The sequence below is a fragment of the Oreochromis aureus genome, linkage group 5 (genome assembly GCF_013358895.1).
Source record: "Oreochromis aureus strain Israel breed Guangdong linkage group 5, ZZ_aureus, whole genome shotgun sequence".
NCBI lineage: Eukaryota > Metazoa > Chordata > Actinopteri > Cichliformes > Cichlidae > Oreochromis > Oreochromis aureus.
Genome location: NC_052946.1, coordinates 18,424,902 through 18,561,002, shown reverse-complemented (window position 1 = coordinate 18,561,002; position 136,101 = coordinate 18,424,902). Strand labels below are relative to the sequence as shown.

Sequence of the window (136,101 nt, the reverse complement as noted above, 5' to 3'; positions counted from 1 at the left end):
AATAAAAAACCCCACTGTCTGACCTGGACATGCAGCATGTCATGGTGTAACGAACCCACCCACTGACCTCTTTGACGCACTCCGTCTTTACAAGCCGGCATTTGCAGTAACATGCAATGGTACAGTTTCAGTGTGCTTGAGTTACCCCTCTAGCCTTTGTTGTCATGAAGCAGCACTTTCTAATAAACAGGTTACTTTACTTGGCAGCGGAGATTAGTGCTGTTGACAGAAATGGAGCTGCCTGAGCCATATGTTCCCATAGTTACTTAACCAGTTGCATCTGCTCATTCGATAACACTCTTACGAAATACAGTCTTGACAGTCTGTTACTAATACAGCAGTGATGTAAGACGTATACAAATTACATATTTTTCAAATAATTGTTTTTTTAATCAAAAATGTTCATCTTTTAAAGCAGTTACTGGGTTTTAGTTTCACACAGAAATTATAGAAACCAATCCAAATAACCTGAGATCTGCTTTAGATGACTAAGCCACAAATACAGCTTAAATAATTACATAATTGAGTCACAATTTAGATGCACAAGGAGCTTAGAATCACTTCATATTTTGGTGATATTTCACAGGGCTGTCCTCTGTTTTGTTTCACTGTGAACAGAAGTACTGCTTTACAGTTAAAGAAACACTTTATTGTGTGTTTGTGCAGCCACATGAGCTAACCTGAAACCTTAACACCCAACAGTAACTGCAGTGTTTGCTATCTAGAGCTGATTTTAATTTCTGAAGGACAAAACAAGGATAAAATGCACGCGTTTTTAAAAAAGTATGTAATTAGTGTGAAAACAATCAGTAAGAATGTAAACAAGCATAAACATACTCCGTGTCGGAATGTCTCAGTCTCTAATCTCTGATGCATATCAGAGTTATGAAGCGTCTGTGAGTGCAAGAGTTCCTAAGAAAACTGAAGGGTGTCCTCGCCTGAGGCAGCGAGCCCAGAGACGTACAGCTACGGGTCAACCTAAGTGCAGCCTACGGCCTCATCTCAAGACTTTCACGACCTCTCACCTTGGAAGCACTTTCTCTGTTATTCTTCCAAGGCCTCCCACAGACTTGTTCACAGACCCTTTTAAAAGGCCACGTCCTCCCCAAAAATATGACAAAGCGAAAACATGAGACTTTTGCTAAAAATAGGAGATAAAAAGCAGCCAAGTAATGAGAGTCATTTTGCAGAGTTGAACCTCTCTGGGGACCTCAGCAGAGCAAAGGTTTTAGGACTGGGTGGGCATCCTAAATCTCCTCACAAGTGAGATTTATAACTCCCACCTGTATTGCAACAACTCCATTTGTTTTTCTACTAAATTCAATTACTAGAATCAAAAACAAGGACAGAAGTGACTTCAGAGGAGTCTTAACAGGCCGATGCGATAAAGGAGATGAAAGGTAAAAGGACCGGTGTTTAACCCAATGCAGAAAACTAATAATGATGAAGGGAGGGGGTGTCAGTGAGCAGTGGAAGAAAACAACTCACCCAGATTAGGTCTGGATCCTTAAGTGCTGAATTATGGTTGTGTTTATTGAGGAGCAGCTGCTGAATTGAAAGCCAGCAAGCAGTGAGAATATGATTACACGCAAATTAAGAAATTATATTTTAAAGGTTTTCTTGGATTTTCGGGATAGTCTCAGCTTTAGAAAGTTGATTATATTGTAAGTAAGTATGCAACATTTATTTATATAGCACTTTTTACAGATAAAATCACAGAGTACTTTATAATGAAACCAGAAATAAAAAAAAATAAAAAAAAATAAAATATTGCTGAGATTCCTTTCATGGCTTTTAAATCAAAGCAGACTTTTTGAAGGATTATGTGTCTTTAATTCTGTAGCCCAAGTTTTATTTTACTCCAAAACTTATGCATATTGGCATCCAGAAAGTATGTTAGTAATATAATATAGTCACACAGAAGAAACCCCTGAAACAAATGAGTCAATAACTTATTCTCCCAACCAAAAACTAAATAAATCGCTGGGATGGCCATATGGGATGCCACTGTGTCAGTGTGACTTCAACTCAACATGTACTGCCGAAATAGCTCAGTTGGGAGAGCGTTAGACTGAAGATCTAAAGGTCCCTGGTTCAATCCCGGGTTTCGGCAGTAAGGTAGATGATTTTTGGGGCAGGGATATCTCAGTAGGTGAAGTGGTGGCCCCATGATCAGAAGGTCAGGGGTACAAATCCCCTGAACAGCTACCCTGAGGTACCCGTGATCAAGCTACCATTCCTACACACTGCTCCCCGTGCGCTAGAATGGTGGCTGCCTGCTTCACTGAGTGAATGGGTTAAATGAGATGAGATCAATGAAGTATGTGTTACTTTTTAAAACAAAAGTCCTGGTTGGAGACTACAGACGATTCACATTCACACCACCTCACAAAGTTTCTGTATTTGTTTTGCTGATAAAGAGAGAGAAAGACGTAAAGAAGTATGCCGATCACAGAGGATAAATTTGATATTTTACTAAGCAATGCATTGGCAAGCTTGAAAGTGCACAACAGGAACATGTTAGGGATCACGTGTAATGGATAAAAAGAAAGAAATATGTTGACTGTGCACATATATGAATACATTTTGTAGGAAGTTCCTGACCATAATGGAGCCAGAACATTCAGATCACCTGCTCAGTTCATCATATGCACGAAGCCCTACATGTCCTCACAACATAGACAACATAAACACAGTTATTGTGTTTGCTTCACTCTGTAATTGTGGTATAAGATTATATGCATCCAACTGTCAATAAAATCCACATCACTCCACTGCTGGGATTAAAAACCGGTGTGCAGTTTTCACGTCTGCAGTTTTAACGCGAGCTGAAACGAGCCTCAGTGAGGGTGGTTGCTGCTAGGTTATCTTAAATCGGTCATGGGCCTTCTTCTTGACTCCAGAAGGTTAACAATAACAATCTATTTTGGACAAAAACAAACAGCAAATCAAATTGTAGCACTGTAGGATTTCTGTTGTGACAAACGGAGATAAATTACTTATTTACAACTCTTGAAAAATTTGGATTTACTGTGTGCAGATGATCCGATTACGGAGCTGATGGCAAATTTGTAGATATGAGAACATTCACTTGGCACTGAGTGCTGGCATGGTGCTTGGTGAAGTCTGGGATACTATTGCAACTGTTTAAAGGGCTAAAGATATGCAGCACCTTAGAGTCATTGTGCCACTTAAAAGAAACTGGAAACTAAAAATTTAAACTGAAATTAGCTTTACAGTTTCCTCAGAATCTTACTCAAATTATTAATTTCATTTTGGAAAAATGCTGCCAGTGGTCCAACAGCTGCGTTGCACATGGTTCAAGAAACATTACGCGACTGAAAAGACTCAGTGACCCTGACAGATTACACTGGTTCCACGTTTTTCTACTGAGTAACCAAGAAAGAAATGTCAGGAGATTCAATGAGATTTACTTCCAAAGCACAAACATTTTGTCTCTGCAGGGATCTCAAGATATACACAAAGACAAAGTTAGAGGGAAGTGAAAGAGGGGATCAGCACTGTCAAACTGATAAACTGATGTGGAAAAATCACCATAATGCAGATTTTTTGATTTAGAGGTGAAGTCCAGTCTCAAGACTGTCTATGCTGTGCATGAGTGTTCAAGTGGCCCAGGAGGCAATTCATAAAGTATTATTATTAGTAGTAGTAGTAATTTTCTGTAATAAAATAAATGAAAAGAATCTGTCATAGAGGTCCTAGGTCCAGGTCATCATCACAGATTGTTAAGCAAGTAAAAACATGCAAAATATTGCACTTTTCAAAAGAAATTGAAAATTATATGTATTTTTTGCTGACTTAAAAGGCAAACCAGCATGCCTAGTTTGCAAATATGTGTCAGAAGTGTGTTAGAAGTGATAGAAGAGCCAATCTTGAGTGTCATTACAGCTTAAAACACACTAAGCAGTGTATGTTAAATGAACACTCTTTCGTGTAGTTTTAGTCCTTAATAGGTCCCATCCTGACAGGTACCTAGGCAAGTTGGTGCCTAGGTACCAACCTAGGTGAGCTAATGGCCAAAAAGTGTCTTCTTTTCTATTACAGCTATAGTGGAGACAAGGGTTCAGTTTTGCATAAGAAAGGGGCAAAATACGGAAAATACATATATAGGGTATCCAGTTTGGTTTGTTAATGGATGCATGAAACACTTTATTAAAGGCGTTACTGTGAAATGTCTTTTCTTTAAAAAAAAGCGGAGGTGTGTGATTAAAATATCAGGCTTCTTGCTGGTTAATGACACAGAAACACAATCGACCAATAATGCAAAGGTTTAAAACTGCATTAGCATGACACCTGTTAGCATGTCACATTTTACAGAGAGAAAATGAGCTGAGATTTCAATAGTTAACTTTATTTAAAATAAAGTTAACGTAAAACTTCAGTATTCTTTCTGTTTTAGTTATCTGCTTTATTTCACCTGGTGTCAAAGAGTGGACAGGAATGACTGAAAAAGGGAAACCGTTATCAGCAAAATCCTCCATAGCACCAAAACTCCTGACAAATGGCATCAACTTCCAATTCCCAAATAACTCCTCAGCTTAAAGACTTTAAATTTCAAATCATTTAAAGCAAAAACTAAAGATGCAATAATTGCAATTGGAAAAGGATTACACTCAGTGTAGAAAGGGCATGAAAGGAATGGAAGAGAACATATTTACTGTGTTGCTTAATAGGAAAGCCTGAAGCACAAAAATTAAGCTCTAAAGCACAGGTAAAGGTAGGCACATGCACTGACCACAGCTCAGTGCTGACTCAGCAAAAAAATAGAAGACCAGCTTTAAATACGACCATCATCGCTATCATCTGTCTGCAGACCGCAAATAAAAGCAGTTCCAGCCATTACATCGCATTAGAGAGGTCCCTGTGTTATGTGTGATGATTCTTGATGACCCTTGAAACAACACAAACCTTTCCACATTTTGTAAAAAAAAAAAAAACTCTACAATGACACAACTTTCTCTAGAGTGTAACAAACAGAAAATGAATGACTTAATCCCAGCAAGAGGTTCAAGTATCTGTTTTACAAACACATGCAGGCCGGTCCCCATCTAACCATACTGGAACAAAAATGTAAAAGAGACACACACACTGATGTACTCACTCCACATAACGTGACACAAGCATTCACATACACACTACAGACACACACTGTGACTGTAGACTGGGCTCGGGAGGAAAGGTAGAACATGCTGACACACGGTGCATTCTCTCTGAAAAGTGGGACACCCTCCAACCACCCGATCCACAACCACTGACAAGTCCCTTTCAAACTGCTTTTCTTCTCCTGTCTGAGGCAGACAAATTCATCCCTCTTGTCCCCAAACAATCACCTCTTTTCTTCTGCCTGTTAGGCCAATGAAAGGAAGAAGGAGGGTCCAGGACAGAGGGAGGGAGAAATACATCTGCCTGACAGTACTACACTGTAGGCACTTGGCTAATGCGCTGTGTTAGGGCTCCTGGGACTGGGCGTCTGGGCCCCACTATCTTATAACAAAATTGACAGAAAGCCCAGGGCTCAGCCCTCAGGAAATCTGAGAGGCAGGGTATCTAGGCCGAAAGGGCAAGAAAGCGGGAAGGAGGGACAAAACATCTCAGGTACATCTTACCTATGCTGGCCTATATACGCTAAAAGTTGGGGTTTGCTTGAAGTGCACACGCTTATGCAACATTGAGCAAATATATTTACACACTTCCTAATGGATACACTCCAAGTTACCCACTACATTTAGCACAAATGATAAAAAAAACAGTCGCTTTTCCACGATAACTGTCCAAGCATTATGAATTAGCCTTTGAGATGATCCCTTCAGGTGCCACTGAAAAAGAACAGAACTCACCAAGGTGCCATCATTGAAAGGACATCAGGGGGGAGGGAGATGGGGTGATGTTGGAGGCTATCCCATTAGATGCAGAGCTAGAGGTGGGGTCCATTCTGCACAGGATGCCTGTCAATCACAGCAGTAACACACAGAGCCACCAAAGAGACTCTGGTGGCAAGAATAAAAAGAACGATGATGATGATATTCTTTTGATAAATCCCCTCATTTAAGACTTTCAATTCAGGATCTCAGTTATTATTTTCTACTCTTATTTAAGACTTGAGAGGATGATGCCATTTAGCTTTTTTGGCCACAAACCATTAGGTGTCTCGTCTTTACATAAAGAATAAATTGAGTAAAGTTAGAGAAGAAGTCATAGTGGAAATTTTAGGTCATGATTAATCCTTCCAAACAAGTCATAATTTGTGGTGGTGTAGGATGGCGGCGCACGCAGTTGCAGCAGCTCAGTGTCTTACGGATCGGTACTACATATGGATGATTTTATACATTTTATGTTTTGCTTTGAGTAGTCGAGCAAACGGTATTAGTTAATTCATATGCATCTCCATTGGTTTTGCTTTGATCTATATATTAGTTTTTTCACCGGGCCAAGTATAAAGTGATTTTTGCAATGCTGTAAGGGTGAAAGTGGGATTTGACAGGTGGGGGCTCCATTCATATGGCATAAACACAAGATCAGGTATAGCAGTGTAGTGTGGGGAAAATAATTAATTAGATATAAGTCACATAAAATCATTAGTCACATAAAACGTGAATCTAATCAGCATCATAATTTAAATATATATTGACATGTGTTACTCTTGATGTAACCTAGCAACAGTACAACAGATGTAAGGAGTCACCAACTTCAAATCCCTCTAAATGTTATCATAATATAGCAAACTAACAAGCTTAGGGGGCACTAAGCTGCCTGGCATTTTCATAAATCCTTTGGAGAGCACAGAAGTGGTGTACTTCAATTTGTTTTGCAAAACTTTTTCACAAAAACATAATTCAGTAATGCATTATGTATAGCTCCAACATCTGGTTTGAAAACTCTAGTAAATTAGGGCAACACATGTGAAAATTAAACTTCTGGTCTATAATGTCTCAATTGCTGAGGAGTGCTTACCTGTGTCCTCTCTTTCTTACATATTTCTCCATCTATCGTGTGTTGCACAGCTGAATCTTTAGCTCACAGAGACACTGTGTGAAGATCTTTGCAGAAACACTTTGTGTGTCTGCTGATATTTGTTAATCTGTTCGAAAAGTTGCATTTGAAATTACCTGCCACTTTAAAATAAAACAATGATATTCCCCTTATACTTGCGCCTCTTCTGTAGCTAGCTAAATGCTAAATTACAACTGGGAAGTTTACATTTGCACCATGAACGCATCACGGGAATGAGAAGGAAAAAGGATGTGTTGAAGATGTTAGTGGGCAATGTGACGTCATTATTTTCTTATTACTGAGCAGGTATCTCCATGCCACCACTGGAAGCAATGCCTGTTCTGCAGCACATAAAAAAATTAACTCATTCAACAATATTATGAATTATCCTGCTAATCAGATTTAATTACTCATTTTTTAAAAAAGCTTTTTTTTTTTTAAAATATAATATCCATATTTATATTGGTAAATAGGCTGTGATGAACAGGATTTATACACTGGTATATATTGTCTAGCTCAAAATTATTATTTAGGATTCCTGAAAAATATGATAGAGATATGTTCGACAGACTTGAACAAGTGAAAGAGGACGGATGGATATTTACTTTTGTCACTCTGTTGTCTGAAACCCTTTCACTTTATTCACCATTTACCCACTGTTACCTTTCACTTCCTCTCCAGTGTTACATAAAGTGCCACGTCTGCAGCGGACACATTCTTCTTTGGCGTGCACACCAAGTTCACTCCAACAAATAACTATGCCCTGTGATGGCCATGAGTGAGGATGCTGTGAGTGGAGAGGAGATAATTACTTTTCTGAGTTTATCCTGGAGGCCAAATGTTTCTGCTGTTAATGTTACCTCTCACCTGACCTTCAAGTGACCTGCAAAGTATACAACAGCTCAAAGCAGAGGCCTGGTTGGCTGGGAACCAATAACTGGAGAAAAGCAAATGCAGAATGAAGAACAAGATGAGAAACATGCGATACCAAGAAAGTTGTTAACGGAGCAAAAGCAAAAGCAAAACAGATAGAAAACAGAAGAGAAAGAGATTAATAGGTTTGAAAACAGGATGAGTGTAGAGTGTTTGAAAACATGTATATCTGACATGTTGCACCTCCAGCAATGTTTACAACACTCATCTCCTTTAGGCAGATCACAGCAATGATATCTCACATGGAGCAACAGAAGTGACTACGATCAGACCTGATAATGAGCTAATCAAAATCAAAAATCATATATGCAAGCAGCTGCACACATGCAGACACACACACACACACACACACACACACACACACACACACACACACACACACACACACACACACACACACACACACGTGAACCTCGGATTCTTTCAGCTTTGATTGCCAACATGTCCTGATGTGACACATCACATCTCTGTTTCTTCTCAATTCTCTTTCTCGCTTTTAAAAATTTGAGTTGATTGCCTTTCTGACGAGTGCGCCCCTTATCGTCCTCCACCATCCAACGCCTTTTCATTTCCTCTGCTTTTTATTGCTTTTGTTCTTCTTTCACAATTTGTGCAGTTTATCTTTTTAACTCTTCAGCCACCAAGCTCAGCATCAACTGATTCCTCATAAAAATCTTACAATTCATTACGATAATTTCACTTTTGTCAAAAGCCCCCCCCACAAGTGATTGCTTTACAAAAAACACCAAGACTGTCTAAGAAGAGGAGATACACTCTCAAACACTTTCACACACTTAGGTGGGGCGACGGATGGAAATCGGGCCGAGAGAAACTGGAGATGTGGATATGAGCGCCGAGAGAAAAAGAGGCAGTGAAAAAGAAAAGACATGGATCCGCCTCACCTGTAGCACCTTTAGCTTCAGTGCAGTATATAGCCCAGCAGACCCAGCCCCTACAACCCTTTATAGCCATTTGTACACTTCCTCCACCCGCTCCTTCACATCTTTAATTTCACAGTATTGTTGAGGTGGCTATAGCACCCTGTTGTATTGTCTTTTAAACAGCCCCAGTATAATGAGGCTGTTTTGTCACCTGCAAAGGAGCCATTTTATCTGGACAGAAAGCACTGAAGGCATTTTCAGCTGCTACAACTCAATGAGCCAGAAGACAATGTGTGTTTCACACAGTCATGCACTCATATGCACTGCTGAGGCACTTACTTTTGAACTGTAATAGGCTGCAAGAAGATTTATTACACTGATATAATGTGATAACATATGTAAGTATTTAAAAGATCATAACAGTAATATAACTTAAAAACAAATGTTAGCAATATTTAATATTCTTCTAAGTTTTTTAAACTGGAAAATATAATAGAACAGTCTTCTAAAGGCATTTTAACTTCTCATACAGTATTCCTGGAGGCCTTTTGTAACTTTGGAAGGAAAATATTGTCTAATCATTGAAATAATTGAAAATGATTCTTGTTGGTGGCAGACACAGCAGATTCATGCTTCTTCATGCAGTGTTCATTGCTGATTAATTGATTGGCAGATGGTATCATTATGATCCTGGGACTTTGACCCACTATTCTGAGTTGTGGTTAGAAGGTATAAGATAATTTATGTTATAGTTCCTGAATATGTTATTTTCTAATGCCTCTGAGTTTGTCATTTACATAGTGATTGATTTCTCGTTTGTTTATGTTTGTCCCCCTTTCAGTGTCCTGTCATCATTGTCCACGTGTTTGTTTACCTCCTTTATCCCCAGTCATGTCTGTCTGGTGTCTCTGTGTTTAGTCTCCATGAATACATTTGTAGTCCCATTTGTAGTCCTGTCCCTGTGTTTTCTCCCTTCCTGGTCCCATGTTCATCTCTCTGTGTTTCTTTGTCTCCTCAGTCTGTCATGTCTAGATGTCTGTTTAGAGCCAGTCTCCGTGTCAAGTTCACATGTCCTAGTCTGAGTTTCACTGTGTTTTACTTCCTGTTTTATTTTGAAAGTCTCCTGTCTCTTGTATGTCTGATGTTCAGTTTTGATTCCCCTGTCTTGTTACTTATGATTCAGTTCAGCAGTGTTCCCATGTGTCTCCACTTCCCCTTTCTACCATGCCTACTCAATGATTGCTATTGTTTTCTCTGCAGTTTTCAGTAGTGTAAATACGTAATGCTGAGATTTTGAGCTAAATTCTATCTGATTAGTCCTGCAACCGGGTCCACTCTGTTCACCACACGCCTGCTTACATGGCAGACAGTGCCCACCTTTTGATGCAGTCAATAGCTTTAATGTAAATGATAGATAGAGGTAGCTTTTAGTTTTGAAAAGTGGGGCAGGGGTGGGGGTGGGATCTAATATTTGAAAAAGAGTTACAGTTTTACTGATATCTATCATTTGATAAAAGTTTGATTACTTACTATCCATCCATCCATTTGCTTCCACTTATCCTTTTCAGGGTCGCGGGGGGCGCTGGAGCCTATCCCAGCTGTCATAGGGCGAGAGGCAGGGTACACCCTGGACAGGTCGCCAGTCTGTCGCAGGGCTAACACACAGAGACAGAGAACCTTTCGCACTCACATTCACACCTATGGGCAATTTAGATTGATCAATTAACCTATCCCCACAAACTGCGGGTCTTTGGACGGTGGGAGGAAGCCGGAGTACCCGGAGGGAACCCCTGCAAACAATTGACTTGAACTCAGGACCTTCTTGCTGTGCAGCAACACTGCTAACCACTGTGCCACCATGCTGCTCCTGATTACTTACTAAATAAGATAAGATAAGATAAGATGGCCTTTATTAGTCCCACAGGTGGGAAATTTGTTTTGTTACAGCAAAAGTGCAAAGTTATGTAGCAGAAATTAGAAAACACTGGAATGCAGTAAAATACAATAAAATAAAATAAAATACTATATACAATAGAATAAAATAGAATAGAATAATATATACAATAGAATAAAATAGAAATACAAATACTATATACAACTGAGTAGGAAAATACAAAAACACAACTTCGTCAGAAGAAGAATTGCACATATAGCAGTCTTATTGCACATGTGTGGGTTTGTGTGTTTGATCAGCTGGAAAAGTCTTTATTGTAGAGTCTGACAGCAGTGGGGAGGAAAGACCTGCGAAATCTCTCCGTCCCACACCGTGGGTGCCGCAGTCTCCCACTGAAGGAGCTGCTCAGTGCCTTCACAGTCTCATGCATGGGGTGGGAGATGTTGTCCATCAGGGATGACAGCTTAGCCACCATTCTCCTGTCACTCACCACCTCCACTGGGTCCAGAGGGCATCCTAGAACAGAGCTGGCCCTTCGGATCAGCCTGTTCAGTCTCTTCCTGTCCCCAGCAGAGATGCTGCCTCCCCAGCAGACCACACCATAAAAGATGGCTGAGGCCACCACAGAGTCATAGAAGGTCTTCAGGAGAGGGCCCTCCACTCCAAACGACCTGAGTCTCTGCAGCAGGTACAGCCTGCTCTGCCCTTTCCTGTAGAGGGCATCTGAGTTATGAGTCCAGTCCAGTTTGTTGTTCAGATGAACACCAAGGTACCTGTAGCTGTCCACAGCCTCGATGTCCATACCTTGGATGTTCAGTGGTTGCAGTGGAGGATGTTTGTGCCTGCGGAAGTCTACCACCAGCTCCTTGGTTTTACTGGCATTGATCTGGAGGTAGTTCAGCTGGCACCAGTCCACAAAGTCTTGAGTCAGTCCTCTGTACTCCTTGTCGTCCCCATCAGTGATGAGGCCGACTATTGCAGAGTCATCAGAGAACTTCTGCAGGAAGCACTGGGTGGAGTTGTGGGAGAAGTCTGCAGTGTAGATGGTGAAGAGGAACGGAGCCAGAACCGTTCCTGTGTGGCCCCTGTGCTGCAGGCGACCCTGTCCGACACACAGCCCTGAGTCCTCACATACTGTGGTCGGTCGGTGAGGTAGTCCAAAATCCAGGTAGTGAGGTGATGGTCCACCCAGAGTTCTCCAGCTTGTCCTTCAGAACCGAGGGAAGAATAGTGTTGAAGGCACTGGAGAAATCAAAGAACGTGATTCTCACAGTGCTCCCAGCGGTTTCCAGGTGAGCGAGGGAACGATGTAGGAGGTGAATGACAGCATCATCCGCACCAATGCCAGGCTGGTAGGCAAACTGAAGTGGGTCCAGTGATGAGCTCACAAGGCGCCGAAGCTGAGCCAGGACCAGCCGCTCCAGGGTCTTCATCAGGTGGGATGTCAGAGCCACCGGCCTGTAGCTGTTGAGGTCCTTGGGCGTGAAGTCTTTGGCACTGGAACAACACAGGAAGTTTTCCAGAGCTGTGGGACTCTTCCCAGCCTCAGGCTCAGGTTGAAGAGGTGCTCCATCACACCACACAGTTGGTCCGCGCAGGACCTGACGACCCTTGAGCTGATGCCATCTGGACCCGCTACCTTCTTGGCTTTAATCCTCCTCAGTTCCCTCCGAACCTGGGTGGTTGAGAGAGACAGGCTGGAGCCTTGTGTTGAGTGTGTATTGGATGCTGTTGTTGGGGGTGGGAGGGGTGAGCAGGGTGAATAGAGGAGGTGTGAAGTGTCTGAGGTGTCAGAGGTGGAACAGCAGCAGTGGGGGTGGGTGAGTCTGCAGCCGATGTTGGAGACTGCCTCATGGCTGAATCAAATCTGTTGAAGAAATGATTCAGTTCATTTGCCCACCTCACATCCCTCCCAGGCAGAGAGTTCTGATGTTTGTGGCCTGAGATGGTTCTGAGGCCTCTCCAGACTTCACCAACATTGTTTTGCTGAAGCTGGTTCTCCATCTTCTGCCTGTAGCTGTCCTTCCCATTCCTTATCAGTCCCCTAAGCTCTCTCTGCACCCTTTTCAACTCCTCTTTGTCTCTGGATTTGAAGGCCCTCCTCTCTTCTGCTTGATGACAGCTTTAATTTCTGAAGTAATCCAGGGTTTGTTGTTGGAGAAACACCGTACAGTCCTGGTAGGTGCGGTGTTATCCACACAGAAATTAATATAGTCAGTAATGCATGTAGTAAGGCTGTCGATGTCCTCTCCGTGGTCGTCACAGATCACCTCCCACACAGTCGACTCAAAACAATCCTTAAGAGCCTCCTCGCCTCCTCCGACCATCTCTGCACTGTGCGGGTGGCTGGTGGCTCCCTGCGCACTAAGGGCTCATACACAGGGACAAGGTGCACCAGGTTGTGATCAGATCTGCCCAGGGGAGGGAGAGGTGATGAACTGTATGCCTCTTCAGCATTGGCATACAGTAAGTCCAGTGTTTTATTGTCTCTGGTTGGGCAGGTCACATACTGGGCGAAGGTGGGCAGTGTGGAGTCCAGTGAGGCATGATTGAAGTCCCCTGATATTATGAGGAGGGCTCTCGGAGATTGTGTTTGCAGTCTGCTGACCACAGAGTGGAGAGAGTCACAGGCTGCATCTGCGTTGGCCGAGGGGGGGACATACGCTGTTATCGCGATAACATGCGAGAATTCCCGGGGCAGGTAGTATGGACGCATGCTAACGGCTAACAGCTCAATGTCTCTGCTGCAGAGTTGTTCTTTTACAGATTATAGTAATTTTCAGAGTTAGCCAATGCCCTGGATAATCATCCCTCTATCACAGGGGTGGGCAACTCCAGGCCTCGAGGGCCGGTGTCCTGCAGGTTTTAGATGTGTCCTTGATCCAACACAGCTGATTCAAATGGCTAAATGAGCTCCTCAACATGTCTTGAAGTTCTCCAGAGGCCTGGTAATGAACTAATCATTTGATTCAGCTGTGCTGACCCAGGGTGAGATCTAAAACTTGCAGGACACCGGCCCTCGAGGCCTGGAGTTGCCCACCCTTGCCCTATCAGCTACTGTCCAGATCTACTCTTCACTCATCAAAACAACAAGATAGTAGCTGCTTACTTGAGGCTTTATGGGACTTCACAAACCAATAGGCAATCTCTACAGTAGCTCATCCATCTTTTATACCATCTATGGACATGCCTGACTGCATTGTCCAAAAAAACAGTCAAAGTAGCTCTTCCTGCATAGTGAAAAGGCTGCAAAGCAACAGAATCAATGCAGTACTCTACATATGAGGGGTTTTTTATACAGTCGTGTGACAAAAAAACCCTTTAACTTCCTATTTATTCCTTTAACAGGAATAAATAGGAAGTAATCATTTTCTGCATTACTTCATCAGACGCTTATGTTGTTGTGGAGAAATTCTGATCAAAAATTTTTCAGAAACTTGCTTTGCTTCAGTGACTTTCATTTATGTCATGACCTCTTAAGGTTTTGCCACAGCATTTCAATCAGATTGATGTTTAGCCTTTGGACTGGACCACTGCAACACCTTCACTCTTCATTGTGTGTTCATTTTGCTGTTACATCACACACTTAATTTCACTTAAGGAAGACAACAAAGTTGCAGTGAGTTGCAAATACCATGAGCAGGGTAGATCCTGAGAAAAGACTAACTGAAAAAACACTTCAGGATGTTACAATAGAACTCTGTGTTGACAGTCTGACCCTGGGGGATGCATTCACAAATCACAAACCTGTGAACATCCCATGACCTGATGCACACCTACTTGCTTGGACACCTTGGATGCTTGCACTAAGAAACTCCTGTTTGGTGTCATCAAAGCCAGTAATCTAAGACACATAAATTGATGTTTAAGCTCTCCACAAACTTTGGGTCCATGATTAAATCAGACAGCAGCAGGGCCTTGGTTTTGCTCACAGGTTGAGAAGGTGATCATAAGCCACGTGGTTAAAGGCAGCAGTCTGGGCTCAACTCAGCAATGTTAATGTGTCTCACCTCTGCTTTCCTGTCTTCCATTCACTGCACTATTTAATAAAGCAAAAAGCTCTCAATATTAGCAGCAGCAATATGAGGAGGGCAAAAAAAGATGCTCGTCACATTTAAATTAGGCAGGGCTTTCAGCTGAAAAATTGCTCTCAAATGCATTCATGCATTTGGAGTGTGAATGGTATATAAAAAACACAGGTTTAGGAAGAAAAGTATGAATCGAGGGGAATGATGCTTGGTGTATGAATTGCTCTGATTGCACAAGCAGAGTAAAAAAGTGCTGTGTAACAACCAGTCCATCCTTTACAATGAAAAAAGTGAGAATGAAAGTTTATAGTCAGCACAGCAGGGAAGGAGAAAGGCAACGTGTAAGAGAGTAGAAAATGTTGTGCAGGGTGGAAAAGTATTAGCTGCCAAAAGTGGACAGACTGCAAAAAGCAGCCTTTCAAAGGAAATGAATGTAGGTTTATTTGCAGTCACTTGGCAGAGACTGAATTTATCTCAAAAACTTTTAGTGAAATAGATAATTTTATTTGCAAAATTCTGGTAAATATGTGTGCAAAATAAGTAAGAAATTTCCCATTTCTTTCTCAGTCAGTAAAGCTCTCATTGAACTAGACTTTCCCATTTGTCTCCATTCAACTCCTTCTAAGGTCTCGTTCTCCTGATCTGCTGATGAGTGAGTCAGATAGCCTCCATCCGTGCTGTGTCACCACACCACTAGCAGAGAGGGTGCGGGGGTTTAGGCAGCTGGTTTTAGCACAATGTGTTTTCTGTGCCACTGTGAGGGTCCTGGAGTCAATGTAGGCCCAAGCCCAGCCACTTACGTCAGTCTAGAGGTCGGAGACATTGACCTTTACAAAAACAAAACAAAAATAAAAAACAGACAAAATTCAAAGTCAAACACTAATAAGATGATGTGTGAAGCAGAAATCTTTCCGCTGCTTTGTATGGGCCAAGTCTCATCTCAAGAACAGAGACTTGTGTGAGTTACAAAAACAAATATATCATGTGAGCACATATTCAGTCAGAGATTTTCACACACTTCAGCCTCCCCATACTCAAGTGCACAGAGTGTAAGGAAATCCATGTGTCTCTCCTAAACTGAATCCTTTGTGATCTACACATGATCAAACCGCTTGCTTACACCCTCTTATTGTGCTTTTTATTGTCATTTAAGAAAATACTTCCTTCATGAACCACTTCTCTGGGCCACATATGGGAACAATGCTGCTCAGATTGCTCCAACAACGCAGCCAAGGAGCTCCGGCACAATCGCCATGGATTGAGTGACGCCGTGAGGTTATTAGTCCATGTTCTGAAACTTCACCCTACTCATCTTCTCCACCTATAAATTACACCTTGTACCGAGCTGTACTCCTGTTACACCTGCATGTGTATGAGTACCCCAGTTACCCTGTAAACCACGGTTACTGTAACTTTGTATGCATGCGTGTACTGCTTTTCATTAAAAAGTATGACTAAAACTCGCTGTTCTAAAGAGAAATTAAGCTTTTTCATCAATTATGTTTTTATGTGTGTGTCAGGATATCTTGGAGAACCTAAAGCACCTTGAGTGGGTTTATTGTGACAGTTTTCTTACAGTGGCCTATATTGCATGAGCGAGCAGCATATACTATATCACACACACACACGTACGCACTCAGTCTTACCACCTATGGCTGCAGGCTGCTGAGGGTGTGTGTGTGTAGGGAACATGGTTCCGCAATTTTCTATGACAGGAAGCCAGGCTAGAGTCAGCCCACACACCAAGGATGCCGGGACACTGGAGGCCCTGCGCCCCAACCGTGGGAGAGACGGGAAAGGTAAGAGGAAGTCAACTTCGGCAAGCAAAGTAACAGTATATTAACTGATATCGACCGGTCGGAGACATAACGATTAAAAAACTAAAAATCTGCACAGAGCTTTGAATCCGCTTGGGCAAAAGCAGGTGAAATGATTGACAGGAGGCACACGTCCTCTATTTACACTAAACCCAGCGCCACCTGAGACCACCTCATCCGTCTCTCACCCCTCTAATCCCTTAATGACGAACCACAGAGAGGGAGAGAGTGAGCAGACAGAAGGAGAGATACCCGAGCAGTGCTGTGAGGCCCGTGAATGGAGACTTTGAGAAAACTTTTCAGCCATCGGGCCACAGATGAGACTGTGCAGGGAGCATTAAAAAAAGAAGACAAACAAACATGAACATAGAAAACTGTATTTAAGATAGTGACTGTTGTGCTGTTCTGCACATGGAGAGAAAGACAGCATTAATATATATGTGTGAGTTTTATTTTGCACAAGGTGTGCGTGGCTGCTTTTGAGCTGTGTGTATGTGTGTGTTGGTCAGATTAATACTCTATTGTGAATGGAGAGGGAGGGCAGCAGAGGATCATGTGACAAGAGTCAGACTGAACCCGGCGCCTACACGCTTCTCAGGGGTCACACAGGGGTCGTCATGTGGCTACTGTGCCCACCGCCACATATACAAACACACACACACACAGACGCATACACATGAGGCATAAGTCTAACAAACACACATGGACAGGAATATGCAAACCACGACATGTGCAAGTTTCAACATTTTTTTTTGTTCTGCTAATTTTTAATTTAAGAAATTGCTTTAATTTTCCACGTATACTAAAAGACACAGCATCGGTATACACATCTTCTCCCATGTTAATTCGTTCTTCTGTGGCCAGCATATCATGCTTCCTTCTCGGGAAAGGAAGAAAACTCTGCTTCCTCCTCTCCTCTTTTTCCCAGGTCATGTAACCCGAGCTTCCCATGTCCTGTCCTTTCTGCATGTTATACCAAGCCATTAGTGACATAAACACAGTTCAGACGCAAAGGGAAAAGAGATCGGGGGAAGGAGACTTTGGGGAAATGACAGAGAACAAACGAGACAGAAGGAAAATATTTTGTATAGGGTGAAGAGCCACATTATTAAGTTGGAAAAGAGAGAGCCTTAGAGTGGAGGTATATCAGGTTTCACCGTGTTTTCATGTTCTATCTCCATTACAGTAATGTGTTGGGACCACTTAACTAATGCATTAAAGCATGGTGATACCCGCAATAAACAGCATTACACAATGAATTAGAGTATGAGAGCCAGAGAGAGGCACTAAAAAATGTAGAGTGTGCATACTTAACCCCTCCGCCCACTCCTCTTCCTCTCTCCAAACACACACAGTAAAATGACTAACTTCATTACCCTCCCCATTCCTCTTAGTGAGCACAGCGAATTGAAACCTAATTACCACACCAGAGCCAAATTAAAAGCTTTTCCTCTCAATGGCTGCAATCCATCTCCTGACAAATGAACAGCGCCACTTCCACAGTGTTAATGCTCGCTTTCTCCCTCTCCGCATTCAAGCATCTTCATTCATGCCAGCACGCTTCCTTTCAAATAACACTGAGGCAATGGCTTTGCTACAAGCGGCACATTATCTCACTCACACTAATATCAATCACATTTCTAAGATATAATATTAGGAATAAATAAAAACAAATCTGGCAGATCATGTTTGCTGTTAAATAGACTTGAGTGTAATCGTTTAAGCAAAGCTTTATTCCAACACCTCAGCGAGAGATTTGTCATCCATTAAGTCAGCTGGGATGCTCATTGCGGCTTCTCTTCCTCATTTTATCTCGATCAATCAGTCTTTTTGTTTTCTTCCCATTTTCAGCCCTCAGTGTGGCCCTCAGTATTTTATATAGACTGAAGACCACAGTCTAAACACTAATGAGTATAGTGTGTGTAAAACATATTATGTATAGGATGCTCATACAGTGATGTGAAAAAGTGTTGCCCCCTTCCTGATTTCCTGTTTTTGTGTGTTTGTCACACTTAAAAGTTTCAGATCATAAAGCAAATTTAAAAATTAGACAAAGATAATAGATGTAAAAACACAAAATGTAGCTTCTAAATTAAGGTGTTTATGATTAAGGGGGGGAAATTATATATAAATTATGACATAAAGTCACTGTGGTGTATCACATTTTTAGAAAGTTGAGTTCAGTTTCTCTAGCCACACCCAGGCCTGATTACTGCCACACCTGTTTTAAATCAAGAAATCACTTACATAGGACCTGCATGACAAAGCGGAGTACACCAAAAGATGCTCACAACCCAGACACCATGCTGCAATACAAGGAAATCCAGGAACAAATGAGAAACAAAGTAACTGGGATCTCTCAGTCTGGAAAAAGGTTTAAAGCCATTTCTTAAGCTGCACAATGAGCGCTGTTATCCACCAATGGCAAAAACACAGAACAGCGGTGAACCTTCTCAGGACTGGCCGGCGACCCAAAATTACCCCAAGATCGAAGTGACGACTCATCCAAGAGGTCACAAAAGACCCAAGAACAGCATCCAAAGAACTGCAGGCCTCACTTGCCTCAGTTAAAGTCAGAGTTCATGACTCCATCATAAATAGGAGAGTGGGCAAAAAAGGCCTGCATGGTAGAGTTTGAAGACGAAAACCACTACTGAGCAAAAGGAACATAAAGGCTCGTGGAGCCTTGGAGTGGCCTTGTCAAAGTCCTGACCTGAATCTGATTGAGATGCTGTGGTATGACTTTAAAAAGGCGGTTCATCCTCAAAAACCCTTTAACTTCTTCACACAGGGCCATGTAGGTTTGGATTCTTTCCCCCCTTAATAATAAATACCTTCATTTAGAAACTGCATTTTGTGTTTATTTGTGTTATCTTTGCCTAATATTTTAATTTGCTTGATGACAAACATACAAAAAAAAAAAACAGGAAATAGTACTGGGATCCTCGTTGTTGGTCATGACAGATAAAAATTGTGGGGTGCAGGAGCTGACATGATTTTTAGCTCCTCTTATTTTTATTTTGCCTTCAAGATATAAATGACAGGGTTAGTCCTCAACAAATGGCAACATGTGCATCTGAAAAATGAAGCAGAAAATTGCAGTTTCTCAACCTGCTATTTGAGGCTGGCTTCAAAAAGTTTGTCGGTCCCACAGACTGTATTTTTGTTTTTATCTCTATAGCAAATAAATACTAAAATTAGTGCAAGGTTTGATCCTGGTTGATATCAAACTCTTTGAATTTGAGCGTTGCCAAGACATTGTTGGAAAAGCTTTCCATGTTCTGGTTGACTTCACAGATAACGCTCAATTAAATAAGAACTGAGAAAATAAATTCACCTATAGCGCCAGTAGGTTTACAATAAATAACTGGCACAGACATCCGGACGGAGCTGTGTTAAAACACACGCAGCTCGCTGCCATTTGAAAAAGAATCCTTTGAAAAGCATCACGGTGGTGGTGCGTGGTGGGGGTGGCGGTAAAGGAATAAAGGAGGTTACTGTAAGACTTTCAGGATGTCCTGCCCACAGTGTACTCACTAATTTACCAGCTGTCCATCTGTAATTTCACTTAGTAATTAATAATGCCATGTATCAGTTAGAGATCAGATGTTTTGGTTTGTAGGAGGGTATGCTTAATCCAATGAAGTCTTCCCTTAACAGATAGCGCAGGCTGCCAGACAGCAAGGTTATCAGACTGGCTCTCTGCTCACTGCCACTTAATGGAGATCGTAGCAGATTGTGGCTCACAAATTCGCTATTACCGTTACATTCTGCTGTCTTTTCTTGTTTGTGGTATTTCTACTTTTTACAGGGAGATTTCTGGCTGACTTATAGGAAACGGCTACAGCCACTGATTATTCTGGGAACAAAGATACGAAGCCCACTGCTGGCTTGTGCATTCCAGACAGTCAAGTCTCTCCTCATCAGGCTGCTCGTAACATAGATGGTCAATGAGAAGCTGGTTTACAATGAGATTCCATCTGATTGATTCACAAAAATCAAACCTTTAAAAAACAACCAATGCTAATACATGTAATGTTTACTCTGCTAGTAAACGCACCATCCCAAAATGTATGGTTATCACACAGAGGGCAAAGTGCTCTTCACTTAAAAGTCTTTATCACTAGTCAATCGTGGTCGAACGAGTTTGGATTGATGGCGGATCACTAGTGCTCAGTCTGCAGGTACTAATGGCATTATTTTTCTTTCCGCTCGTTCCATCTTTATCTGTCCATCCTAATCCAGTTAGAGACAATGAAACAGACCCAGAGGGGTGCAGCAGAGGACACCACCCCAAACACGTTACGCCCTTAGCGACCAGAGCCTTTCAGCTTCTTCACGTGTATGTGCAGGCATTGTAACATCCAAAAGGGGACCTGATTGTGCCAGAGCAGCTCGAGGTTGATTCGCACCAAAATCATATCTGTCAGTTACCTTGTGCATCTTGGGACTCTTTCTCCTTGCTGAATCCTGGACTTTTATCTGTTCACCGCCCGGGAGCTGCTTGTAATGGCACTTTGCAGCATCTGTCACAGAGTGAATGAATGATGGAGGCTGCATTTAAATTACTCAGAGACCTAAAATGCTCAACAGGAAACTGTTTTTTATTGTAGTTGTTCTTGGTAGTGTTTTGGGGGGGTTTTTTGTCAACTTAATACAACTAACAATTTATACATTTGATTCATGACAAATAGTAAATTACAAATGAAAAGGAAAAACACATCCATACAAAACAGTGCCAAGCATATTCACATGTATGAGTCTTCTATGTAACCTGCAACAGCTGTCCAAAGTTTGTGAGAATGCAACACCAAGAAAAAGATGATTTCCAGCCCACTATGTGAAGGAAGAAACGATACTGGTGCAGATGATGCGCAGGGAGACTGAATTTATACCTACTCGCAATGACATTCAAGAGAAACACAGGATGCCGGAACCATGACAAAACAGAGTGAGCAGACTATCACATGACCGATCTTTCTGTTTACATTTAGGGATGTGGTTATTTTATGCAGCACCATGGTTTGTCACTGAGTGCATGCACTGTCTTTGTTGTGCCAACAAAGCTGCTTAGATCTAGTTGGTAATCTTAGACCAGACTGCTTACGAGGCCGTGTACAGGTGGGGAGAAATGGGGAACAGGTGTATTAAACGATAACCTATAATCATATATCTTTGTACTGTAATCATTTTATTTAATTTGTATTCAAATATTTAAAGCTTTACCATATACCATTAATACAAGAATGACAGTGATAATGCAGGACAAGTTATGGTTAATCAGAAGTCATAAACTGCACAATAAACAGTGTAAATTCTGGTCATTTTACTGCCATATTAAAGCTACCCTGTTTATAGATGTACAGTACTGGTTAATTCAAAACAACATCCTGTGTACATGCAGGGCAATACTAAAAGCAAAACAGAAAGTTATTTTTTTAATTGTTTCTTTTACATGTTAGTGTTTCCTGTTGTGAGATATAAACATCAGAGAAAAGTCACAGTCCTTTTGTGCCTCATTAATGTCTGCACTAGCAGAGATTAATACCTAACAAACCAGACATAACAGATCCTGGATTTAGGGCTCTCATTTCTAATAGCATCCTGTGTTGGAGCACTAGAGAGAACAGGAGAAGTGATGGGCGAAGTTAAGCGTTACATAGAGCCATACTCATCATCTCTGCTATGCTGTCCTACCATCTCAAAAATTTAAACTACTCTCCTTCCCAACTTCTCTCTCCTCTGTCTCTGCAGCCGTTCTTCTTGTTGAAATAAGCACTGCGAATAATCTCCTGCTTTCTTTCTTCTATTGCATCTTCTCATTTAAGCTTTCCATTTCCTCTTTTATCTCACTTATTCTTTAACTCTGTGTGTCCTGTTCCTGCACACCATCAGCTCCAACACCTTTTAACCCTCCAGCTTTTTCTGACCTTTGCCTTGCCACTGGGTGCAGACAAGCAAACTCGAAAGACTGAAAGAGAGGAAGGAGTGTAAGAAGGGTGTGTAAACCAGGTCTTTGTCCGGGCTATAGACAGAGGTGTAAAAAGAGGAGGGAACATAATTTTGTCCTGGCAATATGATACATCCAGAGCTGAAAGATGAAGGCTTCACTTCAGATATTGATATTGTCTAGCATAAACGAGCTGAGGATTTCATAACAGAAGTCATTACAGTTAGAGCTATTTGAAACTATCACTCATTGATTTGGGAATGTTTATGTGGCAGTCGAAACACAATACAAAGAGCACCTTAAGTCTAATTTCTCAGATAGAGGTCTGAGGTTCTGCTGAAAACCTTACTGACCAAAAACTGTTATGAACATTAATGTTTTGTTTTTTTAATTGCTTGGAATTTAAAAGTTGGTTTAAACAACACATGCATCTCGTTCGGTGGTAAAATTATGACATTACAACTAGTGTTACGTTAAGGTGATCAAACCACCCTTCATTGCTGTGAAGGGTGGTTTGATTTAGAGTAAATCTGGCAGTAGAGGGTTGAGAAAAGCAGAAGGTAGACGTGTTCCAGTCGAATACAAGCCCTTGGCTCTGCTTATGACAGTCACTGTCCTACCGTACAGAGCGAGGTTAAATATATGCATTAAATTGATTCAGACAGGCAGCTCATATTTGAAATAACTGATTTATTACAGCAGCAAAATACAGTTAGAGTTTGGCATCTTGTCTCCAAGATCATCACTCCTCACAAATATTGAATAGAACTGAATAGGTTTATTGTCATGATGAAATTAAGTGCAATCCTTAACAGAACAATGAATCATGTTTGTTGTTTGTTTGTTTGTTCTTGTTGCAAGTGTTGTGTCCTGTCTGTCAAACAGTGAATGACCAAGGTGAGGTGGGCTCATTATGATATTATTGGCCTTTTTGAGGCATCATCATCACCTTCTTTTTTTCTTCTTCTTCATCTCTGTCTCACCCTCTTACCTTAGCATCCCTGTCTGTCACATTAATCCTCTGCATGTCCTCCTCCACTGCATCCATGAATTTTATCTGTGGTCTTCTTCTTTTCCTCCTCCCTGGTAGCACCATATTCAACATGCCCAATGAATCCACTATTTCTCCCCTGTACAAGTCAAACTTTTGTCTTGATTTTAATGCCCTCTACCATCACCCTACTCAATTAGCAAATTACTTTGTGAATATAATAATTCACCAGGACCTTGATCACTCAGAATGATTGCCCAGGCGATGTGACAAGACTTAACTATAAAGACTTAGGAAACCTGTTAAGATAAACAAATTCATGAAATATGAATTCTGAAATATCAGACAGAAGTAGACAGGAAGGAGCTACAGTTATGTGAAAGAGAAAGATTTTGCAGAACTCTATGCTGTCCTGGGAAAAACTAAAGAATCTCAAACTAAACTACTGCCTCCATAAGAATTGAGGGTATTTAACAGTCAGTTACAGAAAATCTTATGCACCATATTAACTGATCATCAGTACCTGTATAAAAGCTGATGCTGGTTGGTTTGGAGCGTTCAGGTGCATTTTAATACAATGCCATAATCTTTCCAGGACTGACAATCCCAACAAATTCACCCCCAGGGTCAAACTGTGCAACACTCAGAGTGCAGAAAGCCAAAGAGCTCACACTCCACAGGCGTCAGCTAGCAGGATAGATATTAAAGTTCACCACGACACAATTAGAAAAAGACTGAATAAGTCTGGTTTGTTTGGAAGGGTTGCCTTGAGAATGCTTGACATCATGGTTTATCTTGACCAAGGTGCATCTCAACAAACCACAGGACAGCTGAAACTATTTTTCAGACAGACAAGACCAAAGTTGAGATGAATGCCCATGATGCATTGTGTTTTTTGGCAAAAAAAAAACAAACAAAGCATATCAGCAAAAACACCTCATGCCAACTGTTAGCTACGATGGTGGAAGGGTGATGTTTTGGCTTTGTTTTGCAGCCATGGGGCTCGGCACCATGACTGTGAGGACTTTAAAGAACATCATGAGTTGACCATGAACTTCACGAGTCAGATGTGAGGCCACGTGTCTGACAGATAAAGCATGGCAAAAATCGGGTCATACAACAGGACAATGAGCAGAGCAGCAAATCAACTGCAAAGTGACTTCAAAGACCCAGTCAAAGTCCAGACCCCAGCCCAGCTGAAATGCTGTGGCAGGACTTCAAGAGAGCTGTACTTAAACTCGATGAACTTAAGCAACGGTGCTAAAAAGAGCGGGCAAAAATTCCTTCACAACAATATGAAAAACAGATAAAGTCATGCAGAAAATGAAAACTTCAAGTTATTGCTGCTAAAGATGGTTCTACAAGCTACTGAATGATGGGATGTACTTATTTTTAACAGGACTGCTTCACATGATTTTAGCTCCTTTCTGTCTATTTCTGATATTTAGAATCCAATTTTTTTTTATCTTAACAGTTTATTTTATTCTTTACAGTCTGACATCTCTGGGCAATTATTTAGAGTGATCAAGTTCCTAATGAACTGGACCACCATAATCACCAGCCAAATCTCATAAAATGTGCTTAAAACATTGCTCTTTGCCTAAATAATGTTTAAAAAGCTTCTATGGCTTTACTGTCCATGTGCAAAGATTCAGGACAAGCACTTTTTTAAATAGACTCCAAAAAGGATTTATTTCTACTTGTAGTTCATTTTATTTAATTTATACTTGTAGAAATTACACCATCTAAGCGCAAACATTCAAACATCCATCCATCCATCCATCCATCCATCCATCCATCCTCATCCGCTTTATCCGAAGTCGGGTCGCGGGGGCAGCAGCCTAAGCAGAGAAGCCCAGACTCCCTCTCCCAGCCACCTCCTCCAGCTCATCCGGGGAACACCAAGGCGTTCCCAGGCCAGCCGAGAGATATAATCTCTCCAGCGCGTCCTGGGTCTGCCCCGGGGCCTCCTCCCGGAGGGACATGCCCGGAACACCTCACCCAGGAGGCGCCCAGGGGGCATCCTTGTCAGATGCCCGAACCACCTCAACTGGCTCCTTTCGATGTGGAGGAGCAGCGGCTCTACTCTGAGCCCCTCCCGGATGGCCGAACTTCTCACCCTATCTCTAAGGGAGAGGCCAGCCACCCTTCGGAGGAAGCTCATTTCTGCCGCTTGTATCCGCGATCTCGTTCTTTCGGGTCACTACCCACAGCTCGTGGCCATAGGTGAGGGTCGGGACGTAGATCGACCGGTAAATTGAGAGCTTCGCTTACACTCAGCTCCCTCTTCACCACGACGGACCGGGCGCAGCGTCCGCATCACTGCAGCCGCAGCACCAATCCGTCTGTCGATCTCCGGCTCCTTCTCCCATCACTCGCGAACAAGACCCCGAGATACTTGAACTCCTCCACTTGGGGCAGGAACTCATCCCGACCCGGAGTGGGCACTCCACCCTTTTCCGGCTGAGAACCATGGCCTCAGATTTGGAGGTGCTGATCCTCATTCCTGCTGCTTCACACTCGGCTGCGAACTGTTCCAGTGCGAGCTGGAGGCCCCCACCCGATGAAGCCATCAGAACCACATCATCCGCAAAAAAGCAGAGATGAGATTCTGAGGCCACCAAGTGGAAGCCCTCCGCCACTTGGCTGCGCCTAGAAATCCTGTCCATAAAAATTATGAACAGAATCGGTGATAAAGGGCAGCCCTGGCGGAGCCCATCACCCACCGGAAACAAGTCCGACTTATTGCCGGCAATGCGAACCAAACTCTTACAACGGTTGTATAGGGATCGAATGGCCCGTAGCAGTGGGCCAGACACCCCATACTCCCGCAACACCTCCCACAGGACACCCCGAGGGACACGGTCGAATGCCTTCTCCAAGTCCACAAAACACATGTAGACTGGTTGGGCAAACTCCCATGCACCCTCAAGTATCCTCGAGAGGATAAAGAGCTGGTCCAGTGTTCCGCGACCAGGACAAAAACCGCATTGTTCCTCCTGTATCCGAGGTTCGACTAACGGACGAACTCTCCTTTCCAGCACCCTGGCATAGACTTTCCCAGGGAGGCTGAGGAGTGTGATCCCCTGTAGTTGGAACACACCTCCGGTCTCCCCTCTTAAAGATGGGGACCACCACCCCGGTCTGCCAGTCCAGGGTACTGCCCCTGATCTCCACGCAACATTGTAGAGGCGTGTCAACCAGGACAGCCCTACAACGTCCAGAGCCTTCAGGAACTCGGGCGGACCTCATCAACACCAGGGGCTCTGCCACCGAGGAGTTGTTTAACTGCCTCAGTGACCTCGACCCCAGAAACTGGCGGGTCATTCCCTCATCCCCAGACTCTGCTTCCTCCTCGGGAAGACGTGTCAGTGGGATTAAGGAGGTCCTCAGTATTCCTTCCACCGCCTGACAATTTTCTCAGTCGACGTCAGCAGCGCACCGCCAGCACTATACACAGTGCAGGTAGAGCACCGCTTTCCCCTCCTGAGACGCCTGACGGTTTGCCAGAATCTCTTCGAGGCAGTCCGAAAGTCTTTTTCCATGGCCTCTCGAACTCCTCCCACACCGAAGTTTTTGCTTCAGCCACTGCCCGAGCCGCATTCCGCTTGGCCTGTCGATACCTGTCAGCTGCCTCTGGAGTCCCACAGGCTAACCAAGCCCGATGGGACTCCTTCTTCAGCCTGGTGGCTCCCTTCACCTCTGGTGTCCACCATTTGGTTCGGGGATTACCACCACGGCAGGCACCAACCACCTTGCGCGGCCGCAGCTCAATGCAGCAGCCGGCAATGGAGACGCTGAACATGGTCCATTCGGACTCAATGTCCCCGTCTCCCTCGGAATGTTGTTGAAGCTCTGCCGGAGGTGTGCGTTGAAGATCTCGCGGACTGGGGCCTCTGCTAGACGTTCCCAGCACACCCTCACTACGCGTTTAGGTGCACCGGGTCTGTCCAGCGTCCTCCCCCGCCACCTGATCCAACTCACCACCAGGTGGTGATCAGTTGACAGCTCAGCCCCTCTCTTTACCCGAGTGTCCAGAACATATGGTCGCAAGTCTGGTGATACGATTACAAAATCGATCATCGACCTGCGGCCTAGAGCATCCTGGTGCCACGTGCACTTATGGACACTCTTATGTTCGAACAAGGTGTTCGTTATGGCCAAACTGTGATTTGCACAGAAGTCCAATAACAAAACACCACTCGGGTTCAGATCAGGGAGGCCGTTCCTCCCAATCACGCCCCTCCAGGTCTCGCTGTCGTTACCCACGTGAGCATTGAAGTCTCCCAGTAGGACAACAGAGTCTCCAGGTGGGGCACCTTCCAGCACCCCCCCCAGGGACTCTAAGAAGGCTGGGTACTCTGAACTGCTACTCGGCGCATAAGCGCAGATGACAGTCAGGACCCGTTCCCCGACCCTGAGGCGCAGGGAACAAACCCTCTCATCCACTGGGAAAAACCCCATTCAACATTCAAACACTCTTTGCTAAATTTATATTTATTACGCTTGATCTGGATTGTTTGTGCTTTCAGGTTCAGCTCATTTTCAATAGTGCACTTCACCTCGTCTCGGTTAACCACACACGATCTGGAACAAATCCTCACCACACACACACACACAACACTTAACACTTGACCTCTAACTCAGCGAGCAGTACCACACACTACGAGTCGCAGGCTGTTAGAGTGGGATATAAATAGTGGGAGGCAAGAAAAAGACACAGAGAAGAAAAAATGAAGGCGCGAGAGTAGAGTGCATTTCTCCACTTTATGCCTTTAACATTCAGTCAGAGCTCTCTTTATTATCATGCACTATCATAATTGTGACAGTGATTATCTGTCAAGGATTGTGCCTTCCTTTGTGTGTTCTCCATTCACATCTCCGAACTATGAGCACTTTAACTCTTACAGAAGCTCTGAATCAGATCAGAAGTTGACATTAGAGTATTGGAAGGAGAGATGATAGCGTCTTTCGTTTCCTTGCACCCTCATTCGTGCTCTGTCTTTGTCACTCGTCCTTCCGACTCTATTCACCAAGCTGCGACCTTTGTGCTCTTTGCTGTGTGACACAGGAGTAACAAGTTGTCAATACAAATGAACTGAGATGAGGAGGCGGGGGGGGGCGAGAAAAGCAATTACAATCTCCCTTAATCCCCAGCAGTTCCAAAAGTCAAAGATTTAGCCTGTCTTTGCTCACCTCGCCTCTTCGATGTGAGCGTGTGTGCTGGTCCTAATCAGGATATAGTGAACAGGGATCAAGTCTCTCTTTCACTGATCAGGATAACTTGTCTAATTAATCCAATCTCTCGCTCTTGAATCTCCATTCAACCTGAAGGTGTGAGAGATGAATCTGTGAAAAACCCCAGTTCTTTTAAAAAGGGGACAAAACACGTACAGAGTGATTCGACTGATGAGAGACAGCGGCTGTGAGCAGATGTGGGGAGTGACAGGATGGGAGAGGAGAGGCGGTGGGAGGCAGGTCTAGATTAGTTTCTTACCTATTCGCCACCTTCAGCTAGAGGAATTAGACAGGGGGGGACGGGGAAGAGGGCTGATAGTTTTAACAGTGTGAAAGGAGCCCTGATAAGGAGCAGAGAGAGAGGCCGGGCATGGAGAGGATCGAGATGGGAGGGAGAAGTTAATTACCTGAGCAGAGGGCATGGAGGGAGAGGTGATTGGAATAAGGGAGGAGAGATATCTCACATGGTTACCCTCCAAACTCCTCGATGCATACTGAAACAGATTTAAGGGGGAGGAGTGGGAAGACAGGGTTGTTTAAGTGGTCTCGTGGTCCCTTCAAGTCCACAGACAACACTGGAATATTAAATGGGGAATCAAACGGAGGCAGTCGTCTTTAGGCTCCCACAGAGCCACAGGCCTGCAGCAGTAAAACCCACGAGGGTATGTTCAAAATAAAGGTTGCTAAAGTTTACTAAGAGGCCAAATAGATGCACTTCATGCCCTTGCAAATATAAAGAATATTAGTGGCAAATGTTGTTGTGGGCATATTAACTTTAATATAAATAGTGTGATCTCTTAAAGAGCACGCCTGGAAGAACAAAAGAGTTTCACAAGACTCAGAGAGGAATGCAGGGATGGGGAGAATTAAAGGATATGAGAGGAAAAAGGAAAAGCAAAGTCCCATTAATAGAGCCAACTTCAGAGCCAAATTACAGAGGCGCCGCAGAGATAGTGATCAGAGCCCAACCGTGCACCCTGGGTCTTTTAACGCAGCACTCAGTGCATTTACATCACGATCATTACCGCCCTTATCATCACCATCATTCAAAGCTACACATGAAGGCATATAAAAGCTGTAATGGACTGCATTAGTTCACATTGTGAGAGGTAAGCTCCTGGTCGGGTCTAAAGTCGCACCGCAAAATGGGGAATACAAAAAAAAAAGAGAGTCAACATTTTGGAACCACCATTCCTTTCAAAGGAGGAAGTGCTACAGTCGAGGCCCTTTTGTGATTGGTCCCCGCAGACCAGCCCTGCGGCTCATTCGCTGGCTGGACGGTAATTTTGTTAAGGGCACGGGTTGCTTCCTGTGCTGGCTAAACATATCTGTGTAAATGAGGTTTGGGATGCCTAAGGGGAGCAGGGCCGGGTAGGGAACGAAGGGGGGTCCGAGTAATGGAGACAGTTGAACAGAACACCATGGGGAGACAGCGGGGGGAGGTGGGGGAGGGAGGTAAGGAGGGACAGGGACGTGGAATGAGGAAATGATGCCGAGGTAATGGAGGTTAAATGAAGTGGAGATAGAGGGAGAAATACAGCTGCATCAAACTTGCATTAGCTTAGATTAACGGCCCTGGTTTGAGTCACTGCTCTAATATTTCCAGACGTCAAACAAAGTTGACCCGGCGAGCTGAGAGCTGTGTTCTTGCTGACCTCCTGGGTCACCACCAGCCTAATGTCTCACCCAGCAGAAGAAAAACAAACATGCTGCGGTCCTCAACAGCTAAAACTGCTCAGATTTAAAGGTTTTGGAGGGTTTTTTGTTACCTTAACCTTAAAAGTGCTCTTAAAAATTGTTTAATTATCTTCAGCATTTTGGTTTGAAGAATCATTTTCTGCCTCCTAAATTGCAATCTTTCACACAGTGCAGCTCAGGGAAATCTAAATTGTCCTCACAGGTTAAAATGAGACTAAAGAAAGCTTATTTTATGACACACTGGGAATAAGAGACACTAAGCTGTTTTATGTTAGCTAATAAAGACTGATAAGATAACATAGCCTGCTTAAGTATGGATGTCAGGGGCAACTCTACCCTGTGTTCCACTCCAAATCTAATTACAGCCAAACAGTGACAGTCAGCAGCCTAGAAGCCAGGTACCCTCCACTCCCCTGTCCCCTGAGGCTGGCACACCCCTCTCTCCATCCCATCCGTTCCTCCCTGGCTCCACTCGGCCCTCTCAGGCCCATAATTGGATTGGTCAACAGTTAACTACATTATGGCCAAGCAGTTAGGTACTTGATATTTCTAAGTTGTTGGCAGTAATTTGCTCCTATTAGCAGCTTTTACTGTGAATAAGAGTCACTGCGCAAACAATCAACTAAGTAGGGTTTCAGTATCCAGTGTGTTTGTGTGCATGTTCATGCACATAAAGGGGTGTTTGTTTCCGAGGAAGATTCAATTTGAGGAGTCAAATCTAATCAGAGGACACAGAAGTCTTGCAGGACAGCCTGTGCTGAAGATGGTGTCAAAGGTGGCCTGAATGGCTCTGGTTCCCCCCCCTGAAGTGATCCAGTAATAGAGACCAAGAGGTTGTCAGATGCCGCACTGTACTAAAGGAAGAGCGAGGAAGGAGACAAGGCTGCAGATATGTTATATTTGAATACACTGTGTACTATATGTATCTCTACATGTAGGAAAATGAAAATCAAATCATAATGCAAATGTACTCCAAGGATGCTTCAATGCAAAATTACAGTATGTTGACTGTCTGACAGAGACTGACTGTCTTTGTCACTGCAGTTCATAGTTAGAGGAGCTGCTTCAGATGCTGCAGGTTCTTGAGGTAAACTTCATCCCATAGACCGTTGAGACACATCACACTGACAAAATTAAAAACAAAGAAAAGCTAAAAAAAACAACAACCCCAAAACAACTTGAATGGTATGATTTTTACATTAACTGTATTTTTCATTTCATTTCATTTTTTATTCAAGCTTCTCTTCTACTCTTATCACTTTTATTTTTCATCTTTGTTTCATAGCCACTTATCCAGTTCAGGATTGCCGGGGGCCGGAACAGAAGCCCACACCAGCTGTGATAGGGTGAGAGATGAGGTGCACCCAGGACAGGTCACCAGACCAGCACAGAGACACTCACACTCACACCTGTGGCTAATTTAGAGTCACCAGTCAGCCTGACATGCATGTCAGTGGACAGTGAAAGTTGTCGGTGAAAGTGTATTAAATAACTCTCTGGTGTTTCATTTGAAAAGTTTCCATGGAAAAAGACAAGGCAGACAATTTCCATCCTAAAAAAATGTCTGTTTCCATGGAAACAGACAAGGCAGACAAATTCCATCCTAAAAAAAATGTCAAAAGCTTGACACAACAGGCGGTTTAGTGAAAAGTTATAAATGAAAAATAGCTGCTTATTCTATAATTTTTTGTCTGTATTTAGTTATTTGCAGTGACTGTAAACATGTAAAATAAAAAAGAAATCTTCAATTTTTCTCATTGTTTTGATATTATAAAAAAAGACAAAGTGACTTTTTCACATTAATTAAAAGGAAAATAAGATTTGTGTTAAAATAAAACAAAAAATTGGCTAATTTAGAGTCACCGGTCAGCCTGACATGCATGTCAGTGGACAGTAAAAGTGTATTAAATAACTCTGTGGTGTTTCACTTGAAAAGTGAAATGTACAACTGCATAAATATAAAATTCGTCCACCATGAAAATGGCTAAAACACAGACAAGGCAGACAAATTCCATCCTAAAAAAAATGTCAAAAGCTTCACACATAAATAATTTGCTCTTACTTTGTATTTGGAATTATGAGGAGCCCAAGGGAGCCCCAGGTTTCTACAGGAAGCAATAATCTAACTGGTGATAACAAGCTGAATGAAGGAAAGAGGGTGGTGGGATGGTGGAGGGGGGGGGGCTGACAGCAAAGGGTTTTCTCAGTTTTATCCAGCTCTACTTGAGACAGGTTATTTCTCCAGTTTGTATCTGTCTAGCTCCATGCTGGGGTAGATTAGATGAACCAGAGCTTTGAACGAGGGGTCTGGTTTTACCTGAAACATCCTGGCAGTCCTTCTGCGGGAGAACGGGAACGTCTGCCTGTATGTGGTGACAGTGGAGTCCAAACAAAAATCAGATCTGATGGTAGAAGAAAATCACCAAGAGAAGAAAACATAAAAGGAGATGCCCAGACTCCCGTTCTTATTACATTTTTGTGTCTAACTGTGCAGGCAGAAAACAGGAGAGCAGTTTGCTGACATTTATTTTTCAGATGCAGACTGAGGGGAGAGGTGTAGCGGAGAAGGACGAACTAGCAGAGGGAGAAAAAGTAAGGAAACGGTTGGTGGGTGGGTGGGGGGTGCAGTTGTGTCTGAGTGTGTCTGTTTGTGAGGTGGACCTCGCCACCTGTCGGAGCCCACATTCCTGTGCATTCCTGGGATCCCACAGACAAAGCGTGGTGAGAGGGCCAGGAACTGACCTTGGCTCTGCCTGTCAACAGCAGATCTCTCTGATAGAGATTTCAAGGACCCATGCGCATATATGCCAGATCCAAGAGGACACAAGAAAAACACTTTTATGACCAGGTGCATGTATGTGCACACAACACAAGACACGTGAAGAAATGGCAGCTTAGTTCACAGTGTATTTATTTGTTTATTTACTGATATAATCACAAATATTACAGGAAAAGTTCAACATTTTACTCTTTTTAAGAAAGTGGGATGAAACCATTGAACCCACTCTGATGCATGTATGACATGTCGCAGCAGTGAGTTAGCTTATTTTACGCTACAGTCATCCTAGGGGAAATAATGGTGCAACCAAAATTATTATTTTGCAACCCCATGCAATGAATTTGCGATCTTGTTACCTTTGAAATCGCTGCTCGCTGTCAGTTGTCATCTTCAGAGTGACTTTGGTGCATCGAGATAGAAATAAAATGGCAATAAGACAGAGTCAGTCTGGTATCAGTTTGTGACTGAATTGAGTCAATTTGGCAATTACATACAATCTGGTTGTGGTAGTATGGTTGTTAACTGTGATAAATCAGCAAAAATTGTAAATCTGTTGCCATCTGTTGCAAATCTGCTGCTGTTTGCATACACAAAAAGGAAATCCAGCCAGAACCTTGTAGGTTTGAAACAGAAATTCAGAAATTCTTCCACTAATAGTGATATAGCTGCTGCATGACTGCGATCTAACTACAGAATGACAAAGGTGGTCAATGACCTTGATTGTTATATCACCAGAATACAACCAGTTGGTAATCACTTGAGTCCAGTGTCCCACTGCAAAGTGACATGTCAGAGACGGGTTATTGGTGCAGACTGACTCAGACGGATCGCAGGATATATAAGAGCACACTGAGTGCATAACACCCCCTCAAGGGAAGAACTTTCATGTTTTATGATCCAGTGGGAACAAAAGCTTCTCCTTAAGTCATGTGATCCTGACCTTTTACCTATGACTTTGAAGCATTAAATACTAAAGTGGTGTATTGTTGATATCTTTACCAACATTATTAGAGCAGAACTGGCTGAAATATTTGTCTTCTAAAAGCTGCAAAAACTTGAAATTTGAAGATATATTCATAAAGTGTGTGATTTTGCAAAACTTTATGGCATCATTGTGACGTTGTAGGAAAAAATTAAGTTGTTGTACAGCTCTCTCCATGCCCTTTCATATGATATATTACTTGATATGGTTTTTTGATTTTTTTTCCAAGTTCAACTTTGGGCACGAATAATCAAGGTCAAGGTCAACTGCTCAGCCAAGTACTCGTGTCCCCCAAGGGCTATTATACTGTTATATACTGTGGGGTAATATACTTATCATAATATATGTTTCTACTGATCTTCACATTTGGTGTGACCTTGACCCGATTTTATCCTAAATTAAATGAGCTGAAGTTGTAATTGGTATCTACCATCACACAAAATTTCCAAATGATATCTTGAAAACTGTGGATGCTGGGCTGCTAACAAACAGACAGACAGACAAACAAACAACAGGAACAGGAATTACATGCTCCCTCCCTTCAGGGGAAGAAGGCAATTATTTGCAGACCTTCAACAGCCTCTCTGAGAATAATTGCAGGGAGTCCAAGTCAGATCGTGACTGCTTCAAGACAGGCTGCCTCCCATCAGGCAGTGACAAGTTGGTCACTGCAACTACCAGCAACTAGTCCCCAACAGCAAAATAAATAAATAATACATTGCAATCACAGGTGAACCACAAACTTTTCCAAGTTGCAAGGAGATGGAAACCTTACTAAAGGTACACAGTGTGGAAAGAACTTGGATAAATATACTTGTTTTCCCCTGTTTCCATTCTCTGTGCTAAACTATTATATATATATATATTTAAATATATATATTTAACCTGCTGTAAAAACATGAAAGTGGTGTTGATCGTTTAAGTCTTACAAGAAAAAAAGTATGTATGCGTCCTATTATTTATAAATTAAAGCTGTTAGTTTTTAACTTTTCAGAATAAAAAAATATGAATTACGTATGCATTATCAATACAATGTATTAGTTAACATCTTTCAAATTTGACTTTTTTTTTAAATAAATGAAAATTATCTTAATACTGAACTCATATTTTAGATAATTCTTTAAGCATTATATGTTCATTCTCCTAAATATCTAAATATCTTTGTGTTGTAAGAAACTATGATGCTTGTCCCAACTTTGAAAAATGAAATAAACGAGAAGTTTCTCCTAATGGGAAAATAAAAATGCTGTAAACCAATAACCCGCTAAAGTTAACTGCTACTATCAGTGCAGACTATTTAAGATTATAATAAGCGAGTGAATCAATAACAAAAAGGTCTGGTATGTTTGCCAAGGGATATATAATACTGTGAGATGACCAATTCATAAATCCACTGGTGAATGTCAAAGGTAACTGTGGTCAGAGATGATCGTATTTTTAGATTCAGCACAGTATATTCAAATCAGAGAACCAGGAAATAAAGCCACAACAGGCTGCAGCTCATCATAGATGGAGAATATCCTGAGGCTATCTATCATATTGCTGTGTGTCCACCTCAGCTTCATACCAGCATGAGCTCTGAGCAGTGTAGCATTTCACCTGTTAACAGAGCAGAGGGATGGCAGCGAGTGGTGGGGCCGGACGGCTGCAGCAGCTTATGAATGGAGCTCATTCTCCCAGAGAGGACTTCAAACAGGCCCACATCAATCAGCCAAGTGAAGCACCGGTGGCTGAGCAATGCCCGCCGGCCGTCAGCCCAGAGGTTTCAGATGCACCGAGCACGCCCTCTCACACGACAGACTGACTGACACACTGACCAGGAGTGGGCCAAGTGAACTACAGTCACACATAAATGCAGAGGAGACTCCAGCACACACACAACTCTATCCAAAGCTCCTCTGGGATCAGTTCAAAAACACTAAAGATGGCTCCTGCAGATACACCCTTTGCAGGATTTTTTTTTTTTTTTTCAAAAATCATTCAGACACTAATGCTTATATTAGATAATTATGCAAAGCCCCAAAACAAAAACATCATTTGTGCGGGCCATGAGACACAACCCATATGGAAAAGATATATATAAATCTTATAAAGTTTGTATCTGTCTTGTGTGAAACTTGTATGAAAGGCATACAAGAGTGAAAACAGATATAAGATCCCTTGAAAAATTATATAAATGAAACTTGTATGTTTTGGATACTTACTAAAACAATATATGAAAGTAATGAGAAAGTGGCCACTTTCAAGAGTAAATCATATAAGCCTTATATGATTCACTATATGAAGTAAGCCAAATCTTATGCAAGTCTTTTATAAGTTTTTTCTATTTCTTTTCCATATGGGAAACCTCTGGCTCCTGTACATAACTCCAATGGGCTACACACACCTTCATTCCCTTGTTTTTTACCTTGTTAATAAAGGGCACACTAAGTATGCACTTACTTACCCAGTAATGCATCTGGGCTGTACAGTAACACTAAGTGTATGTTCTGAGGTGCAGAATCATTCAGTATGAACATAAATTGCAGCATAATCACAAGATTTTTGTCCATAATTTTAAAATTGCCATCATTCAATCCTTCAGTGTTGTAAATATTATAGTTTCCTTCTTTAACACATTCATGATATAAAGGACTTACATGTATATGTATACAAAATAAGGTTTTTTAAAAATTTTAATTTGTTTTACCAACAGCCTCCTCCCTCCTCCATCCTTTCAGAAGTGGTTACAGTGGGCCTGAGATACACTGCAGGAAAACAACAACAAACAGAACAACTGCAGTAATTATTTATTCATTTATGAATAATTGCACCAGCAATCTCTTAGGCTGCAGTGTATTTGACCTTTTAGGGCCACCATAAGTATTTCTGAAAGGATGGAGCTGCTGGAAAAACAAATAAAAAAAATAAAAAAAAACCTTATTGTGTATACACATACATGTAAATACACTATATTGCCAAAAGTAACATATTGCTTCTTACATATCTGTTACAGGGAGAGACAAACTTACACAGGATGAACTATGGGTCCTGCTGTGCTATTTTAAAGTGTAAGAAATAAAATCTTCTTCCAACATGTTAAATGGTATATAACCAAATAACCATATATAACCATGGGTCATGTCCTGCTAAAGATTTAGTTGGTTTTTTTGTTGTTGTTGCTTTTTAAATGCTTTATGAGTAAATTAAAATTCTTAAAGCATTTAACACTTGCATGATTTTTTTAAGTTTAAAGACAGAGTCATTTAACAGTTTTTTAACAGTTTTTAAATCGGTTTTTCATCACTTGCTGGTTATGTAACAAATTTTATGACATGGAGGCTGAAAGCAATATAAGATCTGCTAACAGTAAAAACAAATTAATTCCTGAGCTCTCCTGACACATTCATCCCTTTCTTCTCTCTATCTGCCTTTATGTTTATTTGTCTGTCTATCGTGCAACAAGCCAAAGGTAACAATGCCTCCTTGTCTGTTCTATGGAAAACAATGCAACAAGTTCCTTAGCCTCCGGGTCGCAACCAGTCAGCAACAGATATAGTCACATGAAAGAGCAGACAGACGCTGTACTGTACACGGAGAGCTCAGGAAGTGCATCCTGCTCACCAGCAGTCTGCCCATCTCAGGCTGGCATCTTCTTTGAGGCTGAGTTGGCACAAGAGCAGGGCTTCTCCTTGGGCTCGTCTTTGTGTTTGCGCTACAATTACATGCTCTCTCTCATCCACCCTGCCTGCCCTTTGACCTCTGAGTGAGGGTCAATATGTAAGATGCCCCTTCCAGGATACACAATGGGCCTCCATTCACAAGCCGGCGGTGGACAAAGAGAAGGAGAAGAAGAAGAAAAGGAGCGTTCTCTCAGTCTCAGATCCCACTATCTCTCCATCATTTCCCCTTATGTGTTGAAGCAGAGCTGGCTGCACAGACTCTGCCCACATCCTCCTACAGCTCCTAGACCCCCTGTCTGCCGCCCTTCTCTAAAACAAACCCTCTCAGCCCACATCCTTGCTCCACAAGACTCGGTTGACCACTGTGAGCTGACGAATGCCTGAGAATGCTGGGAACAACCTGCACCTTTGAACACTCAGACAAACTACATCACCGATCTCGCAAAACAGAAAAACACAGACTCCATGTTTTCTTCCATACCAGCTGATTCAAAAGCATCCGTGTGTCACCTGCTGTTCTGTGTAAATTCAGTCTAATGCTACTATCACAGTCAGAATGGGGGCTGATGGAGGGGTTGGGGAGTAGACTGTGGACCCTAAAGGCTGAGGAGGGGTGGAGGGGCGTCTGAGAAGAGGGTAGTGGAGGATGGCAGTAGAAGGTGGTGGTGGGTGCGCAGGGCTGGTGTTGATGGGTGGGCAGGGAGGCAGTGAGGATTTAAATGGAGATTGACGCCCCAGGGGTAACCTGGCAACAGGCAGGAGCTGCTGTCAGATTAGGATCTGAAAGAGAGAGATAACCACTTTACTGCCCCCTGGACTGAGGAGAGCTGGAGGGCTGCAGTGTGTGTGTGTTTAACCCATAGTGTTAAACACACAGACACACACATACACACACACACACACACACACACACACACACACACACACACAAGCAGCTGCAGAGCTGTCTCTCTGGTTAAAATGCCACACAGCAAAGGAAATCCATCCATAATTGACTGCTTCACTTCAATCCCCAAGATATAATGCAAGGAGAGGACAATACAGACTTGCACAGAAATATCAGCAAGAAAACACAAACAATATCTTTGTTTTCGGATGTATGCTGACTGTGTTTCTGGTTCTGAGTTTGAAAATAAGAACAATAAAATAAAGCCTGTCAAGAATTTTAATTTGGTACACGACAGACCACCAGCAGCTTGTATTTACATGACAATAGTCTGTCAGCATTATTTCTAACATCCTAACAGCAGCAAAGACAAACATCAACCTCTTTACAAGACGTGACAAGGGAAAGGTTAGGTGTAAGTGACCTGGTGGAAACAAAACAGCTTCTGGATAGCCTCAAAGTGATATTCACGTGTACAATTGATTTAAAGAATTGTTGTACGCTTCAAATTTCTTGTTTTTGGACAGTCTGAAGGTGACACACAGATTCATGGTGTCAAGTGGATAAATCTTTATGACTTTGGGGATCCCTGACCTATCCACTGATGCTACCAATAAGATGACCTGGACTTTTAATGGAGTGCCACAATGGTGTTTCAAGGTGTCTGTTGCCTTTATAGCCAAATACCAAAAAATGCATAAAAAGTAATAATCCAATCACTATCAGCTATACATAGTACTGAGTGCTAAAAAGCACTTAAAATGCTTACTTAGAACCAGCTAGTCTCACATACAATGCAGCCTAAATTACAGCCTCATGGAGTCACTAGCATGGTTGTCTTTAACAATAAACACTTCTAAGTAGGCAGCGATCTTTGGGGGAAACTTTCTGCCTAAGAAAGAAAAGATAAGATGGATTTATAGGAAGACTGGTTCACCAAAAAGACAGATACATTAATGTGAGGTGACAAACTGATCACACAGAGGATTGATGAATGCAACACGCTGGCTCAAAACAAACTTGTATTGATGTCCAATACACTGATGAGCTCTTCAAGTCAATCAAGCCGGTGTATGTCACTGTTTTTCTTTTTTAAAACCAATAATCGATGAACTCTCTTCCAGATCCGTGGAACAAACAGCAACAATATAATTGTAAATAATCACTGGAGAATCAATGAGGCGAAGATGAGCACGCAGGGAGCAGGACGCACCCGCACAAACACAGTCCATAAAACACACAGATGCACACACTCCAGAACTAAGGACAGTTTCAAAGATGCAAACAAGCCCACTCGGGGCCTTCTGGCTGAGGGATTGAGAGGGATTTGTTGGACGGCACGCGACTCTGTCATAGCAGCGCCTCCACCTCCTGTCAGCTGTGTTTGTGCAGGGACAGGGTGGAGGGAGGGAAGAGGAGGGGAGGAGGAGTAGGAGTAGGATCTGTACAGGGGGACAGTCTCTACATAAAAGGCCAAGGGGGGAAAAAAAGAGCATGTAAATCTTCTAGACAAGGAAGAGGGCTTTGGTGGTGGTGGGGCGGGGTGAAAGTTGAAACAATCACTTTTTCTTTTGGGCAGGTGTTTTTGTGCGTGCATGCTTGTAAAAGAGAGAGAAGGGGGGGACATGCTATGTGCAGGGTGAATGACACAGGCAGACTTAATAGCATTAACCAAATAAGCTGAGTTCAGATGTGCTTTCTCCTTTGGTTTAACTTTTGGGTGATTTGCATTTAGCCTCCAGCAACTGCAAACTTTGAATGTGTGCGTGGAATAACGAAAAAGAAACCCTTCTCTTTATTTGGGCTTCGTTTAGTTCGGAGAAGTGTTCTTCGGCAGTTTATGACTTTTGTGATGTTTTGTTTGAAAAAACGGGACTGCATGTTCCATGTTTTGTCCTGCGGCGTCTTTACTTAGATAAGGCTGTAATAAATGCCATTTAAAACAGAGAGCTTTATTACGAGCAAAAACCAAATCAAGTCAGCAGAGGATGATCAGCAGAGAGAGTGTTTTATTGGACAGCTATAAAAGCTAACTTATGTTTCAACTATAAAGCTAATCCAACATCAGAACCATGAGTGTGGTCTGAGGATCTTCAAAGCGCTGACAGTTTCATTTAAATGTGCCTATGCGTGCTGTTGTTATCAAGCACTAACCCATATATTTAGAGATTAGATATGTATGTGTCGAAACCTGCTTTACACAACAACTCCACCAAAAAAAAAAAAAAACTTCAAGTGCCATTAAAGACTGATTTAATTAGATAAAAATTATGATTTGTAGTTTATTGCTAGGTGTGAGTGCATTGATTAGAGTAATACAAAAACCCTCAGTCATGTGTGGATTGTATCTGTAAATAATTAACGCTTCTGTGGTGTTATTACACCCACAGATTTAAGTGTTAATTAATGAAAATATCTAATCAGCCAGTCATACTCAGTGCACTGAAACATGTAGTTTTCAAGACCATTTGTTGAAGGTGAAATCAAGCATCAGAATGGGGAAGAAAGGCAATTTAAGTGAGTTTGAATGTGGCATGGTTGTTGGTGCCAGACGGGGTGGTCTCACACCCACAACCAATACTCCAGGTCTGGAGTATTTCAGAAACCATCTCTAGGGTTTACAGAAAATGGTCAAAAGAGAGAAAATATCCAGTGAGCGGCAGTTCTCTGCAAAACATTTCTTGTTAATACCAGAGGTCGAGGAAAAATAGCAAGATTGCTTTGAGCTGATAGGAGGGCAACAGTAACTCAAATAACTACCTGTTACAATCAAGGTATGCAGAACATCTCTGAATGTGCAACATTTCAGATCTTGAAGCAGATGGTCTACAGCCTGTGGGAATTCTAGCGTGAACAGGAAACTGGCTATAGTTCATACAAGCTCAGCAAAATTGGATAACAGAAGATTGGAAAAACATTGTCTTGTCTCAATAACTGCTACATTTGGATGGTAGGGTCACAATTTGGTCTAAACAACATGAAAGCATGATTCCATCAGGCCTTGTATGAACACTTCAGGCTGGTGTTGGAACAATAGCATGATGAATATTTTTGGGCCCCTTAGTGCCAAAAGTTGTTGATCATGTCCATTCTTTTATGACGATGGATGGCTACTTCCAGCAGGATAATATACCATGTAACAAAGCTCAAACAATCTCAGACTGGCTTCTTAAACATGTCACTGCATTCAAATGACCGTCACAGTCTCCAGATCTCAATCCAATAGAGAACCTTTGGGATGTGGTGGAACAGGAGATTCACATCATGGGTGCCAAGCCAACAAATCTGCAGAAAATGTGTGATGCTATAATGTCAATGTGGACCAGAATATCTGAAGAATGTTTCCAGCTCAAGTGTTGAAAAGGTATTATGAAGAATTAAAGCAGGTTTGAAGGCAAAAAGGGGAGTCCAACCCTGTATTAGCAAGATGTACTTAATGAAGTATCTAATGAGTCTATATGATCAAATATACTGTAAGATTATTGCAAAGACAACATTTGTGCACAGACGACTGATAATAATTTTTATATGTTTAGTTAAAATGATCAGATATGAATTAATACATTGCCTGTAAATAACTCTTCTATACAACTAGCCATTTGAATGTGAGTGATAGTGGAAAAAAAATCACAGTAAAAAAACCACAACTTGAAGAGAAAAATCCTTCAGTTTGACTGAAGAAGCCATCAAGAAGCTGTTTTCTTTGTTCCGTAAAAGTTAAGAGTAAACAAAAGTCCATTGCTATATGAAGTGAATGCTTTTTAAAATATTTAGACTGATAAATAACATAAATAAATAAAAAAACAGCTGCAAAAAAAGAATGAAGGAAGGTAACAGGTAGCAATCAATAGTCAACAAAGTGGCCATGGAGGGAGAGAGCAGTAAAGATGAGTGGATAAAAGGAAAAGAGAGCCATCTCTGGTTCTCATTTCCAGTCTGTGGACATTACTGCTTCATTAGCAGGCAGCATGTGCTAAATATTATTCTGACTCTGATGGCTATCACACTCCTATGTAATGAGATACAGGCCCTCTGAACACTCATATCTTAGACATTTCTCTTCCTCTCCAACACCTCCTGACCCTCTTTTTACCTCTGAGCAAGTGTGCATGTTAATAAGTGTGTGAGAGTGCATGCATAAACATGTGTGTATGTAAGGGCTTTACTGCAAACAGCAGAGATGCAGAAGTGGAGGAAGAAGGAAATCGGGAGAGAATGATCACTCTAATCCATATCATAGTCTACTATGTCACCCACCCTCCCTGTGATACTCAGATCTCATTTCAGTTTCAGGAGTTTAGGACCTCACTCTTCACTCTCATATCTCCCTCTGGCCGATTTAGAGAATTATTCAAATGAAGGAGAAACTTTGTCCGATAAAGACCCTCAGATGTTCTTTTAAGGACCTTTGAAGGTTGCAGATGGAAAGGGGATTCCTCTAGAGTCGTTCCCTCATTAAGAATGATAATTGAGATTTGGATGTGTTTGATATACTGTAGACCATTAAACTAAAGGCCTGAGCTGGTTGTTGAGGGAGAGAATGGGCGAGTTCGGGGCAAAGGAAATTTTTTCCACTGTGGAAAACCTTGTTTGTATTAGAAGATTTAAAGGATTTCAGTGCAGTTCAGTATAGCTCAGTGTTTCTGGCCATAATGCGCAGGAAGATGATAGGTTTGCAGCAGCCAGCTCTGTTGTCATGGTAGACAAAGTGGTTATTATTCAATTAAGAGGACCTATGGCATAAAACATAAACAAGGGGAAAATACCGAACTGAATAAAAGCTACTCCCAGCTTTTACTCTCACAACAGGTTAATTTATTGTAACTACTATCATATTATCATTATGCTCCTGCAAGTGTTACTGTTATTAAAAGATCATTATCAATTTATTAACATGCAAAAAAAAAAAAGAACACTGTAGTTGGTATAGTGAGGGCTAACGTTTGTTAGGGTGGCTTAATCTGTGCATCATACTTTGTAAATCATATTTTCTAAATCTGTTGCACTATAAAGTTTTGCTTGAGTAAATGCTCTTTCTACCATTAGGAAAGACAAAAAAATTCCTTCCTTTGCTTTTTTATGCGTTTTAGCACAACTGAATAAACAAAATGTGTTGTCAGTTCAAACAAGAATTGTGTAGAGACCATTTCTGAAAAAAAGAAATAAATGTATTCTCCAAAAAATTACAGAAAGGAAGATTTTCCCTTGTGAACTTTTGTTCTCTTTAGCTATTAAATAAAACTAATTTTAAAGATCTTGCAGTGTTAAATTGTATTTTTTATCTTTTTACTTATTATGATTCACAGGATCAGAATATAGTTTTATTAGAGGACACAAATCCAGTGACTGATTTGGGGGGTGGGGGGGATTTCTAAATGTAACAGATGTAACAGTATTATGATAACAGAACAAAAAAGCAAAACACTGCTCTTTATAATATAATTTTTGTTAGCATATCATAAAATTCAGTGGTTCTGCTAATGTAGGTAGCAGCTGGGGACGAGCTGAGGTTCAGTATATAATGTTAAGTATTATTCGTGTGTTAGTGCTGAACTCTGGCATCAGTGTGTTATCAGGCTATTTATGCTCCATTGCAGTAAAGCATCATGACCTCAGATTCTGAGCTGGGCGGAGAGATAAAGGCCAATCAGAGAGGAAAAAGGTGATAAGAAAGCGAAGTTGGCCCTGCAGGTGACGAGTTCGAGCCTCAGAGCCACACAAAAAACACACACACACACAATAAAAGCACTAAGCATAAGCATGCATAAGAATACTGGCTCGGTGTGTGTGTTGATGTTAATGTTTCTTAATTTATTTTAGTCACTGGATCTCTCTTTTGTTGTTTTTTACATATATCTACAAAGTTATGCATGTTGGCCTAATGAAAATTGATCTTATAAAGTAAAATATTCCAAAAAGATTCACATGTCAAACTAATAGGGTGCTCAAGGACTCCAAGGGTTTTAGAGAACATGTACAGTACTCTCTGAAAAAAATACTTTGCTATTTTTATTACTTTCTATCAGTCTTTTCTTATCTTCTTTTAATAAATACAGTGACTAATTTTTTCAGAAGTGTTGCTGTTCTCTTTCTTTGCCTAAAAGACAAAAATATGAATTGTCTGAGTCACCACTGTTAACTTGGAAGGGACACCAAGCCCTAGTAGTTTTACTGTTATTCTAGTCTTTTTATTCTATGGTGGTTGGTATCTTATCTGTGTCTTGAACATGAAACACAAACCTCACCTTGTTAAAAGTGTAATCCCAGATTTATCAAAACATATTTTCATCTTGCATTCCCATTAACGATCATACAAGTTTAACTTGTGAATTTTATCTTTAATACTGATGACCACGACCATTTTTATTACTTAGGTCCTTACATTTTTGTAAAGCTTGTGTCATCCATGTCCACCTGATGACTAAAGCTCCAGGGACAAGGAGCTAAGGACCAGTCAGTGGCACCTTGAGTGGTTGCTAGAGGTTACTGGCTGTTGCTAGGTGAAGTCATTCAAAAGAAGGTGCTGCAACAAAAACCTCCCTGTGATTGCTTTGGTTGCTCACAGATTACTGGGTTTTCCCCTGTAGTTTGCATGGATGATGCCGACTTGTCCATATGGAAAAACTGAAAAAGAGACCGTTCACCTTCAAAGTTAAAGTTGCCCCTAAGGTGAAACCAACGTGTTTCAAAATGTGCAGCTTTTACTTTTAAGGTGAAAGTCTTTGCCTCCAGCTCGAATTGTACTCTTCACAATTTTAGTACCAGTTAGCCAGTAATTAGCAAGAGTTTGCAGACAAGTTGGTGTCTTTCATGTAAACTATGTGGCAACTGTGTCAATTTTCCAGTGGTTGCCAGGAGATCACTAAGTAGTTCTAGGTTAGTGATCAGAGATTACTGGGTTTTTAGGGTTGCGCAACTGGAGCCTGAGCTAGTCCTAGCCCCCCCCTTCCCGTCCAGTCAGCTGCATTAAAACTTCAGTGCATCTGACAGAACAAAGAAATGTCAAGCACAATTAAAGAAACCTGTTGCTATTTGGTTGGTCACTTATTTTGTGTGATGTTTACAATAAATTACACATGTAGCTCAAAGAGACGTGACAAAGTTCAGTGAAGGCTTTTTTTTTTTCAACAAAGATTTTCTTTTCAAGTGTCTGAAGTGAACGGGTGGAAGGTTGACAAACGGGGAGGAGGAGAGCATTTGCTAGACCTTCAAAAATCTCCTCTGAGGAAAATTAAAGCTGGGCCAGAAAGAGATCACAGGCTGCAATTACAACAGCGTGCTGCAGTGATGGAGGTGATAACGTGCACTCTGATGCAAACAGAAAGCTGGCAATTTGAACCTCAGCTCACCCCCGTCTCCCTTCACCTGGAGCCCAGAGCAGCTGAGCAGAAGAAGACTTATTCAAAGGGAGTCTCCCCGAGGTCAGGCAAAGGTCATGTACAGGAAGGAGTTGGGAAGTGCACAGTGCAATCAGAACTTTTCATCTAAGACTAAGCCTGCTTCATTTTTTTTGTCCTTTCCATTTGTGTTGATTTTTCTGTATTTTTTGTGGCTGAGACTTCTTGGCAGAGGACTTTGGTGTAGTCGTGACCTGCACAGTAAGCCGACCCTGTTAAAAGAAAACTTTGCTGTATGAGGGCTACATCTGGGTGGCTTTACAACAAAATCAAAGAAGGCGGATTTAAACAATTTGAAAACACTTCTCTGGAAAATATAGACTTATTACTGGAGCCCCAAATCTGTGTGTAGAAAGATAAACAAAATTCAAAACTAATGAAACCTGAAGAGGGGAGGCAGACAGTCTGCTCTGCCGTCATGCTAACATTGCCTAGGGTTCATTTGCTCTCTGTGCTGCAAAACGTGCAACACTAAATGTAGATTCAAAGTCTGATAAACATGTCATTTTTTAAAATGATTGCTATATATTTCAAATATATAACAATCATTTTAACATTTAAACATTTTTGATATCCTTCTTTTTATGTATCATGTTTTTTTTTTTGTATTCTTTGTGTAGTTATTGGATATTATGTCTCCTTCTTTACTGCTGTTTTTTGCACATTTGCTCATTTACTCCACACCTTACAAATACCAGTATCATTGATCAGAATAAAGTGAAACTGCCAACATTAAAGTGTGCCACATACACATCTGTGATGAAAAGTACCCAGAAATCCACAAAGCATTGCTCCATAAATGGTCAAAAACACCACAGCCGTGTATAAATGCTATATACTATACCATTCATCAAAACACAATGCAAATGCAGCATGCATCCGTGTGCACATGGATGTGTGTTTGCATGTATGTGCACACGGTCACAATTTCACCTCCCTCTCACCCCTCTTCCCTGGGTGGGAGTCCATTTCCGTTTCTTGATACATAAATAAATAAAGGCGTGTATAGTGCCCCGGGACTGGAATGGAAAAGACAGTGTTAAAGCAAAAGAGCGAATGAAAAGAATAGCGGCAGACAGACAGTGGAGAAATTAGGAGGAGGGTGCGGAGGTATGGGGAAAGTTGTAATTGTTTCCCAGCTTAGGGAAGTTCAGTCCCGATGTGACTAGGCCAGACCAGGTCTCTCCCCACGGACCCCACCTCGCTTTTCTCCCAGACAGGAGAGGGAGGCCTCAATCAAACACATGAGCCACGGAACATGACCTGGCAAGTTCAGCAGGAAAAGAGGGGAGGAGGAGAGAGCTGGTGTGAATTGATTGAATTACACTTGGCCAAAAACACCATGTGCGGGGCTGAAAGTGGAGAGACTGACAGGCTGTGCTTAATAACAAGGGTATACACTGATGAAGAGTGCTGGTACGAATGCACCATTATGCACAAGTATCAGAGCCGTTCTGCATATCTGTATGAATCCTGTGTACTAGCTGGAGTGTCTTAGAGAATTAAAGGGCACAAATGAGGTTAATTGAGTTTGTTTTGTTTGGTGCCAATCTCATGTAGAGTGAGAGAAATAAAGTTATGCCTAAAGGCAACAGAATGAGAGGGACAGAAGGAAGTGAGCGAGATCTGCATTTTGTTTTGTAGGGATCACATATTCCTTCCCTTTGTCCCATCTCATCCCTCACTTTCCCATAGAGAAGAATAATAGCTCAGAGCAGCAAAAATAATTAAGCTCACAAATTTATTCATCTAATTTAAAATGGCCGTCTGCACTGAAGTAGGACGGGGTTTTCCTGCGCTAATTCTAGCTGTAAGTGTTTACTGTCATATCTCTCGCAGTCGTATCAGTGCAGGCAACAGAAACAAACTCCACCTGCCAATCATAAACAACCCGTGAGCTACAATAATTACACACTGAGCACCAGGAAAAAATGGTGTCCGTGTCACACAAAAAGACGGCACCACCAGCAGATCTAACACTAAAATTTAGGTTTGCCAAAAACATCAAAATTGCATTTAAATGTTTTGTTTTGAATTGTGGACACAAAAGAAAAAATTTAAAGTATTTTTCCACACTGTCAGTCCTGATCCACTTTACCAGATCTGGTATTTGTTGATACCAAATGATAGTGCTGTTGCCAAGATTTGATTGGTGCGGTATCTGTGTGAGTGGGAGCTAAAAATAGTTCCAGCAGATAAAAATTAAAGGAGGAACTTCTAGTCCCAGAACTTCCTGTGTCATAGGGTGTGACTGCAAAATAGCCCAGAATACAAAGGGCCCTGTGCTGTAGCCCCAAACTGTCATGCTTACAGATTTCCATTTTAGGGCCCAAGCCAATAGAAATAGTTCAGTTTTTAGATTTCATTTTGATTTCACACATCAGTGTCACCTTCCCTGTGAGAAAAACCAAAACAACAATATATGTTCCTCAGTTCTGAAATATGATCAATGCTACATTTGCAAAAACTAAAATTAAAATAGCACTTTTTGTCTTGAAGTGCATGCAAATAATGATTTTAAAAATGTTGTTTGATTCCGTTTCATTGAGGAATTTTCAGGCAACAGCAATATTTTAAAAATACAAATGCAATCACGCAGCTCCAGAGCCACATGTGACTCTTTTTTAAATCTCCAGTGGCTTCAAAAAGAAAACTAGAATAATAGTTCTGAATAATAAAATGAAAATTGAATTTTTTCTTGCTTTTTTTATGCATGAATTTTTATTGATCATTGCTTTAAGTGATTCTTAGCATTTTCCAGCTGTAAAAATGTGCAGACAGTAATCTGAAATATTAAAAAAACTGTTTTAATATAATAGCCTGGCACCTTATCCTCTCCATTTAAGTAAACCTATGCAGCATACTAGCATTTAGCATGGATGTATACACATAAATTGGTACACTGAGAATTTATCAGTGCCTGGACAGATTTACTGTCACCACCAATCCTGCTGGTTTACTGATACTCTCCATCTGGGCTGAACACTGACCCTCATTTTCACAACTTTTAAATCTGTTATGGTGCTTTATGTTTTATTTATTATCAAATTTGGCTAAATTAAATAAAGAAGTATATAATTTAATTGTATCACTTCATAAAGACAACAAATAAAATGGTATTTGTTTTATAAAAATGCTAAATTAAAGCATCAACTAATCATAAATAGCCAAAGGAGAAGTTTGCACATTAATGAATAAAAGCTAATACTTAATAGGCTGTGTCACTTTCCCAGATAAGTTTTGTTGCTCCAAACAGACTTTTTTTTCTTTGGATATTAAAGATTGCCAACCCTAGATTATGATGTTTGCAAATGTAATTGTCACTACCATCTAATATTAATATCACTGTTTGCACTTTTCTTTATATAGCTGCTTTGTTTCAGATTGTGTTTCCATGTGATTTGTGGAGTCAGGCTATTTTCACTTTCATATTTTTGCATTTCTGGATTTTCCAGCGTGCTTTCTTTTTCCTTCTGCCCTGTTTGCAGTCTTTATCATGTGCGCTTTGTCGTTAGGAATGACCGTATGAAATGTTATCTCACATTTTTATGGTTGACAAGAGTATGCCGGTCAAGCTGCAAGTCCACCCGTCAGACCTGTTTCTACAGACAAGAGCCAACAGATAACATACTGACTTTTACACGTGGTGCATTTGATTATATTTGCATGGGACCTGTTTTCATACTGGAACATCCAGACCACATGAAGCCTCCATTGTTTGCAACTAATGCGTAAAACACCTTAACATATTTTGTTGCAAAAGAGAAAGTCTACTCTATAGAGTTTTCCACTAGATAAGATCGCAGTGTAATAAGTTGCAAGTAAAATCCAAGATCCTCTAGGTTGACTGACCACTGAAAGAAATATCTTGGCCTCAGAGTTTGTAATCAAGTGTGCAGAGAAACATTAAGAGACGGAGCGCACCAGCCTCATCTAAAACTGGGCCATTCAAGTATTTTTTGTCCTGTAATATTCTAGAAAATCCATTGAAGCAGTCATCTACAAAATCTCCAGCATCAGTGGGATATTGGGGTTTGAATGTAATTACTCTATGGCCACTTAGTTCAGGCTGTCACTGCTAAGGTCACATGAATAAGCCTCCATATTTGTCTCTAATCGAGCCACTAATCTGAAAGATCTAAGAGCCTGAATCAATCCTCCATTCTGCCTCTATTGATCTCATCTCCTCCGTCTACCAGTTTCACTCCAGCTTTTTCGTCTCCGTCTCCTTCCTCACTATGCTCTTTGCAGTAATGGATACTGAAAATGTCAGGCAGATTTAACATTTATTGCTTATTCAAAACGGCCTCTAACCCACACACAATACCCTCCACCACATTTCTGCAAACATGCCAAGAGGAAAAAAAAGGGGGGAACTGTGCATCTCAGTGGGTGTAGTCATCGTTCAGGGGCTGTCACTCTTGCTGTTGCAGTAGCCATGAAATGATCTAGCTTAGCTAATGGCCGCCTTATCTGTCCAGCAGGCTTAATAATGGCTGTTCAAAGTCTGCTTCTCCAGGTGGGAGTTATGTCATTAATCCTTGATATTAGACATTAGACTAACCACAATAACCATATGGTCCGAACTAAGAGCAAGATACTGAAAGGTTTTCAAAGCCTTGAGGCCTGGGCCAATGGATCAAAGTAGCAGAAAACCTGATTGTAAATGTCTGCATGTGTCCGTCTTTCCTGTGTTAGCAATTACGTGCATGCCGATTTATGTGTGTACAGTCAGTTACTCTCATGTCCCTTCATACCTTGCCTGCAGTGTTTACACAGGCATCACAACTGAATAAAATTACCTGAGTGAAATGTTTCCATGTTATGACTAATGAAATTGTGTTTCTTCATTCATATTCATACAAATGAATCAGAAAGGGTTTTTTCCCCTAAGGGGGAAACACATCCATGGTACTCAGCAACATAAGGCAGCAGACAGACACTGAACTGAGTAAGTGGAAACCAATTGCTGTAGTTTTGAGAAAGCTAATGTTTTCCCTTTTATACTGAGGGAGCGGTTCACAGACTCCTTTGTGAAAGCTTAGATCAGGTCGGTTTAGCCCCATTAAGCACCTTTACGTCTCTTGTAATACATTCAGAATGTAGTTTGGCACCTCATTGCTGAAATAAGCAGGCTCTTTCCAAATTTAAATAACAAAACCAAAAACACATCATCTAATCACAAAAATTACAGTTTATGTTTCATTGTGTTTATATATTATTAAGCATTAAATTTTAATCTTCATGGATGCAAGTTACTCATGCCATGTGCACTAACCCACCCCCATTAATAAATGTTATAACCTGCTTGTTACAACTGCGTGTGGCTAACAAGCCAGAGCCCATCCACTGATTTCCTCTGCAGAATCCTGTCATCCTTTAAAGCAGTACCTGTGGCTCGCAGTCATTCAATATTCATTTTCACCTTTGTCCTTCACATACAGTTTTCTCTGGATTCTCTGAACTTTCCCCAAATTATATGTGATTTTACATTAAAAACTTTTCTTCAGCTGTTGGATTGTTTGCTCTTTTTTAACCATTTTAGTAACCTGTTCCCAGATATCCTAATTAGCTGTGACATGTTCAGGTTTTTCTTTTCTTTTTAATAGCATTACCCAAATTTTCCAGTCTTTTTAGTCCATTTACCATGTTATCTCTGCTATATATATATATATATATAGATAGATAGATAGATAGATAGATAGATAGATAGATAGATAGATAGATAGATAGATAGATAGATAGATAGATAGATAGATAGATAGATAGATAGATAGATAGATAGATAGATAGATAGATAGATAGATAGAAATATATATATATATAAATATATATATAAAGTGACAGTCACAACTTCTGTGAAGAGGTGGGTTTCCCTCACGGTTGTTATGCAACTGTCATGTAAGTGAAATTATAGCTAATCAGCAGTGGACTATTAAAATATATGGCAAAAAAAGAAGAAGAAGAAGAAGGAAAACCTGACCAATAAAAAGAGAGAGAAACAAAAATGATAAGAACAGTTTGTCAAAACTGAGTCAAAACTGCATCCAGATGAGTTAACCAGCCAGATAACCTTTTCCATATGATATCATCCTGCCTCTAAATCCACAGAGGTTCTAAATGAGCCGCACATTTTGTTAAACAAACACTGGGATTACAGAGATTAATACACAGAAAGAGCAGACACTCACGATCACAGTTATGGGGAGCATTGGTATTTACATGAACTCAGGGGAGCTCATATCGCTGCTGCAAAAACATACACGGAAAAACAAAAGTGTACAGCGCGGCAGGGTAGGATGAATGTAGCGTCTAATCCCTAAAATACAAGACGAGGGCTGTGTTTCCAGGTTTTATTGCTCGTGCTTACTGAAAATACAGTCCATAACAAACATTTGACAATAATGATTTTTTTTTCAGCTTTTATTATTACATCAACAAACTTGGATGAGGGATTGTCAGACGATTTAACTGAGAGTTAAAACTGTTTGACATGTTGTGTTAAAAGTTTAGTTTTGCCTACAAACACCCGCTAACATTTTCATTCCTTATATAAAACTGTAGGCAATGCTAATGACAATTTTAAAGCTCCGGTTGCAATATAATGGGTTGTATGTTATACCTTCTGAATAACTTCTGAATATTAACTAAGGTAGTGTATGAGAACAGCAGTTTTCGAACCACAGTCCAAAAGTTTAAAACAATGGATACTTAAGAAAAGCAGAGCATCCTTAGTACCTAAAACTGGATTTATCTCTTTATTTATTGCATTAGGCTGAGCTTAACAACAAAGCAATTCCAGCAGGTTTCTGCTGAACAGGAGCAGAAAACATGTCCTCTTTGCTGTGGTTTGCTTTCGCTTTGTTTGAATGAGGGTCGAATTTGTTTTGGTGTCTCTGAGCTGCACATCAAAGTTGTGCACAGTGCATCGATGCTGGCCTTGTGCTGTGCTGATAAAACAGCCTAACTTCAACCACATCCCTCACTTGTCTACTATCGTCCTATCTCCTTAAAACCAGCCTGTACATGCACGCCTTGGCCTTGTTTTCAGGGGGGCAGAAGAACATGGCAGAGAAGGGATGGAAGTGGAAAACTACAGCTGAAAAGAAAAGACCCCTCTTAGACTGGTTATTAGCTGTAATGCCTTTGCTGTAACCCCTGTCTATGACTAGAAGACATCCTGTTACACATTTTAATTACTGTGAGAAAATCAGAAGCACTTTAGACACCAAACCCCTTTCAGATTTTGCTGAATAAATATTAAAACCCGATAATTCAGGCAGCATTTCCATTTATGAAATTTAACTCATGGGCCGGACTTCCAATGGGGGCGTTCCATCCTGTCCCCCACATCATTCCCAAACAGCCTGCCTGACTTTTGCACCCCATGCCAAATGCAGACAAGGAAAAGAGAAAGGAGAAAAATAAATAAATCTTCAGTTTTAATGGCTCATTTCCATGGGAAACTACCCTTAAGCCTTAGGCGTGACATCCACGAAGACACAACTTCAACCCCAACCCTTGTTAAATCTCACCATCCACAACCAGTCTGAACAGGAACAAGAGCCAGGAGTATGTCTAATCTGATTTTTCAGTTTGGTAGTGGCTGGGGAGGCAAAACCGCCAACCCAAACACGCTGAATACATGGTTACCAATGTGTTTGCGTGTGTTTGCGTGCTTGTTTGTTTGTGTGAATGGGCACATCAGCTGTGAGAATACACAAACTTAAGTCGTTGAAACATGCAAAACTCACAAATAAGAGGTAACAGTGATGGTAAAATGTTGTATAACAATACAACGTCTAAATTACATTGTAAGTATATTTTAAATCTGTAATTAAATAATTTATAAACATCTTTTTCTTTTTTTAATTGCCCATAAATTATTATAAATTATACATATTTATTACAAAAACATACCCATGAACATATATTGTGTTTTCCCTAAACCATTAATTAAATATTCTTATATTATTCTGTGATCTTTATCTGCAGAATGCTGTTGGTTATCTACTATCACTGAGCATCACTAGTACCTCTTATAGGAAACCAGGCAAGATGAAATTACATTTATACCAAAATCATGTGAGATGTACCATTAAATAAGAAACAAATTGTGGCGCATATTAAAAGTATAAAATGCAACAAATCTAAAATGTTAAAACACTGAACTAATATTGTTTAAAAGGACAAGTGTGGGTTCATCAGCAGCAGTATAGTATTGAACAGAGGATAAAATTATTGCATAAATTATTAACAAGATAACTTATGTATAAATGTATAGGATGTAAAAATATAAGCTGAACATTAAAACACTACACCCTAATGGGTGATAAACTAAAATAAAATATAAAATACATACCCTGAATTCAAATTCTTTGCTGGATAATCAGCTTTTTTATGTTCTTCTTACCGTTGGTATTGCAGAATTTAATTGAAAAGCAGGCAGGGACTGGCCAACCTCCGCGTATGAAGAAAACTTTATTAGTAAATCATCATTTAAATGCATTTTGTAAACTACAACATTATACTATAGTTGTATAGACGCTGTATAGACACTTATAGCAATCACAAATGCGAGTGCTATAGGTGTTACTGATTGTTACTTAATTACTTATAAGAATTAAAGATTCATTACTTATCAGAATGAATATTTATATAAGTATTTATTCTCCTGAGTTATTTAGTTATTTATTTAGTTATTTCACCTCAGTTATTTTTTTATGTAAATATCTAGTATTTCCTTTGGTAACGCTCACTAACTTTTCCTTAATACTTACGTCTCTTAGGGAGTTAATAAAGATTAATGAAAGTTTTAATGGTTAATCAACCAAAGAAAAAAGCAGGGAAATACATACAGTATCTACAACCGATAGATCACTTGCTAACTTGAATCTAGACTGATACTAATATATCTTAGAGAGTTGCAACACAGTAAATAGACCATTCGATCCTTCACGACACAGACGTGGAATCAGATGAAGAAACAAAAGAACGGGATATTTTGTTCTGCATTATCTGCCATATGTATCTCCCACTCATTGTCACCCTTGAATGGTCTGTGCCCCTGTCTGCATTGTCGCCACTGTGAAATGATGTTATGTACACACACCTGATGATTAATATGCAGCGATGAAGCATTGAAAAGAGCAACAGGGACAAAAAGAAACAGAGGAGAGAAAGGCCTGATGGGAATCTTTTCGGGACAGTAAACACTGCATAAATTAACCTATCAGTGCTCTCACAAGAAGAGACGTGAGCAGGAAACAAATGAACAAAGGGTTAGAATAAATTTACCACTATATACAGTTTTTCATACTATCAAGTTTCATCAAGGGACCATCAAGGGTCAAATCTGTCCTAAATTCATTCTGCAGCGTGACAATGGTGCCAAACATATAACTGGAGTGAAGCAGGAGTCCTGCAGCAGATGGTCATGATCCCACACAACCTCAATCTCAGTATCATGGGGATTACAAGAAGAGAGTCGCAGGAGTCTGAGACAGCCTAAATCCACAATGCCAAGTTCTCAAAGATTTACAGCAACAAGTAACTTGAAGGGAAAAAAAGCCACTGAAAACAAACTTTTTTCTTTTGCCAGCCATAAGTCAAAAGTTCAGTTTATTATCTCAAAATTAAAACTTTCTCAAACATCTGAGAAAATAACTCTTAGAATGAAATTTCAAATTATTATGTTGAAATTTAGAGATAATAAGCCAAAAAATCACCTCAGCTCTGCCAGCCAAAAAGATTTTAGTTAAACCACAATAAGCTTCTCATAATGCACTGACTGTCTTCTTCACTCACCTCCTTTCTTATATTATGTGTTTATTCACCAATCTGCATTTAATCATTAGTTATTATTCATCTCTGGCTCTTTCCACAGTGTGTCTTTTGTCCTGTCATCCTCCCCTACCCCCAACAGGTCACGGCTTCTGCCCGAGGTTTCTTCCTGTTAAAAGGGACTTTTTTCCAGTCTACAAAGTCATTACGCATAAGGGGTCATCTGATTGTCTGGGTTTTCTCTGTATTATTGTAGGATCTTTACCTTACAATATAAAGCTCTTTGAGGTGACTGTTGATTTGGCTCTATATAAATGAACTGGTGGTTTGTTTGTTTTTTCAAAGGACAATAACTAACAGTGTGGTGTGGCTTTTGGTTCTGCTGCAGGTGGTGAGGCAAAGTGATTCAGGGAGCAGTGCTAGTTGTTACTGCCACACCTGCTGTGAATTTGTTAACAAGTTTCTCTCTTTTTTATGCACTGCACTGACCTGAGGAGAGCTTCCTTGAATTACAGTTTGGACAAGCTCCAGTCTGTGTGTCTGTGGTGACCTAAACCCACAGGTAGCAAAGGTCTCTGCTACAGACAGATCACTCAAAATTTCCTTCTTCCTCTTCTGTTTCCACATTAAACTGTATTAAAAGGTTTTTGGATATATGTATTAAGATATATTGCTGCTGAGTCGTATGTGTATATTTTTTTGACAGTTTCAGTACCACAAGTCAAATATCCATTAGAAGACAGACACCTTTACTTCCAATATCATGAAAAAAGTAGGATAAGGGGCACTCTAAATATATGGGAACGTGATTTCAGGTTTAGCTGTACCTTTGAGTGAAGAAGGTGATCACGTATATATGTGTATACGTGCGTAAGTGCTTGCTCAATGTCAATCAAGCTGGTTTCTAATTAAGAGTTGCTGTGTAAGGTGAGAGATAGTTGCTAGGGAAGGAAATCACTATCAGCCTCCAATTTTCATAAGAATGAGCTCATTTAATTAAACTGAACAGCTAATGAGAACCTATATCACAATAATAGACATTTTTACCAACTATGTAACAATTGAGCAGAAAAAGAAACCTCAGGGATGACATATAGGACAATAAAAAAAGAGCTGAAGCGAGACAAACAGAGTGAAAGGACGGGAGATTAACTGGTTCTGAGCAGAAAACAGATATCTGTTGTCTTTGAACCTGTAATGTTATTTTAATGCTGACAGAAGTTCAAAGAATCTGGAAGCTGAGATGTGAGTTAGACTTTGGAGCACAAAGGAACGAGGAGGAGAAAGAGAGTGAATAAATGTCGACTTGCATGTTGTCTGGTTTGTGTGTGTGTGTGTGTGTGTGTGTGTGTGTGTGTGTGTGTGTGTGTGTGTGTGTGTGTGTGTGTGTGTGTGTGTGTGTGTGAGAGAGAGAGAGAGAAGCATGGAGACAGATCTCAGATGAAAAGCAGAAAAAAGTCTCTTCCATTGTTGATTTTGTGATGGTGTGTGTGTGCGTGTGTGCATGTGTGGTTCCTGAGTATGCACACACATACACACACGTGCCTACAATAAATTCTCCATTTGAAGGTTAATTAACGCTTGGAGTGAAAGCTACAGTACTGCAAATCAAAGACAGTAAACAGTCTTCCAGCTGCCTTGGGGGATTATTAGAAAAATAAATGAAAGCTGCATAAAACAATTAAAATATTTGAAATGTGAACTTTGAGAGGCAGTTTTCTCTCGGCTTTCCTTTGATAACACAAAAATGATCAAGGACAAGTGAAATAAACTTAGATAGCCAGCGTATGAGTGTGCAGCTACACAAATCATACATACTGGAGGATACTATAGCCGCAAAGCAACAACAGTGGATAAAGAAATGTGTTTTGAGTAAAGTGGTTGTATAGAATATCATCTGTGAAGGTCAGTTCAAATGATCCTGAATAAACTACACGTCTCCTGACCGCATCATAACAGAAAACAACAGGTAACTGCTACAGCTGGAGGAAAACACCAAAAAAAGGACGTAATGATATTATTTCTCCTTGAAAGAAGACGAAGAAGCAAAAAAAAGTTTGTGCACGTGATGCTCGGGAGCGGGAGGGCTGTATGTGTTTGATTTGGGGCTGTGCCGTGTGCATGTTAACGACCCCAATCTGGCAAACCAGAGGGATATGAGCTAATTAAGGAGGAAGACAACCGAAGGGGCATAACAGAGGGAAGAAATCAAATTAAAGGCAGGAGAGGATTAGTGAGAAAGGAAAAGTACTTTTTCTAGAGTTTAGCAAAAACATTTGGAAAGAGAGGGAATGAGAAAAACTGACAGAGGACGTAATAAAGACAGACAACGAGAGCATTGGGGAGTCATTTCTGACCACATTTGCATTAAATGAACCCCCCTGTCTGGTTTTTATATTTTCCATTTGTGTTACTGTCCATTTTTCTTGTCTTCTTGAACATTTCTCTCTATCTTTGTCTGTCTTTCTGTCTTTTCTGTGCTCTCGGAGGAGCCGACCCTGTCCCAGGCATGGAGCTTGTATCTGATGGGCAGAGAGCCACTGTTTTCATAAACACTGGTTTTGGAGGGCTAGCATACATACATAAACAGCAGCACCACAGGCTGCAGTGTCAGATCTCCTCTAAACTTCCGTCACTCACTCTGCTCTTCTAAAAGCCCCATCAGCCAGTGTTTGGGCCAGCCTGACAGTGTACTTTCAGATGGGTCCCAGACAGAACCAGAGCCATGTCTGGGTCCCCCTGAAGATACAAAACCCTTTTGCCCATCAGAACCCCAGAGTCAGTCCTGGATTAAGTCTATATACAAACTGGCGCATTATAGTACACACAGTATAGGCCTAAAGACCCAATAAATATTCTTTAATCTGATAACTTTGTGTTTGCCCAAGTGAGAAAGTCTTTTCGAGGTTTTTGGGGTTTTTTTTCTTGGGTTTAAAGTAATGTTAATGTGTTACTCTATGACGAACCACTAAATCTGTAAACAGCTTTTCACTGGCAGTTAAATAATGATTTGTGGTTTCCTTAAATTTAGATTCTGAGGTTCTTAAGTGTGTTTCTGGTTTTTCATTGCCTCCAAATCCCACGTAATGACAGTGCAGCAAAAGTCCACTTCAAATGCATTCAAATGGACAGTTTAAATACAAAAATATTTCATATTTGCTTTGTCCACAGTAGCAAGTACAGCAGTCCAGTAGAACTCTCCCTACTGCTGTTGTTGGAACACTTTCTCTCAATAAAGATTGTTTAAAGAGTAATTAAAGCTGCTACATAGTGTAATAAATCAAAAAGTATTTCCATGTGAAGCCAGAGACTGTACTCATGAAAAAACAGACGAAGAAGAAGCTCCTAGCTAACAGGCAGCTATGAGGGTTTTCTTTTTCAGTTTCTTTTTTTTTTTTGCCTTCCACTCTTTGCCAGAGCCTCATCAGAATTAGTCACAGTCAAAGGGCAGCTGTCAAAAAGCCATTTTTAAATATGGCAGACAGAGAGAAAAGGCTGATGTATGCTACATTATACAAGAACTAAGCTGAAAATCAGTGGCAACAGATGTGCTGGAGTGGTGAATCCAAATTTGAAATTTTTGCCAAATTATCGTCAATACGTTTGGAGGATTTCAGGAGACGTACAACAGTGAGTGTCGACAATCATCTGCAGAACATGGTGGAGGGTCTGTCATGGTTTTGAGCTGCATTTCAGCTGGTGGTGTTGGAGATCTTTTCAAAGTTAATTGATGATCAAATTGACAAATTTCCCAACCACTACCAATATTAAAAGCATACCAGTACAGAAAAATAAACATAATGCAACACTATCAGTCATGGATTGGCCTCCCCAGAGCCCGGACCTCAACATTATTCAAGCAACGTGGGATCATCTCGACAGGAAACAGGACAAAAGGCAGAAACATACAAAGAAGAGCTTTGAATGTCCTTCAAAAAGCCTGAAGAACCTTTCCCGAAGACTACTTAAAGAAATTACAAGATCTTGCCCGAGAGTTCAGTCCGTGTTGAAAAATGACGATGGCCAGATACTGATGTTCCAACAGGTTAAAACTGTACAAACTTATTTTTGCCTTATATACTTTATTTCCATGTCAGCACTACTACTTTCTGCATCTACTTTGCATTTTCCTATAAAATGTGAAGAAATTAGACATGACTCAAGACTCTTGCACACTACTTTATGTTGTTCCATATATGCAAATGTATTTATTTGCTTACCAGATACTTTGATGATAGATCCCTGAACATGAACAAGATACTGCTTGCCATTCACTAATGAATAAATTAGTTCAACATATTTTAGGCTCAGTGATTTCAGAAACAACATAAATTGCGTGACACATGAGGAATGAGTTAGGACTGGCTTCTTCTGCTTGGGACTATCATGTTTGGTGACTAATCGAAGCATAACATCTACCTCTGAGTTACATCAGGCCAGATGGACTCCCCTCAACTTCCCTGAAGACATTCCATTCAATTGTAAAACAAGCATGAAGATCCAAGAATAGCTGACATGTCTTTTACGTCTTTTACAAGGTTATGCAGAGTGCAAGTGACTTTTCACATGACCCTGCACATCACATGACCCCACCAGCAGCAATTTTACTGCTGGACCCCGAGTTTTAAACCCTCCTCCCTGCAGACCAAAGTCCCCTCGGCAGTAACAGAATGCTAGAATGGGAACAGCTTCAGGCTTTTCCTTCAGATTCATTACTATGTTGTTTTAACATAATTACTGGAAACCTACACAGGATCTCAAAGTAAAATCCTGCCAATAGTTACGATAGCTAAGGCTGTATACAGAGCTAACGGCATCACTGGTGACAATTATATGTTTTATGTTAGCATACATTTTTAAAAACGGAGGGTTAAGAGAGAAATGTATGATCAGTGATATTTAAGAAATAAAAGAAATTGTAATGATATTGTTACAGATGTCATTTTTCCATATTTAAAGACAACCTTTAGATTTTTGTTTACAAAGATCAATCAGCCAAACATGTGCTGTTAAAAATAGCAAATGCCCAGAAAAATCTAATTTAAATTTTATTGATCTTTTTGGTTTTTTTCTCCTTGTGAAGTACTGCACTCTTTCCTGGTCTGGCTACAGTTTGAATTCCTCTTTCCAACCACTTGCACATGCCCATTTGGATACAGACCAAACATTTAACTTTTAAGTGTAACTGATTGTACCCTCATGTCAGAGACCATGACTGGTCATCAAGTTAGCTCTTCGGATGGAACCCAAAGACCGAGCTGCTATTTTCAATTGAAGAACTTCTGAGTTGGTGGATCAGGTCAGAGGTGTGACCAGCAGGATCAGTAAGTGAGAGGAAAATTTAGCAACTTAAATTGTGGCATGTGCCATTCTGCCACTGTGCACCCTCTTGTTCATATTTGCTTCTTTTGACGTTGTTATCCATAAAGTCAAATTTAAAGTTGAATGGTCTCCCTTTTTGACACAGTGGAGGAGCTCCAGCACTTGGCAGCTCGTCAGCAGTGGACTTCTAGATATACATCCTAAAATAACAGCCCACAGGAAGGTGCTGTGGTGGTTACCACTTTGAAGCCAGTCTGGGGCCTTTCTATGTGGAGCTTGCATATTCTCCCTGTGTCTGTGTGGGTTCTTTCTTGGTACTCTGGCTTCCATCCACAGACCAAAGACATGCATTTTAGGTTAATTGGTGATTCTAAACTGACCATGCGTGTGAATGTGAGCCTGAATGTTTGTCTGTCTCTCTGTGTTAGCATTGTGGACGTTTGGCAACCTGTCCAAGACTGCCTCTCACCCTATGCCAGCACACATGTGACCCTGAATTGGATAAGAAAAAGAAAATGCAACAACACTGAAAGAGATAGCAGTATTTCAAATCAGATTTAGCTTTTTTGGAGCAGGAATCACATCACACTTAATGTTTCCAAACATAAACTTTACAGAAATCCTTAATTAATAAACTACATAATGACAATGCTGTTTGTTAACTGCTTAAAGATTACCTGAGGCATTTCTGAATTTCTTGTTACATGGTCCTTATTTACATGCATGCATTATCATTAAGCTAATACTGGCCATTGTACTGGATAGGGCAATTTATTAGTCTAGCAATAATTCTATGCATCCATGCTACGCTAATAAAAAATAAATAAACAGACCTGAAAACACTGCCTCTGCTCTTCACAGTAATCTCAATCAAAGCTGCAGGTGTTTGTGTATATTTGTCTCTTGTCATTCCATTGTATGTGTGAAGGTGCATTGACATCTACAGACACACAGAAAGGTTCTTTTTCCCAAGGTGATGCTTCAGATGGCCTCTGACCTGGACTGCTGGACTCTGCTGAGCTCAGCTATAATGATCAACTGTTATTCTTCAGCCATCAGCCTCTGCCTTTCACTGACCGTCCCCTCATCCTGAGGTGAGATGAGGAAGGAGATGAGACGATGACAGCAGCAGTAAAAACAGACTGTGTGTGCATGTGTGTACGTCAGGGTGTGGAAACAGTACATCAATAGATTGCTTTATTGAGGTGCCAGCACTAATTTGCATGTTTTTTCTGTCTGTGTAAATGAGAGAGGAAGAGATATGCAAACAACTCGGTGATGATGGGAGAACAATGGTGGTTTTAAAAGCTTTTCTTTCATTATGGTGTTCTGCTTAGGCTTTAAAAAAGTTTTGTGGCTAAATCAGCTAATGGGGCTCTTTAATGTGCAAAGGCTATAAAGAATTTGGTTTTAGAAGCTGGTTACATGAATAACAGCCTTTTTTTAAAACTTGCTGACACAATTAATGACTATAATGACTGTTAAAAACAAATGATGTGAAACAAACTTCTCTAGTAAAAAACAAACAAACCAAAAACTCAACACTACAAACTATTAATGAACATCACTGCAAATCCATAATGAAGGTTGTCCATAAGAAAAGAATGCTTTTATATTATACAATACCAGAATTGTAATCTCTCTATATGTTTATATGTATTTATATTATAACACATATGCAGTAGTCTGTATTTTACCTTTCCTTGACTCCTGAGACTAATACTACCAAAATGAATAAAACAGACGTGAAAGAGGAAAAGTGGAAAAAACAAAACAAACAAAACAGGGATGCCCAACTTTTATGAAAATGACTCTTTTTGGGGGAGATGACATCCAAACTAATCCAGAGGTTAGCTGTAGCAGCAGCTCACAGTGCCAGTAGATTTATGACTGAAATGAAGGAGGCAGTCTGCACTCACCACTGCTGGTGCCTGCTGCTCCTCATATCTAAAGAACTGAGTCTTCAGGGAATATTTATGTTTTATCTGTATTATTATAATTATTATTATATTATATATAATTTATCTGTATTAGTATTAGTTTTATGTTTGTTTTGTTGTTTTCTAAGTGGACACATCCCAAAAGTTCTTTTTTGCGAAGAAAAGCTGTCTGAGCACTACTTCATTATTGTTTCGACACTCATCTGAGAGTGGGGCTGTAGACCAAATGTCAGTATCCCAAACCTTAGCACTTACTGTTTCTGGCTTCTAACCCTTACATTTTTACTTTTTATTTATTGAAAAGGCATTCAATATATCACATGGGCTAAAAGTAAATAAATAAATCAGCCATTATTATATTTCCACAGTTTGCATCATTTAAATATCTCTTTTGCCCATAAATCTAACCACAACTAAATTAGCTTTGAGATTAAGTGGCCACCATTTTGGTAACTTAAGTGAATTTCAGTCATGTTAAATTAATACTTGTGCAAGAGTACATGAACATCAAATAAAGTCAGATAAGGTATGTGTATTTGTGATTTTGGCATTGTTGAAGTCAGAAACATTTTTAAAATAATTGCATTTTCACATTGTGCTCATCTGGTTACTGCAGACGTGCTTCAAACTGTTTTGGAAGTGAAAGAAACCTTGTGACTTTATATAGGTCTAATGTGCTTCTCTGATCACATCCATATTTTACAAAAGCACGTGTCAAGAACAAAACACCTAGAAAGACTTACACAGCTGATGGGAGGATCGGAGATAAGCGGCGCAGGAAATGGAAAAGTCGACTGAAAGAGGCCGCGGAGGTATTAATTAAACACCGCTCATTTTAATCATAGCTAATTATATTTGCATGTGACGGTTCAGAGGAGTGATGAGGCCGAGGGTGATTCTATCTGTCTGTGTCTCATTAGTACGGTGCAGCTGTCTGATGGCAAAGAAAAGCTTCTGTTGTCAAATAAGCAGAAATAAATATAAAGATTCTTTAAAAAGCTATTTTAGGTTCATTTGTATGGTAAAAATAAATCAAAAAATAAAAATGTTTAAAAAAAACAAAGAATATCTGGAATTGCTTGCAAGGAAAATAAGATATAAAACAATGCAGAAGAATTAGTAATTTACCCTAGCCTCCCTGGATTAATTGTTAATTGATGATACAGCCGTTTACCAATCAAATAGTTGCTAATTAGTCTTTTCAAGCTCCTCTTGTCTTGAAATGCTTCTCTGCGGCCCTCCTCCTCTGCCTTGCCAATAATCTACTCTTCCTTCTTTTCTTTCTCCTACCCAGCTTGTTATCAGCGCTCATCAGCGAATGTTTTCCATCTATAAACAATCAGACGCTCAGACGTTGACCCTCGACTCCTGTCTGACCTGGAGGTCACCAGTAAAAAGGAAAGGGGTGTTGAAGGGAAAATGGTCATTGCTGTATTTCATCTCTTTGGAGGAAAACAGAAAAGGGGGGGAAGATTTAAAGAGAGCACATAACAGGATGTGTGGGAAAGGTGAGTCAAGAATATGAGGACATGTAGGCCACAATGTTGCAGGAATAAGTGTAACCCACTGACTCCCTCTGTCTCATCCATGCACAACAGGATTAGCATGCATGTTTAAAAAAAAAGGGTGGGTGTTCAGTGTGCTCGCTATCACATCTGCATTAATGAAACACAAGATCTTTATCAAGGTAATCACGATCTATTATCTTTTATCCACCATGTTTTGATTTTAATGCTTTTGTTGTTTAAGGACATTCTTATAAGAATGGAGATTATGACATATGGAAACAAACCAAACATGCACACTATTGTTTTGTTACGTTTAAAATCTTAAACTTGGGCAATGACACAAATATGTGCGCTGTCATGGTATGTCGGTTTAATTGTAACACTGGGGAAATATTTAGGATCCAAAAAGCTAATTTCCATGACAGCCTCATAATGAAGCCAGTAATAGAGAAAAAGGGGAGGGGGTTCTATAAAAACCAGAATGAAAGAGGGGGAGGTGGAGCAAGAAAGAGAAATTGGAGAGACCAGGAGTAAAAAGCGACAGATTTTTTTTTTCTGTCTGGTTTTCTATAAGAGGAACGAGAGGAGATAAGACTAAAAGGACTGTCACTCAGAGGAACAATCCTTCCAGTGTCCCCTCTTGCTCCTGCTGCTCCTCCTCCCTCCTTACCCCCCACCTCCCCTCTCTCCAATTTCCACAGATTCCTGCTGAGATAGAGTCGCTGTTCACAGGAACAGTTTGCTGACATCATCTGCTACATACCAAGCGTCCTGCACTCTCACAGCCCCGCCCAATAACACTGACAGGATGGACACGTACATACACACATACTCACGCACAAAGACGTGACCGTGGCTGCCCAGCAACTTCTCGACAACTGCTGATTAGCAGCAACACTGATGTCCCTTTTTTTAGGGTTTAAAGAAGTGAGACTATAAATCATGTGCAAACCATTTTTCTTTTCGTGTCTGGAGAGTCAGAATGCACAAGACTTCCTTCTTTTCAACTCAAACAGCATTTCTGATTGCTTGCATTAATACTTTACGATATATGTTGTGCAATTTATATATATTAGTGCCTATAAATTTGGCAAAACTAATGTCATTTCTGCAACTTACACTCTGCTGGAGCATTATCAGTGTATAAGCAGTACAGTTGGGCTCGTATTGAGCCCCCAGTGTACTACTTTATGGATAAATACTACAAAAAAAAAAAAAAACAGTATTAACAGGAGTTTTGTTTTATTTCTCTGAGATCATCAATGAACAGAAATCAAATATCATACAAACTGCCACTGATCACCGATTAGTTAAAGATGCAGCCAAACCCACTGAGCACAGAGATGTGAGTGAACGTGAGTTTAGTATTTCTACAGTGCCAAAGTCTTTATGCCAACAAGTTCTCAGATTAAATTTAAAATAAAAAACAAAACACACACACACATACACAACAAAGAGAAAAGTTAGTTTCTAGTCAGAATGATTGATTCAATTCTGATTTTATCAATAAAGAAGAACAAAAGCCTTGATTTTTTTTTCAAAGATAAATCAAACGTATTGAAATCTGTTGAGCAGCTTTCACCCTTCTGATGGAGCAAACAGGATTAGATCCAGCTCGTTAAACTGAGATAAAACAATCACTGCTTCGCATGCGTTTAGCATTCCACAATCATTGCATTTCAGCAGACTGTCTCCATCTCCAGAAAAAAATGAAAGGCAATGAGAGTTAACACAGCCTAGTAGTCACCTCTCTTTGTGCCAAGACTTCTCAAACAACTTCTATCTTACTCTCTGTCACTGGTGTTGCAACATGGCGTGTGCAGCAGAGGTCAAGACTGAACCATCTTTTTATGTGGATCAAAGACATATCGCTTGAAATGCAAGTGAATGCTAACAGGCTGAAAATCTGTTCTGGGCTCCTCTTCATTTGCAGTTCCACCTTTGCTCACACTCTTCCCTTTCTTCTTAGAGGTGGAGGAAAAAAGCTGCTTGGTTTCTGGTCGAAGACCCTCTGAAGAAAGACATCAACATCAAGGTCAACTCAAACTGTATTAAAAAACTGTATTTATGGAAACACAGAAAACTTTAAGATTGTTACCGTATACTGTCCGACAGTATGAACAGTAGTTGTGATGGCATATGTGATACATGATATGGATCTTTTCGGTTATGTGTGCAGCTGATGCTGTAACAATGTGCTGACCTCGAGATCAACTGATGCCTCCGTGCTCCTGATGTAACTAACGACAGTACGTAGAAAACCAGGTCACAGTTGCTCCTAGTTATAATCTACACAGTTCCACGTTGTGTTGCATCTATCTGTTAGCTTCTCAGTCATTACTTTCCTCTCATATTGGCCTTATTCTAATCCATACTAACCCATGCAAATGCTCAGTTTATTGTTCGATGCCAGTTAGGCATGCAATGCAAGTCCTTCTCTATCATATCTTGTCGTCTGTCTGTATGTCTTTTCGAGGAAACAAACTGAATGCTTGTTTGCTTGCTGTCTTGCACACGGAAGGTAAGAAATAGTCTCGGTTCACTGTTTTACACGCTGACTGTCTGACCTCACGTACAGCGGCGCCAGCATTCTTCTTGTTATCGTTATGCCAGCGTGAGGGTTGTTATGGTTGCAGCGCAGCCAGAAATTTCTTCTCGTTATCTTTGATCAGCTGAAAATGTCCCGTTCGCCACCACAAAACACGCCCTCCCACACCCTATCACTTGAGTTCAAGTGACACATGAGGATTGCTATTTTGTTTTCTGCCCACAAATGCTGCCAATGTCTTGGCATTTTCCCTGCACAGCAAAATTAAATTTTACAGGTACTAAAAAACTTAAGGCATCTCTCAAAGCATGAGGATTTTTACTTAAAAAAATATTTGTCAGATGTGGTTCAACATTAATAACCAAAAAGCATAAAATACTGATAAAAACTGTCTTTGGTGTGAAGATCACTTTGTTTTCTGTGGAGACAGGAAGTGAGTGAATCAATACAATGACAGCAACCTAATGTATTACACAGTTCTTTTGGGCTTTTTAGTGGAAAAGTACACAGGCTTGGAGAACATGTGCAGTGGCAAATATACTGACAGTTTTGTGTCAGTATATTTAGAAAAGTAGGGACAATCAGTAATACTCCAGTCACTACTACCTCTACTCTGTACAAGAAATCTGTGGATAAGCCTCTTAACCATTTCTAACATAACACACAATTATAGGAATATTCTCTTAGACTATATGCTCAGCTGAATGATATAAAATAATCATTAGTTGCAGCCCTATAAATAATGCAGGTATGAACAGCTGATTTGAACAGGAAATAATCTGTGGGTGAAGTCTGTGTAAAAGCAGGCACACACATTAGAAACAGACCTGTGCTGGCCACAGGAAAGCTCATAATATTTACAGGTATTAATAACTTGTGTATTAGAGTAAAAGCATTCCAATACTAGTTTGTTGGGGGGGGGGTTTGGGGGTTTTTTACACTGAGTGACAAAGAAACTACTTCGAACTTCCAGCATATACAAACTGCTTTAACCTCCAAACAACTACATTTTCATCTTTTACTCCTGTTATAAACTTATAACATTTAAAAAATAAAATGTTTCCTATCATGAATTTGTTGGAATCTACATCTTCAACTTTTCATGTTTTTTTTTTTCCTACAGGAGGTTAAATAAGGCACATGCGTTTCTATTTATGGCCCTTAAAATATATGTGTATTTTTAACATTATAAGGTTTGACTTTACTGTATTTTTCAGCTTCTAAACATTGCTCTTTAATATTTTGTGGTGTACCATGGGAGATTCAGAGATATCTAGAAGTACGTGCAGTTTGACAACTGAGCAACCAGAACAACCAGAGCAACCAGAGCTGGTTGAGGATATCTGGTTGATCGAGGAAAATTGTTGCTTTTGAGAATATCTGGACCATACATCCCACCTAAAGCCGAGAAAAGATTTAGTAGAACTGCGATGCTGAAACTCCTCATTGCATAAAAAATACTGAAAACCAGGATTCATTACTTTACATACATGTGTGTACATGCCGCATGCTGATGTTAAGTTTCTGAACCATAAAGGGGGCATTAAGAGACTTCAAGTTTGTCTTGCTCCATCTCTCCTGTTGAACACATTAACAATCTGTTTAGACCAGTGTTTAAAATGATCAACTGCTAATCTCTCTTTTAGTCATACTAAAAGAGCGTAAAAGCAACCATAGCAACCTACCTTCTGTGCCTTTCATAGACTCTGGCTGGTCCTAGTAGATTCCTAATAGGTTTTTACTGGCAATTTTTATCTGAATGATTTACTTTAACTAATTAACAAACTGGCTCATTTAAATTGAATTTTTAGCATGGATGGTGGCGAGCTTTTCAGTCAAATCGCTTATTATCTGTTAAAAGACCAGACAGTCTCACCACTTCAGAGGCTACTAACATCAGGAAGAGCACAGGTGAGGCTATCCAATATATTTTTACACACATTCAACATCGCCCACAGAGATGTCAAGCTACATGCTATTTGTCATTGACTTATCATACTTATTGATAAGAAATTTACTTGATTTTTCTTTAAACTGAGGGTGACTTAGTTACTAATGTTGTAATCATATCTTTTTGTTGGATTCCTGAATACTCCCAGCAGCCAGAGAACTTACTGTATTCCTGAAAGAGACCCGGTGCCCCGCTCAAGCTCACAGACTTTGGCTTTGCCAAGGAGACCACCTCACTGAATCTGTTTGAGTTTACTGTGTAAAGTATGTAAAGCCATTTAAAAAGTATTCTTATACAAAATATGATGGATTCACTTGAGGGTTAGAAGTACAACTGCTCAAACAGATCATAACCTATCATGACTTCTCTGTCTTATACCCCTGAATGTCTTATGTTATGTTCCTGCCTGAAGATGTGCGTGACATTATATGTAGGACTTTTGATTATGCAGGAGTAAGGCAGCAAAAAGGATGTAGGTGAGGCTCTCTTTCTAGATATTTTTGTTTTCTCTTCCCTCCTGGTGTGGAGTCGTGGGTTTTGAGCAACAGAAGGTAAAATAAACACTGATCAGGCTTCCCCCGGAACACGTGCAATCCCCGGAGGAATCCTGGGAATGTGGCTCGGGATGTCAGGCCTACCACTTTTACCACATCCTGAAAACTGTCCGGTGAGCCCCAAAAATTCAAGGAAAGACAGAGAATTTGCTCCTGATGTGAGCACTGATGAAGGGGGAGAGACTGTTATGTGCAGCAGGAAACATCAGGGTAGTCGTTTCACTAAATCCTTACCTTGTATGCGAATCTTGAACTTCCCGCTCTGCCCAAACCCACCCTCAATGACACCAGTTTCTCCTGTGGACAAGGTGACCTTTAACCCCACAAAGAGCTGGAGGTTGGTCTCCTTCTTGAACAGGCTGCGGCCAATCACAGTGTAATCATCGGTTACCTGGGCACGAGAGAGCAACAATTATGCAAACAGTGTGCAAGGCAGCGTATGATCTAATAATTCATTTATTGCTCATCTTGTGTGATTTCATTCTGCCGTCACGAAGAGCTGATCTGTCCCACACCCTCTTCAATTGCACCGTTCAGCTGCATTCATCGAGTCCCGCGGCCTGGCTGTCTCGGACTCTCTTTTTCATGGTTGTGCACTTAATGGCATATTTGTTTTTATTTCTCGATTATCTTCCATCACTAAGTCAATATAACCCACTGCTAATCTGATAACGTGAGGGCACCGCTCTGTCTCCAACTCGCCCCCATCACCAGCTCGCCCTCATCACCAGCTCTTCCTTTCTCTTCTGCTTAACCCTCATTCATTCTTGAACATTTGACCCTGATGTATCGCAAGCGTGACTGATGAGCTGATAAAAAAAAAAATACAGTTGCTGTATATGTCATTTGACAGACCGTCTGAACTGTGACTGTTCGAGTTCGTCATATCTCAACAATGCCACTAATGTGTTCTTTTACCAAAAGGACATTCTTTAAGTTTGAAGCATAACTGCTGCATTCTGGGAGACACACGAGCGACAACGTTAACGTCACACGACCACCATCTGACCTCGTGCACATGCTGTTCTGCTCCTGAGTTAGCGAGTGGAGCTGTCAACAGCCTGAGGTGCTAAAGCAGGAAACTAATTCACACACTTGACCCCTGACCTGAATCTGCCTTTCTATGAGGGAAACATGCAGAGAAGCTGAACTGTAACACACAGAATGACAACAGCTACTATCAAAATCACAGTTAGTGTGAACAAAAATGTAAATATAACTTGTTAAGTTTCTGAAAAACTGACAAATCCAAGTTAAGTCAGATGTTTGATGAAAACCACAGAGAGAGCGGCTCGGGATTCAGGACACAATGAAACAGCAATCACACAAATATGAAAATAAAGGTGGCGAGAGTATGTGACAGAGAGGAAGAGAATGAGAGCAAAAGGCACTCAGGCAGACAGAAGGGAAAGCTAGACTAATTCACAGTGGATGTGGATATTCGTGTGCCACTCAGGTGTGTCCAAACAGCGCCAGCCTCTGACAGCTAGACAGGACTAGTGGCGTCAGGCGGCCACCCACGCACACCTCTGTCACAGCACATGCTAAGGCATGCATACCCATCCCATGCCTCAAATATTGCTCACCAGAGCTGCATATGCATGCTTGTTTGTGTGTACGTGTCTGTTTATGAATATACAATAGGGGCTCTGTCTGAGAGACACGCTCCAGTGCCACCAGCAATGAGAAACATCCAAAGATTCAGAGCAAGCAAAAGGAGCGCAAGGTGACAGAGAGGGCAGAGATGCAAGGAGAGGACTCCAAAGAAGGCTGAAAGGTCACAACACTGATCATTTTAAATGAGAGACAAACTGCTGAGCGTGCACTCACCCTCTCCACCTGTCCCTCCTTGTGCTTGGTTTTGTAAATGCGCAGACGAGGTAGATCGGTCTCAGCGTAGTTTTTATCTTCAAACCCCTGCAGCAGACGGCCCTGGAAAGCCAGCCGGCATGCATTGGCGTGGATGTCTGTATCTAGCTTTGACCCAATTACTAGACAGAGAGAAGGGCACGTGACTGGCCGTTCAAACTCCAGTAGAGCCCACTGCTCTGGGTCAGGCCCCGAACTCCCCTCTCCCTGACCAGTTACATATTCATCCTGGTAGAAGTACTCCCTGTCAAAGGTGAACGGGGTTTCCAGTGAGCAGGGCTCTGATGGAGGCGGTTTAGAGTCTGGAGGGGGCTCTGAGGCACCCGCAGGTGGCAGCCCAAAGAAGGTCACCTTTGCCATGACTGTCTCGTGACCCACTGTGATGTGGAACTTGGCACGGGTGGACAGAGAGCCCTTGAAGTAGCCTATCTTCCTTACAGAGATGACAGCTGCAAAGAGCGTGCGCAAGGATTCTGGGGTGCACACCACACCACGCTCCAACAGTTTAGGGTCAAACTGTGTTACGCACACACCCACCCGATCCCCCTGCATGGCCCCAGACACAGGCTTCCGAAACATCTGCACCGACTTTATCTTCTTGGTCACCTGATGTCAGAGAGCATAGAGAAATAAATAACACAGCTCAAAACACATTTAAATACAAACAAAAAAGTTTCCTCATGTAAACTTAATAACAGACTGAGATGTAACAGATACAAAGCTAAACAACTGCAAAACTGAGAAGGAGAAAGTATACTAGGGCTCTATAGTAAAGTTTACAGCTCAGAAGTTAACTTCCTATAGCTTCCTTTTGAAAGAGAATAATGTTTTATGTTTCCTTTAACATTTTTATTTTTATCGATATTTTAATTTTAGAGGTAAAATTTGAAAAACAAACCCAGAATACATGTAGAGATTAAAAAGAAACGAAACATCAGTTATAATAGTTATCATTATCTCCTGTACTCTGATATTTAAAATACACGAAAACGCCCTTTAGCGGCATTTTATCAATAAAACATGCACACATGTAAACAAAAAGCTTGTATAAGTTACAGTTTAAAGTGCACTATTTGTCAACATATTAGCTTTGATAAATGCAAAGACAAATAATTAAACTTGTTGGCTATTTAAAAAGTCCCACTACAGTGTAAAATATTATGCATGACTAATTTCTGAGAAAAGGACTTGAAGAGTGAAAATCATATTTGAATATATACAAAGATAAATAAGACACCAAATAGATGCCAAGCTTTGTTTTGTTACATAAAATACACATTTCCAAAAACAGGTGAACACATGGATGATTTAAAGGTGTCCAGATGAGTAAATGTATATGTCACACCACACTTTCGATCCCTAGCTTGACACTCTATTGTGAATTTTATGGTTGTGTTTGTTGCCTATCACACAGACAAAATCACCCGTAAGCTGGATCAAGGCTCTTTAACAAGTGGCTATCAATTTAGCTATATGCTGCCTCCAAGAGGTGACCATGATGACTGCACGCAAGGCCACTGAGACATGCTCATAGTTTGCATCTGGTCTAAATTACCCAACTCCTGTGCTCCCAGTCCACCCCCAGTCCCCCCATCCTTCCCTCGCACTAAACTGACACATCCTCTGATCCCAGCCGGCAAGCCGTCCCTTTTTCTGCCCACAGCCAACTCAACTTCTGAACTTCCGAAACTCTGCGGTTCCTTCGAATGCTTTTCCACTGCTCGGGAATGTTTCTTGCTTGTACATATCAGAAATTCCAAATTCGTACCCATTTTTTTGGAACACACCTTTAGCGCTGGGATTTCTACAGTGTCATTAATGGCCAGCGACCCCTGCAGGATGGTCCCAGTCATGACTGTTCCTTGACCACGGATAGAGAAACAATGATCCACAGCCATTAGGAGGTCACCTCCAGGGTCTCTCTTGGGTAGGTATGTCTGTTTCTTTAAAAGCTAGAAGGAGAAAGCACATATTCAATATAAAATACAAAAAAGAGACCACAATCGATTTGAAAAAATATCTCAAGGTCACGTCTATGGTTTCGGACACGTACAAGCATTAATGAGATCCATATCTTCTCTTCACTAATCCTGTTTTTGAAGCTCGGCCTCTTATGTTGACAGAGTTGATCCGACTCAGCAGTTTTTCACACTCCAGGAAAATGTACATAAACTCTCCAGAGTACCATCCTTAGGTTACGTTTTATTCAGCTTTATTGAATACTTGACTGAGTTTGACCAGTAAAATCAACCAATTGTTTATCTCTCTGCAGCTGATCGAAATCAGCGAGCAGCAAAGAAACTCCATGTTCCAGATGTGCCTGAAGTAATGTTTCCATTACAGTTTGACCACCAGAGAGCACAGAGCTTCTTTTCCAACTGTCAAATGTCGCTCTTATTGCATACGTTTGTCACGTTTGTCTCCTCGAAACAATGAGGAAAATAAAAAATACTAACAATAATGGTTTCAAAAGTATTTATAACTTAGATATGCATAAAAAAAGAATAGCCTAAAACATTATCATCACATTTTTATCTCATGGCAGAACTACAGACAAGTGTTGACAGCATTTAGTTACATTTGTTAGAATTTCTTTAGCAATGGCTCCTTGTGGATTATTTAATTGTCATGTACATCCCATGAGCCAGTGGTGACACTTAATGTGGCCCACAAGTATGTGATACTCAACCCTACAGTTCATGATATACTGCGCTTAATGAGACATAGGAAGCTTTACTTTTTCACTCACTTGACTGAATGAATGAATCAGCACAAAACAAAAACCTATCAACACAAATCGCCAAACTCAGCAGACACATTCTAAATAATAACTAAAAGTGTTTCATGTATATTAACTCACTGAATTTGTAACTTTGAGAATGTGTGATTAAAGAAATACTTGCTGTGACTAACTCATTTTTAAGCACATCAATTAAGTAATCATACTAAATTACTGATCACTCATTTATTATTGACTAACTAGTAACAACAGAGTGGAACCAGTCTCTTTTACCTCTATTAACTGTGGCACTCCCTGTGGCTCCTCTGTGTCAGGAGCCTCCGGACCTCCTGGCTTTGCTGCTACGGCAATCACAGGACAATCCTTAAATCTGTCCGACAGAAAAACAACAAGGTGGAATCAAGCCATGCTTCAATGTTTTAGTTTTTGCTTTTTTTTTAAAGCATCACTGAAATATAAGCAGGCGGAGCAGACTAACTCTGGACACAGAGGGAGAGATATGAAGTGTAATAAATGAGGGAGCTGACATGAGGGTTAGTTCTGTGATTACTGCAAGTGCTTGGGATCCCCGTAACCCCACTGATGTGTGGCTCTACATTATGCAGCTGTGTAACCCAATTATTATTTTAGATATAATTGCAGACCTGGTGTTTTCCAGTGTTTTGTGGAGTCTCTTGGTCATTTTCTCAATGGCACTTTGTCTCTTGTTGGGTGGCAGTAGGTCAATCTTATTCAGGACAACAACCATGCGAGGGCAGGTGAGCTCTCCTATCAGCAGACACTCTGCAGTCTGAGTCTGCACCCCTTTCACCACATCCACCACCAGCATCATCAGGTCGATGATTTGGGCACCTAGAGGAGGCAGATGTCACAGAGGTCAAAGAAAAGTAGTGAGCTGAAGGGGAACAATGCAGTGCTTTGTGTTAAAGGCATTTCAGCTTTCCTGCTCTATAAAAAGATGCAAATGCTTAGAGGCTATGAAGCCGACAACAGCAATGCAAACAGGAATGGACACGGACACCCAAAAATAACAGGAGAAAAAGAGGAGAAATAAAGGGAGGGGGTGCACAGAGGCAAGGAGAGAATAAAAGGCTAGAGGGTTGAAACTGGAGCCGCAGCTCACTTGGTTGTCTTTCCTTTCCCTCTTTCTTTTCCTGATTTTGGCAATCTCTCTTTCCTGTGCTCCCCTCTTTTCTCTCCCTCTGTTTGGCTCCATCTCTTTCCTGTGCTCCCCCCACTTGGGACTAGAGGGGAAGTTTAATATAGACCCCAATCCACACACAATTTTCCTCCTCCATAATCTACAGCATGTGCCACCTAAATGGCTCTTACATTTTTTTTCTTTTACAGTGCTGGTCACACAACACAGATGCATTTAGTGTTTAATGGGCTTCTAAAACAACCCTACTACATCTCCCACAGTTTACTTATATCAGTATGTTGAATGTTTTATTGTTCAGCAAATAAGAAAACAGGACTATTTGCTCTGAATGTCTGCAACTCCTAAAGTTGTTTCTCCCAATACTTCCAACCTTTAAACTCAACATACTTTCAAACAAGCTTTGAGAAAACACACAAACACACACAGACCCACTGAGACATGCTGGCAAAGAGAGGGCGCCCTCTGCTGGACAATAAAATTGAAGCTCAACTGTGGCGAGGATGTAGTTACTATCCTAATGTGGCCTGTTGACTGCACCCCTCACAAAGATCTGAAAAGAATGATCTATTGTGATTGATACAAACATAGTAGTCTGATAATGTACACCCTTACACCAAACACTATCAGTGTTTGCGCTACTGAGGGTATCCCAGACATTTTTTAATGTTTTTATGGGCATACTGTTAAACTTGTTTTGTACAAACTTGTTCATTCGTGACTGATCAGGACTAAATCTTATGATGTTCCAGCACTTAGTTTTTCCAATTTTCATTTGATAGTTACATATCAACTTGGGTGATGTTGTGAGTGCCTGTAATCTACTCTGTTTCAGTCATAGTCAGTCAAATATGTGTAGTAGAATTTGTGAATTCTGAATATTTTTCCTGCATAAATGTCTTTTCTGTTCATCTGGACGTAGCGTTTTCAGTGGGAGAAACGTTTCATCACTCATTCAAGTGAATTCTTCAGTCTCAGCTGACTGCAGGTTTCCCCAACCTTATAAACAGTACATTTGCATAATGATTGAAACTAGCACCACTGAGGGAATGGGCTGGGAGGTCAGTTCCTTGATCAATAATATGCAAATTCTCATGACAACAACCACTGATCAAAGATCATTGATCAAAGCCCACTGATCAATGACCATGAGTACCATTTACAGGGAGTTGGGGAATGGCTACAATTACAGCATTGTAAGATGGCAGAGATGTACCCTTAGGCCCCCTCCTCGATTCAGAGATGGTCTTTCCCTTTTCACGTAAAGGGCCTCCTTGACTCGCTCAAACCAGCGTTCCTCCCTGTCCAGGATGTGTACATCCTCATCATTGAAAGAGTGTCCACTGGCCTGTAGGTGTGAATTTACTGCGGAGTCCTGGCCTGACGAGGTGGCTTTTCTGTGTTGTGCCATCTGCTTAGCCAGAGGTTGTTTGGTTTCCCCGATGTATAAATCCTGGCAATCCTCCTGGCACTTAACAGCTTACACTATATTGCTCTGTTTGTGTCGGGGGACCGATCCTTGGGGTGGACCAAGGTGCAGCCACCGAGACGTGGTGTTTTAAAAAAAAAAATCCGTCACTTGGATGAGTGACGAAACGTTTCTCCCACTGAAAACGCTAGATGAACAGAATCAACTTTTGGGAATTTACTTACCTGGATGATTGAGCATGCATCAAGATGCCCTAAGGAAATTATGTGAAACTGAGGTTTATGAAGGTATTTTATGTCTGTGGTCTCACATCCAAACTTTTTGTACCCAGATTCCTGCAAGTTATTTTATTGCCGAAGAAGACAGCATCAGCATGCAGTCACATACACACACAAAGTAGATTTAACTGACTGCATATTTACATTTTCTGTAAATATCGCGATAAAATCGTTGTCGTCATTTCTTTTGATGATTCTGTATTTAAAATGGGAAATCGTGGCCCTCCTACATCAGAGCTCACCTCCGATGATAGTCCGAATGAGAGAAGCGTGCCCCGGACAATCCACCAGGGTAAACTGGAGGCTGTCATATGGCTGCTTTCCCACGCTGTCCCGCAGGTGATCGGGAAGATCCACAGTGAAGGAGGAGAAGCCGAGGTCCAGAGTGATGCCTCTCTCGCGGGACTGCGGGTTCTTGTCGAAGGCGGCTGTGGACGCAGTGCTGCTCAGCGCCCTGGCGAGCGACGTCTTCCCGCTGTCGACATGTCCGAGCACGCCGACGTTGAAATTTAACGTTTTCGTGCGGGTGTCAGAAGATTCGGACATGTTGTTGAACTCTTACCTGGAGCGCGTATATTTCTGTACACTGGGAGAGACGCTTAACTCGGCTCCAAAAACAGACAAAAAGCGGGGCTAGTTTATGGCTACAGACTGCGCTTATTTAGCAAAGCCACAACACCTCAAGCAAAAAATATATGAATATTTTGTGGCTTACAGCGTGTGGTTTAGTAATAAATCTGACATAACTTTCGAGGAAACTGTTGAAAGTCTTCCCTAGTGTCAGTGTATTCTATCCTAGGGACAACACGTTAAGGGGGAACTGTTTTTTATTAGCAGACAAAAATCATAAAAGGAAAGTGATCACTCATAATAGCACTTTAATTACATCTTAATTTTGAAGTTATTAAAACCTGTCTACCTTTTTATTCCTGCATTTATATTGTATTTTAATTCATATATTTGCAAGTTTCAGACAGTTTCTACTACGACAAACCAACAGAAACACAAACGGAAATGGGAAACGACAAAAGGGCGGGCTCTGGAGTGTTAATGTGATTGACAGGCTCTAATCCAATGAATACTCGGGGATATTTGGCATAGCCCAATAGTTTACCACAGTTGTTAGATGGGCGGTACTTAAAGGTATCACTTCCGCTTATTTTCCCTAGTTACCCACATGGAAACAGATTTTCCTGTGTTTTGAGTTTCGGCGCCGATTGAGGCGGTATATCGTAGGAGAGATTTTATGTGTATTTAACGCATCTGGCAGACTTTACTCAATACATTTGCATAAATAACGCAAATATGAAGATCGAGGAGGTAAAAAGCACAACAAAAACGCAGAGGATCGCCTCACACAGTCACGTCAAAGGACTGGGGCTAGACGAGGCCGGTAATGCTAAACAGACAGCATGTGGACTCGTGGGCCAGGAGGCTGCAAGAGAGGTAATATTCGTGTTTCACGTCATTTGCTTTCTTTTTTCTTTTGGGGGAATATTATGTAAGAAGGGAATATTTACGAGGATAATTGAGCGCTTTACAGGCACTACAGTACAAGCTAATCCTATTAGCATTGAGTGGGATCGCCGTGTTAATCTGGATTAAAAGTATGAATTGTGAATTTATAATAACTGTTTTACTAACGGACAGCAGGGAGGTATCGGTTTTTGATGGATGTAGTAGAGAAAAACGGATCTGCTGTTGGGTACAGGTACAATAAGGGTAACCAGATGAACTACATTTATTTAAAGCCATTTTAAAATTCAAAGGTGGTTTAATATATCCCTTTTCTTAAGTGGAAAATTAAATAAGAGAATGATCTCGAACAGCAGTGAATTATGGGAGCTGATACAAATTTTAATGGGATACAAATTTTAATTTTTCATATTGGCCATTGTCAATATTTTGTATTTATCTTTTTATTTGCTATTTATTACCGTTTTGTGCTGGTAATTTAAAAAAAAATCATCATTACTAATAAAAAAAAAGTGGTGTAAAGTCTAGGGTGTCACACTATATTTGAAAATGTACACCCACAAAATTCATGTAACACACCAATTCGATGATCAGTGGCCACTGACATTGGTAAGTAATATTTATTTGAATGTACAAACTGATATATTTGCAAGTTAGTGTGAGTTTTATTGAAAATTAAATATTGCAGGTTCATTGTTAACCCAGCAAAGCTTTTCACAAACTAAATAGCAAAGTTACGGTAAAGACTAGAGCAGGGATGTCAAACTCATTTTATGTTGTGGGCCACATACATCCATCTTTGATCTTAAGTGGGCTGGACCAGTGAAACTCTTTTCCGTCTGTGTACAACTGCACATTTAATCTCTGAGATATCTTAACATAAGATAAAGATGTGCAATTTAAACAGCATGTCTCAGTTTTTCTTCATGATATAGACATTTTACTGTAGTAAATAGTAAAAGAAATCTGTCAGCATGATTCTTTAGTCTTAAACTGAAAGAAATAAATGTCTAAAATTGCTGAAAAGGTTCTGGTAGTTCCCTGTTCAGACTGGCCTGCAACTATGAAACAGCATTTTTTTTTAAGTCACAAAAATTATTTTTAACTCGGGAATCACTGTGGAAAAAAGAGCCTTTTTAGAAAATAGTAAAGACAAAAAACAGGAAATTTTCTGTCATTTAATTGCTTATCTGCTGCTTTGGTGTAATATGAATAGGGATGTCTTTAGCAGCAGGAAAAAGCTGTCAAACCTATGAAAATACAGTTAAAAAAATAATAATTTATTCCACCTTGCACATTTTCATCCAGTGGGCTGGATTGGAGTCTTTGCTTGGTTTATTTTGGCCCCCAGGCCATATGTTTGACACCCGTAGACTAGAGCCTGATTCATTTATCAGCAGGGTAGGTTCATCAACAGTTATTAGCTGTTTGGTGGTCTGTTAGTACTGGCATTTATACTGCCTTAACAGTGAAAATAGGAAAAATATAAAGAGGACACTTGAGAACGACGTATCGACACTGCATAGTTTGTCCATCAGAGGGCACTCTGCAACTTCCCTGTTATTTGGAACATCACAGAAGCAACAACCAGAGCAGAGCGTAAACAAATTAATGAATTACTACAGTAACAAATGTAAGGCAAATCTGTTTATGTTTTATATTTCTGTCAGATAAAAAATCCGATATTAGAAAATTGACTTCGTTCTTAAAAATCCTACATTGACCCCCCCCCCCCCCACATCCAATGTGTACTCTGCTACATGTGCTGCACCCAGTGCTGATGTTTTTGTAAAGAATGTAGGTAAAACATATCTATATGGCACATTTCGAGATGAAATGCTTTACCACGACAATCAACAAAGAACAATGCTGATATAAAAGCACAACAATAATTTCCACTAGGAAAAAGTAAGTCTATGCAAATAAGCTCTTTTAAAGTTTCATTAGAGTCCACAGATTTCAAATGTAATAGTAGTACATTCTCGATCCTTAATGCATTATTTCCTTTCATTTTCGGTCTTCAGAGTAGAACAATGAGGTTTTGGCCAGAAGATCTCAATCACATGCATGCTGTATATGGATGCAATCGTTTACTAATGAAAGCAGGCATTTGATCATGCAGAGCTCTGAAAATAATTGCAAAGATCTTAAGCTGAAGTCTGAACTTATGGGGATCCGGGGTGAAGACATCAAATAGGGTGTTACATCAGAATACTTGGAGGTAGCCTCGCAGCTGCTGGTTGGACTATTTGTAAGCGATCCAACAAATGAAGCCGATGTACAGTGAATTGCGGTAGTCCAGTCATTAGGAAACAAAAGAATGAATAATGATTTCCAATTCCGATTTAGACGTAATTTTACTGAGGCAGGCAATATTTAGTAGATGACAAAAGCAGGATCACAGGAAGGGAACGAGAACAATTAGCATTTCTTAAGTAATTGTGCAAGCTGTTATTTGCTGTTTTGATACAAATATACAATGCATTATTATTTCTCTGACAGTTAATGTGAGTGGCTACAGAGGATTGCACAGATTGTAAACTACAAGGTGGGCCATTTATATGGATACACCGTAATAAAATGGGAATGGTTGGTGATATTAAAGTCCTGTTTGTGGCACATTAGTGTATGTGAGGGGGCAAACTCCTCAAGATGGGTGGTGACCATGGTGGCCATTTAGACGTCGGCCATCTTGGATACAACTTTTGTTTTTTTTCAATAGGAAGAGGGCCATGTGACACATCAAACTTATTGGTAATGTCACAAGAAAAACAATGGTGTACTCGAATAACTCGATTATAAAGAGCAAAAAAAAATCCTTAGGGCAAATTGTTTTTGCTTCTGTGCTTTGTGTTATGCACAGCTCTGTTGTTCTCAGTCATCGCCATAAAAAATGCCAGCATCTCACTCATATTTGCGACTAAAAATAGAGATGCAATAGAAACAAAGTAAGCCATTAAATCCACACAGCCCCCAGTTTTTAAACAAAAAAGCTCATAACACAACAGTAGCACTTTCACTCACAATCAGAAACCTGCAGGAAGCAGGGGTGAATCTAAAGAGGGGCATGGGGTGTATTAGGCCATTTATTTCAAGGCTTTCGTAACAGTATTTTTCAGATTTAAATAACATAAAATGGTTTATTAATAAAACTGTGTTTTCTAATAAAAAACATATAAAAGCTTTTTTCTTCAGGCCTAAAAAATGTCCATGTGCCAGTAAACCTTTGCCAGTTTGCCAGTAAAACCACTGACTTGGTGCTGTTAGGGTGGACACTTAATTATTAATAGCATCTATATCATCATAACATCTCGTTTGCATCAAAGCTCAGGGCGACTTCAGAATGTTGATCTGCCCGCTTTTCTTCATTGCAGCGACGCCACACACCCTTAAAGGGATTACAGACAGACTCGCTCACTGACACACTAGCACACTTAAACACGCAGATGCACAAAAACACACATGAACACACACCAGATCTACCTCATCCATGAGATATAACACCATCGGAACTCTTTTTGCCTCCTACTAATGAGAGAAAGCCCCCTGTCCCCAAGAACACAGAGTAAAAGGGGCTTTTATTTAATGCCTTATTTTAGATTCCATGTAGATCTTATTTTATGACATTATTGTACTTTGTGACAGTTGTATGCAGTTAAACTTTTAAACATTCTACTTTCTAAAATGGAAACCAATGAGCATTTCATTTTAAAAGAGCCATGTTTTTTTTTGTTTTGTTTTGTTTTTTTGTTTTTTCTCTTTTGAATATTTATTGTTGCTCATTAATAAGACAAAAGTATTTCTTGTCTGATTACTTGATTATTCAATGGAATACTTAATTACTAAATCGGATGTGAATTGCTAAATTCTTGTTCCACTGGGTGGGCTTTGAATGGAATTGTTTTTGTCAGCCACATTAAAGGAACTGACGTTTGTATCAGAGTGTGACTTTAGCCACAACAGATGTGTTGACTCGTGTGCTTTACAGTTCTCCAACAGGGTTGTATAACGCCTGGGTTCAGGAGTGGGGGTTCTGCTAGTAGTATTGCATTTAAGCCTGGCGCATGTGCATAATAGTCTAATTATTATTCTTCAGGCTTGTGGCATCATCGTTGAGCTGATCCGCTCAAAAAAGATGGCAGGGAGGGCCATTTTACTGGCAGGGCCACCTGGAACAGGAAAGGTAAGTGTGCTGTGTTCAGCAGTAAGGTTTAATTTAATATGGCAGATATCTCTGAAGCGTTTGTTAACCATGCCTCTTTATTTCTTCCTGCCTGCGCACCTTCAGACTGCCCTCGCCCTGGCTATGGCACAGGAGCTGGGAAACAAGGTACCATTCTGCCCCATGGTCGGCAGTGAGGTCTACTCATCTGAAATCAAGAAGACAGAAGTATTGATGGAGAATTTCAGGAGGGCGATTGGTGAGTGTTGGATAGATTTTTAACTCAGATTTTAGTTTTCTGTTGTCCAGGTTGTGGAGACCTGTTGGGCATTTAGTTTGTAGAAGTGAAAATGAGCTTACTATTACCAAATGCTTAATTGGTAAGAAAATAAGAAACTGACCAAATGATTTAATTAGATTTAATATTAAGATACACCTAAAGCATTTGGTCTTTTTAAAAATAATATTTTTTTATGCGTCTCTTCTATTGTACTGGTGGGAAAAGATCAGGTCATACTAGCAGTGAGAAAGAAACCTGTTGAGTGGGCAGCAAATGGAGCCAAGGTGGAGGGAGACGTGGTCATTAGCACATTCACTCCACCCCTTGAACAGATTCTTCAGAGAGAGCAGGTTTCATTTGAACGTTGTCATCACCTTGTCAATAACAGCAACCTGATGGAACAGTCCCTGCCTTTAGAGCTGCTCTGCGCCCCACAACACTGAAGATCAGACACCTGTGTGCTGCATGTAACAGGAACAAGAGCATGATCATGTTACACTGAACGATGCCCAGGCATTTCACAGGACACACACACGTTTCTTTTCTGTAATAAAATACGTTGCTCGGCTTAGCTCATGTAGGAATATAAAGACCAGATTAGGTTGTGCATAAGTTTGTATGTGTGTAAATGTGTAACTGTAATGCTGCGCCATATTCAGGATTGCGCATCAAAGAAACAAAGGAGGTGTATGAAGGGGAGGTGACAGAGCTGACCCCGTGCGAGACCGAGAATCCCATGGGCGGCTACGGCAAAACCATCAGCCACGTCATCATCGGTCTGAAGACTGCCAAAGGCACAAAGCAGCTCAAGGTCAGACTGAGAGTTTTAATCTTTCTTAGTTTGTGTTTGTAGTTTTCCTTCTGTTGGAAACTCAGTTATATTGTGTGACCAAGCTGTATAGTAATGCAAATAAGGACCAATGCAAATAAGGACCAATGTTAAAGCACCAGCAGTTACATATTGTCAATATATTAATGACTTCTGTTCAAATTTTGCTTTCAGTTTTTATTTTCTAACTGTGATTATAGTTTTATTAATCAGGTTAATGCTGCCAAGGGAAATTAGATTTCAAGTATAGTCTGATGTAATAAAAAAAATAATGCTGACAGCCAAAGCTAGGCCAGCGTTTTGCTTTAAAACATTTAAAGTTGTTGTGTTTCCTTAGCTGGATCCCAGTATTTACGAGAGTCTACAGAAAGAGCGTGTGGAGGTGGGAGACGTCATCTACATCGAAGCTAACAGCGGAGCCGTGAAGGTAAACTATTTTACTTTTGTGCTTTTATGTTACATATGCAGTACATTTTGGTTGTTGGCAAAATCCATGCAAGAAACCGATCATGGCTGATTTTTAATTTACCAGATTGTGTATAGTTTACAGATGAAAATGTTTTTTCCAAAAAACTTCTTATTCGGGTCAAAGTTGAGGGTTTTTCCATCTTGCTTGTCCTCTTCAACCCTTCATGGTGGCATGCTTTCATCTCTCTCCACCCTGCTGCATTTGTGTTGTACTCTGGAATGAGCCTCTCATTCCTGCGGCTCTTCATGTTCCATTTATCTCTCCATCTCCCACAGTGCCTCTTTACCAACAGTGGGGCTTGCGGCCTGTGCTGAAAGGCTGCAGCAGCGGTTCTTTTAATCAGTGCAGGTGGGCCAGAAGCACAGGTCGGCTCTAGTCACAGGGTAAAGGAGGAGGGCTGGGCGACACATTTGTTACTGTTGAAAGCCACCTCATGACTTGCTTTCTGAACCTCTTTCATCCTTCAGCCATATGCCCTTGTTCTTGCAGTGGGCTGGCACTGAGTTCAGTCATACATCTGCTCTCCCTCCTGCAGTGTGGTACCTTTCCCTTCATTGTTGACTGCAGCAATGTGAGAAATCTTTTCTATTACTGTGTCTTTGCAGAGACAAGGCCGCTGTGACACCTTTGCAACAGAGTTTGACCTGGAGGCAGAGGAATATGTTCCGCTGCCCAAAGGTGACGTCCACAAAAAGAAGGAGATAGTCCAAGATGTCACACTGCACGACCTGGATGTTGCAAATGCTCGCCCCCAGGTACATAACTGCAATAATAAAGTAGCATCAGTTTGGAATAAACACATCTATACACATCCTAAAGTTGATTGTTTTTATATTGGCACTCTTTATAAATGGTTCATTGTTTCATCTCAGGGAGGCCAGGACATTCTCTCCATGATGGGACAACTGATGAAGCCCAAAAAGACAGAAATCACAGGTAGAGACGGTCTCACAGCTGACTCAGACTAAATCTCTCAAGGTGCCTTCAGTTCTTCACCCACTGCCACTTTCTCGCTGCAGATAAGTTGCGTGCTGAGATCAACAAGGTGGTGAACCGCTATATAGACCAAGGTATAGCTGAGCTCGTACCCGGCGTGCTGTTCGTGGATGAGGTGCACATGCTGGACATTGAATGCTTCACGTACCTCCATCGAGCACTGGAAAGCAGCATCGCCCCCATTGTTGTATTCGCTTCTAACAGGGGAAACTGTTTAATCAGGTGAGGAGTGTTTTATGGAGAGAAACACATTTTGTTTTTGTTTATTTTTAAGGCAAAACAAAACAGTTTCAGGATTTAACAAGTTTTTTTTGACCAGGGGGACGGAGGACATCAGTTCTCCACACGGCATTCCTCTGGACTTGCTGGACAGAGTCATGATCATTCGCACCATGTTGTACACACCACAGGAGATGAAGCAGGTAAGTCTGAAAACCAAATTCTGTGGATTATGTGATGTGCGACATCAAGCTGTCTGTGGATGCGTCACTAACGAGGCTGTGGTCTGCAGATCATCAAGATTCGGGCTCAGACCGAAGGAATCAGCATCAGCGAGGAGGCTCTTACACACCTGGCAGAGATTGGCACCAAGACCACCCTCAGGTACGGCCAAACACTCTGGGTGTGGGTGTTATAATGAGATGCCTCAACTCAGTAAGAGGGTTAGGGTTTGCTCAACAAAATCTAAAAGTTCATGTGTACTCTTTCTATTTGTGACGTAATAAATTTGTTTAGCCAGAACTGTTGCCAAATATTTTTTTTTTTAAAAACTTTGTTCAAAGGGATTAGAATAGCTCAGCTACGTCACTGAGACCAACATGTATAAAGTTTCACATAAGAGTGTATACTGTAGTAATGCACTTGTAGGATTTGCACCCATTAAACTATCTTCTGCTATAAACAGGTTTCCTATAAATATGTGTATGTGAGTGTACTGAGTGTTTCCTATTTCCTGTTTTGTCTTAGATACGCTGTACAGCTGCTGACGCCGGCCAGTCTGTTGGGCCGCGTTCAGGGAAAAGAAACCGTGGAGAGGGAGCAGGTAGAGGAGATCAATGAGCTGTTCTATGACGCCAAGTCTTCAGCAAAAATCCTCAAAGATCAGGATCACAAGTTTATGAAATAAAACTTGTGATCATTGTATTTCTCCATCCTAGTTTTACTTTAATGTTCATTGCATTTTATCATCTTCGCCCTTCACTGTAACTCGCTCCAGTGTCCCTGCCTCTGCTTTCTTTAGTAGTTTTGTTCAGATGAATTTTTATTTGTTCCATTTGTCGATGGAAAGTTTTGAAATAAAAAAGGAAAAATTTAAATTTCCTTAGTTTTGGCTCTTATTTTTGGATTTTAGTAGTACAGTTTACTAGCATCTCACTGTGACAACAGACAGGCAAAAAGAGACAATTTGTATCTTTCAAGAGATTTTATTGCAAAGTAATTTCATCATTGCTGAATAAATCTGTCTTTCTGTTCATTATTATCATTATCATCATCATTATTATTATTATTATTAGTATTAAGCTTTTTCTGAAGTGTACTGCATAGACTACTTTATACTCCCACTCTGAAACTTCTGATGTAACAAAAAGTAATATCAAACAGATCAACAAATATCTGTCTTAAACACTGAAACTGAGTTCATCAGTTACGCACCCTTCTTAAAATTCAAGGGACTATCAATATAAATCTAGTGTCAAATTATGTCAAAACAAAATACAGAAAAAATGGCTTTAAACACGATTTTTCTTGGGTTGAAGTAAGACTAGAAAACAGCTGATCCAAACACATGAACATGGAGCAGGTGTGATTCAGCCACGGTCAGGAAGTTTTCTCCTATTTCCTGATTGGCTGGCCTGAGCGAGTGTTGAAAGCAGTCTCTGCTCCTGACCTCGCTCTGCTGAACACAGAGGGCGCAACTTTCCCCATTTTCTCTGTGAAGAACAGGAAACAACAGTAGGATATCTCACTGTAAATGCAGCAGTAAAAAAGGATTATGTAAGACATAAATATTTGCTCTGTAAGTACAGTGTGTCCCACTCCGTGTCAGAGGGAACACTGTGACAGGAATCTCCCATTCCATTACAACCCCTTTCTTTTCTTTTTTTTCTTCTCTGTATATGGAATGGAAACTTGAGCATCATGAGAAACGCCCCTCACATTAACTCACGGCTGTAACGTGGTCTTAGCTTAACCAAATACAGAAAGCAGAATTGAGTTTCTTTCGCTCTCGTCTGCTGGTTTACTGTCAAATCATTTTGCCGCGTGCGTGTCCTTACCGCACTCCTCCATTACTTCCATTGTCTTGCTCTTCGGAGGCCCAGCAGCACCCAGCTTGTTCTTTGCTTCAGTCAGGTCTTCTTCTCTCACTTCAGGACGCTGCATTTGCTCATCTTCCTGATTAGGCTGAAAGGCAGTAAAGGGAAAGTATAACACATAGAGGTTACTGACAATCCCCGTGTCTGCAACAATTATGCCTTGCTTTGAAAACTCAAACACTGCTCTTACTTGAGACATGATTGTTGAGTAGCTGAAGATGGCCTGGAATAAATTCCCTTCTTTCTTTCAGCGGGCTCTCTTTCTCCAACAGGCCGAACCCAACACACACTCTCATATATATACAATCTAACAGTGAGTCAGTCTCCAGTGGGCAATAAATCTGTTCCTAACACACAATAAATGACGTAATGAGGGAACTGACTCCTCCTCTCGATCTCTCCCTCTGATTTTTCTCAGGGTCTGCTTCTTCCTTAGAAAATGAAACACTTCTACAACTTGTGGCATTACTTTTTGTCGAATAAATCGGAGATGTAGGAATTTTGCAAGCGCGTTTGGGCAGCTGCTTTCTAACAGCGCTGACAATAAACAAGCCACGCAAATTAAACTCAGTTTATAAGATGTGAATCACGAGATAAGTACTTGATTCTCTTAAGAGGAGACTTATTTTTTCCTGCTGTGAAAGAATGTCACCCCACCCACACATCCATCCATCCATCCATCTTTGTGAAAATTGCTGGGGTGATGGGATAGGTTCATTTTCCATAATTACATCATTATTTAACCCCATGGAGACCCCATTCAGTGGAAATTAGTTTAGGGGCAAGAAAAGCAACTAAATGGCTGTCTGTTATCAGACAGGGAAACAATTACGAAGTAGCTGAGTTGACTTAAGCACTGAACTTTTTTTTCTAAAAAAAGAAAAAAAAATACTAGTGCAAATCAAGTCTCAAGAACGTAAGTACTTCTCACAATATAAACAAAATATTTGGTCCAAGTAAGGTAGCAGAAGTCAAGCATTTAATTTAATTTTAGTAAACATGTTGTACTGCTTCTTAAATACAACTCTACTCCAATCAGTCAACACTGAGAGCGCCTGCCTTCGTTTGTGCACAACTGTTTCACCAAAACAGCTACAGAGGTAAGTGTGTAGGTAGGTGAGCGACACATAAACGCAGTATTTAAACCCAAACTTTTTTCCATTTAATTCCTGGAAAAACACCACAGATATAAATACAGTGGTCATGCTTTGTGTAAAACAATAGAGTTTTATTAAAATACATCCACTTTTTTTTAACCCACAATTAAATCCTGAAACATTCATAACATTTTTTTATATAAAACTCACAGATTCACACACGCTCATGACACATGTGAGGTCCTTTGAAAGAAAACGTTGTTCCCCGGCTTTCCCATACTCAGTAACTGTCCCTCAGTTTGTAGTGGAAACAGATGTTTTCTTTGAGTCAGGTGTAACAGTTTTACGTCTAATTTAAGTGCGCTTCTTTCTGAATCGAGGCAGCAGCTGAGTGCTCACAAACTGAACAAGCTTAGTCTCTGTGAGAAGAACAGCTACGAGCACACCAAGCAGACATATTGCCCCCACGCCGATATGGACGAGCCTCAGAAGGAAGCCGCTGTCACAGCAGAAAAAAGCCTGGAGAAAAGAAAAGAAAAGAGATGCTCCAGTTAGGATCACAGACTTCTACAGAACAACAATAATAATAATAATAATAAGTATATTTACTAAAAGTGCAGCTCAAAAGTTCCAGTTTCGAGAAAAAAACAAACCTCAGAAACTGCTGTGACAACTCCACTGACGCCTAACGCCAGCAGTATGGGAGGGGAGGGCAACAGGCCTCGCAGAGGTTTCCACCGACTCAACTGGAAGTACTGGTGTATGTAAAGCAGGCTGTGTAAGATACGGAGGCCCATATTGAGGCAGTTTGCTAGTATGAAGCCAACACTGCCAGCCCACCCTGTCAGTACGTATGACAGGAAGAGGAAGGAGACAGACAGAGCCAGCATGATAAAGTTGTACCTGAGAACATAAAGTCAGTGTTAAATGACAGTTCACATGCTATAAAATAACTGTGTGTGTATATACGTGTGTGTGTGTTTCTGCATTCTCACTTGTCAACCTCTTCTTGGCTCATGACAGCAAAAACAAAGCACTCTGTTACACCATTCACAGCAAGCAGGAGGACATAGCAGCTGTAGCATTGCAGCAAACTGGGCCCTAAAAAATAAAGAAATTGATTTTACAAATACCCAGCATAGCAAAATTTCATATACTGGTGTCTCCTGTCACCGGATTCTAGCTCACATACCTGACCCACTACTAAGCAGAGAGCCGCCATAAATATCCAGAGCCAGGTGAGAGTATGCATAACCAAACACTGTGATAATCAGACCAATCACCAGCACCAGTTTCAGCAGGCACTCCAGGACCTCTGCGACAATGGCAACTTCTTCCTGTAACAAAAACCAGCAAAAAGAGATCAAATCAACAATTCCAGCATAGCCGCTCACAAACATTTGTTTGAGATAACGTCCACAGTTCAGACCTGTTTCTGACTTTTGACATCGCGCCCTCTCTCCAGCACTTTGGCAAAGAATATGTAGAAGCTTTCTTCAATTGGCAAGAAGATGAAGCGCGCCACCATGGAGCCCAGATTGTTGACGATATCATAAACACCCTGGTCTCCAAAGCTGAGGACGTTCAAAAAGGTCATGACGTATCGCTCACCCTCGGTCAGGATCTGCTTCAGGAAGGACTGCTTGAAGAAGCTCCAAGTGAGCCGCGCTAGATTCCTGTCGACTAACGGCTTTAAACACAGAAAAAGGTTAAGAATGTCCGCCGTGAATAGTAACCAAAATATAATTAATTAATAATCACAAATAATCTGATTTTTAGAACATTTTCTGCTTGACTGTCTCTAATTTACCTAAAAACATTATAGTACAAAGCTTGGATATAAATCATGATTGCTGTGAAATTTTTAGCTTTATATGCTAAATACTTTGCTAGATTTTTTAATGGCCTATCCACCCCCTTTCAGGCCTGTTTTTTTCTGAGGCATCTAAGGCAGTGTAACCCAAACCTAACCTTAACGCCAGAACTTCCACAGGCAAGCAGGGATCAGGTAATCAGCATGCTGACTGCTGCAATGAAGGCTGCTGTCTATGATTTTGTAATATACATGAAAATGATACATTGTTGCATTTATTTTAAACCTAATCTGAATGATCAGATTCCTCCAGGGTAGTGTGCATGCCTTAAAAGTTGGTCTTAAAAATGAAAGCTTTTCATATATTCAACAAAATAATTTTCCTACTTATTATTACAGTGCAATGTGGAAACCCCAGAGTTTTCTTCTATTCGGGTTAGACTGTCTGCTGTGTCTGCTATTGTTTTTCTGGTACAAATTGTCATATTTGCTCTACCAGCGTGAAAGTTGAATAGTAATGCCATTTTCTTAATTTTTGTGACTAGGAATTTCATAAATCAGAAAATTTTCAGATTTATGAAAAGATATATATATATATATATATATATATATATATATATATATATATATATATATATATATATATATATGGAGGAGAGAGAGAGAGAGAGAGAGAGAGAGAGAGAGAGAGAGAGAGAGAGAGAGAAATGATTTTATATTCAGTGCTAATATTTCACAGCAATCATTACATACATCCAAACTTTGTACCATAAATTTAGCATGCAAATTTGGAGATGGTCGAGCAGAAGGCACACAGTGATTTGAGATGGAATGACTCAGTATGACTTTGATGGGATCAGTGATGAGTAATGCATAATGCCGTGCGAGGTCAAGTACCTCTCCATACTGTCTGCGGGGCAGCAAATCTTTAACACGGCGCAGTGGGAAACTATTTCTCGCTGCCTCTTTGGAACCCAGGAAATGAATGAAGTAAACAGCGTAACATAGCCCCAGGATCCCTGTGTACACCAACTAGAAAAAGTGAACACAGCACAAAGTCATGAAAAGTTCAAACAAATATCTGCAGAAATAAAGTAGATATAAAGGCTTCAGCTGATTTCTTACATGAGCAGCAGAGAAGATGTAAAGGCCCCATTCACGGGAAAACACCACCAGCACCACAGTTATGCTGCACTTTGCGATCATTGCTAAGCTTTCAGCCACCACTTTCAATCGGACAAACATGTGAGCTTGAGCCAAGACCCACAAGGGTTCCGCCAGGAGCTCCTGCACCCCTGATAAGGCAAACAGCACCACAGCAGGACTGTAGTAAGGGACGGTGTGAGCATCTGGGACCTCCAGGAGCCAAAGCCACACACATGACAGCAGTACTGCCCATAACACACCAAGGGGTACCCTGAAAAATTAGAAATAACATGTGAGCATCAAAAACTGAAAATCAAAATGCCCATTTTACCATCTAATCAACTCACGTCATCCATAGGAGATTGATAACTGTTCTCCAGCTGTGGTTTTTACCCGATTGCCCGCTCAGACAGGCCCTCCGGAAAGCCTCTCTGGACAAAAACACTAATGTGGAATACAGCAGTGTAAGCCTGCATAATAAAGACACACATAAGGACACATGTTACAGCAGCTGGAGCCCGAAAACCATTGTGCTGTTTTCCTGCAAACTTTACCTGACATTGACAACCCCAATCAGCTCTTTGGACACAAACCGCAGCGTAAAGGCATTCAGGAGAAAGGTGAGCACACGGAACATTACCTGAGGATATGAAAACGGACAAATAAATGAATAAATAAATAAAAAAATACTGCAAATGCTCAACGTACATCCACTACTCTGTTTATTTACCTGTAGCAACACATTATAGGACGCTAGAGTGGACACACTCTCCAGTATGTCCTGAGAGCTCATTTTGAACTTCCTTTGGCTCTGTGAAAACTGTATTCAGGTGTGTAGTTTACCAGGTGTCCGCTGCTTTCTACGAAGAAGAATCATAATGCTGCCATAGTGTGGAAACTCTTATCTCGACCGCATTATAAACCGATGGCACCAGACATTATTCCAGTAGAACAACTATGAGCTGTCAGTTGTGCCCGGCAGTTAAAGCGGTGGATCGTACACCAATACTTCCGTACACATTTTACGCAAGCGCATTACGTGGTGACGTCACGCAACATTGCATTCACCCTAGTGCCACTAGATAGCGTAATAATGCTTAGGAAAAATCTATAGATGAAATCAAAATTAATGCTTAGGAATTTATTATGTCCTACAGGTCCACGTGGACCACATCTTTGAAAAATGCATTTCTGGTTAATATCTCTAAATTCGACTTTCTGACTCAAATCTGGGTTGTTGTTGTTTTAGTGGCAGAAACAAGCATCCATAGGGTCTCAATATAGTCACTATATAAACCCATATATGCATTTCTGATAATAAATAAATAAATAAATAAATAAATAATAATTTAAAAGTTACGGGAAGATATGTCTAATATTTCCTGTCCAAATAAAAAGATTTCTTTACAAATAGAAAAAAAAGATATTTTGTCTACTGATACTGATTCTTGTGTTGGTTTGTTTATGAATCAAATTTAATCAAAGGATAATGTTTGTTTGTTTTTTCGATGATCAAATCCAAAACGCTTTTAAGTAAAAATGCTTTAAAATTTAAATTAAATATATATAAAGATTAAACTCAGAATGGATATCCACAAAGGCAAACACCCAACTTGTTTTTGACCCATGAATTCTTTCAATAATAAGGCTGCCTTGCTTTAGATCGCCTCCAATCCAGCTCCTGAAAGTCAATTTATTTAAAACCTTTTCTATTAAGTGCACTTCAAAATCACATAAAAGGGGCACAGACTTGGGAGTTGATGTTTTTTTTAATCATATGGGAAATATGGAGACAGTAAAAAAAAGTACATCCTTTGCAAACCAATATACATGTTAACAACAATATACATAAATATTATATACAGCTTTTAAGTGGCTCACCGATTAGTCATTTAACTACTCTTTTTGTACCCCTGGCTGCACTCATTGCACCTCCATCCACAAAACAGGACTTTTTTCTACAGCTGAAAACAGCTGTAGCGTTAAATTTTGATCATTACATGGCACCGTTTAGTCAACTTTACAACCACATGTTCTTCTCAGTCAAAGGCAAGAAGTCAGATGTTTGAAATTATAACATTGAATATTTAAGCCACAATGCTAAGATGGATGGGTTTTTCTTGGTCTCAAATCTCTAAACATGCAGTCACCTCATTCACAAATACGATCTATATCTGAAGCATGAAGTAAAATTAGTTCCTGTAGCCTTTTTCCTCCATTTCATATTTTCTATCCCCAGTGGAGCTGATTTTCAACATGAAAGGGAAACATGATGGCAGCAGATGGTAGCAATGACGTCAAGTGGAATGTAAGGATTTTTCAGACTCCCACTCCCACAGTATATTATTACTCACACAGGTCTTCACAACCTATACAAATAATAAGCATGCACATAAATGAAACATCCATATATATATATACAGTACACAGGCCCGTTTGTTGTTCGATACGTACCCAAGAATAGTTTGTGCTTAAAATAGGGTGAAACAAATACTGATTGTGAAACAGCTTGCTCATCTGCAAGCAGGTGAACTGTTCCATAAACATGAGGAGAGTAACATGAGTCTGACATGTATGACATCATTTTTCTAAAAGATGCTCCATCTTGGGGTTCATGAATGAAAACCCAGCAAATGCCGACTGGTCCATGGAATCTATGAAGTTCTTATCGCTGTAGGAAAGACGCGCCTTCTCGCTGAGGAACTCCCGGTCAAAGTTGCTGCAGTCATTCGGTGCTTTCTGGAAGTTTCCACAAACAAATCTCAGCAAAATGTAATCATAGCACAAGAGCCACAATTTTTAAATCCTCAGTGACATGTGTGTGACGTACCACTTTGGGTTTGAAGGGGGGCTCAACCTCTCTCATCTCCAACGCCTGCCAGTTAATGCTCTTGAAAAAGGGGTGTAATCGGATATTACCCACAATTCCTATCCTGCGAGTTGGGTCTCTCTCAAACAACTGCAGGGAAGGGAGGTCAGAAAGGTTGCATAAGGAATATATGTGATCATGTGTCAAACACAAAGGCTTTTCAGTTAAATGGACTGGTTATTATGGTTCTCAGACCATAGCAGCCAGGAACTGAACGACTAACCTTCCGTTTGGTATATGACCTGCTCGACATCCAGAGCTACAGCTAGAGATATTAGGTTTAAATAAATGGTTAAATATTATTAACTGCAGAGTTGCAGAATTCTCTCAGCCTTCTTTCAAACAAGAAATCAGCAAATGAATTTCTATCATTAAAAATGTTTAAATGTAAAAGTGTGCCCTAAGAATTAAGCCACACTTACATGTGTAAGACTGTCATTACATGAGATAACTAAAGATGTCAAAGTTCCAGCAGCACGTGTAGAATAAAGAACAGATTCACTACAGTCATACTGATGACCCTGATGCATTGGTCAAGTAAACTGTTCTTGATACTACGCGTTTAGCTGGAGTAGTGAACTCTCATGGTTATCTCATACAATCAAAGTCTTATAGCAACTTCACTAAACATCTATGTTACAATGTTTTAGCATTTAGTTTTCCATCCTTTAGTGTGCAGAACTGTCTTCTGAACTTTAACAGGTGTGCTTAATGTTCCCTCCACTCAAGAGCATCAACAAGCTAACTTTTTTACCATCATTTCCTACTCCATAGACAATCTAAGTTATTCAGGTCAGGACTCTGGGATGTCTTATAACTGGCAGAGTAACTGCAGGTGTACTAGACCATATTAACAATGGATGTGACAATTAGAACTTGTCCAAATACTTTTTGTTAATATTTGGAGGGCTTTTGGATGTTCCCTCAAAAGAGAGGCAGATTTCATTTCACTAAATTCAGGCAGGCCACAAACGCAAGTCTTGGAACAATCCTGGCAGATTAGCTGATCTCAGTATTAGCCCACACCAGCAGAGGACTAAGCTCAGTTACCCTAAAACCCTTTCAAATGGCTATTTCATATAGGGTATGAAATGTAAGCTGCTTTTTCTTGCCCACTGTTTCTGTGCATCTGCAAGCTGCTTTGAAACCCACCCCAGCTTCTTCTTTTCATGTTTTTGACTTGTTCAATGTCCAGTCTGTTGTCAGTGATACAAATACTAGTTTACCTAATAGTTTGTGAAATAACCACATCAAACTCACTTGGATGAGTGACGAAACATTTCTCCCACTGAAAATGCTACTTCCAGATGAACAGAGTCAACTTTTTGGGACTCATGGACATTTACTGTCTGAACGCTTTTTGGGGCTATTATATTTAGTATTAAAGATATGATACAAACCCGCTCGAGCAGGTCTTTCGACTCCTTGCTGATCCATCGGGGATAATGGGGAGTGTCCATGCGAATGGACTCAAACAGCTCATCCTCATCATCTCCATGAAAAGGTGACTGACCAATCAGCATCTCATACAGCAACACCCCAAATGACCACCAGTCAACTGAGAATGAGTACTTCTGTCCCAGCAGGATCTGAAGTTAAACAGAAAATTATAAATAACAATTAAACCAGACAGGAATTTAAAAGCTTTGGTTTTAACTCCAGATTTGTTTATTTCAGCACAAGAGAGAATTTTGAAAGAAGACTGCACCTCTGGAGCGATGTAATCAGGAGTGCCGCAGAAAGTTGTGGCGCGATTGTCGCCAAATACATTCTCCTTGCACATGCCAAAGTCAGCAATCTTTATGTGCCCGTCGCAGTCCAACATCACATTGTCTAACTTAAGATCCCTGAAAATGAATAAAAAGTAGCACCAAGTTAGGATATAAACATGAGCTATTGTGATGATAATGGTTTAGAAAACTATTTTGTGTTTGTCAGAACAGAATTTACCACATAATTAAGACCTTACAATAAAAGGTTATGCTTTAAATAAACTTTTAAGGGGATTAATGTTTGATTACAGATGAATTTGCCCTTTGGACTGTGAGATTTTTACATACTACTATTCACTACACAAAGCAGCAGTTTTGCAAAATGCATGCAGTAATTATACGCATTTCTTTAAGGATATTTAATTTTCACTATAATTATAGTTGATTTCAGTTAATTTCACTATAATAAAAAAACAAAATTATGCAGAGATATGAAAGGTCTTTGTGCAATCGAGTGGTCTACTGTTTCTGTGTTCATTTACTAGAAATTTTGTAATAATTATCTTAGTTTTGTGTGGTCCTGAAATGTCAGGAGTCTGGTTTTCTCAGTGTAACAAATAAACACGTTTACATTTTCCTCTTCCTAAAATCTTTTTTTATTTTAAATCACATTTTTGGACTACATCCAAGTCCACAGTTTTCATAACAGCCCTTGCTCAATGCATGCCACACAGTAATAATTAAACTTTCAGGGGAAAAAAAAGTGTCGAAAATGCGTGGGATTACCTAACTTAACAAGTTTGGAGACTTTGCAAGTTCATTTTGTCATTAAACTTCCAACTGTAATCATTGGCGCATTAAAAAAACAACAAAATAATTTAAAGAAAACTGATTTTTAAGTGTATTTTATATTCATGTGAAATTCGTATTCTGTGCTCTGACCTGTAGATGATGCCTTTGGAATGTAAAAACTGAAGACCACAAATGATCTCGGCAGAGTAGAACCTGGCAAGACAAAGGAGTCAGAGACAGAAATATCAGACACTCATCTCTGATGGAAAGCTGCAGGCCTGCGCTGGAGCTATCTCAGTACATAGCTGGCAGCTTAACACTGGTGTAACTGCAGACTCATTTCAGTGTACACCTGAATTATTGAAGAGGACATTTGTATGGAGTAGGAGACAGGTGAATAACACTCTCATAATGTGAAACCCAAGAGCTGCTGCGAGCCGAATGATTAGCCTATCGCTGACCTGCTTCTCTTGTCATCTGTGTCGAGTGAAACAACCAAGTCCGGAGAGCACACAAAGCTGTCTCTCCAACCCAGTTCCTGCGCAGTGACACTAAATGACCTGCTGAACAGGACTGAATAGACTGTCAATATCTCTCACTTAAAATCATTAGAAATGCAGTTCTCATAGAATAGGAGTCAGACAGTGCAGGCATATGTACAAGAACGTCTCAACCTGGATCATGAAGAACAAAACAAAAACACACAGTTGTAAGAGGACACCTCGATATGCATGCAAGCTGAAGGAAAGTTGAAATGATGCATGAAACTAGTCTATGTCAGGTTAGCAGCAGCCTTTGTGGTGGCAACGAGCTTAGCTGAGACTCTGCAGTTCAGTCAGTGCCAAAGGAAAAATGTTGCATAACCAGATCCAGCACATGCCTTATATTCTGTGACAGCCTGTGCAGCAATATACAACACTACAGTTTAGACACACTAATCTTGTGTGTCATCAAAGCTCAGTACCAAGTTTACAGAAATTATTCTATTGTAAAGAAGTCACCAGAAGATTATGTATATTGCAGGTACTAGACGACTTCCTGACTGGCATGGTGGTGGAAGTGCTGGTTGATGGAAGAATACTGCTTTGTCTTTTTCACAACAATAACGAGCATCCCTACAGAAATCAGAGGAAACGCCACAGGAGGAACAGATAGATAAGAAAATGACAGAAAGGAGGGGATCAAAGCCGTCTCACCTCTATCAGTGCAGGACATTATGTTAATCGGCATGAGATGGACAAGGTAATGAGCCTAATGAGTGTGCAGTTACGTTTTATAGAGACATAGCTACAGGGTATATTTCAGATCCCTTGATTACCATCAACTGCTTTCAGACAGTTCGGGTGAACAGGAATAAATCCAAGCGTAATAAATAAAGATGTGGATGATTTGCCACTTTTATTAACAACAGATGGTGCCACCCTTGTCACATTACTGTGAAGGAACGCTTCTGCAGCCCACATATTTAACATGGGGCTACTTCCACACTATATACCCACAGACTTTTCACATGCCAGCTTGGCTGTTGTTTACATCGCGCTCTCCAGCAAACTGGCAACTCCGTATGACATCATCCACGCTTGCATTGAAACTACAGACTATGCATCCCAGTGATTTCTTGCCGTCCTGTGTTGTGTTGGGCTTGTGGGATTTTACAACTCGCTAGTATTAGAGCTGTTACAAAATAATTTCCCTGCAGAGAATATTAACCTTCTTATTTTAATTCATCCATGCTCATTTTTTAACACTTTAAACTTGTATAAATGCCTCATCTACAAGCATCCTATTTGTGTGTGTGTGTTTAAACAACCACTCTGCTCCTGCATGGCTATAACAGGCAATGTTATAGTCATGGTGGAGGTATGCTGTTTGTCAGCAAGATAGGCAAAACTACCAAAGTGAACTTTAATGAATTAGTTTGATAAAGTAACGAGGTAAGAAAGGAGAACCGATAAAATTTGGTGTGTATCACCAAAATTGCAAAATTGGTAAATTACTTTTGTGCATTTTCTGTGTTTTCTAGTTTGCAAACATCTGCACCACATAAAGCAACAGCTCATAGCATGAGCTTGCTGCTGTTACTGACATTACCATTCAGCCTTCAAAAACAATGCATGCTTAACACCACAGACTGTAAGCATACATTTAAATTAAAGCAAATTTGTTTAATTAATTTACTGCTTTGTTGGGATTGACTTAAATTCAGTCTTATGAACTACAGAATTTGTGTTGTCTTGCTGTGGCATGTTTGTTTTAAGCATTAACATAAAAAAAGATGCAAACACATAAAGGAATGAATTGTAGGGTAATAAAATAGCCCACTCTCTCTCTCACTCACTGAGGATTAATTACCCAGAGTGAATACAGTCACCGAGTGAGGAGAATTCTAGAGGATGCCAACAAAGGATCAGGTGTCAGTGTTTGCAAAGTACAAAATTACTCCTGTCATCTCAAAGGTACTGGACACAGCCGCTGATTTAACTACAGGAGATGTAAGATCAGTGACGAAGCACAACAGTTAGAAAGCAGAACATGAAGCACTTTTAGTGGTTTATAAGAAAAAATTATAGCAAATGCATTCAGTCTTAAAAAACGACTGTACACTCTTTGTATTTTTCTGCTACATACAGCCAAATTCTGTCAAAAGTCTTCAGCCAAAACATTATTCTACAAAAGATTTCTGCTTTCAGTGCGTGAGATTTATAACCGACTAAAAAGCAAGAATTCCATCAGTTCTAATCATCACATAACATGATCATTACTCTCATATTAATCTCTCTGAATCCTTAGCATTTGCTAAGAAATGTCAGCAGGTGTAATTTAATAAAAGTAAAAGTTTAGTTGGCAGTCGAGGTGCCACCAAATTTTGGATTCATAACGCTTTATTTCACCAGCTTGCGATTGTTTTTCTCTGGAGAGATTCCCATAGTGTGATGAGAAGTGGGTGGTAGTAACTGATATCTCCCCATACACAAACATTAAGAGCTGTTCACTCCTTACAAGGCCTGTCTTCTAAAGAACAGGAGCTAATAGATGCCAGCATTGCCCCAGTCCTTCAGACTTTATACATCATATAAAAGAAAACAAGACGCAGGCTAAAAAAGTGACAAGGAGACAATAAACATATGCTCATCTTTACAAGTATCTTCTGTAAGTGTGAGTCTCTGGGCAGCAAGACAAGCACGTGAGCACTGAGTAAGGATGGCAGGCATTGTGTTTCCACTGAGTAACATACAGTATGTCACGATGGCTGTGTGACAGGTGGAACTCACGTGGCTCTGTAGAGCTCAAAGCGCCCTTTTTCCTGAATGTGAAACATCAAGTCACCTCCATTCAGATACTCCATCACAAAGAACAGATGCTCCTAAAGAAACATTTCATTTTTTACTATTAAAGGCACAGCGATGTACTGTCATGTAACTACTGATGCAGAAGAAAATACAGTCATTAATGACATGGAGGGGAAGTACCTTGGTCTGAAAGGTGGAGTAAAGGTGTGTGAGGAAGGGGTTTTCCCAGGCTAAAGCCAAGACTCTTTTCTCTACCATCGTGCACTCCACATCATCATCCATAAGCACTACATCTTTCTTCAGAGCCTTCACAGCAAAATACTCTCCACGCCCCTTCAGCTCTGCCAGCAGGACCTACGAAAAGAAAGAAGAGAAGAAAAGAAAGAAGAGAAGAGAAGAGAAGAAGAGAAGTAAAGTATTTTAATTCGCTGGTTGATGAAACACCCCCAGTCTATGTAATAATTTCTATAAGAGAACTACAGCCTCCATTGTAATGATGACAGCTGATAAGTGTTGACTTGAGTGTTGTTGGTTCACTTATTTGTATTCTCTCTTTTTCTCTCTAATTTTTAAGACAGCAGTCTCACAGTTTGCTTCACACTGACGTCATTGCTCCGTACCTTGCCAAAACTGCCTTTTCCTAAGACTTTGTGGAAGATGAAGTTGTCCATGTTGATCTTGGTTAAGTGGGTAAGACGAGACGGTGCCCGTGGGATGGAACCTTCCCAAAGTTTGCCGTATGTCGACCCATCTAATGGACAAATACATTACCACACACAGAAATGACATATTTACACAATTATCTCAAACCTTTGCATATTTTCTGCAGTTTTTATTTGCATAGCATTTGCTATCAGTACAGAACTTTAACTTTCTGCTTGAATGGTTGGAGGAAAAAGCACCAACAAATAAAGGCTCACTCACCATTGATCTCAAGTCCAGCAAGTTTATTCACTTCGTCATAGATTCCAATATCGGGGAGATTAGGCAGATTTGGATCTGAACGGCGAGTGGATGATTTCTGATGGAAAAAAGGAAGAAAAATAAACACGTAAACAAAAAACAAACATGAAGAACTCAAAAAACTGTTTCCTAACAATGGTCGACTAACAGCTGTGGTACATTTGAGTCAAAAACTTGTTTGATTCTTCTCTCTTTAACTGTCTTCAAAACTAAATAGATTTTGGGTTGAACGACAGGCCTGTAAAGACAGAACAGAATGAGTCAGGCGTTTACCACAGAAGGGCAGAAGCTGCAGGAAAATTAGGTCAACACACACCAGTAATTTTGAGTTTCACATTCAAGTGAAACAAATAAGATAGTCAACCTTTTTTGCTAGTTAGTTATTATTAATCAGCTTGTTATCTAGGCTTACAGGTTTTCCACTTCAGGTAAGAACCCTGAAGTGGAAAGTTTGGGTAAACAAAGAAAGTTGATAACTGTCATCATGACACCCATTATCTCTAAAACCAGTTTTAGGTTTTGTTGAACCAGCGAACACAAGCATCTCTGTGTACTAGCAACATTTGCAAGCTAAGTGCCTAGATTTGATTTCAGATCTATTTGAATCTTCTCTATCCTTTCAAAACAAACATTTACACATTATGATAAATAATGTAAATACTTTGATAATTTAAATAGTATTTCATTTCTTAAATGATCATAAAATATAGAGATGTAGTTATAAGGCTTAAGTATTCATTTTATTCAGAAAGTTTATAAAGTTACAAAGAAATTTGCTGCTAATATGTTTAGTAATATTTCTGGACAACATCCAAATAAGTTGCACCAAACAGAAAACAGAACAGCAACAATCAGTTTTTAAAGTAATCTTCTGCATAAATGTTATCAAGTGCTTATCTACATTTGTTAGTCATCATCATTCTGAGTCACAAAATCTCCAAGAGCAAAGTTGCGATAGTAGAATGAGACCTGAGTCACACTTCTTTCTCATTGTAATGTCATGCATCTTGATGTTGACCAAAAGACACAATCCACTGAATGACTTACTGAACTCACCTGACTGACTTGTGTGAGGGCTTCGGCTAGTAGTTTCTGATTGATACCACAAAGGTTGGCTACTTTGTCCTGACACTTGTGATGGACATTCATGGCGCAGTCTGCAAAGAGAAAAAACAAGTCTGCACTGAAAAAAATTATTCTTGGCCCCCATAAATATGAAGCAATAATTTTGAGTAAAATAAAAATGAAATATATAAAACTGAAGGGTTATTTATTAAAATAATCATTAAGGAAAATATGCTTAGGATAAACTAAATGTATTTCAATACGGTAAATTTCATTTAACCAGATCCATTAAATTTAATGTTTTACATTGTACTATGTAAAAAAATACACAGAAAATTTACTTTTAATTAAGTTACTTAAAGTCAGCATTTTAGGCGTAAATATTTTTTTAGTCTGTAGAGTAGAGAAGCACACTTTACACTCCTGTAACCATCCAGTCAATCATGTCTCTGCTGTACCTTCACACTTCAGGCCTTGCTTGACCAGACCCCATAGAAGGCTTCCACAGTGGTCACAGAAGGTGGGACTCATGTAGTTGTTGATCTTGAAACGATGCGGCATGTCGATTTTAAATCGCTCCTTCTGGAACTTTGGGCACAGAGAAGATTCATCATTGCTATGTATGACCAAAGGACTCAAGCTCACAGGCCTCTAACATCTAGCTTTCCTGCACACCTTCCTCATCCTTTTTTTCTCCACTTGTCTTCTTCTTCCCTCTCTAACTTCAATGTGTCAAAAGTCACTACAGCACTGTGTAAAAAAAGTTTTCAGAGATTACTACTTATGGGCCAGATCTGTCCCTGCTAGTCGAATTTAAAGTATTTCCCTAAGACCACACCCTATCTGTTATTCCCACAATGTGTGGGGGTGCAGTGCTCATTCCTGTCTCTGCTATCTAGGTTAGCTGGACTTTGATTATCCCCTAATATTGATGGACATTGAAAGATGCTTCACTGGAAGTGGAAACTAACAGGTATGTGCCTTTGTGTTAAACCCTGACCCAACTATACGCTTTAATTTCATAAACCAACCATTGTTGATTTGCTAAGGAGGAATACATCAAAATCGTAAATCACAGAGGAAAAAAAGCCCACACTAAACTGACTATTGAGCACTAATTGGGACACATATGGGGAACACTAACAGTACATGGTGTACAGAAGAAATGTCTGTTACATACCACAGTATCCCGACTGTTGGCAGCAGTACCGGTACATCTGCCGATGATTTTGTCTATACATTTCTTGTGGATGGCTGCATTACATTCTGAGAAAAAGAAAAGATATAGCAGATTAATACTTTAGTTTATAAGCTGTACACACACATGCTTTCATAAACATGAAGCAGTGATTTTGAATAAAATTCAGGGAAAATATGTCAAATCAAATTTATTTATATAATTAATCTTGCACGAAAATGGTAGTCCACTACATTTCTTTTGACCAGACTCCTTTAAATCTATCATTTTACCTTGTAAAAAAAATTACATGGATATATTTTAGCAATCAGCATTTTTTTGAGTGTATAACGGTAAAAGAAATGAATATATACCTATGAATAAGTAGACATTTTTTATGTTTAACATCTCAGCCATTCTCACTCCCGAGGTGTAATATACTGACGATTTGTCAAGTCCCGAGACGTTCCTGAGGAACGTGAAAGGTGACCTAACACGTTCTTATGCTACGCGCCTGGTTATAGGTGAATTCCAGTAGAATGACACTCCCGTTGTAATACACATTACAGCCATGTATTCCAGCCCTAACCATAAACTTATCCCTAACCTTAACCAGCACTTTAATGACATTAGATAGTGTTTTCTAAAGCAATTTAAGTAAAACGGACGTACATGTGTAGATTCATTTCAAACGGTTCTCATGTTTTCTCATGTTTCCTCATTTTTCCAATCTCATAATATAGGGACCTGTTGGGTGCCGGAAGCATAATATACCAACGATTTGTCACCTAGCGTAAAATGTAACGCTTTGGGAGTGAGAACGTGTTGAACATCTATGTTGCTGTTTTAGCTATAACACAATGTATTGATATTTTTTTAATGAAGCACACTTACGTCTGCATTTATAGCCTTGCTTGTTGAGTCCCCTGTGTGAGACAAAGACAGGCTTTGTGAATGATTTCCCAGTTTATCACTCAAAAGCAATAAGGAACAGGTACAGTATTGCAGACACTTCCTAACTTGTAAATTCTATCTTAACTGTGTGGTAACTATGGTGATTAAGTCTCATTAAGGTTAAAACACTTCATAGGAACAGGCCCTGATTTGCTACTCTACCTAAGAATATTAAAGTAAATAACACAAGTAGCATAACCTCCCAAAAGCATAAGTCTCCTACCTTTAGGGTAATCTTAGAGCTACACTAACAATCCCTCTTCCATCAAGTAGAGTGAGTAAGTACAGATGTGTGAGGAAAGGGTTAGTGGTAGTACTACTTATTTCTGAACTTATTTCTGAACTTGGTATGGTAAGGATGTGTGGAGCTCAGTAAGATGGAAAAGTACATAAACACAATGTTGGAGTGTATATTTATCATTTCCTAATCTGAAATAAGATAAAGTGAAGTCAGATAAGATAGGACCCCTCCTAAATTTATACTTTACTTCTGTAGAATCAATTTGGGAAAATAATGTTAGGCCTAAAATAGTACATTTCTGTAATGTGGCTTCAAAATGAAGTAGAGGATGTCATTTTGTGTATTTTTTTTTGCACAAAATTAATGAAAATGTGCTTCAAATCAGATAACTGGACAAGTCTTCAAAGGAAAACATGAGCATTTTATATATAACATCAAGAAAATGGGTCATCAAAGTCTTGGGTCATGGTCTGGCAAACAAAAATAGTTATTGAGAGGTTCTGCCAAACTATGTCAGGGGATTCTCCTCACTTTTTTTAAAATTAGAGAGCTCATATTTTCAGAAACTGTTCATGTTAAAAATGTATAAAAATAAGTCTACTAATACTAAATATCAACAGGTTCCTGAACACTATATTCTCAATATCCTGTTATTATTTTGATGAAAGTTTTAGACAGGCACTGACCAGACAAATTCTCTGCACACAGAGCAGAAAGTGGGCTGTCTGAAGAAAGTTGCAATGAACTCATGGTTCTTGATGAAGTGTATCTTGGCCTGCTTTATGGCCCCACGTCTACGGTTTAGAGTAGGAGCTTCTTCCTCCTTCACAGGCTGCTTGCTCTCTTCCAAATAAAGAGAGAAAAACAGGTCAGTCATACACAACACTGTCACAGAAAAAGAGAGGTCATGTTACAGATTTGTTACAGACTGATAGCCTTATGATTGTAGTAGGAAATCACATGTGAAAGTGTGTAAGGACCAGATTAAATTAGCAGCTGAAAACCAAGTTAGATGACTGGTGTGGGTGAGGGTGATATCCTTCTAACTGTCTTTGAAGGGGCTGCAAAACATACTTAAATAAAAAGAAGTGCATAGAAGAGAAAATAAAAAATATTTTCCATGTAATTTAATCTTACCTGCATCTGCATCCTCCAGAAAATACTGCACTGCCATCATCACTTTCCCTGAAGGATGGAGATCCACCTGAACACAAAATATAAGTTGAGTTAAACAGGATCCTGACATTTTGCTCTCGATGACAAAGGACAGTGTGTAATGACTTACCCAGAATTCAGCACGCCCGTTGGCTTTCTTGCAACGCTCAGCAAGGACAGACACACCGACAGAGACTTCAGCCAGCGGCTCCTCCGCTGTCTTCATCAGCAGTACCTCGAGCACACGACCTTCATAGATGTGTGCATCAAAAGTGGACTTCCAGGCTGGGTACATGGTGGGTTTACGCTGAACCAGGGTCTTCCCTCTTTCTGAGAAGCAGATGGGCAGATAGAGGAAGTAGAAAAAATATTTTTGGCATGTTTTCAATTTACACAAAATAAGATAACATAATTTGTATTTGTTGTTTAAGCAGAAGTAGCAACTTCTGCAAAAGACAGAAAAATGATCTCACCAGTTGTCAAGGCTTCCTTCATCTTGATAGCACAGAAGGGCGGGTCAGTTAGAGGAGGCAGGATGCCCAGGTCGTACGAGTTAAAGGCAATCCTCAAGAAAGGAGCCATGGTGACAAGTACCAGGATCGCCTGTTCTCAGACAAGGACAAACACATTTTTATTACTGTTAAAGTGCATCATCACATCGTCTCAAAATATTGCAAAATGTCAAGCAATAGTGCTAGCTTCTATCTGAGCATTTTGACCCCAAACAAAATCAAAGACAGAAGATAAGATAAGCAGTCTTTTTACTGGTATTTGAGAATTTCCTGTCACTAAGCGAGACACCTGCAATGAGCAAAATTTGCCTATGACTGCACCACAAATTTGTATTTTGCTTTCTCTCGCTGCAAGGTTTACTCTGACTCTCTTTTTTACGGTGGACTGGCTATTACTCCAAATAACTGCTTGTTGGAAGCAAGTTACACACACATTTAGTACATGACCTGAATTTTATGTCATGTATATATTTTCCATATTTTTCCTAACTGAAGAGAAAAAAAAATAATTCACTTTTTTACCTACAGATGAAATACCTGAATAACTGGATTACTTTTGCATTAGAAGTGAAATGCCAGTGGTGACACATAATGAGCGATCAATGTCCCCCTTTGTGCTGGGTGCTTGTTACCTCACGCATGATTTGCTGCTTGCATAACCTCACAAGTGTTGCAGACAGTGGCACAACCTTTCTCTATAACAACCCAAACACCACTAGTTTCAGTATGTGCAATACATTAGGTAACACCCATTAACCCCTGTTAACTGTAACACCCATGGAGTCTTTAATTATTATTTTCTTATTGCCACTGATACACATTTAAAATGTGAGCACAAAGTCACATTTGTTTGGTTCCTTATCACTATGTGTACAGTTTCTGACAGGTTGCAGCGGCAACACACGAGGTGTTTCCTAGCACTACAAAGTCAGAGCTAGTCTCAACATGTCACTGATCCAAATACAAGCATGCTGTGCTCCAAAGAAAGCCTAGCTGCTATCACAAGCCTGAAACTGTAACCGCCTACACTCAGCCTCAGAAAAGTAAGACGGAATAAAAGATGCAGGCAAGTAAAAAAGCATGCAACCATTTTCACTCACGTACTGCTGCTGGGAGCTGTGATGCCAGGGCTTTTGGGAGTTAATCAACAGCAGGCATGCTGTGTGTTTCAGGCCAATAGTGATTGATTTCCCAACCAGCTGTGAGCAGTTTCAAATTGTCCTGTCTAGTTACCTTCCCAGCATACTGTAACTGGTAAACATCCACTAGAAGCTTGTTATTCAGCTTTATGTTGTCTACTTCCTAATGTCTGCCCAAACAAACAACACAATTACTGATTTCTGTTATTATTGCTTAATAATTGTATCAAAACCCATTACGCGTTGTTCATTCACAAAGGCAATGTGTTGAAATCATTACAAAAAATAAACCCCTGAGCACTGAAACATAATTTGATGACTGTACTCTCCTCTGAACCTTTGCTTAATTTAAAGTTCAATTAAAGTTTAATTTTCTTCCACACACAAGAATACTAACATCCCTTTTACTGACTGAAATGGTAACATAATACCTGATTCTGAGAGCCTGACTGTGTTTCATCGTGGTATGAAAAAGATGTAATTACCTCCTCATAAATACTTTTGAACCGCTCATGTGATCGCACAGAACACCTAAACCATTGCTGAGGTTGACACAGGTCCTATCTAGATTTGAGTCTTGTGCATAATGAAAAACTAAACTCTGACGGTCACATTCACCGAGAATCAGTCAGTGCATCTGATTCTCTCTTTATTCTCTAAAGGATGTGGTCGATTGTCAGTTGGCTGAACGCAGATGTCACCTCACGTCTGACTCAGACAGCAGCTTGCAGCCAGATTGTCTTAATGACAAGTAAATAACCGTTCCTTCTCCCTTTTCTTCTTCTTTTCTTTACTCCGCCATCCTTGCTGTCCAGACCTGCTCACATTCCTCCTCATCCCCGGTGATATTCTGTCACTTAACGGATTCCACATAGGCAGAAATACCGACATACTGCATGCAGTTACTGGCAACCCGACTGTGTTAAGGCAGGGCCGCAGATGCTTGCAGATGTTCCAGCCTAAAGGGGCGGTGGGTATAGATCAGTAGGTCGCGATAATTCACCTGTCAGTACCTTTTGTGACCCCGTGGCGTCACCAAGTGTGACGGGGTCACGGATTCCTGTGCACTGTTTCACTGAAGCAGCTCCAGTCGCTACTCGGAAAAGTTGTCAGGGGTTATTATTTTAACCAAAACAGCTCTGTAGTGCCAGCTGCCTTGTTGACTTTTCATAGAAATGAAATTAAAATGTCTGCCTAAACTTTCACTACGCTACAACAGCTAACGCTTTCAGCGAGGAAAAAAAAACTGTAACTAGTTAGCCAGCCTTTAGCGTTACTCGCCTCACCCTCACAGTGAGGTTTTCCAAAGGATGAAAGAAGCAGACAAAGCGGTACTGTTTTTCGGTCTTTGAGCAACTTTCTGTAAAGTTTAGACGTAAAACCTACTCTACTCTACTACTAAAAAACCACTCGACTGAAGCCTGAAAATGATTGTAATGGCAGACTCACCTTGTCCTGCAAACCAGGCGGTTGTTCTCGACGAAAGTTGCTCTTTTTCTTCCTCTAGTGTTTTTTTTCTGTCTGTGATTCCGTCGATTGAGGAAGTGTGGCGCGCGCTCGCAGCGCAGAGGCTTTCTTTGCAAGCTGTGACGTTTACCTGGTATGCACACAAACACACACACACACTCACTCCCCCTCTCTCTCTTTCAGACACACACACAGACTCACACAGGGTAGTCTGTGAAGCGGTGGCGGGGCATTGTACACTTAGCTGCCCTCATTGAATTTAGGGCCGTGCCACTTACCATAATACTTTTTTTTCCTTTTATCTCCCCCCTCAGGGGTGGGAGTATTCCCTTAACACATACAAACACACGCACAGATGCAGGCAAATACACACACAGTCTATCACTTTTCAGTCACGCGTGCCACTTGGCATGTAAGCCTGTTTGAAGTTAACGGGCGTGTTCATCACAGCAGACCTGTTGATCATATATGAGGCTATATGAGTTCTAAATATGAAAAAGCGACCCAACACATTATAACTGTGCATAAAGATCCGCATTGCTGGTGAGTATGCCCTAGATTACAGCCCGGTATGTGGGGGAAGAGTCTTTTTTTTTTTTTTTTCCACGTGAAGTGTTTGTGTGGCAGGGGGTGGGGTCACGTGGCTGGGACTGTAGGCTGCGGGGGTAGTTTTGAGGTTTGCGCTAGGTTTTGCTGGTGAGGAGGTGGCAGATTTGGCTCCGGCACCAAGAAGGATCTTTTCTTGTTCTAAACAGGCACTCCAGATTATCCACATTCTTTATTTGTTTCATGCCTGTGTTCACCCCCACACATGCACACATAGATCCAAATAATTGTATGTCAGCACAAGTAAGGGGGGGGTTAAGCCCAACTTGGTATTCATCGTCATCTGATTAGAGGCAGCTATAGAACATACTGGCTGATTGAGGACCTAATTCCTCCAGGATGAGTCATAGTTCAATGACTGGGAGCAATAAGTAATTGCTGCTCTGTGTAAAAAAAAAAAAAAAAAACCTGGACAGGAGCATGCTGGCAGGGCACAGGTGTGCCGGTGTCCCCCCTCACTTCTCTGTGGATTTACATAACAAGCAGATTCTGACTCATGGTAGACACAGGAAGTCTGCAGCAGAGACTAGGTGTGTGCACTGAAGACTTCAATACTCACGGACTCTTCTGACTCTGACTGAGGCACCCTCAAAGCTCAAGAAACCCTGTTATCCTGTTCTTCTTCCAGTACACGCATGCACACATACACACACTGATAATCCACCAGTGGGATTCATAGGCTGGAGAACAGGCGGATGTTAAATTGAGCCTGCAGAGATGGAAGAGAGCCTGATCATCTACATAGAAACTCCTTATGCATGCAGATGATGCATATGGTTATGTGGCTCTGTGGGCTAGGAGGCTAAGGAAGAGGCTTGGTCATTTGAAGCTGAGGTTGCGTTCATCGGTTTTAGTGTATACTAAATTGTGAGTTTATTATTTAAATGTTTATTATGGTCAACTACAGGTGTAAGACTTTTTTTTAAATGATTTTTGGGGTCAGGTTTTTCAAATCCGCTTCTTTTGTTGTTGTAAATAGAGGATCCATTTGAATTTTAAATTTAGAAAATATTATTTTCTCTATTTTTTTTAAAATTTAGAAAATCAAATGTAAAAGAAACACATCATAAGTGCTGATTTAAGCAGCATAGCATCAGTTATAAAATAGGAAGAAAAAATGTGAGGGTGCCTGACAGCTGCAGATAAAGATTGTGTGTGATGAATCAGTTTTGTGCATAATGCTAGAAAGACACAGCAGCATCTCCTGATTGCTCTGTGGAAAGGACATTTAGAGCATTTCCATTTACAAGCATTAGGATAAACAGATCGTTTCCCATGTTTAAAGGATATGTGCGTAACATCACCTTTCTTGCTGTTGTGGTGGAAACTCCACCACAGTTTCCACCACAACTTGACGTTGTGAATTAACACAGTTAATGTTGTTAAATCTGTACAAAAACAAAGTGGAAAAGCAGCACTTCATCGTTTTTATGGAGGCTATGTAGAATAAAGCAGCGACTGCTTGAACTCTCTGTTGGTTGCAATTTTCTCCAGGTTACAAACTGTCTGTTACAGAGATGTCAGATTCATCACACCCAAATTTCATCAGCTGGGTTGGACCAGTACATCTGCTCTCTGAGACATCTTAATATCAGAAAAATAAGTGAAATTTGACCTATGTCTCAGTTTTTCTGCATGATGCAGATATGGTACTTTAGTAAATGAAAGAAATCTGCCAGCACTACTCTTTGGGCTTAAATTTTAAGAAATAAAATTACTCATTGCTCAGCCATTTACATAGTAGATAGTGAAAAACAAGATTTTTTTCTGTCACTGGCATTTAATTGTTTGGAAAATTGTTGTAATATTTATTTAAAAAAATACAAATAAAAGCACAAATTCAGTTCAGTGGAGTGTTGGCCCAGTCCTATTTGGGACTGGGCCACCAGGCTTATGTTTGATTCCCATGGTCTTCTAAATAAACTCCGAACAAACTACAACTTGATGTTTTTACACCTGAAGTGTAGTGCAAAAATAAAATAGAGCCTTCACGTCTGGATGAAGGACATGAGGGTAAAATATAGTGATGTTTGTTGACACGGTTATCTTTTCACTTCTGCATTTTCAACTAGAAATAAGATTCTTGTTAGTGAGCTCCATAGATTTTAAAGGCATTATTTGCTTGCTTTGAAAATCTATCTGTTCCCCAGTCATCACACTCTTTAACCTATCTGGCTTTTCCTTATTTTTATTAATTAAAATGCTTCAAATAAAAAACTTTTTTAAATGATCCAATTTAAATGGAAAGTCCTGAGTGTGATATCAATCTTCTAAATAACTCTCATTAACACAGCTCTAAAGCCTGGTCACCAAAAACATAGCTTTTTTTCTAAGTGTTTGGAGTTTGCAAAAGCCTCCCCTGAGATGTCATATCTCAAAGCCTTTTTATTGTTGGCTGCTGGTTCTGCTGACATATGTTTAATTATCTCTTTCTAAATGCTTTTGACACACTGATCACCAGAGAACAGAAGGCACAATGCAGACTACGCGTTTAGGCAGCAGGAATAATGTATCGGAGGTGCAGAGTGTGCCGAAGGCTGTGTGTTTCTCTCTGGTTTGTCCTTTTGAGGGAAAGCGGGCTATTTAAAGCTTTAGGGGAGGTGGAATAGGTGTAACATTGACTTGGCAGTGTAGGCTGCAAAGAGTTTGCAAAGTGGGACATAAGAGTGAGTCCCTCTATTCTTCCAGCCTCTCTGTATCTTTTCTTTTCTCCACTTCCTCTCCCCATCTCTGAGTGAGAACAAGAAACACAAGGTGCAAACCCAGAAATGTCAAGCCAATGTCAATGGGACGGAGTCTTTCTTTTTATTAAACATCTAGCTCTTGCGTAATAAACTCTTTTCCTTTCCCCTGAGGCAATGCTGCCCACACAGCGCTATGAAAGATGAGAAGCTATCCTGTTGTAGCTCACGACATCAACACAAACGCTGCATTCCCTTCTCAGACAAAGACTGGCGGTCCGAGCGTGTCAGTGTGAGTTTGTCGTTAAATAAAGTCGAGTGTGTGCTGTTGGTGCGTTGTGAGTAAAAAGCCACAGGTAAGGAAGCTCACCTCAGAATAGATTTCAGGCGGCTCCGTAGCATCAGTTGTTAATGGTAACAGACCACATATAACAGAGCTGCATCTGACCTTATTGAGTAGGCTGTGTGTACGATTGATTATTTGCTTCACTCTGCATTGCTCCCGCCTGCAGCAATGTGGAAGTAAGACCGGATTATGACACTATTCCTGCCTCACTGAAAAAGACACGTCAAGCACGCAAAAGGCTTTTTTTTTGTGCTTCTTAACTAGCACATAAATAATCATTATAAGTGCCATTGGATATACCTGCTTTAGCCATATATGCTCTTTGACTTGCAATGAGTTCCTGTTTTCAGAAGAAAAAAAAAGTTAAGGGGAAGTATTTTAAATACAAGCACGCTAAATTTGCATTTGGAAGCTGACAGAGAAGTTCTACATTTAGGTAAACTAGGTTTGTAGCCTGCTTTCCTTGTGGCATCTGGCAACTGCTATGCAACGTAGGCAGAGAAGTCCCAACTGAAGATATGTGATGAAAGCAAACAGAGTAGGGAGAAAGCAGAACTGGGGCTAGAGAGGAAGAACACAGTGATGAATGATCTGTCCTTTATGTAGGACGAGGTGTCTGCAACTTTTCAGTAGCCCCAGAAAGCAAACTTTCTGCCTGATATCATTCTGGGTCAGGAAGCCTCAAGGGTAGATGAGAAGCAGAACAGGCCTGGCCTGTCTTTGGCCCAACAGCACGCTGGTCTGTGTATTGCTTAGTCCCACTGTGTCTTCCCGAGAAGCTCTGCATGTGAGCTGAAAAACTGACCAGCTTGGTCTCGGAACAAGCGTCACATGGACTATGTGTCAGCCCAGGCACCTTTAGGTTTATTTAGAAGCTGCTGCATGTTGCATTTTTCCTATCTTAATCTAAAGTAGGTGTTGTAAACCACAAGCAAGGACACGGTAACAGAAAATCAATGACAGCCTGCCACCTGCTTTAAAATATAGTCCCCCTGCCATCTAGAGGACATGAGCAGAATGAAGAGAAAGCACAGACAATGACTCTTTCTATCATCATATAGTATCTTTTACTTTGTTTTAAAATTACTGTCTTGTAAATAAACATAAGAAAACATTTAGTACAGTACAAAGTCCAAAACACTGATTATGTAGATCAGTGCAATCAGTGATTTATGTTTCAGTCCACGTCTGCAGATCCGCTCCAGCTCGATGAGTCTTATACAAACATGGATTTATAATATACTTATTATAGGGATTTAAAATATTAAAGACATAGTTTTCCACATTTTTCCAGTAGCTAGTATATTAAGTACAGTAGTTGAACCTTTTGGTCCCAATAATGAATGTACACTCATTTGTACAATCATTTCTTTTTCAAATCAGTGCAAAAGGCATAGAAACTACTCATTCATCATCTCCACAATACAGTACATGGCAAAGCAATAGACACTATTATACATATAAAGTTACTCCTTATTTGATGCAGCCTGTGCTTCAGAGCATATTTATGGAGATCCAGTGCAAGAACACATGTTGAAAATAAGGCATAAATAATGCACGTTTGACTAAAGATGAGGCCATTTCTGAGTTATGCTGACAGGTGTTATAATCGCTTCAGCTTCTTCTGAAATATTCAACATATCCAAAATATTGTTAATAATAAAACTTGGAAATAATCGACAGCATTTCACCACAAGTGATGCTGATCAGCTGCTGGGGGAAATACAGGTCACATCATTTTAATGTTCCACACTGTCAGGTATCTGGGCCAATGCAACTCGTGGTTCTCAGCATCACACCTGCTGTACCAGCAGGCAGGGGACACTTGGAGGTTGACAAAGTAGGTGATCATGTCCCTTCTCAAAGAACACAATGTCTTCTTTTCTTCAGTCCAGCTGGCAAGTTATAACTTGTAGACCTGCAGTAATAAAACAGTGTTTGTTCCTCTTCACTGTGGTTTCACAGTCAGAAGTTTTTTGAGGGGCACAAGTGTGTAGAAAGAGAAAGGCAGCAGACTTTTCTTTCAGCTTATTCTATAAAACTGTGGCTTCCTCCATGGCGTTTGCCCATCTGCACAAGGAAAAGATTTTAGATCAGAAAAGAGTCATTTTAGTCTGCACCATCTAACAATCACCAGGGCTATCGGGTTGCTACGTTATTCACTGAGCTAATTATATGTCTTATATCTCAGTTTTTAATATTACTCTATCTTGGCCAAGAATGGTAGCTTTTCTGTTTTTTCCCCAAATTTGGTGCTATTCATGCTTAAATTGAGTTGAAGAATTGCTGTAGATGGTCTGTGGGTTAAGGTCAAGTTGTTCCCAGAAAGCAACAACCCGTCAACGCGAAGCCATCATTTAGTTATTTTTACTGGCAAAGACACTGTGAGTTCGCAAGATCAACACCGACATCCATAGCATTACGCTTGTTGTGTTTCAAACTGAGTCAGGCTAAGAGCTGCGAGCCTCTTTCCATTTTATGATGGGCTATCAGGTAAATGTGCTTCTCACCTCTGGGCTGTGTTGTTATCTTCAGCTTTGAAAGTGTAGTACAAAGTGTTTTTGTGGTACAGCTGGAAGACATTGGCCTCTTCATCTGCCCTCTGCTTGTCAGGCAGCCTCACTGTGAAACCCAACAGAGGTAAACTCTCTGACGCTACCTTCTCCTGCAGATGGAAGATAAATCAGAGGAAACTAAACAGGTTATAACATACAACACTTTGTTATAAAACCTCGCTGCTGCAGTCTGCATAGGTGTAAAATATGTGTGGCTTAGGTTAAAGGGGAGTGCATATTTCCCCTCACCTCTTGGGCTCTGTAGGTGTAAAGCACCTTGTCTTTTAGGAGGAACCACAGTCTTTTCCAGTTCCTTTTGCTCTTCTTGCTTCGCTGTAGACTGCCACTGATTGAGCCTTCCTCCGACACTGTCACCTGTGTAATAATGGCAGTTTTACTTAATAAAATGGCATAGCTGTCACCTCATGAACAGCGATTCATTAACCTTCATAATGCATAGACTCTGTTGAATTTACCTGTGTGAAGGATGCAGTGCCTTTCCGATGTCTCCAAATATTGGGAGGATGAATGTTCTGGAACACGGTGGAGAGCGGACGACTGGAGCGGTTTGACCGAGGGCTAGTCTGCCCTGACATCACAGCGGCGTCTCCACCTGTGGAGAGAGCCCACACTCTTTCAACCAGCGTGAAGGACAGCTGCTAAATTACAACCCAATCAAATGAGAACCCACAGCAGAGGCATATTTGTCGTGATTATGAAGACGTGCACGAATAACAATGAAAACTGCACAGTAAGAACTGTGTGAATTCAAGAAATTTACTAATGCGATGATAACACAAGCACTAACACAAGCACGGTAACTGTACCGTGGTGCAGCTGACAGCAAAAAAGCTGTTGTACCTAATAGCAGCCCAGGAGTTTCTTCTTTAATTTAGATTGTTTATTTTATTTTCCAATAGTACAACTTCCTGTCTTTTACGGATATACATTTCAAAGGTCCTGAGCTTCATTTCTTTATATTTTGCTTCCAGACTTCCAGAGGAGCCAGACTTTCTTGATTTTTTGTTTTTTTAGTGGTTTTGAGCGATAGTTCTTCAGGCTTTCTGACAGTCTTTCAAAGTTCTTTGAACGTTGGCAGCTTTTTACTCAGTCCCATCCACGTTCTTGACCATTTTTGAGAGAATTTGTTTTATTTGTTTGTTTGTTTGTTTGTTTAGCCACTTAATACTGACCTATGACTCATTTAAGCATAAAAAGACACCTAACTGAAGGGATGAACCAGCAGTTTTAAATAATATTATAAGGTACATATTTCCCTGTATTTCCCTGTTTGGTTGCACACGTTTCACTAAATCAATGCACCTATTTCAGATCTTCTGGCAAAATATAAAGAAAGGAGGGGCGACTCAAGACTCTTGCCCAGTATTGTACCTTTGGTAAAATAAACATTTTAATCTTCCAGCTCTGTTTGACTCCACTCACACTCAACCCAAGCGTAAAGTTAACTAATCAAAAGGACCTGCATGTACAGGTAAAGACAAAGGAGATGGGTGTCAAACATATGGCTCAGTGCCCCAAAGCGGCCTGCCAAAGCCTCCAATCCGAACCGTCACATTTTCCATTGATTTTCTACTTTTAACTGTATTTTTGTAAGTTTTACAGCCCCATTCATACTACTCCACAGTAATCAAGTAATAGGTGAACATTTAAATGAAAGAAATGTTTCACATTATTCACTATCTACAATAGAAAGTATTAAAGTACATTTAAATTTAATTATTTCTTTGTCATGTAGAAAAACTGAGACAAGTTGTTGAAATAGTACTTCTTTTTCTTATATATAGATAACTGAGGGATTTAATGTGTGATTAAACTTCTTTATACTTAAAAAAAAGGGGAGCTTCACTGTTCTAACCCACTTTGAGGTCAAAGTTGGCTGCATGTGACTCATGATGTAAACTGAGTTTGAAATTCTTAATATATGATATTCAAATGTATTTGAGCACATTTTTCTCACCTCTCTTCTTTAGCTCATTGTAACAGTGATCGCACACTTTGGCCATGCGATCTTTCATGTATTTCAGAGGGTATCTGTTCCTGGAGCAGCTCCGACAAACAATCTGTGACACAAATATACGAAGGAACCACAAAACACATTAAAACAAGCTCTAACAACGATTAACACTTGTGAAAACTACAGTTTGCTGCATCCTGTCTAAACTGCAGATTTTAAACTATCTTAAAGCTCAGTGATTTGTATGTGTATGCATCAGTGTTTTGTAAGTGTTTGATTTGTATAAGGCTCACCCGTCCACAGCCATGGCAGTGGTGTCTGCGAAGAGTGAGACTAAAATCCGAGGTGCAGTTCATGCACATCATCACTTGTGAGACAGGAACGAGCGTGGGAGCCTTCTCTCCTAGAGTCAGCCGGAGGCGATCTCTGGCCTGGCACACACACACACAGATATATCAGTCTCATTGTGGTTGGTGCGGTTAAGCATGACTGAAGAAATATCAGTGAAGTATTAACACAGACGATTCTAAATGAATTGCCTGTTTGGAAGCAGGGTTTGCTCACCTCTCCAGAGCAGCTGCTGAATGTCACAGAGCCTCTCATATGCTCAGTCACAGCACGATTAAGAGTATAAAACCAGTCCTCTCTTTCAAAAAAGGAACTGCAAAATATACACAAAAGCTCAAAACAAGCTATGTTGTTTCAATTCAACTAGACAACTAATGTAATAGTATCCACTTTCATCTCTTTAGTTTCAAAGGTTTTAGACTTCTTTGGTGGCAAAATCATGGGGGTTTTTTTCACCACCATCAGTACCACAGATATTATCAATCATTTTAACAGGATGCTCTATATTGTGACCCACCTTGCAGACAAAGTGATGGAGATGTCTGTTGCCTCTATCTTCAGTGCATTTTGGACATTTTCAATAATGGGTTTACTGACCTGAGCAATCATTCAAGATCAGACATCCAGACATGAAGAAAAAAAGCAGAAGAAATTCAGACACATTCTCGAAATATCCATGTACTTTTATGGATGTAAGCTGGGGATTGAGCATTACTGACTCTAATCTTAAGACTGACCTTCAGCCCAGTGAGGGGCAAAGTGTTTTTCAGTCTATATTTCCCATCCTGCTGAGGGTAGGTGTAAAGAAGCACGTCATTCATCTGACAACAGGCAGACATGAGACACATTTAGTGAGTGCAGATGAAAGGCTTTGTTAGAAGCATAAAAACAATAATCGGCAGTTAAAACAGTCAGCTGAGCAGTTCATCGTTCTTGTATATGCAGCTTTTCTCCAGTAGGCGTCACTCTAGGGTAATGCAAAACTTGACCACCATGTTCATATTAAAAAAACAGCATTTTTTTCCTTTTTAATTATCAGCAGTTTTCTTGCACAAAGTAAAAACAGTCACATTGTATTTGAATGCTTACAAACAATAATTTCTCATGCATGAAAACACAATCAGACCCTCTTCTAAAAGAAACCAATAATCGATTTTTACTTCTTTAGGAACTTATCGGTTAATTTAAAAAATGGTAAATAAAACTGTGCAGTCACTCTCTATGTAGATTGTGTCTCATGTGTCATGTCCCCTGTATGTTTGACCTCCAATGAGAACACCAACGTACATGCATAGTTTGACAGTAGAAGATCATTTTTAGATTCATCTCCTAATAGGGAAAGTTTGCCTGAGCTTCCAATGTGTTTTTTTTATGAAACAATATCCAGCAGTTTGAAATACCAAATTTTTGAATTTTTCAATGAGGAAATCCAGGATTAAAGTTGTGAGACAACCAATAAAAATATGCAGATTATTATTTCATGTCTGCAGGGAATCTGTGAATTGATAACTCCTACTTATAAATGTTTATGATTATACATATGTGAGATACTTGAGACAACAGATATCAAAGTCGGTGTCAAATTGCATCATTAAAGTTTTTATTATTTTCCAGTACATAATTTTATTTACTGTCCCTCTGCATTTTAGTACCGTCTTTGAGGAAACTGCCAGCTCCTGCAGTCTTGTTTTATTATGCTCTCCCCAACATTAATCCCAATAAGCTTGGAAATAAAAGTTATGCTGTGATGATTATCAATATTCCACCAGAAGAGACATTTACGAGGGTTTTTTTAGTGTCGGACTCAGACCACAAATTTCAAAAACACCACAGGAGGGAAAAACAATCCACCTCGGTCATGCTCTATGGATAATTTGCGAAGGCGTTTAATTTCCCAGCCTCTCTTGATTGCAGTATTTTATATTTTATATCTTTGTATTGATTTTTCAAACTGAATTTTTAGAGTAAATAAACAGAGCGATTGTATTAAGGTGGTTACTAAGTTTATGCTTTCTACTTCATCAATGACATCCTTCTCTACTCCTTTATCATCTTATCGCATGAACTTAATAAGGATCAACTGAAGGAGCGAAACGCATGCTAGTCTAATATTTACCAAACACAATTAGCCTTGTAAAGCTCTACATGGATCGCTCAGTTTTTAAGGAGCTCTTGTTGACCTTCCCTGTGCTGTCAGTAAAGAACTGGCTCAGGAAGCCAGCATTCAGAAACATCCTGTCAGGAAACCCTGCTCTTAATAGCTCAGTCTGGACATGGAAATAGACCAGACAGAAAATGCCTCACTCTACATTTTACACCTTTAATAAAAATAAGAAGTTCTAATTAAGCAAATGGCACACATATCTTAAAAAATTAGTACAATAAGAGACTGGTGCATGAGTCTTTAATACCAATGTCCTGCAAACAGGAAGCAACATTTACCAAAAACAGATGGCGGGGCTGTCGACTCTTCCTGCTGACCTTCATCAGCGTGCCCTCCTTCACAAAAATCTGACGTTTAAAAAAACAAACAAACCATGATTTAATCAAATCAAGCATTTCACAACTCATCAAATCCTGACACAAAGAAGGCATCTGCGGTAATTAATGTTATTTTAGACCAGGCGGTGTGGGGATTCCCAGCTGAATGATTGTGTAAAGGGCAGCAAGGAGTGGTGCAACACAGACAGGGTGGGCTGGCAAGCTTTAAGCAGAAACAATACTGTTATCAGACACATACCCTGCCAGGCTGAAGCAAGTCCCGCTGGCCACGAACACTGTACTCTATGTTGACCAGACGCAACAAGTTCTCCTGAGAGACAGAAAGAAAAGGAGAGGGGTGAGACGCCAAAATAAGAGATGGATGGATGAAAGGGCATTATCGTCATTTTCCTGACAACATCAAGATATTTTTATATTTTGTCTGACTCCACAGTGGAGCTATCTCTTAAATCAGACAAACATACCATATATTTTTCGCTTTACACCATGCCCAATCAAAAATGTCACTATGCCAGACATGTGACTCCAACTACACATTTGTAGTTGGATGCTGATTTGAGTCTCTACTTATGACTATGAATGTTTGATTCAAGATTTCACTCTCAGAGCGCAGCTAAAGCTTTTAAAAGTGGGGAAGAGTGCGCCAAGTTTCCTGTCAGTACATCCAGCAGTAGTTGCACTTTCAGGTATTTTCAGATGGTTCACAAAGGCTAAAAGGATAAAGTAGATGTAGATTAGAAGAAAGAAACAAACATATACTACACAAAGTGTTTTATTTCTTTCGTTTGGGATTTCCTGAAATTTTAGCTTATTTGCTTCTGACTGAAAATATCAGATTTTTCCTTCCAAAAGCTGGAAAGGTTGGGAACCACCAAATATATCTCAATTCAGTGTGGCTGCAAAGATGTCTTCATGACAATAAGAAAGGATTAAATGATATTTGTTCATATTCTAACATGAGAAAGAGGAGAGCTGTTTAAACAGTGTAATTTTGATGATATCTTGGGTTGAATGCATTATTAAATGTGTGCATTTAATAATGCATTCACATTGAAAAGTGACACCATTAATAAGGGAGCAGTGAACTTTCCTTCTCAACTAGGTCTATAAACCAGTATCATTGATTGTACTCCTGCATTAATTTTGCATTTGTGTGTGTGTGCTCTTAATAAGATTTTTTTAAAAGTGTAATTCTGCATCACAGGTGGTGTTGTGTGTAGAAGAGTTAACGTGTGACCCTTACCCCGTGTTTTAGGCTGTCATTCACTTGATCTGCGATGTCAGACATGATTACTACGGCAGCTGAGTAAAACAAACACAGACAGAGGGATCAGGGTAGAGACGTCAGAGAGGATTGTTTGGTTTCTTTCTGCAATATCATAAAGTTAAGGTGTTACTGCTATTGTGACTTGGCATAAATAAAGCTAAACTGGATTTATTTCATTTCAGTCACGACCACAGTCACATTAAAGGTTTGTATAACTGATGAGATCTTTCTTTTTTTCCTTGCTTCTGTGTGCAAAGTGATTAAGTCAGGAGTCTGGAAGTGTCTGCATGTTTGGACTAGGTGGCTCCCTTATGGGAGATACAGCAAGAGATAGTGTTGCTTCAACGTGCCTTCTCATGAATTACACATTACTGTCTTCAGGCAGAAAATACTTTGAATGACTCCTCGGTGGGTTACCACCAAAAACAAAGAAATCTAAATTGGCTCTCTCATGGCCATTTCTACATGCCAAATGAGCACGAATAAATTCTTTCTAAACACACAGCCACAAACAGAAGCCTCCTGTGAGTAGGAGAGAGCGTGAACTTTGCAGCCTCTGTGCACACTGCTGCCTGCTCTTGTGATATGTTTACTGTACCCTGAGTGTCTTCATATTCCTTGGAATCTGGAGAGAGATTGTTCAAGTAATCTGCAAGAGAAAGAAAAGAAATGAATTCCTCCAACAATGTTGAGTAAGATATATTATCTAAATACTGTAGGAGGGACGCTTTGTCCTGGTTTAATTAAATTTTGGCTCACCTGTGAGGAGCATTCGATACTGAGCCACACGCACGATGACCCGCAGAAGCTGATGTTTAAAGGAGGCATTTTCCCCAGCTGGATTTTTCTCCTGAGACACATACATATTTTTTATTTCCCTTAATCACAACTGCCCTTAAGGGCCACGTTTACTGCAGAAGCTCACATGAACACAAGTCAAACAATGCCAGACTGATTAAAAAGGCAAGGAATGAAACTGTCTACAAAAAAGAGGACAGCTGTATCGACACACAGGCTATACAACATCACAGGAGCTTTGAGGAGAAACAGTCATATTTTAAATGTGAACAAGGGCCAATAACCCAAACTTCCTGTCAGCACAGCAGTTTGTGAGTTTGGGTGTGTGCCTGAACTTGTATTTAGTTATTTCACACAGACACAGATAGCTACAAAAATGCAAATCTTCATTAGTCATTAGAAAGACTTGGTTCAATGCTACTGTTAAGAATGGGGCTCAGCAAGTACTGAAGGTATTTGCCCAGTAAATAAATGTAATGGACAGTGTAACATATTTCTATCTATAGTATTTTTGTGATCATTTGAGTTTTTCACTTTTTTAATTCATAGTGATAAAAAACAACTATTCTGTCAGCAGCCTCTTGTTTTAAAGGGTAGACAAAGAAGTTCACTGCGTTGGCATTAATGCACAAAGTAGAATCTAAGGACTTTTAAACACCAGTGCTCTTAAATTAGACAGAGAAAACTGCCCAGCTCTGCAAACTTTTACTGCCAACTCCTCTCCTTAGTGGTCTGTAAAATGGACGGAAAATATTGAAAATTCCTCTGTCCATAAATAAAACACATGTACACTGTGCCACTCGACGTTGATCTACAATTAACTGGCGTTATTAAAAACATAATACTTTGTGTAACCAAACCCCGAGGAGAAAAAACAGCAAGAACAAACTTGAGACTGACCTGCTCTGAACTCTAAATAACATGCGACTGAGAATAAAACTGCAGCTATTTAAGAAATGCTTATAATGCTTTTTTGTTGGACATATCGTTTTTCATACTCCAAACTTATCAGCTTAAAGGCTTTCCTATCTGTTGGTCTCTGGTTAGACAAACACATTCCTGTGTCTGCTTGTTTAATTGAGGCTAATTATAACTGCAGCCTTGGAGCTAAAATTAGTTGCTAATTAATTTGTGCCTGTGTTGGGAAAGTTTAAAAAGCCATTGGTAAATTTTAAGAAAGATTTGGTGATTAAATTGTGATTCTGAAAGATTTTTTAATGTCTTTATTTGTCCTTTGGGTGCCATAACTGCTCCTTTTTTGGCAGATGAATGTAGCTGCTGCTTGAAATAAAATGATGACTTCTATCTACTTAGTGTCTGACTTTTCAAAGCCTTATGTCTCTATTTCCTCTCTCTCTGTCATACACACATGTACACACACATATATGTATATAGAAATCCATAACTACTTAGACAAGTATCCTACATTTAGCCATCACTAACCCTGTTTTTTTTTTTTGAACATACAATAACAGTATAAGTTTTCTACTTGACTTCTTGACTATCTAATAATGTCCTTATAGTAAGAAAATGCAATCATAGCTGTGCAGCTTTCACCAAGCACAGCAAAGACCATTTGATTCTCTAAAACACCTTTTCATTTTGTTTTCTTTTATTTATAGCTCATTTTAACAATATGCCATTTTGAATTTGGTGCTACCTTTCACAAGTCAGTTAAAAGAGCCTGCCATAGGTCGTACCTCAAAACGTTGAACAATCTCCGCAAAGGCGGGCGACGTTCGGCAGCTGTCCTCCAGTAAACTCATGCTCCGATCGTAGTGGCCGATGTAGGTGGTAAAGACCAAAAACTCTGCTTTCCTGCTCAGGAATATATCTGCAATCGTTTGGCTGTCCTCCCTGAATGAACAAACAGAGGTGAGATCATGACAGACAAGTACCCACTGCCCTTAGATTGCTTTCTGAGCAACACAATAGAGGAAGAAAAAGGGTGGAAAGGATTTTTTTTTCAGTTGTAGCTTGATGTGTTTTCATAGGTGTGTGTGTGTTGAAGTATTTCCTATTTAACAGTAATGTATGCTGCCCCATCGCTCACCAGTGTTGGATTCGATTCTCTAGCTCAGCAAGGATCGTGCGGTGCAGGGTGTAAACATCAGGAAGCTCATTAAGAATCTCTCGAAGTCTCTCATCATCCAGCGCAGGTTCCCCTTGGTCTCCTACTGTCGACCGAACGGCCTCGCGAAAGTCCTGGCACATGGATGAGTGTGGAGGAATTAACTTTATGTCACAGGTTAGGTTAAAATATTACTTCCAGTTTCCCTAAAGCACGCAGTTAGCCTCCAACAATCCGTCCCTTTCTCCACCATAGATTAACTCTCTCACAGCAGGGAGAGCATAAGCTAATATATCAAGGAATCTCATCATCTCTTCAAGCACTGGAGTGGTTTAGGTCACTGGCTATGCCCTATACTGTAGCAGGAAGCAAAATGAAAAAAACAGGGTTTGCTCCTGTCTCACTTTCACAGCAGAGGTGCTCCACACTGTTTCAGCAGAGCTACAAAGAGGACAGCAGAAGAAAAGTGTACTTGTGTTAAATGAGTGTGGTGAAAATGAGCTTGTGAATGACTAATTATGGTCCGAACACACAGCAAAGCAAACGCAGGAATACAGGTATTAAATATAAACCTGAGCTGTAATGTTACCCATACTGGAGATGCATACAGGAGATGTAGAGTGGGTTGGTTAATTGGAAAAGGATATATATATATATATATATATATATATATATATATATATATATATATATAGACTTCACTTACTTCCTGGAGCACCTTGAGGGCTTTAACATGTCTGTGGGTAGATAAATAAAGCCACAATTCAGCAGGATAGTACTGGGAACGAGACTGCTTTTAGCAGATATGTTTAATAAGAAATAATATGTTAAATAGGAAACTTACGTTCTCTCTGAATCCACCAGCTCTTTGACGATGTAAAAGGCTCTGGATCGACCGTCAGGCTGTAAACAATCATATTATTTACTTGGAATAAGCCTCACGTTGGGAGAAGCTAAAGCATTCTGGCACAGGTTCAAATGTAGCTGGCTCACCACCCCACATCATCTCCAAGCAGCAATCAAATTCTAAATAATGAGGACAGCCCTGTAGTAGCCCATTAACCTCCATTAACCTGCATTAAAATGTTGGCACTGGAGGGCATTTTTACAGTTGGCCAAGGTGAAAAAAATCAGTTTACTTTGTGTTATGTTACTCCCTTCTTACAATACATCTTCATTTCTACCAGTCCTTTGGAAGAAAGGTGACTTCTCTGTAAAAATGATGTCAAAACAATAAAATAATTAAGTTTTATTTCTACGGATGGAGGGTTTTCTAAATAAGAGTAGGTGAATAAAAGGCTTAGTGAATGGGGGCTTCTAAGCTAAGTATATTATGGACAAGATATTCAACATTTTGTTGCAGAAATCTGTTATTCTACCTATAAAAACTTTTTTTCTCCCCTCAGCATGCATGTAAGGAACCCAACCTGTCTGTCATAGTTGTTTTCTGTCACTCCCTCTTCCTCCTCAGAGGTGCGTCCTTGGTCTTCTTCACCCATTGTCTTTCTCCCATCTTCACCCACTGGATTAACCTGTGGACCAGCTGCCAACGCACACACGTTGTATGCTTCTGTATAGGCACTGTGGGAAGCAACAAAAAAAAGGGGTGGCTGGTGTGAAACAAGGCAGCGTGCTGGATATACAGTCCAAAAAATGCTACAGAGTATATGCACACTCCTAACAATAATGACGAAAATTCATGTATCATTTTATTGGTTTCTTTTGCACTGAATTTGGTCAAATGGAAGTTAAAATTTCAAAAAGATGTTTAATAACATCGCTGTTGTTGTGTTGTTGGCTTATTTTTATGAGGCTGTAGCTCATTTGGTTTCTGGCTCATAACACTGATGTAACAGCCTCATAACTACTCTACCTAATTTACAGTTTTGATTTGTTGAGAGCAAAAATATTTTCAAATCACACTTTTGCCTGGTAAAAAGGATAAGGAGACTTATTTCATCTCGAATTCTCCCAAGTCTGGTGTCACAGGCCTCATAGTGTTACTGACTAAATTAAGTAAATGTGGGGTATTATTTAAGATGGGCAACAGTCCAGAACGTAAGGGGTTTTATGAAGATATGGAGAGCAGAACTTTAGCACCTTAACGTAAATACTGAATACAAGGACACAGAGCTAACGCCGAAAGAAAATAATATTGGCCTGGGAGCATCGTAAAGCTCACAAAATACGACATTTTAACCTATTTAATCCACAGAAAAGTGATTGCTGTGACCAAAACATTCCAGCTGTCTCTGCTTTTTGGCTTACAAGAAGTCTGGCTAAACTTACCTACCTTCAGGATCCGTAATTGTTTTCATCATTAATCAACAAAAGTCAAAATATATGGGGAAATATAGTGCTTGTTCCTTCTTATTCCTTTAAACATTTGTGACTCATAATATATCCACACACACTCTTTTTATAGACACTGGTTAAAATGCTCAATAATGTAAATATCCAATCAGCCAATCACATGGAAGCAACAGAGTGCATGTAGACATAATCAAGATGACCTGCTAAGGTTCAAACTGAGCATCAGAATGAGGAAGAAAAATGATTTAAGTGACTTTGAATGTTTGGGGGTTTTTTTGGTGTCTGTTAGACAGGCTAGTCTGAGTATTTTAGACACTGCTGATCTACTGGGGTTTTCCCGCCCAGCTGACTTTTGCATTTACGAAGAATGGTCCAAAAAAGGAGAAAATATCCACTGAATTGCAAAAATGCATTTTGATGCTAGAGGTCAGAGGTCAGACTGCTTAAAGCTGATAGGACATCTACAGTAACTCAAAAAACACTTGTTATGAGGAAGTTATGCAGAAAAGCATCTCTGAATGCATGAAATCATCAAACCTTGAAGGTGATGGGTTACAGCACCAGAAGACCACACGAGGTGACACTCCTGTCAGCTAAGAACACAAAACTGAGGCTACAATTCACACGGGCTCACCAAAATTGGACCATAAAAGACGGAAAAAATATTGTTTGGTCTGATAAGTTTTGATTTCTGCCGTAAGCTGCTGCTGAAAGCATGGATCCAACCTATCTCACATCAACAGTTCAGGCTGATGGTGATGGTGTAATGATGTGGGGGATAGTTTCTGGGCCCCTTTAGCATCAACTGAGTATCGTTTAAAAAGCACAGCCTTCCTGAGTATTCCTTAAACTTCAAAGTTAATTCCCTACATTCAAATAGCCTCCACAGTCACCAAATCTCAGTCCAATAGCGCACCTTTGTGTTTTGGTAGATCTAAAGACACCCGTCATGGATGTGCATCCGTCAAATCTCCAGCACCTCTGTGACGCTGTCAATGTCAATATGAACCAAAATCTCCAGCACCTTGTTGATTCTGTGCCACAAAGAATTAAAGCAGTTCTGAAGCTAAATGGGAAATCAACCTTGTACTAGCATAATGTACCTAATAAAGTGTCTGGTGAGTGTATATTGCATCCCCTTGGTTGAAAACCACTACTCTAGCCTTAAAATGTGTCATTTCATTTTTTCCCCCACACTTTGACCAAGTGATTCTATAATATGAGCTTCATTCATGTGAGAATAAATCAGATGAATTTTATTTAACCATTCAAATCATCTTTATGCTTCACATTGAAATATCACTATAATAAACATAGTCAGCGTTAGAATTAAATGTGAATAGATAAAACATTGCAGGTCTGCAAAAGCCAATAAACTGATTCTGAAAGGCCCGCGGTGACAACTGTACCCGATCAGGGACGCATGTTGGTATTTTATGCTATGAGATTTCCTTCTGTGGGGAGCCCAAATGAATATGCTAATGTCTGCCGCTCAGCGGGGAATGTAAGCTATGCAAATAACAACACATCCTTAAAGTTACAGTGGTGATGCAGTAGTCCTCTACGTGACCAGATAATTGCTTTGCCAATCTTCCTGCCATGTTTCACTCCAAGCACCGGTGGATTAAATCCCACTGAGATGCAAATTAGCTACATATGAACAACATATGTGAGCAGTTCAGATCTCTGCATCACACACATTAGAGCTGCATGGCCCATTACTGTTTACTAGATCAAACTTTGAATGAGATACCACAAAACTACACGGACAGTCTCTATATTAGGCTTTTATATCACTGCCAAAGAAACTGCCTCCGTCTCTCCACCCACTCCTGCCACAATGTATGACGTCTCAAGGCGAAATGTGCAGCGATAAATTACAGGAGATAAAAAAATATTGTTTCTATCTTTTTCCTCAAGCTAGGTTTCCAATGAAAGCTGAATGGAGAAAAGACACCAATTATCTCCAAACTATCTGTTAATATGGCTCCTTCAGGCTATTGCAAAATTAACAGCCTCAGCGTCTAACTCTACTGTCCATTTGGAGAACTGTGATTATGCTGGCTTTATTCTCTAGAAGCTGAAACACAGTGCAGAAATCATATTCATGCCGCTGTTTGTTTAGGATTAACATTAAAAGGTCAATTAAGCAATTAATTAGTCGTGCATAAAAATAATTTTTTAAAAATTAGCAAATAATTAAAAAAACAACTGATTCATTAATTATTTTAAAAAGTTTTATTTCAATCCATAAAATGAAAAAATCTTGTTACTGTAGCTTCTTAAATTTGACAACTTTGCTGATTTATTGAGGTTGTAGCTATTATTCACTGTTTACGTAGTATTTACGGTGGAGTTTTGTTTAATACTTTTTTTTCCTGTTTTGCTTTGACAAATAAGGCTCAATTGGATTAAGTACATTATTAGTACTGTTATTTTTAAAATCGTAGTTGTTTTGAAAGGGAACCTACATGTCTGACCCTACTAGACAGATACAAAGTCAGCAGGAACTGGAAGGGTTTATGGGTTTGTTATAAACCCCCTTTGTAAGAATTGAAAGGGTGATGATTCTTTAAAAGTATATATTGTTTCAAGCTTCAGTGTTAAACTTTAAGCATTAAATACATAGCTGACCATTTTTTCCCAAAATAATTTTTCTCTTGAAACAATTTTAATGTTACATGAGTCTCTAATGAGCCTCACGTTAATTTGCCTTTTCCAGTTAATTTGCTTTTTATGCACCTTGACCCTGCAATTCTATCATTGTTATTAATTATTAATTTACATCTTAGGACTAGCATCATTATTATTATTATAACATTATTAGCGTTAATTTTGTAACCCTTCCTCTTTCCCAGGTTCTTGTTCTGTCTCCAAAAAATCAAGATGGTGACGATTACACTGTCAAACCAGGGGGGCAACCTCTGGGACTGAAATATGAAGTCAGCACAGAAGTGGCAAAAACTGCAGTTCCTCAAGACGACGCTTAAAGCTTTCTGCAAAAGACAGTCAGCCCCTACAGGCTCACACTTTAAAATGTCCAATGTTACAGGACAGGAAAACACATTTACAGTCTGGTACTAAAAACAGTTTCAGCATCTATGGATAGGCAGCTGGAGCCAATTGGGCAGGCCTCACCCTAGTTCAAGTCATTAAACTGGACCTCCCAACTGTGTGTGCATTTGTGTGTGTCCTGTTTGTGCTGTTTGAGCACTTTTAATGTGTTATCTGACTGATATTCAGCTTTATTGTTAGATAGACCATTGCAGAAGTCTGTGCTTAATTAGCTGGTATTACCTGGTACAGCTTATGAAAGTAGCTTGCTCACCATCCTGCTATAGTGATAACTTATACCATCATTTATCCATATAAGGGAATGTCTGGCTCCAAATAACACAGCAGACAAAAATGCTAATGTTGAAGCTTCAAAATGCAGAATTTATAACCACTAGTTATACAGTCAGGGTGGCTATGTCTTTTATACTGTCTATGTACCAAACACGAGACTTCACAACAGGAAGTCATGGAGGTATCATTTAAATAAAGTCTGTTTTTAAAATTTATTTGTTGGGTTTCAGCCTTTACTTTGATAGAACAGTGGTGAGAAGACACTGGGAGAAAGACCAGGGCAGAAGACATGCAGTAAATGGCTGCGGAGCATAATCCAACCTAGGCCTCTACATTAGGCTTATGGCATTTGGGCCACTTGCTCAAATCAGTGAGCTAAACCAGTGTTTGTAACCATGACAAGAGAAAGCAGCAAATGCTCTGGTTTTTGTGTTTGTGTGCATGAGTTACCTGCCTTGTCTTTGCTTGAAATGTATCCCTTTGGTCATTTTCACATTTCTTTCTTTTTTTATTTGTCATTATTTTTAAAATATTTTGCATTTTTTGGCCAAAATAAAGATTCTTGATGAAGCCACCTTGGGCTCTTCAATATTGTCTTGGACATTTTCACAGTTCTCAAATGTGTAGTAGATCAACAGGTTAATTTGCTGTATTAACTCACGCTACAATACTATGGGGAGCCAGTGTGTGCACATGCAAGTGGGCACAGTGTCCATATGAAAAAGCTGGAATTTAAACAAGTCCCTAAATAATAGTATCCACGTGTAGTTTAAGGCACCAGAAAAAAAGTTTGCCCAAACCAGAGTAATAATGATATGCTCAGCCATACAGCATGTTCACATGTTCATCATCAACTCAAGGCGTGTGCAGGTTGATTTATTGATTTAAAACATAAAATATTTAAGTTTATAGGCTGTAAAGACTTCTTGTGAGGAAAATATATGAAAGGATGAAGACATCAAGCTGTTCAGTGACGACTAAGAGTCGGAAGTACACCTGTATGTTTTCCAATGGTTGATTTTAGGAGTTAATTTGCACAGAAATGATATAGAGTATAAAATACAATGGTCTGTGTCAAACCACACTGTGTCAGCCTCTTCAGCAGAATTAGTGTATTAGAAGCCCTGCTGTACAGCTTTGTTTGCACATATAGTATAACCTAAATGGTGAACATGAGGAGAGGGAAGCTCTTTGGTGAACAACTGCTGACTACAGAACACACTGAGATTGTATCGCTGCCTGTTGTTCCTGAATGGCTAGAGACGAGCAATGACTCCAAAAGACTGACTATTAATCATCGTGGACAGCCTGTATGATATGGGCACAGCTAACAGGAATGTGGGGGTGGGGGGCAAGGGGGAGGTGGGTTAAAGTCAGAGTCGCCTGGCTGATCATACCAACAAACAGCATCCCAGTAGGGACACAAGAGGCTCTGCCTACAACATCAGCCCAAAAGGACCCCATTTTTAGCACCTAAAGGGATGATTTATGAATGAAAACAGCCTGTTTTCAATTACATCTTAAGCCACTACCCCTACACCAGCATTTCCTCTTCTCCCACTCAACAAGCCATGACAAGACAGAGTTTAGTCTTACTGCAAGGTAAGAGTTAAGCTTCCTCTTTACATACCTGCAGGGATCATAGCATCAGGGGGGTCTCTATATAACAAATAATTGTAATTCCAAGGACATTATTAAAGTGACCATGAAGTAATAAAAAAATGGTAGTGGCAGGAATCACTAATATAATGCACAATTGCCATGCATTTTAGCTGTTTGGCTTCTTGGTCTTCTAGTAAGACACTCAACTGCTTTGGTGCTGATGGATTTATTGCAAAAACTCTGGGATTGACAGACATGAAAATTGTTGCCGAGATTCATAATCTCCAGACGGTGAATCCAGTCTGGAGCCCTAACTTAGATAACATGTCTTTCTTCTGATAGCATCAACACGTCAGATTTGAATTGCATAAAACCATGTGATGTTTAGTGGTAATAAGCAATTACCAAGCTAACATTTTAAACCAACATTGTTATTGTTTTTAGCAATGTCATCGTTTTATTCAAGGCAATGCTACAAGCTTTGGTTCATTTACATACCTTTCTGTTTCCTGTTCAAGTGACTGAGTTTTTTTCTCAAACCCGGGGAGGCTGCTCATGTCCACATAACCATCTGTCTCATTGGCAGCAGACAGCACTCGACTGGGACGGACAAAGAAGTCTGTGAGAGGTATCTGCCGAACAGGCCTCCGCTGCGGCACCTGAAGGTTCTCGTAGTCTGAACTGATGGCAGGAACATTCTCGTAGTCAGAGGTATCTGTGTTGGGGACGGAGATGGACCGAGGCTTGGTCAGGGGGAGAGGAGTGAAAGGCACACGAGAGCGATCCTCGAAGGACTCCACCCGGACAACGCTGCGATTGAGGAAGGCCACAGTGTTCCCTTTCCTTCTGCTTTCCTTGTAGAACAGAAAGGGAGAGCCCGGCTCAGGTGAAACTTGTAGTTTGCTGACTGAGCGTGAGTTCAGCTGCGGAGAGCTGTTTATGCTGCTTCTATCTAAATCCAGCAGTCTGCTGGGCGTACGGTGGCTGGACTCTGCTGAGGGCTTAAAGAACGATGGTTTGACATCGACCGTGGGCTTGTTTTCTGTCTTCCGCCTAAATTTAAGCATAAGAAAGCGCTTAAGGGAGGACTTCTTTTTCCTGTTTTTCTCTGATGAGTCTCCTTCAATGAGAAGGGAAGGAGAACTCTTTGTAATGGGCCTCTTAGTGATGTAGGCCAGCTCAAATGGAGGAGGGATATCCACTGCAGATGTAGGTGTGGATAGGGCACTGGATGAGAGAGGGGAGCGCCTGGAGAAGCTTTCAGATGAACAAAGGGCACCTCTCTGTCTAGGAGATCCTTCCCTGTAGACACACAGAGATGAGTCTTGCCCCTCCATGGACAGGGAACGGGGGTACAGGGACAAATAATGGGGTTTTGAGTAACTTTTGTGCCGTGTTGAGTTTAACATGGGGCTGCTGCTCATTGCAGGTTGTCCAAATCCACTCGTGTAGGGCTTCTGAAGAAACTGCACTCCCATGTCCTCCACTTTATTAGTAATGCGGTGTGACAAAGAGTGGGATCGAATCCCAGTCACTTTCCTATCAAAAAGAAAACCATTTTCCGCATACAAACTTTTCCCTGGCTCTTCGTATAGATGCTCATCACTGATGTCCTGCTCCGTGTCAGTGGTGTCATCCAGAAAGGGCACAATGTGGCCCTCCGAGTCATCGTCTTCTCTGAAGACGTCAGAGTCGTTTGGGGACAGGAGCTGGCTTCCTGAGCATGAAGAGGTCAGTGAGGTATCGGCGTCTGTTGGCACTGAGATGGATACCTGCCTGAACCTCGGCTGGAAGTACAATTGATTTAATACGTCTCCCACTGCATGAGAATTATGCTCTTCAGTTTTGACAGGCATCCTTTTCGGACATATCCTTACCTTGTTTTCATGAGTGTTGTTAATGTAATCCTGAGAACCCAAACACTCCGTTTGTATATTTTCGGCTGTTTCCTCATATTTCCTGGCTGATACTCCATGGCTGTTTAAAGAAGAAACAGTACTTTGTGTGAGTGCACTCTCCAGTGGTCCACAAGTTTTGTCTTTCCTTGGCATCAAGTCTCGGTTTATAACGTCCTCCGAAGAGATGTAAAACGGCTCATAACCTGGATCACCTTCTAAGCCAGTGTGTCTCTTAGCTGCACCAGAGATCTGTTTCTGGTCGTCAGGAGTGAAGCCATAAAATTGGGTGTCCCCTTGGTTTTCACCTTTTTCTTTAATCTTAGGGCTACACCTCAGCTTTAGGATGTTACAAGTGAAACCACAGTCAGAGACTGGTTCTACTTTCTCTTCATCTTCTGCTAGAAAAACACACTTGTCATCAGCCTCAGTTGTGGTTTCTTCACCCAGGACATCAGGTTCATCTGTACAAGACTCAGTTAGATCGTCTGCTGTATTTGCATCCTCTTCAATTTGGTGCTGCTTCTTGTTCAGGTCTCGACTTTCAGCAGAATAACAGCCTGCCTCCTCATCGATGCTGTTAACAGAAAAGTCTCCCACAGAGATGCCATCTGTGTCGGCCAGCGCCTCACCTGCATCACAGCCTTCAGCATCCATGTCCTCCGTCACGTCTGTGTCAATCATCTCCACTGCCTCCTCCGAGTCAGCCGTGGGTCTAGCATCACTGATCCAAAGTGTTTCCAGGGAATCAGCTTCCTCTGTCACAGCACTGTCAGTTAATCTCCAGTCCTCATCCATCTTCAGAATCATATCTTCATCTTCATCTTTTTCCTCCTCTGTCACATCTCTATCCTCCAGCCCATGTGACCCCGATGGTGAGTCTGTTTGTGGTGATTTGAGGATGTAGGTGTTAAATTGTTCCTCCGTTGGCAATGTGTCTATAATTGCTTTGTTTAGACCATTCTCTGTCTTGTGCTCCTCATCAGCCTCACCATCTGAGGTTACCAGGCTGCCATTACTGCATCCTCCCTGGCTGCCGTTTACCTCTGATGTGACTTTAGGTTTTGGGGCTATAGAAGGTTTAGGACCCCTGGCTGCAGACAGAAGGGGGGACAGCTTGGCGTGACAAACAAATCTTGGCTTGGGAGCAACAGAGGGCTTGGTGCAGTCTGAAAGAACAACAGGAAAAGGAAACTGTAAGATTATGTGCTTTAAAATAGATTGCAGGTCATTTGCATTGTTTCACTGTGACCTAAAACTGATTAAAGATTCACAAATGATAAAACTTTGAACCGTGTGTAAGAGTCATATTTAGCTGTGCACATTTTCTTCACAAAATGTGTAGAATATTTCTTTGTAAAAATATATATTTCCATACATGAAACTGACAGTACAAACTTTTCAGAAATACACCAAGATAGCTCCTCCAATTGGTACAGCTTGGTGGTGTAAGGTTATAATAAAAGATGCTAAATTAGTAATGTATACTTTGATATTCTTCAAGAAAGAATTGAAGGGAATTCCCTGATTCACTTCCTGTGATTCAAGTGAGAGACACTCCTGTCAGGCTGTCTGCACTGCTTTAAGAACAATGGGTTACTTTACATGTCGCAAAGGACAGTGCTAATAAATCAGCACATGTACTTCATGTGAAAATATTCAATACATGAATTACATCAATACATTATGCAATGCACAATATCAATTTAAAGGAAGGGTGTTAAATTAAATAGGCAATTATGGCAGTTGCCTATAAATAGAAAACATGCAGTTAAAGCTTGATTTGAAGTTTTCAAACCCCAAGCGAGCTTCGTTTTTGTTAAAGCGCTCTCTTTTCCTCTATATAACCAACACCATACTTCCCTGTAAAATCAAGAAACACTGGGTAAAGGCACACTTTGATTTGCTCCATATCCTGTTGCTACTGCTGGAGTCATTCATTTACGAAGAAAGGAGTCACAGTGATATATATACATATATCTTTAAAAAAAAGATGAATCTGTAAGATATAAGTAACAGTAAACTTCGTATGTCTTCTAATTTTCTAAAAATATCGAAAGTGAAGCAGTTCGTGGCTCGAAGCAAATCGTCTCACCTGTGTTCATTTTTGGAAAGCGGGTATCTCCAACATCTCGTCCGCAAAATCAGCCAGGACACAAAAAGTAATAAAAATGGAGCAAACAGTAAACTCGGTTGAATAGTCCAAGCAGAGAGTGAGTGAGTGTGCCTCAACGCAGCCCTGCCTTCTGGGAGGGAAACGCTGCCCAGCTGATCGCCCGCTGGTGCGTCCTGGTGCGCGCCGGACGCGATTGGAAACTGGAATAAACCGCACTTGAGGAGAATCCCTGCACAGCAGCAGGTCCAGTCAAGTGTTGGAAATGTTACAGTCCGCCTACAAATGAAATTCAGCGATGATTGGTACTTTACTGTAATCAGTAAATATAACAGGGATGAGATTAAACGGAGTAATGTGGATGTTTTACGTAGACAGTCACTCAAGTTATGTAAAAGAAACATAATTTCACGAGGTGGACTACACACAAAAACGACAATTCTGGGAAAATCCCATAAAAGCAAAAAATGCAACATTTTGTTCCAGTGTATTTTTATATAAATATACATATATATATATATATATATATATATA

General features: G+C 40.3%; 6 protein-coding genes and 1 non-coding gene across 9 annotated transcripts; 2 read left to right on the top strand and 5 right to left on the bottom strand.

Annotated features, from left to right (window-relative positions):
• Positions 1-2,040: 2,040 nt before the first annotated feature.
• On the top strand, positions 2,041-2,113 carry trnaf-gaa. The gene has a single exon. It is a non-coding gene; the product is annotated as a tRNA-Phe (tRNA).
• A 63,812-nt stretch (positions 2,114-65,925) lies between these two features.
• Positions 65,926-78,133, bottom strand: eefsec (eukaryotic elongation factor, selenocysteine-tRNA-specific). Of its 2 annotated transcripts, XM_039612213.1 has the most exons (8): positions 77,791-78,063; positions 77,471-77,703; positions 75,007-75,214; positions 74,636-74,732; positions 73,410-73,574; positions 71,584-72,228; positions 69,988-70,144; positions 65,926-66,711 (listed from the first exon to the last, which is right to left on the bottom strand). In XM_039612213.1, exons 3-8 carry the CDS (start codon positions 75,192-75,194, stop codon positions 66,530-66,532), a joined length of 1,434 nt encoding a protein of 477 aa, XP_039468147.1. In that variant the 5' UTR covers positions 75,195-75,214; positions 77,471-77,703; positions 77,791-78,063; the 3' UTR covers positions 65,926-66,529. The 2 variants fall into 2 exon arrangements, with proteins under 2 accessions (XP_039468147.1, XP_031613031.1); XM_031757171.2 differs by having other exon boundaries at positions 77,471-78,133.
• A 247-nt stretch (positions 78,134-78,380) lies between these two features.
• Positions 78,381-86,912, top strand: ruvbl1 (RuvB-like AAA ATPase 1). Its single transcript, XM_031757092.2, has 11 exons — positions 78,381-78,674; positions 82,801-82,887; positions 82,993-83,125; positions 83,806-83,957; positions 84,313-84,402; positions 85,050-85,199; positions 85,317-85,380; positions 85,464-85,662; positions 85,760-85,862; positions 85,952-86,043; positions 86,407-86,912. The coding sequence occupies exons 1-11, from the start codon at positions 78,534-78,536 to the stop codon at positions 86,564-86,566; spliced, it is 1,371 nt and encodes a 456-aa protein (XP_031612952.1). The 5' UTR covers positions 78,381-78,533; the 3' UTR covers positions 86,567-86,912.
• On the bottom strand, positions 86,849-88,106 carry mustn1a (musculoskeletal, embryonic nuclear protein 1a). Its single transcript, XM_031757093.2, has 3 exons — positions 87,946-88,106; positions 87,717-87,843; positions 86,849-87,371 (listed from the first exon to the last, which is right to left on the bottom strand). Exons 1-3 carry the CDS (start codon positions 87,952-87,954, stop codon positions 87,274-87,276), a joined length of 234 nt encoding a protein of 77 aa, XP_031612953.1. The 5' UTR covers positions 87,955-88,106; the 3' UTR covers positions 86,849-87,273.
• A 788-nt stretch (positions 88,107-88,894) lies between these two features.
• rft1 (RFT1 homolog) lies at positions 88,895-92,855 on the bottom strand. The gene is made up of 10 exons (XM_031757091.2): positions 92,542-92,855; positions 92,366-92,451; positions 92,159-92,281; positions 91,791-92,082; positions 91,563-91,697; positions 90,282-90,542; positions 90,045-90,189; positions 89,848-89,953; positions 89,506-89,755; positions 88,895-89,371 (listed from the first exon to the last, which is right to left on the bottom strand). Exons 1-10 carry the CDS (start codon positions 92,602-92,604, stop codon positions 89,207-89,209), a joined length of 1,626 nt encoding a protein of 541 aa, XP_031612951.2. The 5' UTR covers positions 92,605-92,855; the 3' UTR covers positions 88,895-89,206.
• A 706-nt stretch (positions 92,856-93,561) lies between these two features.
• prkcda (protein kinase C, delta a) lies at positions 93,562-109,394 on the bottom strand. Its single transcript, XM_031757089.2, has 18 exons — positions 109,130-109,394; positions 106,503-106,632; positions 106,160-106,359; positions 106,012-106,078; positions 105,561-105,717; positions 104,574-104,605; positions 103,683-103,768; positions 102,961-103,090; positions 102,494-102,594; positions 101,399-101,495; positions 101,095-101,225; positions 100,655-100,828; positions 100,457-100,548; positions 97,335-97,397; positions 96,389-96,527; positions 96,081-96,269; positions 94,642-94,770; positions 93,562-94,550 (listed from the first exon to the last, which is right to left on the bottom strand). Exons 2-18 carry the CDS (start codon positions 106,609-106,611, stop codon positions 94,392-94,394), a joined length of 2,055 nt encoding a protein of 684 aa, XP_031612949.1. The 5' UTR covers positions 106,612-106,632; positions 109,130-109,394; the 3' UTR covers positions 93,562-94,391.
• Positions 109,395-113,828: 4,434 nt separating this feature from the next.
• On the bottom strand, positions 113,829-135,747 carry LOC116333931 (FYVE, RhoGEF and PH domain-containing protein 5-like). Of its 2 annotated transcripts, none has more exons than XM_031757225.2 (21): positions 135,550-135,747; positions 132,058-134,623; positions 125,724-125,877; positions 125,141-125,199; positions 125,003-125,033; positions 124,279-124,430; positions 123,926-124,082; positions 122,187-122,277; positions 122,026-122,076; positions 121,404-121,462; positions 120,399-120,470; positions 120,101-120,169; positions 118,396-118,479; positions 118,176-118,255; positions 117,875-117,971; positions 117,604-117,741; positions 117,314-117,416; positions 115,812-115,948; positions 115,585-115,710; positions 115,291-115,445; positions 113,829-114,850 (listed from the first exon to the last, which is right to left on the bottom strand). In XM_031757225.2, the coding sequence occupies exons 1-21, from the start codon at positions 135,557-135,559 to the stop codon at positions 114,814-114,816; spliced, it is 4,428 nt and encodes a 1,475-aa protein (XP_031613085.2). In that variant the 5' UTR covers positions 135,560-135,747; the 3' UTR covers positions 113,829-114,813. The 2 variants fall into 2 exon arrangements, with proteins under 2 accessions (XP_031613085.2, XP_039467708.1); XM_039611774.1 differs by having other exon boundaries at positions 115,612-115,710.
• Positions 135,748-136,101: the final 354 nt, after the last annotated feature.

Bases quoted from the DNA above. Each gene is read 5' to 3' on its own strand.
- mustn1a (XM_031757093.2), bottom strand. The intron at 87,372-87,716 runs GTAAGGACACGC...TGTTCTTCACAG, and splicing joins GGAAGTAATGGAGGAGTGCG to AGAAAATGGGGAAAGTTGCG.
- eefsec (XM_031757171.2), bottom strand. From the start codon at position 77,774: ATGTCCGAATCTTCTGACACCCGCACGAAAACGTTAAATTTCAACGTC. The intron at 72,229-73,409 runs GTGTGTTCCAAA...CTCTGACATCAG, and splicing joins TAGAAATCCCAGCGCTAAAG to GTGACCAAGAAGATAAAGTC. The intron at 70,145-71,583 runs GTGAGTGCACGC...TCTCGTGCCCAG, and splicing joins AGGAGGGACAGGTGGAGAGG to GTAACCGATGATTACACTGT.
- prkcda (XM_031757089.2), bottom strand. From the start codon at position 106,611: ATGGCTCCTTTCTTGAGGATTGCCTTTAACTCGTACGACCTGGGCATC. The intron at 101,226-101,398 runs GTGAGTGAGCCT...TTTGTCCATTAG, and splicing joins TGCTGGACTTGAGATCAATG to ATGGGTCGACATACGGCAAA. The intron at 100,549-100,654 runs GTACTTCCCCTC...ATGTTTCTTTAG, and splicing joins ACTCCACCTTTCAGACCAAG to GAGCATCTGTTCTTTGTGAT.
- ruvbl1 (XM_031757092.2), top strand. From the start codon at position 78,534: ATGAAGATCGAGGAGGTAAAAAGCACAACAAAAACGCAGAGGATCGCC. The intron at 85,381-85,463 runs GTAGAGACGGTC...TTCTCGCTGCAG, and splicing joins CAAAAAGACAGAAATCACAG to ATAAGTTGCGTGCTGAGATC. The intron at 85,663-85,759 runs GTGAGGAGTGTT...TTTTTTGACCAG, and splicing joins AGGGGAAACTGTTTAATCAG to GGGGACGGAGGACATCAGTT.
- rft1 (XM_031757091.2), bottom strand. From the start codon at position 92,604: ATGAGCTCTCAGGACATACTGGAGAGTGTGTCCACTCTAGCGTCCTAT. The intron at 92,282-92,365 runs GTAAAGTTTGCA...TTTATTATGCAG, and splicing joins ATTGGGGTTGTCAATGTCAG to GCTTACACTGCTGTATTCCA. The intron at 89,756-89,847 runs GTGAGAATGCAG...TTATGTTCTCAG, and splicing joins AGCCAAGAAGAGGTTGACAA to GTACAACTTTATCATGCTGG.
- LOC116333931 (XM_031757225.2), bottom strand. The intron at 125,878-132,057 runs GTATGTAAATGA...TGCTTCCCACAG, and splicing joins CTTGAACAGGAAACAGAAAG to TGCCTATACAGAAGCATACA. The intron at 115,949-117,313 runs GTGAGAAAAATG...CTCTCTCCACAG, and splicing joins CAATGAGCTAAAGAAGAGAG to GTGGAGACGCCGCTGTGATG.